At 40.7% G+C, this 144179-nt stretch overlaps 2 protein-coding genes across 4 annotated transcripts; one reads left to right on the top strand and one right to left on the bottom strand.

Moving 5' to 3' along the window:
- Positions 1-36006: 36006 nt before the first annotated feature.
- Positions 36007-51041, top strand: GRM6 (glutamate metabotropic receptor 6). The gene is made up of 10 exons (XM_023552191.2): positions 36007-36513; positions 38689-38905; positions 39286-39421; positions 40139-40293; positions 41073-41213; positions 41333-41533; positions 44132-44277; positions 44367-44990; positions 49532-49843; positions 50651-51041. Exons 1-10 carry the CDS (start codon positions 36007-36009, stop codon positions 50846-50848), a joined length of 2637 nt encoding a protein of 878 aa, XP_023407959.2. The 3' UTR covers positions 50849-51041.
- A 17576-nt stretch (positions 51042-68617) lies between these two features.
- On the bottom strand, positions 68618-135738 carry LOC100673631 (zinc finger protein 454). 3 transcript variants are annotated; one of them, XM_064279251.1, is made up of 9 exons: positions 135682-135738; positions 133885-133977; positions 123273-123445; positions 122865-122960; positions 107163-107233; positions 97461-97596; positions 95214-95340; positions 94468-94557; positions 68618-76338 (listed from the first exon to the last, which is right to left on the bottom strand). In XM_064279251.1, exons 5-9 carry the CDS (start codon positions 107165-107167, stop codon positions 75008-75010), a joined length of 1689 nt encoding a protein of 562 aa, XP_064135321.1. In that variant the 5' UTR covers positions 107168-107233; positions 122865-122960; positions 123273-123445; positions 133885-133977; positions 135682-135738; the 3' UTR covers positions 68618-75007. The 3 variants fall into 3 exon arrangements, with proteins under 3 accessions (XP_064135321.1, XP_064135323.1, XP_064135322.1); XM_064279253.1 differs by having other exon boundaries at positions 122865-122957; XM_064279252.1 differs by lacking the exon at positions 135682-135738 and having other exon boundaries at positions 133885-134985.
- Between the last annotated feature and the right edge of the window lie 8441 nt (positions 135739-144179).

Below are 144179 nucleotides of genomic sequence, written 5' to 3'. Positions count from 1 at the left end.
TGCATTCTATTCCATGTTTAATGATTTCCACTTTTCCTAGATCATATTTTGTATATTCCACATCCCAATTATTAATGGATGTTTGCAGCTGTACCTTCTCATTCTGACTCATGCCACATCAGCAAATGAAGGTTCCAAAAGCTTGACTCCATCCACGTCATTAAGGTCAACTCTACTTTGAGGGGGCAGCTCTTACAAAGTCGTATTTTGAATGCCTTCCAACCTGAAGGTTTCATTTTCTGGCAGTATATCATCAGTGTTCCACTGCAATTCATAAGGTTTTCACTGGTCAATTTTTTCAGAAGTAAACTGCCATGTCCTTCATCCTAGTCTGCCTTAGTCTGGAAGCTCTCCTGAAACCCGTCCACCAAGGATGACCCTGCTGGTATTTGAAATACTCGTGGCAAAGTTTCCAGTATCACAGTAACATGCAAGCCACCAGTACAACAAACCGACAGATGCATGGTGGTTATTTGTATATATTAAATACGACATTACATTTGACAAAGGATGGTTAAGACTGAAAATAAAGGGATGAATTAAGATACGCAAAGTAAACAATATGAAGAAGAAATATAGGATTACAATGTAAGATAAATATTATTTTGAATTAAAAAATAAATTAAATTGGACAATATAGGTTGTTTTATACTGATAAAAGATAACAATACAAAATAAAGATAAAACAGTTGTGTGTGTGAACCACTAGTGGCAAAACAATATAACATTGAGATTTTCAAAGTAAAAATAAGGTGGTAGGTTGAGTATATATGATTCCTTCCCTTTCTCTCTCTCCCTTAATATTCCTTAAAATAACAAAAGCATATTTATATACATACATATACATATGCTGTTGAGCATAATTAATGGAGAGAGGAAAGCCCACAGACACCAAAGAATAGAAAATCCTAAAAGTGACCATGAAGAATAAGAAAATAAAAAATTCCTATGTATCACTTGCTACAAGTAGTAGAAGAAAGGACTGTTCAAATTGACTGAAATGATAAAGGCATAATCCATGGAGCTGATTCCAGGTATAGTAGAATCCGTGGTTCAGTGATATCAGCAAAGAAGCAAGTTTTTCCTTCTCTCCACTGTGCTCCTCAGGAACTGGGTATAATGTGGATACATAAACAAAATCAAGGTTCTGTTGGGAAATTGGATGTGGGGAGGAATGAATATTGGAAAACGAAGAATGTTCATGTCACAGGCAAAACAAAGATGATGGCTGCTCCCCAGATTTCTTACCAGCAACCCTGGATCCTAGAAGACAGTATGAAGCAATATCCTCATACTTCTAAAGTAAAATGATTTAGAACTTAGAATTCTATAACCTTCCAAACTAGCATTCAATTCTAAGCGAAACAAAGGCATTTGGAGGATGAAAGGATTTAGATAGATTGCAACCCATAGAATATCTCTATTAGACTAAGTAATGAATATAATTCATTAAAAAAAACAAGAAAGTAAAATGTATGATTGCAAGAAACAATAGTAAGTGAATTAACCAGCAAAACATATCTAAGTCAAAATTACTCTAGAAGAACATTATAAAGATAATTTAATAACAATACTAAAAACCTAGATCACAAAAGAGAGTAGCAATGAGGAAAGAGATAACATGATAACCTGCTAAGGTTCTTGTCTTGTTCAGGAAGAGAATATAGATACCAATTTAGTTAAGATGTATTTTTTTTAATATATTTATTAAGTATTTAAGAGAAATCACCCTCATAACTTCTATTCAACATTGAGTTGGAGGTTCTAGCCAGTGCAATAAGGCAAGAAAAAGAAAGAAAAGGCATCCATATTGGAGAAAAAGAAGAAAAAAAAACAAACAAACCTGCTGCCGTCGGGTGGATTCTGACTCATAGTGACCTTATAGGACAGAGTAGAAATGCCCCACAGGGTTTCCAAGGAGTGCCTGGTGGATTCAAACTGCCAAACTTTTGATTAGCAGCCATAGCTCTTAACCACTATGCCACCAGGGTTTCACCATATTGGAAAGGAAAATGTAAAACTATCTCTATTCACAAATGGCACAATCTTCTATGTAGAAAAATCTGATGGAATCCGCAAAAGGACAAATATAACTAAAAAATAAGTTCAGCAAGTTTGCAGAATACAAGATCAATATACAAATATCAGTTGTATTTCCTACTAGCAATGAGCAATCATAAATTGAAATTCCAAAAGTAAAACCTTTTACAGTAGTGAGACTGGATTAGGCTGGAGCAGGTCGGTTCCCCCCCCCCCCACATAGGCCAGGCAAAGGTCCAATAGGACAGAGAGTAGAATAAACAACCTGACGTATTGGCACTGGTGCAACCATAACCCACCTCCTGGAGATTAGAACAGAGGGCACAGGCCCTGTGGGGCAACATGTTCCAGCTGGAGGGTGAAACAGCCTGAAATGTTCTAGGATGTTGTGAATAAACTGTTGACGTAGATCTTGCAGTTCTCCACAGGTACGGAGCACGGGCAAAAGAAGTAAGAGCCACTGCTGTTTGAAAAGCTTTGTGACTTTGGGTTAAGCAAAGATTTCTTAAATGTGACACCGAAGCATGATTCATAAAAGAAATGAGTTGGACTTCATCAAAATAAACTTTTTTTAAATCAAATAACACTCTTAAGAGAATGAAAAGACAAGCCTCAGACTTGGAGAAATATTTGGAAAGTATGTTACCTAATAAAGGACTTGTATCCGAAGTAGAGAAAATTCATTTTCTCCAGTGTTTAATATTAAAGTAGAAAGAATATATTTCATTTGTATTAGCTGTGATTATTCTCTAATCTTTAGAAAATGGCACAGGTTCTGATAAAGTTATGGCTGAACAGCCTGTTGCATACTTAAACATAACAAATACTCTAATACCTTACAATATGTTTTCTCCTATTCACAGTGGCTGATTGAGAACTTGACATAACTAACGCCATAATGATGCTTTAAGTAATCTCTAAAAACATTTTTTTATTGCACCAGCTGCACCGGTCTCTTCCAAAAGGGTGCAGAACTCTCTCAGCTCCTGTGGCCTTGGTCTCTCTTCTCTTCTTTGTTCTCTTGAGAAATGGCCTTCAGCTTGTAAGAGGGCAGCTAGAAAAGGCTCCTGACATTTTTAATCTACAACTTTCTTTCTTGCTCCCTATCTCAGCCAGAGAGGACTTGGCAAAACAGTTCCACTAGCCAAGAGATTCTCATGTGATTTTTTTCAGCCTGTTACAAACATACTGATTAGAGTCCAGATGTCCGACAGACATATCTTTAGTTTAATAAAGAGTTTCTTGTAGCTGTTTTGTGATGTATACAACCATCTGTGGACTACCTGCTCAAAACATTAGGTAACCCTGATCTTCCCCCTATAAAACTCTCCTGCTAGCTCTTTAGAATTAGACAGAATCTGGGAAAAATTTAACCCCCTCTGTCTCTTGAATACCGGTATTCAACAAAGCCCTCTTACTGCTTACCTCCTCCTGTCTCAGTATTGGCTTTGGGGCAGGTGGCTTGAACCCGCAATTTGCGATAACATACCTACAGTAAATAAAGAACTCTCAAAGCTCTAAAACAAACAAATAACCTAATAAAAGTGGGCAAAATATTTGATCAGTCACTTCACAAAAGAAGGCATAAGGATGACAAATAAGTGCATAAAATTTTTTAATTAACACCATTAGTCATTAGGAAAACACACATGCAGATGACGATGAGATACCACTGCACACCTACTATGGTCGGTTTGTTACCGAGGGCCCCTACTTGGTAGAATCCAACTGGATTTGTGCCGCCCAAAAAAGACTATCAAGGCGGCCTGGAGTCACACAAGCAAATTTATTTTGCCAGCAGCTAGCAAAAGGAGACAGTAAGGACTAGAACTGTCAGAGAGACTGTCCCCCAATTTGCCTAAGAGCCAAGCATTTAAGGGTTCTGACAAGCAGGGGTCTTGATGTTTATTCATGAGGTTTTCAGGGAGGGGGCAAAGATTTCTGAAAAGGGGTTGGGTTTTGTAAATGCAGGTTTGCACGCAGGATTTCTTCAGGATGGAAGTCCTTTGGTTCACCTGGACATAACTGAATATGGGATATGATGCAGGCACACTGGTTCCCTTTGTCACATCTCCCCCTTCTGCGGGCATGGGAAGGTCAAACAGCGGTGGCTTTTACTTCTTTTGCACATGCTCTGTACCTGTGGAGAACTGCAAGAGCTACGTCAATAGTTTATTCACAACATCCTAGAACATTTCAGGCTGTTTCACCCCCTAGCTGGAACATGTTGCCCCCCAGGGCCTGTGCGTTCTGTTCTAATCTCCAGGAGGTGGGTTATGGTTGCACAGTGCCAATAGGTCAGGTTGTTTATTCTACTCTCTGTCCTGTTGGACCTTTTCCCGGCCTATTTGCAGAGGGCCCAACCAGCCCTGGTCCAGCCTAATCCTGACTCAGGCTGAATAATGGTCCCCAAATATGACCACATCCTAATCCCCAGAACCTGTGAATCTTACCTGATGTGGAAAAGGGACTTTTTTGTTGTGATGGGAAGATTATTCTGGATTATCCAGGAGTGGGAGGAGCATCGTAATCATATGGGTCCTTATAAGAGGAAGGCAGGAAGAGTTAGAGTCAGACAGAAGGTAATGTGATGACTGAAGCAGAAAGAGATTTGTTGATGCTACACTGCAAGATCTGAAGTCTGAAGAAAGGAGTCACAAACCAAAGAACTCACGCAGCCTCTGTTGTTGTTGTTGTGACCTGCTGTTGAGTCACCCCCCGACACAGACTAATCCCATACACCATGGGCTGCTGTGGTGAAATGAGTTTACGTGGCCTTCTGCCCTGGTTCTTCGGAAAAACAGCTTGAGAGATTTTCCCCTAAATCCTGAGGAGTTACCTTTGCCCTAGTTTTCTACCCCAGAGGGTTTGTTACTTTTGTCCAGGTTGATTGACATTTCCTGGTAAGCTGTAAACAACTTGTGGTTTGATACTTTTTGTCTGGTCCTGGGAATGCAGCTTCCCCTGTGATTGGTATGCACCTTGCAGGGACTGGTCAAGACTATGGAAATGAAGTGTTTGTAGCCTACTGTGCAAATGAAACATCTGTGGCCTACTGAGTCTGTTTGTGGTCCTGGTGGGAGGGTCATGCCTTGAAATTGACCAGGAGTTTGTGTATCTATGCAGCCAGCCAACCCCAAAGAGGTTTTTCAGACACAAAGGAGTAGGAAGAGGAGCAGCAGGGAGAAGCAGAAAGATGAGAGAAGAAACAGAGAGAGAGGAGGCAAGAAACCTCCTGAAAGGGCTATAACATAGGTGAAGGGCTGCAAAACTGAAGCCATCAACTAATAGGTTCTTGTCAAGCAGACTAGTGAATTGAAGTCAGCCAGATGCAGGGTTGGAAGAATGAAAAGGTTTATTCATAGTTTCCAAACCAGGAGATAGGCAGGGTCTTGTGACCTAAAACTGCCAGCTCCCTGAACCAGGGCAGATTTGCTCCTTTTATAGGGAGTGACATACATATGCGTGAACAGTGAGGGGAGGATCTTCAGTGTTGTGATGCGAGGGCAGTCCACATAATTTTAGTGAATGAGTTTTTGTGGCTCTAAAAATACTGCACACGGCTCTAAAAATGGCGATGACTTGCTACTGGCGCTACGGCAACACCAGGAAGGTCATATAGTCAGTAAATTGCGAGTCAGTGTGCCTCCCCCTCAGGCTCCTGCCAGGAGAAGGGAAGAAACCTGTGGATTCGACCACTCATGGTGAAGTGCTGTAAGAGTTGTAACAAAAATGTACCAAAGTAGACTTTTCTGAAAAACAACTTTATGGGATGGTTAATAACCCTTTCATGACTGCCTGCTTCAACACTTGAAGACAGTGAGAAGCCCAGAAGGGGCCCTGCAGCAGAGTTAGTGCTGACAGACAGAGCCCAGAGGATCCTGTCCAGAGGGGGCCGAGAAGAGCCTTCCTGAAGGGACAGGTAGGAGTCTGTCCTCAAAGGGCCCAGAGGAGCCTTTTTTCAGGGAGCAGAGAGGAGGCCTGTACTGAGGAGGCTGAGAGGAAGCCTACATGGCTGAGAGGAGCTGAGAGAGCTGTCCTGCGCTGAAGAAGAAAGATTTTGCATACATGCTTCCTAATCCTGATCCAGAGTTGTAGCCTCTTGATCATGATTCTGAATTGTACCCTGTTGCTTCCTTAATAAACCACTTAATTATAGTATGATCTGTGAATTCTGTGTGGCCATTGCAATGGATTATCAAACCCAGAAGAGAAGTAGAGAGTGCCTTGGGAGGGACGACTGGTGTCAGAGTTGGTAAAAAATTTGGAGAGTGGGGGTATGTCTGACCTCCACCTCATGGGAATCAGCTTTGGGCTGAGCCATCATTAAAAAAAAAATATCCGCCCTGAAATTAGACAGGTTCTGACACTACTACTAATACTACTAGACCATTTACACAGATGTGATTGCAGATAGGGTTTTCATTGGCTGAGTTTCAGAAGTGGATTGCCAGGCCTTTCTTCCTAGCCCATCTTAGTTTGGAAGCACTGCCACCGTCCCCAATATACCTGTTATGGATTGAATTGTGTCCCCCCAAAATGTGTATCAGCTTGGCTAGGCCCTGAATCCCAGTATGGTGTGATTGTCCACCATTTTGTTATCTGATGTGATTTTCCTATGTGTTGTAAATTCTACCTCTGTGATGTTAATGAGGCAGGATTAGAGGCAGCTATGTTAATGAGGCAGGACTCAATCTACAAGATTAGGTTGTATCTTGAGTCATTTTCTTTTGAGATTTAAAAGACAGAAACAAGCAGAGAGATGGGGGACCTCATACCGCCAAGAAAGCAATGCCAGGAGTAGAGTGTGTCTTTTGGATCCAAGGTCCCTGTGCTGAGAAGCTCCTAGACCAGGGCAAGGTTGATGACAAGGACCTTCCTCCAGAGCCGACAGAGAGAGAAAGCCTTTCCCTGGAGCTGGCGCCCTAAATTTGGACTCCCAGCCTACTAGACTGTGAGAGAATAAACTGTTTGTTAAAGCCCTTCACTTGTGATATTTCTATTGTAGCAGCACTAATACTAAGGCAATACCTAATACAATGATTTATATAATAATTAAAAAAAATAATACAAAATTCTGGCAAAAAAGTGGAGCAGGCATAACTTTATACTTTGGAAAACAGTTTTTTGGTTTCTTATAATGTTAAGCATATATTACCATATGACTCACCAATCTCACTCCCAGGTGAATCTCGCGAGAGAGAAATGAAAACCTATGTCCATACAAAAACCTGTATGAAAATGTTTATAGCAATATTAATCACTGATAACCCATGACTGGAAACACAAATGTCCATCCACTGGTAAATAGATAAACAAATTGTGGTATCTCCATGAAGCAAGAAGAAACTACTGACACATGCAATAAAATAGGTGACTCTCAAACGCATTATGATACGTGAAAGAAGCTAGACACAAAAGGTTGCATACATATTGTCTGATTCCCTTCATACAACATTCTGGAAAAGGCAAAACTATAGAAACATAAATCAAACCAGTGATCCCCTGGAGCAGGGGGTAAGGAGTTGGGAGGGATTTACTACTTCAAAAGGTCTCAAGGGAGCCTTTGCGTGTTAATGGAAATGTCCTATATCTCAATGTTGCTGGTGGTTACATGACTGTATGCATTTGCCAAAATCCATCAAACTGTATATCTAATACTGTATATCATGTATGTAAATTATACTTCAATAACGTGAATTTTAAAATAGTGCATCCCTAAAAAAAAAAATCAGTCAATGTAATCAACCATATTAAAGGATTAAGGAGAAGAATCACACGGTCGTCTAAATAGATGCAGAATTTTATGAAATTCAACATCCAATAATAATAAAAGCTCATAGAAAATAAAAAATATAAGGGAATGCCCTTAATCTGTTACAGGATTTCTATGACATACCTCCAGCAAACCGCCATTATTAAAGAGGAAATAATGAAAAATTTTCCATTTGAGATCAGGAACAGAACAATGGTCCTGGTATCACTCATTTTATTCACTCTTTCAGATGTTCTAAACAACCGAGAGTAGTTAAAAAACAAAGTCATAAGGATTTAATAAAAAGTATACACTCCCATTATTTGCAAATAACATGCTCCTATATAGAGAAAACCTGACATATTCTACAGATATAATTATTAGAATTAATAAAAGAGTTCAGTGATACTGCTGGGTATAAAATTAATATGAAATAATTTATTTTCTGATTCATTAATCACAAACAATTAAAAATTGAAGTTAAAGAGATACCATTTAAAATAGCATCAAAAATGTGAAGTACGTAGGAATAAACCTAACAAACATATGTCAGATCTCAATTAATAAAATTATAAAACTTTATGGACAGGCATTAAAATTTTAAATAAATGGAAAGATAGTCCATGTTCATGAATAAAAAAACTAAAATTGTAAAGGGTCACTATGAGGCAAGATCGACTCGACAGCAATGGGTTTGATTTTTTTTTTTTTCAATTACCCCAAGATGATTTATTTTCAGTGCAACTCCAACAGGTTATCTTGGTGAAGTTAATGGGTTGTTCTAAAATGTATACGGATGGGGCCAAGAGTAGCAAGGACAATATTGAAATAGTAAATGGGATGAATTGTTCTCTCGGACACCAAGGCTTATTAAAAAGGTTATAGTTATGACATGTGTTAGTGCAGGATTAGATAAACAGACCACTGGAACCCAAACAAAGTCCAAAGTGTAATTGGCCACTTAATACGTGACAGTTATAGCACGGCATATCAGTGAGGAAAGCCTGGGTTATTCAGTAAATGGAATTTAGAAAATTAGATACCATATAAACCCAGTGCCATCGAGTCGATTCCGACTCATAGTGACCCTATAGGACAGAGTAGAACTGCCCTGTAGAGTTACCATATAGAGAAGGAAAAGAAAAAAGAAACTGGATCTAAACTATATTAGCCTGTTTAGATTAAGTTATACTGTGATTAACAAACGCAAAAATCTCTGTAGCTTACGACCTGTTGATGTTGTTAGTTGCTGCCCAGTCAATTCTGATTCATGGTGACCCCATGTGTGCAGAGTAGAAGGGCTCCATAGGGTTTTCAAGGTTGTGACCTTTTGAAGGCAGATCACCAGACCTGTCTTCTGAGGCACCTCTGAATGGGTTTGAACCATCAACCTTTTGCTAGTAGTCAAACGCTTAACTCTTTGTGCCACCCAGGGCTTCCAGTGGTTGTCAAACTTTAATATGCAGAAGAATCATCTGGAAGACTTGTTGAAACACAGGCTTCTCAGCTTCTCCATACAGTTTCTGCTTCAGGATGGGGTGAGCCTGATAATTTGCATCTCTGTCAAGTTCCCTGATGCTGATGCTGCTGGTTCAGGAATGATGCTTTGAGGACTACTGGCTCACAAGCCAGTTTTATTTCTCAGTGATGTTACTTGTCCTTTGCAAGTCAGCTAAAGTTCTGGTCTGTGGTGTCTTTAATTGGGATCAGAGCAAAAAAGCAGCCTATTTGGGATATGCCAGGTTAGAGGTGGAGAGAAAAGAGGAGAGTTGAGTAGTACCGCGTTCTTAAAGCTTCTGCTCAAGTGGCACACACTGTTTCACTCATATTTAATTAACCAAAGCAAGTCAAATGGCCAAACTGATGGCTATGGGTCAGGACATAGACTCCCCTGACAGGGAGGGTCTCCTTTGGGAAGGGCCTGTAAGGAGAGGCCGAGAATATTTTTAGCGGTGATGTACTTTACCACAAATCACTACCTTACACCATACTTATGTCAACTTCAAGTGACTTATAAACCTACTGTGAAAAACAAAACCACAAAGCTTTTAAAAGACAATATCTTAGGACTTTGGAGTCATGAAGGAATTCTTAAGGCACAAAAGAAGGAAGAGTTTGATAAATTTAACTACATTAAAAATAAAAACTTATGTTCATCAAATACATGATAAAGATGGGGAAAACGAGCCAGAGAAAGAGGAAACATCATTGCAATAAGTAATAAAATAGTCATATCCAAAAAAAGTAAACCCTAAAAATCAATCATAAAAAAAACAGGCAACCCAACATACAGAAAAAATAAGCAAAAGATTTGGAGAATCACTTTCCAAAGGAGAAATCTAAATGGAAATATTCTATTTTTTTTTTTTTTTTATCATGTGATACTGGTGCTCACATAAGGGTTAGTTTATGGAGCCATAGGATTTTCTTGCTACTACTCTGAGAGTTACTTTTCTACCTTTAGGCCAAGTACAGAAAGAAGTGCCAGTAAACTCTGAGAACTGTTTGGATATTGCATTTGAACTGTAGATTTCTCTGTCTTTGTGTCTTGTATTTTCTGCCTGTTTGAGATTGAATTAGTCAAAATGAACTCTAGCAATACCACTATACACCTATTAAACCCAGACCCAGTGCTGTCAAGTTGATTCCGACTCATAGCAACAGAGTAGAACTGCCCCACAGAGTTTCCAAGGAGTGCCTGGTGGATTCAAAGTCCCGACCCTTTGGTTAGCAGTCGTAGCACTTAACCACTACGCCACCAGGGTTTCCACACCTATTAGAATGGCTAAAATCCAAAACTGACCATACCAATTGCTGACGAGGATGTGGAGTAACACGAACTCTCATTCGCCACCAGTAAAAATGCAAAATGGTACACCTACATTGGAAGACAGTTAAACACAGTCTTCCATGTGATCTAGTAACTGCACTCCTAGGTATTACCCGACTAACTTGGCAACTTATGTCTGTAGAGAAACCTGCACCCCAATGTATATAACAGCTTTATTCATAATCTCCAAAAACTGGAAGCAGTCAAAATGTCTTTCAAGGTGAATGAATAAGCAAACTGTGATATATCTATATAATGGAATGCTAGTCAGTGATAAAACGGAATGAGCTATCCAGCCATGCAAAGACTTGGATGAAACTTAAACGCAAATTGCTAGGCCAAAGAAGCCAGTGTGGTAAAGCTACATACTCTGATTCCATTTATATGGCATTCTGGAAAAGACCGAATTACAGAGACAGTAAACAGATCAGTGGTTGCCAGTGGTTTGGCAGAAGAGGGCAAGGTTGAATAGATAAAGTACAGAGTATTTTTTAGGGCAGTGAAAATAGTCTGTATGAAACTGTATTGGTGGATACATGGCACTATGCAGTTGTCAAAAACCGTAGAACTTTACACCACAAAGAGTGAACCTTAATATATACAAATTTTAAAAAATCACGTAAGAAATCTGGGGAGTCCAGAAAGGAATGCAGAATGTAGCAAAGAATCTAAGTATAATACAAATATGTGAAACAACCTCACTGAAATGGGGCAGGGAGTGCAGACCCAACTACCTTTGTAAATGAGCGAAGTCTGCAACACTGAAGGCAAAAGAAACTATATAAGCACTGTATTCCATCTGTTTCATAAAGTTGTTTCCCATGGGCGTACAGGTCAACAGTTCTGAAACCACTATACATGTATACTGGAATTGAATAATTAAGTAAGTGGCAAATGTTAGGAGCCAGTTTTGTCACTGCTGGAGTGGAAGGTTACAGATAAGCAAGGGAAGAAGGCTAGAATGATCTGTGTGGTAATGGATTAGAATTGGAGACATCAGTATGGACTCGTGTTTGGCTTAACATAGATAGAGGTGGTGTCTTGGTTACCTAGTGCTGTCGTAACACAAATACCACAAGTGGGAGGTTTTAAAGAACAGAAATTTATTTCTTCACAGTTTTGAAGGCTAGAAGTCCAAATCAGGGTCTCAACTATGTTGATTCCTTCAATGGGCCTCTCTCCTAGTTTCTGGTGACTGCTGGCGTTCCTTTCCTTATAGGGGATTTTCACATGACATCTGTCTTCCCTCTATGTGCATCTCTGTGTCAATTCAACTCTATTTATAACTCAGAAGTGACTAGGTTTAGAAGCCACCCTACTCTGATATGACCTCATTAACATAACAAAAGATAACTCCTATTCCACAACATGGTGATATTTACAGGTACAGGAGTTAGGATTTCAACACATATTTTGGGCTGACACAATTCAATCCATAACAGATGGTTACATATAGAAATATTCATAAATATCTGTGTATATACACAGGTTAGTAGTGTATATACATGGGTTTCTTGCTCTGTCAGCTGAGAGGGTCTAAAAGCAAAGACACGGCAGTTGCAAGGAGCAAATGTAGGACCCATATCTTGTTTTCTAACACCATTCTCCAATTAAAAAGAAAACAAAAACCCAGGGCTCCTTGGGGAAATAGCTGATTCTAGGACTCCCAACCCAGACCCAGTGCCGTGGAGTCGATTCCGACTCATCGCGACCCTATAGGACTAGGCCACGAAATATACAAAATGAGTCTGGAGCATCTGGTATTGCCAGAAAGTAAGGAAGTGCTCAAAACAAAACAAACAAGTATTGGGGGCCAGTGGCATCACTATGATTGGTGTCACCCAGTGTGACATGGTGTCAACCGTCTCATGGCCCTCCTCCCCTGTCAGACCATGCAGAATCCTTAGTAATGTTTTTTTGTACTGTTACTCAAAAATCGTGATTTCTGTATATCACTCCTTCTTTTCCTTTAATTACTACTTCATTCTCAAAAAAATTATTGATATAGGTTCACAAATGCTAATTACTACAATATTGTAAGTAGAATATGAGAAAATTTGACAAAATCAGCCACTGTAAAAACACGGGCAACAAGGAGAACAACAGCGAGTGCTTGCAGTGTGTGCAGACAAAACCACGTGATTCAAAGAGTCGTTGTAATTGAGTAATAACGACAGCTCTGACCGGAGCACGTTAGAAGGTTCAAAAAGTAAATTAGCTTTGAGTTTTAGCCTTGTAGGTATCTTGAGGAGTCCCGGTGACACGGTGGTTAAGAGCTGTGTTGCTAACCAAAAGGTCGGTAGTTGCAACCCACCAACCACTCCTCGGAAACCCTATGGGGGAATTCTACTCTGTTCCATAGGTTCGGTATGAGTCAGAGTCAACCTGACCGCAATGGTTTGGTTTTGGTTGGTAGGTACATTTACACCTGTGAGCTGGGCTTACAAAAAATGTTTTTGTCTTTATAGCTAACTACGGTGATATTTTTATAGGCAGTCACTTTGGTGTCACACCTTCTGACAGTGTCATCTGGTGTGGTCTGCATCCCCCACATCCCCCTAGTGACACCACTGATTGGGGCATATATAGGGACAAAGAGCAAATAGAAAGAGCTCCTAATGGCCAAACCAGGAAAAATTTGAGCAAAAAAAGTGGCATTGGATTATAACCCAAAGTATAAAATAAATATTGATGAGTCCCTACTGATGTAAATCAATGAAAAAACAAATAACTGAGATAATAAATCTTCCTTGCAAAAAAATTCCAAATAATTTGTGTAGTGTGGAAATAAATGAAAAACACCCAAATAAGAATTAACAAAGTCTATTTATTCGGAGCTTGCTATATAGCAAAGGAGTCATCCATCATCACTTTCATGTGACAGAGACTCAAAGGGAGTGGGAAACCTTTAAAGTGAAAAAAAGGGAAGGCTTCAGGCATGCCCCGATTGGAGGATGTTGGCATGGGAATGCTGAAGGTGTGAGTTATCCTATGTGATTTGTCAGGGGCGCATATTTGGCCTTCTTCAGTTGGTATAAGTTAGGAGCAAGGGCAAAAATTAGGGAAGTAGTCAGTTATTGATCAAGTCCTGGTCATTTTGGGCCTACTGTTACAAGGATTGTTGTTTGGCTTCCTGACCTGATAGCTGCAGATAGTGGTTTGACTTCCTGGGATGGCGCTGCAGATGGTGGGTCAGAGTTCTATTTTCGTATATGGCCTGGCCATTGTTCTTGTTCATTCAGTCTCTCAGTAGATAGTCTTCCCTCAAGGAGGTGGAGCATAATTCCCCACTCTTTAATTGTGGTCCGTGCATAGCAACTTCCTTCCAAAAATTACAGCATGAGAAGGCAGAAAAAAAATGAGTAACTTTATAGTGGAGAAACTTGACAAACGCTACCTCAGCCAGGTAAACGAGTTAACATCAACAGTGAGAAGTCATATTGATAGTATGTAGCTTGACATGATGTATAATGTGATGAGAATGAAATTTTATCTCTGCGCCATTGCTCCAAAAAACGATAACTCCAGTCTAATAGTGAGAAAAATATCAGACAATTCTCAGTAGAGGAACATTCTAAAAAATACCTGAACTGTACAACTCAAAATTGTCCAGGTCATCAAAACAAGGAAAGTCTGAGAAACTTACTGCCAAGAGGAGCCTAAGGGAGACATGACAAATGCAAAGTGATATCCTGGATGGGATCCTAGAACAGAAAAGGGACATTAGGTGTGTTTAAAAAAAAAAAAAACTGAGACTCAAATTAACGGATTCCTCTAAATGCATAGGAAATTTCTCAAAGGTCATTGACCAATGTGGAATGTATCCAAAAACTGATACAAAGGAGACACAAATAATCATAGAATCAGGCAAACCCCCTTTGTGACATGACATTTGTTAACCATGGGCTCACTTGAAGTTTACCTTGTGTAAAGAATTTAACTTTACCCAAGTAATCTGATTTTCACCCTTCTTTCCTGAGAAGATATTTGAGATACCTTTGGAACCCTGGTGGCACAGTGGTTTAAGAGCTACGGCTGCTAAACAAAAGGTCAGCTGTTCAAATCCACCAGCCACTCTTTGGAAACTGTATGGGGTAGCTCTCCTCTGCCCTATAGAGTTACCATGAGTTGGAATCAACTCTACAGCAATGAGTTTTTTGGTTTTGTTGTATCTCATACTGTAGCGTAACAACTTGCATCCAAGCCTTCTGCAACAAAGAGATTTTTTTAAATATATTTTACCATTTTTCTTTACTTATTCTTTAATAAGCCTTTTTGATTTTTTCCAATTTTTGTATATTTTTATTGCAAATGTTTTACTAGTCTTTTGATTTTGCTTATATTCTTTCTTGATAGTCAAAAGTTTAAAATACTTTTGCCACTCAAATGCAATATCTCCTGTGTCATTCATGCCATTGAAAAAAACATAAAAAGATCTTGTCTATTTGGAGACCAACTAGATATCAAATAGTTTTTTTTAATTTTTTTGTTGTGCTCTAAGTGAAAGTTTACAATTCAAGTCAGTTTCTCATACAAAAACTTATACACACATTGTTACGTGGCCCTAGTTGCTCTCCCTACAATGTGACAGCGCACTCCTTCTTTCCACCCTGTACTTCCCGCATCCAATCAAACAGCTCCTGTCACTCTCTGCCTTCTCATCTTGCCTCCAGACAGGAGCTGCCCACATAGTCTAATGTGTCTACTTGAGGTAAGAAGCACACTCCTCACCAGTATCATTTTATGTCTTTTAGTCCAGTCTAATCTTTGACTGAAGAGTGAGCTTTGGGAATAGTTTTAGTTTTGGGCTAACAGAGAGCCTGGGGGCCATGACATCTGGGGTCCCTCCAGTCTCAGTGAGGCCATTAAGTCTGGTCTTTTTACTAGAATTTGGGGTCTGCATCCCAGTGTTCTCCTGCTCCATCAGGGGTTCTCTGTTGTGTTCCCTGTCAGGGCAGTCATTGGTGGTAGCCAGGCACCATCTAGTTCTTCCAGTCTCAGGCTGATGGGAGTCTCTGGTTTATGTGGCCCTTTCTTTCTCTTGGGCTCATATTTTCCTTCTGTCCTTTGTGTTCTTCATTATCCTTTGCTCCAGCTTTTAAGGCCCCACACGCCACTCACCAAAGTGGGATGCAGAAGTTTTCTTAATACACTTTGTTATACAAATTGACTTAGATGTCCCCTGAAACCATGATTCCCCAGACCCCTGCCCCTGCTACTCTGTCTCTCGAAATGTTTGATTGTATCCAGAAAACTTCTTAGCTTTCGAATTAGTCCAGTTGAGCTGACTTCCTCTGTACTGTGTGTTGTCCTTCCCTCCACCTAAAATAATTCTTATCTGCCATCTAATTAGTGAATACCCTTCTCCCTCCCTCCCCATCCTCTTAACCATCAAAGAATGTTTTCTTCTGTGTTTAAACATTCTCTGGAGTTCTTACAAATAGTGGTCTCATACAATATTTGTCCTTTTGAGACTGGCTGATTTCACTCAGCATAATGCCTTCCAGATTCCTCCAAGTTATGATGAGATGTTACACTGATTCATTGTTGTTCTTTATTGTGTAATATTCCACTGAGTGAATATACCATAATTTGTTGATCCATTCATCCTTGATAGGCACCTTGATTGTATCTATTATTTTTTGCTATTGGAAACAGTGCTGCAATGAACATGGGTGTGCGTATATCTATTTGTGTGAAGGCTCTTATTTCCCTAGGATATATTCCAAGGAGTGGGATTGCTGGATCCTATGGTACTTCTATTTCTAGCCTTTTTTTTAATAATTTTTAATGTGCTTTAAGTGAAAGTTTACAAATCAAGTCAGTCTCTCACATAAAAACATATATACACCTTACTACATATTCCCAACTACTCTCCCCCAATGAAACAGCACGCTCCCTCCTTCCACTCTCTCTTTTTGTGTTCATTTTGCCAGCTTCTAACCCCCTCTACCCTCCCACCTCCCCTCCAGGAAGGAGATGCCAACATAGTCTCAAGTGTCCACCTGATCCAAGTAGCTCACTCATCATCAGCATCCCTCTCCAATCCATTGTCCAGTCCAATCCCTGTCAGATGAGTTGGCTTTGGGAATGGTTCCTGTCCTGGGCCAACAGAAGGTTTGGGGGCATGACCACCAGGGTACTTCTAGTCTCAGTCAGACCATAAAGTTTGGTCTTTTTATGAGAATTTGGGGTCTGCATCCCACTACTCTCCTGCTCCCTCAGGGGTTCTCTGTTTTGTTCCCTGTCAGGGCAGTCATTGGTTGTGGCCAGGCACCATCTAGTTCTTCTGGTCTCAGGATGATGTAGTTGCTGGTTCATGTGGCTCTTTCTGTCTCCTGGGCTCGTAATTACCTTGTGTCCTTGGTGTTCTTCATTTTCCTTTGATCCAGGTGGGTTGAGACTCATTGATGCATCTTAGATGGCCGCTTGCTAGCGTTTAAGACCCCAGACGCGACTCTTCAAAGTGTGATGCAGAAAGTTTTCTTCATAGATTTTATTATGCCAATTGACTTAGATGTCCCCTGAAACCATGCCCCTGCTACACTGGTCTTCGAAGCATTCAGTTTATTCAGGAAACTTCTTTGCTTTTGGCTTAGTCCAGCTGTGCTCACCTCCCCTGTATTTAGTGCTGTGCTTCCCTTCACCTAAAGTAGTTCTTATCTAATATCTAATTAGTTAATACCCCTCTCCTACCGTCCCTCCCTTCCCCCTCTAGTAGCCACCAAAGAATGTGTTCTTCTCAGTTTAAACTATTTCTCAAGATCTTATAATAGTGGTCTTATATAATATTTGTCGTTTTGCAACTGACTAATTTCACTCAGCATAATGCCTTCCAGGTTCCTCCATGGTATGAAATGTTTCACAGATTCCTCACTGTTCTTTATTGATGCGTAGTATTCTATTGTGTGAACATACCATAATTTATCCATTCATCTGTTGATGGGCACCTTGGTTGCTTCCATCTTTTTGCTGTTGTAAACAGTGCTGCAATAAACATCTGTGTGCATATATCTGTTCGTGTAAAGGCTCTTATTTCTCTAGGATATATTCCAAGGAGTGGGATTGCCGAGTCATATGGTAGTTCTGTTTCCCAAAGTGGTTGTACCATTTTACATTTCCACCCATTTTTTTTACCTGCAGTACATAAGTGTTCCAATCTCTCCACAGCTTCTCCAACATTTATTATTTTGTGTTTTTTGGATTAATGCCAGCCTTGTTGGAGTGAGATGAAATCTCATTGTAGTTTTGACCTGCATTCCTTTAATGGCTAAAGATGGTGAACATTTCCTCATATATCTGTTAGCTACCTGAATGTCTTCTTTAGTGAAATGTCTATTCATATCTTTTGCCCATTTTTTAATTGGGTTATTTGTCTTTTTGCAGTTGAGTTTTCGCAGTATCATGTAGATTTTAGAGATCAGGCGCTGATCAGAAATTTCATAGCTAAAAACTTTTTCGCAGTCTGTAGGTAGTCTTTTTACTCTTTTGGTGAAGTCTTTGGATGAGCATAAGTGATTTGAGTTTTAGGCGCTCTCAGTTATCTAGTTTTTCTTCTATGTTCTTTATAATGTTTTCTATACTGTTTATGCCATGTATTAAGGCTCCTAACATTGTCCCTATTTTTTCTCCCATGATCTTTATTGTTTTAGATTTTATACTTAGGTCTTTGATCCATTTTGAGTTAGTTTTTGTGCATAGAGTGAGGTATGGGTCTTGCTTCATTTTTTTGCAGATGGATATCCAGTTATGCCAGCACCATTTGTTAAAAAGACTGTCTTTTCCCCATTTAACTATTTTGGGGCCTTTGTCAAATATCAACTGCTCATATGTGGATGGATTTATGTCTGGATTCTCAATTCTGTTCCATTGGTCCAGGTATCTGTTGTTGTACCAGTACCAGGCTGTTTTGATTACTGTGGTGGTATAATAGGTCCTAAAATCCGGTAAAGTAAGGCCTCCCACTTTGTTCTTCTTTTTCAGTAATGCCTTATTTACCCGGGGCCTCTTTCCCTTCCATATGAAATTGGTGATTTGTTTCTCCATCTCATTAAAGAATGTCCTTGGGATTTGGATCGGAATTGCATTAAATGTATAGATCGCTTTTGGTAGAACAGACATTTTTATAACGTTAAGTCTTCCTATCCACGAGCAAGATATGTTCTACCACTTATATAAGTCTCTTTTGGTTTCTTGCAGAAGTGTACTATAGTTTTCTTTGTATAAGTCTTTTACATCTCTGGTAAGACTTATTCCTAAGTATTTTATCTTCTTGGCGGCTGCTGTAAATGGCATTGATTTGGTGATTTCCTCTTCGATGTTCTTTTTGTTGGTATAGAGGAATCCAACTCTTTTTTGTGTGTTTATCTTGTATCCCAATACTCTGCTGAACTCTTCTATTAGTTTCAGTAGTTTTCTGGAGGATTCCTTAGGGTTTTCTGTGTATAAGATCATGTCATCTGCAAATAGAGATACTTTTACTTCTCCCTTGCCAATCTGGATGCCCTTTATTTCTTTATCTAGCCTAATTGCTGTGGCTAGGACTTCCAGCACAATGTTGAATAAGAGTGGTGATAAATGGCATCCTTGTCTGGTTCCTGATCTCAATGGGAATGTTTTCAGGCTCTCTCCATTTAGGGTGATGTTGGCTGTTGGCTTTGTATAAATGCCCTTTATTATGTTGAGGAATTTTCCTTCTATTCCTATTTTGCTGAGAGTTTTTATCATGAATGAGTGTTGAACTTTGTCAAATGGCTTTTCTGCATCAATTGATAAAATCATGTGATTCTTTTGTTTTATTTATGTGGTGGATTACATTAATTGTTTTTCTAATGTTGAACCATCCCTGCATACCTGGTATGAATCCCACTTGGTCATGGTGAATTATTTTTTTGATATGTTGTTGAATTCTATTGGCTAGAATTTTGTTGAGGATTTTTGCATCTACATTCATGAGGGATAAAGGTCCATAATTTTCTTTTCTTATGGTGTCTTTACCTGGTTTTGGTATCAGGGAGATGGTGGCTTCATAGAATGAGTTTGGTAGTATTCCATCCTTTTCTATGCTCTGAAATACCTTTAGTAGTAGTGGTGTTAACTCTTCTCTCAAAGTTTGGTAGAACTGTGCAGTGAAGCTGTCCGGACCAGGGCTTTTTTTTGTTGGGAGTTTTTTGATTACCTTTTCAATCTCTTCTTTGTTATGGGTCTATTTAGTTGTTCTACCTCTGTTTCTGTTAGTTTAGGTAGGTAGTGTGTTTCTAGGAATTCATCCATTTTTCTTCTAAGTTTTCAAATTTGTTTGAGTATAGTTTTTTATAGTACTCTGACATGATTCTTTTAATTTCAGTCGGGTCTATTGTAATACTGCCCATCTCATTTCTTATTTGGGTGATTTGCTTCCTCTCCTGTTTTTCTTTTGTCAGCTTGGCCAATGATTTATCAATTTTGTTCAGTTTTTCAAAAAACCAGCTTTTGATCTTGTTAGTTCTTTCAATTGTTTTTCTGTTTTCTATTTCATTTAGTTCGGCTCTCATTTTTACTATTTGTTTTCTTCTGGTGCCTGTGGGTTTCTTTTGTTGCTCTCTTTCTATTTGTTCAAGCTGTAGGGATAGTTCTTTGATTTTGGCCCTTTCTTCTTTTTGGATGCATGCATTTATTGATATAAATTGACCTCCGAGCACCGCTTTTGCTGTGTCCCAAAGGTTCTCAGAGGAAGTGTTTTCATTCTCATTGGATTCTCTGAATTTCTTTATTCCCTCCTTAATGTCTTCTATAATCCAGTCTTTTTTGAGCAGGGTGTTGTTCAGTTTCCAAGTGTTTGATTTCTTTTCCCTGCTTTTCCTGTTGATTTCCACTTTCATGGCCTTATGGTCAGAGAAGATGCTTTGTAATATTTCAATGTTTTGGATTCTGCTAAGGCTTGCTTTATGACCTAATATATGACCTATTCTAGAGAATGTTCCATGTGCACTAGAAAAGAAAGTATAGTTGGTTGCTGTTGGGTGGAGTGTTCTGTATATGCCTATGAAGTCAAGTTGTTCGATTGTGGCATTTAGATCTTCCGTGTCTTTATTGAGCTTCTTTCTGGATGTCCTGTCCTTAACCAAAAGTGGTGTGTTGAAGTCTCCTACTATTATTGTGGAGCTGTCTGTCTCACTTTTCAATGCTGATAGAGTTTGTTTTATGTATCTTGCAGCCCTGTCATTGGGTGCATAAATATTTAATATGGTTATATCGTCTTGGTGTATTGTCCCTTTAGTCATTATATAGCGTCCTTCCTTATCCTTTCTGATGGATTTAACTTTAAAGTCTATTTTGTCAGAAATTAATTTTGCCACTCCTGCTCTTTGTTTGTTGTTTGCTTGATATATTTTTTTCCATCCTTTGAGTTTTATTTTCTTTGTGTCTCTAAGTCTAAGGTGTGTCTCTTGTAGGCAGCATATAGACGGATCTTGTTTTTTAATCCATTCTGCCACTCTCTGTCTCTTTATTGGTGCATTTAGTCCATTTACATTCAGGGTAATTTTGGATAGGTATGAATTTAGTGCTATCATTTTGATGTCTTTTTTTGTGTGTCGACAGTTTCTTTTTCCCACTTGATTTTATGTGCTGAGTAGATTTTCTTTATATATTGTCCTTGCCTCATATTCGTTGTTGATTTTGTTTCTGCTGAGCCTGTATTTTTTGCTTGTATTTTATTTTGATGAGTAGGATAGTTTGTGTCCTTTGTGGTTACCTTATTATTTACCCCTATTTTTCTAAATTTAAAACTAACTTTTATTTCTTTGTATCGCCATATCTTCCTCTCCATATGGAAGATGTATGATTACATTTCTTAGTCCTTCTTTATTATTTTAACGTTGTCTTCTTTTATATAATAACATTGCTGTTACCCTGTGTTGGGCTTTTTTTTTTTTTTTTTATCTTGCTTTGTTTTTTTGGATTTCTCTGTCTGGGTTGACTTCTGGTTGCTCTGCCCAGTGTTCTAGTCTTGGGTTGATACCTGATATTATTGATTTTCTAACTAAAGAACTCCCTTTAGTATTTCTTGTACTTTTGGTTTGGTTTTTACGAATTCCCTCAACTTGTGTTTATCTGGAAATGTCTTAATTTCACCTTCATATTTAAGAGACTGTTTTGCTGGATATATGATTCTTGGCAGGGAATTTTTTTCCTTCAATTTTTTAAATATGTCATCCCACTGCCTTCTTGCCTGCATGGTTTCTGCCGAGTAGTCTGAGCTTATTCTTATTGGTTCTCCTTTGTAGGTGACTTCTTTTATCCCTCGCTGCTCTTATAATTGTCTCTTTATCTTTGGTTTTGGCGAGCTTGATTATAATATGTCTTGGTGACTTTCTTTTAAGATCTACCTTATGTGGAGTTCGAAGAGCATCTTGTATAGATATCTCCTCATCTTTCACAATATCAGGGAAGTTTTCTTCCAATAAATCCTCAACAATTTTCTCTGTATTTTCTGTTATCCCTTCCTGTTCTGGTACTCCAATCACTCGTAGGTTATTTCTCCTGAAAGAGGCCCACATGATTCTTAAGGTTTCTTCATTTTTTTAAATTCTTTTATCTGATTTTTCTTCAAATATATAGTGCCAAGTGATTTATCTTCGAATTCAGAAATTCTATCTTCTACTTGCTCAATTCTGGTCCTCTGACTTTCTATTGAGTTATCTAATTCTGTAATTTTATTGTTAATCTTCTGAATTTCAGATTGCTGTCTGTCTATAGATTTTTCCAGCTTATTAAATTTTTCATTATGTTCCTGAATAATCTTTATAATTTCTTCAGTTGCTTTATCTGTGTGTTCCTTGGCTTGTTCTGCATATTGGCTCATTTCCTTCCTGATGTCTTGAAGGGTTCTGTATATTAAACTTTTGTATTCTGCATCTGGTAAGTCCAGGAATGCACTTTCATCTAGAAGCTCCCTGGATTCTTTGTTTTGAGAGCCTGTTGAGGTGATCATAGCCTGTTTCTTTATGCGACTTGATATTGATTGTTGTCTCTGAGCCATCTATAAGTTATTGTATTCGTTTATGCTTGCTTACTGTGTCATAACTGCTTGCCTTGCTTTGTTTTGGTATACCCCTGTGGGTTGCTTGAGTGAGCTAGCTTGATTATTTTCGCCTTTGGAGCTCTGGTGTCCTGCCCCCAGCTGGCTAAAGCTGTTATCAGGTATATCAGTCTAAGAGTCCATTCAGTTTTCTTCTATGAATTCAGCTCAGGTTTTCAGGTAGCTCATATCAAGTGTGTGGTACAGGCTCTGTCCTACAGTCTTAGAGGGGCAGGGCTAATTGGCGTATATACTGGTACATGATTGCAGCAGGGAGTCACACTCTGAACAATGCAGGGGCCTGAGAACCAACCCCCAAGTGTCTCTGAGGAGAACGCGTCTCTGTTCTCTAGAGTGTGCTGGCAGGTGGGTTCTGCAAAGGGACCATGGGCACCCAAAGTTTTTGTGGTAAGGACTGGGAGGTACCAGTTATCTTTGGACCTCTGTTGCGGGTGGCTGGGTTACCTGAGTGGAGCTACCAGTCCTTAGGTCCCTGTTGTGGGTAGGTGAGGACTTTGTTTAATAGGCAAAGCAATGTCAAACATCAAACACCCATCTCTCCACTATACAGCTGAAACGATTGGAGTTTGCCAACAAGGGCCTATTCTCCCGAAATAGGCCCACACAGGTCCATGCAGAAGGGAAAGGTGCTCAAGGTCGACAGATGGTTTATGCTTGGACAGGAGCCGCTTCTGTCCTGAGCTCCCCCAGTTAATGGAGCTAGCAAATTATCTTTTCCCCCCAGTTGCAAATTTTTTCCTTCCCAAAGGCTGGGAGGATGGCTCTAGGTGCTCACCAGGGTCTATCTCAGGCTCAGGGATTCAGCCCAAGCTGGCCTGGGGGTGGGAGGGGGGCGTGGTAAAATGTACAGAAGTACTTAGCTTTTGCCCGGAGCTTGCCGTTCTCAGGTTCTGGAGGTGTGCGTGGGCCACGTGGCTGGCCGCTTCTCCCTAAGGAAACTGCGGCCCAATGCTAGTACCAGCTCGCCGCCCCGCCGCTTCCGCCACTGCTCCGGGAATGATGCCTGAGGGCTCCCCGCGATTCAGGTCCGGTAACTGCTCTCCGCTTCTGAATGACCTGTTTCTACCCTGACCCCAGATTATTGTCTAAGCTTGCCTTTGATGCTCAGGGCTCCAAGCTTGTCACAAATATACTCGTTTCACTTGTTTTTTCGGGTCTTTGTTGTAAAGAGGGCTCGATGGAAGCGCCTGTCTATTCCGCCATCTTGGCTCCGCCTCCCCTTTGACCGTTTTTTAATTTGGTTGTTTGTCTTTTTGCAGTTGAGTCTGAGCAGAATCACGTAGCTTTTAGAGATTGGGCGCTGGTCGGAAATGTCTAGCTGAAAATTTTTTCCCAGTCTGTAGGTGGTCTTTTTACTCTTTTGGTGAAGTCTTTAGATGATCATAGGTGTTTGATTTTTAGGAGCTCCCAGTTATCTGGTTTCTCTTCTGCATTTTTAGTAATGTTTTGTATTCTGTTTATGCCTTGTATTAGGGCTCCTAATGATCTTTATCTTTTTTTTTTTTTCTTCCATGATCTTTATCGTTTTAGACTTTATCTTTAGGTCTTTGATCCACTTTGAGTTAGTTTTTGTGCATGGTGTGAGGTATGGGTCTTGTTTCTTTTTTTTGCAGATGGATATCCAGTTATGCCAGCACCATTTGTTAAAAAGACTATCTTTTCCCCAATTAACTGACACTGGGCCTTTGTCAAATATCAGCTGCTCATATGTGGATGGATTTATGTCTGGATTCTCAATTCTGTTCCATTGGTCTATATATCTGTTGTTGTACCAGTACCAGGCTGCTTTGACTGCTGTGGCTGTATAATGGGTTCTAAAATCAGGTAGAGTAAGGCCTCCCACTTTGTTCTCCTTTTTCAGTAATTCTTTGCTTTTCCGGGGCTTCTTTCCCTTCCATATGAAGTTAGTGCTTTGTTTCTCCATCACATTAAAAAATGTCTTTGGAATTTGGATCAGAAGCGCGTTGCATATATAGATGGCTTTTGGTAGAATAGACATTTTTACAATGTTAAGTCTTCCTATCCATGAGCAAGGTATGATTTTCCACTTATGTAGGTCCCTTCTGGTTTCTTGCAGTAGTGCCTTGTAGTTTTCTTTGTATAGGTCTCTTATGTCTCTGCTTAATTTATTCCTATGTATTTTATCTTCTTGGGGGCCATTGTAAATGGTATTGATTTGGTGATTTCCTCTTTGGTGTTCTCTTTGTTGGTGTAGAGGAATCCAGCTTATTTTTGTACGTTTATCTTGTATCCTGATGCTCTGCTGAACTCTTCTACTAGTTCCAGTAGTTTTCTTGAGGATTCTTTAGGGTTTTCTGTGTATAAGATCATATCATCTGCAAATAGAGATGCTTTGACCTCTTTCTTACCAATTTGGATGTCCTTTATTTCTTTTCCTAGCCTAATTGCTCTGACTAGGACCTCCAGCACAATGTTGAATAAGAGTGGTGATAAAGGGCATCCTTATCTTGTTCCCGTTCTCAAGGGGAATGCTTTCAGACTGTCTCCATTTTGGATGATGCTGGCTGTTGGCTTCCCTTCTATTTCTATTTTGTTGAGAGTTTTTATGATGAATGGGTGTTGGGCTTTGTCAAATGCCTTTTCTGCATCAGTTGATAAGATCATGTGGTCCTTGTCTTTTGTTTTATTTATGTGGTGGATTACATTGATTGCTTTTCTAGTGTTGAACCTTCGGTGCATGCCTGGTATGAAGTGTACTCGGTCATGGCGAATTTTTGTTTTTTGGTATATTGTTGAATTCTATTGGCTAGGGTTTTCTTGAGGGTTTTTGCATCTAAGTTCATGAGGGGTATTGGTCTGTAATTTTCTTTTTTTGTGTGATGTGTTTACATGGTTTTGCTATCAGGGTTATGCTGGCTTCATAGAATGAGTTTGGGATATTCCATCCTTTTCTATGCTCTGAAATACCTTTAGTAGTAGTGGTGTTAACTCTTCTGTGAAAGTTTGGTAGGATTCTGCAGTGAAGCCGCCAGGGCCAGGGTTTTTTTTGTTGTTGTTGTTGGGCATTTTAAAATTATCTTTCCAATCTCTTCTTTTGTTATGGGTTTATTTAGTTGTTCTACCTCTGTTTGTGTTAGTTTAGGTAGGTAATGTGTTTCTAGAAATTTGTCCATTTCCTCTAGATTTTCAAATTTGTTAGAGTACAATTTTTCATAGTAGTCTGTTATGATTGTTTTAATTTCAATTGGGTCTGTTGTCATACCGCCCATCTCATTTCTTATTTGCGTTATTTGCTTCCTCTGCTGTTTTTCTTTTGTCAGTTTGGCCAGTGGTTTATCAATTTTATTGATCTTTTCAAAGAACCAGCTTTTAGTCTTGTTAACTCTTTCAATTGTTTTTCTATTTTCTATTTCATTTAATTTCTCTCTAATTTTTATTATTTTCTTCTTTCTTGTGCCTGAGGGCTTCTTTTGGTGTTCTCTATTTGTTCTAGTTGTAGGGGTAATTCTTTGATTTTGGCCCTTTCTTCTTTTTGGATGTGTGCATTTATTGATATACATTGACCTCTGAGCACTGCTTTTGCTCTGTCCCAAAGGTTCTGGTAGGATGTATTTTCATTCTCATTTGATTCTATGAATTTCTTTATTCTGTCCTTAATTTCTTCTATAACCCAGTAATTCTTGAGCCAGGTGTTGTTTAGTTTCAATATGTTTGTTTTTTTTCTTTGCTTTTTCTGTTATTAAGTTCTACTTTTATGGCTTTATGGTCAGAAAATATGCATTGCAATATTTTGGTGTTTTTGTATTTGTTAAGGCTTGCTTTATGGCCTAATATGTGGTCTATTCTGGAGAATGTTGATGTGCATTGGAAAAGGAAGCATACTTGGCTATGTATAAAGGAAATGTATATGTCTATGACTTTTAGTTTGTTGGTTGTGGCATTTAGATCGTCCATGTCTTTATTAAGCTTCTTTCTGGATGCTCTGTCCTTTACTAAAAGTGGTGTGTTGAAGTCTCCTACTGTTATTGTGGAGCTGTCTCTCTCTATTTTCAATGTTGTTAGAGTTTGTTTTATGTATTTTGGAGCACTGTCTTTGGGTGCATAAATACTTATTATGGTCATGTCCTCCTGGTGTACTGACCCTTTAATCATTATATAGTGTTCTTCCTTATCCTTTGTGGTGGATTTTACTTTAAAGATTATTTTGTCAGAAATTAATATTGCCACTCCTGCTCTGTTTTGGTTGTTGTTTGCTTGATATATTTTTTTCCATCCTTTGAGTTTTAGTTTGTCTCTTGTAATCTTTTACATAATGATGTCTGTTTCCCTGTTTGGAGCATTTTAGCTTTGATTTATTTTTGTGATTTTCCTATCTGGGTTGATACCCTGTTACTCTGCCCTGTGTTCTAGTTTTGGGTTGTTATCAGATGTAATTGACTTTCTATCAGGAGGGCTCCCTTTTGTATTTTTTGTAATTTTGGTTTGTTTTTTTTTTTCAAATTCCCTAAACTTCTGTTTAGTTGGAAATATCCTAATTTCGCTATCATATTTGAGAGACAGTTTTGCTGGATATATAATTCTTGGCTGGCAATTTTTTTCCTTCAAGACTATATATGTCATCCCACTGCATTCTTGTCTGCATGGTTTCTGCCAAGTAGTCCAAGCTTAGTCTTACTCTCCTTTGTAGGTGACTTTTTATTTATCCCTCGCTGCTCTTAAAATTCTCTCTTTATCTTTGGTTTTGGCAAGTTTAATTCTAATACATCTTGGTGGCTTTTTTTGGGGGGGGATCTACTTTGTGTGGGGTTCAATGAGCATCTTGGATAGATATCTTCTCATCTTTCACGATGTCAGTGAAATTGTCTGCCAACAAATCTTCAACAATTTTCTGTGTTTTCTGTTATCCTCCCATGTTCTGGAATTGCAATCACTCATAGGTTATTCCTCTTGATAGAGTCCCATGTAATTATTAGGGTTTCTTCATTTTTTAAAACTTTAAAAAAAAATTTTATTTTGCTTTAAGTGAAAGTTTACAAATCAAGTCAATCTCTCATATAAAAGCTTATATATACCTTGCTACATACTCCCAATTGCTCTCCCCCTAATGAGACAGCCTGTTCCCTCCCTCCACTCTCTCGTTTCATATCCATTTCGCCAGCTTCTAACCCCCTCTACCCTCTCATCTCCCCTCCAGGCAGGAGATGCCAACATAGTCTCAGGTGTCCACCTGATCCAAGAAGCTCACTCCTCACCAGCATCCCTCTCTAACCCGTTGATCAGTCCAATCCCTGTCTGAAGAGTTGGCTTTGGGAATGGTTCCTGTTCTGGGCCAAGAGAAGGTCTGGGGGCCATGACCACCGGGATCCTTCTAGTCTCAGTCAGACCATTAAGCCTGGTCTTTTTACAAATTTTTTAAAACTCTTTGTCCGATTTTTCTTCAGATTTGTTGGTGCCAAGTGCTTTATCTTCAATCTCACTAATTCTGACTTCCATTGCCTCATTTCTGCTCCTATGACCTTCTACTGAATTGTCTAATTCTGAAATTTTGTTGTTAATCTTCTGAATTTCTGTTTGCTGTCTCTGTATGAATTCTTGCAGCCTATTAAATTTGTCATTATGCTCTTGTCTAATCTGCTTAAGGTCCTCTAATGTTTTTTCTGTGTGCTGCTTGGCTTGTTCTGAGTTTTGTCTGATCTCCTTCCTAATCTTTTGAGGAGTTCTGTATATTAATCTTTTGTATTCTACCGCTGGCAGTTCCAGGAAATTCTGTTCATCTGGAAGATTTCTTAATTCTTTGTTTTGGGAGCTTGCTGAAGACATCGTGGTCTTCCTCTTTATGTGATTTGATATTGACTGTTGTCTCCGACCCATCAATAAGTTATTGTATTTATTTTAAGTTTGCTTACTGTGTCCTAGCTTCTTGTTTTGATATGCCCAAAAAGGCTGTTTGATTGAGCTAGTTTGATTATTGGTATCTTTGAAGCTCTAATGTCCTGTCACCAGGTGGTTAGACCTGTTACTAGGTATGTGACCCCAGGAATCCATTCACTTTTCTCATATGGATTCAGCTCAGGTGTCCAGGTAGTCAGTCACCAAGTGTGTGGTGCAGATTCTCACCTAGAGTCCTAGACTAGCAGGGGTGATTGGTGTAGGCACAAGCATCTGGCTGCAGTAGGGGGTCATGTGCTAAGCAAGGCAGAGGGCTGATAACTGCCCCTGAGTGTCTGTGAGGAAAGAGTGTCCCTGTTCCCTAGAGCACGTAGGTGGGTGGGTTTTTCAGCCAGACTACAGGCACCCAATGCTGTTGGCTGTAAGGACTGGCAGACAACACTTATTCTTGGACCCTTGTCACAAGTGGCTAGGTGGCGTGGGTGGAGTCACCAGTCTTCAGGCCCCTAATGTGGGTAGGTGAGGACTCTGTTTAATAGGCAGAGTGGTGTCAAGTGTCATGAACCTGCCTGTCCACATGTAGCTGAAACAGTTCAAGTTAGACTTCAGTTATATACCCTGTTGTAGTGTCCTAAGTTCCTGACTTAGAGGAACCAGCAGGTTGTATTTTCCCCTGTTTGTTAATTGGTTCCCTCTCCAAGGCCAGGAGAATGGCTAAGGGTGAGTACAGGGTCCTTCTTCAGGCCCAGGGGATGTAGCCAGCTGGAACCCATTGCAGGGTGGGCAGGGAGCAGGTAAGTGGGAGAGAGGTTTTTCCCACAGGGGTATTTTTGGATCTGCTCAGAAGGTTAAACACAGGTACTTATCTGTTGCAGACTGAGGGCAGCTTCTCGCTTGTTCGGGAAGGTTGAGCAGACACTTCGCCACTTATTCTCTTCCAATGTGGAAAATCATTCCAAACATGACTGCTTGTGTTACTGTGCTTGCACCAGCGGAATCAGCCTGCAGGGTGCCAGTTCCCGCTGGGTCAGGTCTGGGAACTTCTCGCTGCTTCTGAACCATTTCTCCCTCCTCGTCACTATTATAAATGGTATCTCTTAAAAAATTATGATTCTTCAACTTTGCCTTTAATGTTCAGGGCACCTAGCTTGTCATATATAATCGATTCACTTGTTTTTTCAAGTCTTTGTTGTAAGGGGGACCACAGGAAGCATCTGACTACTCCCCCATCTTGGCCTCTCCTCTCTTAAATAGCTTTTATTAGTTATTCTTATCAATAAATTGTTTTAAATATATATATAATCATATATTAATTCAAAGAATATTTGATTGCTTTATGATTTAATAAACAATTTGCAAATTGGAGAAATGTCTTCTTGTGAGAGGAAACTGCTTCTAGAGAATTCACAGAGGGTTATGTAACTTTTGCTTAAAGAATATAGGTTTCCATGATGATGAAGTATTTAATGAGTTAATATTAAAAAGAGTAACTTCATGGAAGATTTGCTCCTCCACACACCTGCAATCCCAAGACCTCCGAAAAACCTAAACTCTGCTGTTGAGTCTGTTCTGACTCATAGCGATCCTATAGGACACAATTGGACTATCTTATATGGATTCCAAGGAGCGGTTGGTGGATTCAAACTGCGACCTTCTGGTTAGCAGCCCAGCACTGTACCACCAAGAAGCCAGTCTTTCTCAATCACCGGTTAATGCTTTTGTTTTGGTCAGCTCTTTGAAACAGCCATTTTGGGTGAATAAGGGGTAAAAAAAAAAACCCACTGGTGGATTAATTTTGGGTCAGGAAATTCTACCTTCATAGATAAGATAATCCCTCTTGAAATAAAAGTAAAATATCTATTTTTTTAATATAAATTTCATTTATATATATATTTTTTTTATATATGTATATCACCTTGTGTTATCTTGCAGGAAGCACTAGATTATCCTTGGCCCTTTGGTTTTCTACATAAATTTTAGGCTCTATTTGTTCCTAGCCAGGTAAATCCCTTTGGGATATTGTTTGGATTACATTGAGTCTGTAGATCAATTTGAGGACCACTAGAACCTTCACATTGTTGAGTCTTTCTATCCATGAACATTTTATACCTCCCAATTTATTTCTTCTTTTATGTCTTTCAATAAAGTGTCATAACAGTTTCCTTAAATATTTTACCTGTCTTTGGTTAGATGATTCCTACCTATTTCCATTGAGTTGATTCCCACTCAAAGGACAGAATAGAACTGCCCCATAGGGTTTCCAAGGAGCAGCTGATGGATTTGAACTGCTGACTTTTTGGCTAGCAGCCAAATGCTTAACTACTGCACCACCAGAGCTCCAGATGATTCCTAGTTATACTATATATATTTTGTAGCTATTATAAATGGTATCTCTTAAAAAATTACATTTTTTAACTCTGTTTATAGAAAGGCAAATGATTTTAGAATTGCTCTTACATGTTGTGTTCTATGTAACCAATCATCTCATCTGCAACTGATGAGAGTTATGTTTATTCCAGTTGTGCTTTTTCTTGGTGGGGGGGCACGGGTTAGTGCCCCCTAGAGGGAGTGATAATTGGAATTGTTGTCTTGTTCTTATTTTAAAGGAAATAAACTCTTCAAGTGATTTATCACTGAGTATAATATTTTCTATAAAAAAAAATTATAAAAAAAAATTTTTTTTTTAAATAATATTTTCTGTAGATTTTTGGTAGAAAATCTTTATCAGGTTAAAGAAGATCCCTAGATTGCTAAATTTTTTTTTTTTTTATCATGAGTGAATGTTGGATGTTGTCAAATGCTTTTTCTGCATCCATTTAGATAATCATTTTTTTCCCCTTTAATCTGTTAATGCAGTGAATTACGTTAATAGCTTTTCTAAGTCTTTAATCTGTTAAAGTGCATTTCTGGGACAAACCAGACCTGGTTATGATATTTTTATGTATTTCAGTTTGCAAACATTTTGTTTAAGATTTTTAAACCTATGCTCCTGAATTTGGCCTGTAATTTTTATTTCTTCTACTAGCTATATATTAGTCTCATAGAATGCATTGTTAAATGTTTTCCTTTTTTCCTACTGGAATTATTTGTGAAAAAACTGTTCTGCTGCAACACATGTTTCTATACTGTAGATTAGTTCAGTGTTACGTGGCAGGTTTCTTAGTGAGGAGATACTGTTTGTTTTAAAAAAAAAAAAAGCGTACAAGCCTTTAACCAGGGAACAAATTTTTTTCAACAGTATGTATGTGTATTGTTTTTAGCTGCTATAGAGTCAGCCCCTGACCCATGCAACCCCATGCACAAGAGAACAAAATGCTGCCTGGTCCTGTGCCATCCCCATGATGGGCTGTGGATCAGAATGTTGTGATCCATAAGGTTTTCATTGGCTGATTTTTGGAAGTAGATCCCTATGCCTTTCTTCCTATTCCATCTTAGTGTGGAAGCTCTGCTGAAACCTGTTCAGCATTACAGCAACGTGCAAGCACCACTGACAGACAGGTCTGGCTGCACATGAAGTACGTTGGTCAGGAATCGAACCTAGGTCTTCAGCATGGAAAGCAAGAATTCTACCATTGAATCACTAAAAAAAATAACCAAGCCAGTTGCTATTGAGTTGGAATCGACTCGTGGCGATCCATATGCATCAGAGTAGAACTGTGCTCCATAGAGTTTTCAGGAGCTGATTTTATACAAGTAGATCACCAGACATTCCTTCTGAAGAGCCTCTGGGTGGACTCGAACTGCCAACCTTCCATTTAGCAGCCCAGTGCTTAACTTTTTGTGCCATCCAGGTACTCGGCTGATCCACCAAACCCCTTATATATATGTTCTTATTGGGTGCCATCCAGTTGAGTCCTACTCATAGTGACCCCATGTGACAGAGTAGAACTGCCCCACAGGGTTTTCTTGGCTGTAATCTTTATGAAAGCAGATCACCAGGTCTTTCTCCTGCAGAGCCACTGGGTGGGTTTGAACCACGCCATTTTGGTTAGCAGTTGCGCGCTTAACTGTTACACCACCAGGGCTCCTCCCTATGTGTGTGTATATACATATATACACACACACATATATATATTCTTAATATCTGTCACATAGTAAGTGTGAACTCTCATCACTCACAATTATTTTATTACTACTCTGGATAGGACAAGCCTCAGAAGAGAAATATATGGGAGTTTAGACACCAGGATTAGAAACATTAAACTGAAATGTAAAAAATAATATAATTTTCTACATTAAATTTCCCACTGTAAAGAAATGAACAATGAAGCAAAACTAAAAGGACAGCAACTTGCTCAAGGTCATCCAGGTAAAAATTGACAGGACAGCATTTAAACCATGCCTTCCCCGCCTCAGATTCTGTGCTTGGAACCACTACGCTTTAGCTAAGTTGAATGTCCTGGAATGCCTCAGGCCCAGTCAGAGTTTGGGGGTCAGGGAGCAAGCAGGACTTCTGTTAGCAGACCTTTTAAATTTCATCCTATGCATCAGCAAGCATTTTCTCAGCATTAGGTCATTGAGTCCAAGCAGCTGTTTGTTAATGCACAAGTGGTCCGTGTGATCAGTGCGTGGCCTGTGACTGGGAGTCCTGCCAGGTATTCTCCTCCACTGCGGTCAGGCTGGAGAGGTAGCTGGTTCTCTGGATATAGCTCTGAGAAGGTGAGGGGTGGGGCCTGGCAGCATCTTTCTGTCAAGACTCCAAGAGTTCATGCCTTTGCAGTTTCCAGTTCCACTCTTGGGTAAACTGGTCCCTGCGGCCGTCCCCAGGGCATCTGGTGGTGGCAGCACACCTGGTGGTCATGGCTTAAACTGTGTCTTTGTGCAGTCTGGTCACCTGGCAGGGAAGAGCAGGAATGGGGTAGGGGTGGGGGGAACCAAACCTGTTGTTGTAGAGTCGATTCCAACTCATAGTGACCCTATATGACAAAGTAGAACTGCCCCATAGAGTTTCCAAGAAGTGCCTGGTGGATTCGAACTGCCCACCTTTTGATTAGCAGCCATAGCTCTTAACCACTGCACCACCAGGGTTTCTCCGGAATCTCAGGCTTTGAGTGAAGAATGGGGTGGATTGGGTGGCTGGTTCCTTCTCTCCTGCTCAACTGCTTAATGTCAGCGTCTCCTGGCCTCCGTCCTCACCCTCTGTTCACACTGTCTGCCAAGGTGATCACATCCATCCCTCGGCTTTAAATACCATATATTCGCTGAGTCCACCTGAGCTTTATCTCCTGCCACTGAGGCCTGGCTGGTCCCTCAATTCCAGAGTCATAAATCCAACTGTAGATTTGACCTATCCTCTCTAATCTCGAGTGGGATTCTTGGCTTTCCTATGTCCAAAACTGAACTGGTCTCTGCCCTCCTCCGACCTGCTCAGGGAATACTGTCCCCTGCCCAGATGCCCCAATCACAAGGCCTTCTCTCCCCCACCCCTCTGAGTCTACTACCCCAGGCCTGACATCCACCCACTTCTCTCTTTGCTGCCATTACTACCCTGGGAATGGATGCTTTTGCCCTCCCCTGGGCCCTTGTGAGAGCCTCTTGTTGGTTTCCCAGCTTCCCCTGAAGCTCCTTGAGAGTCCATCCTCCACCCAGGAGCCAGTGGGATGCTCTGATCTGTGAGTCTGGAACCTATGGCTGCAACTCTGACCAGTCATGAGCAGGGAAGGGCCATCCACCTCAAACAGTCCTTGCCTAGCACTAGCTAAGTGCCCTGCCCTTACCAACTTGTAAAATGTGTAGAGGTCAAGCTGGATGTGGGCCTCCTCACTCCAGCCTCTGCTAGAGAGGTGCCTGGACAGCTCTTAGTGTGGCCAGAGAAGAGAGAAGGGTGGCATGGCTTCTGCTTACTCCCCCTGCTGGCTGATCAAATTCCCACAGGAGCCTTAATCCACCCTGTCTAATGCAGCCCAAGTCGACTCAGGCCCCCAGGTCCAGCCTGCTAATCCCTGTGCTGGGAGCACACCACCTGTCTCAGAGCACACTTTGCTCCCTTGGCATCAGAGAGCAAAATCCAGGGCTCCAGACAGGGATGGTGGTCAGAGTATCTTTTGGCCAAGCACCCTCATCTTGGGGCCAGTGGTGAGATTGGAAACTCAGGTATAGAGAGCCTCACATTATATGAGTCAGTCGCAGCTCAAGGCACTGCTTCAGACCACAGAACCCAGGAAGACCTTATAAATGACCAGAAGAACAATTCCTTAGGGTTCCATCATCAGATGCAAGAAGGAGGGGTGGGAACTGCAGGGTGAGCTGGCCCTGCTCCCTCCCTCCATCAAAGGTGGTGTGGTCTGGCAGTTTCTCACCAAGCTAGGCATAAGTAAATCCTCACGCTGACATGTGCCAACTGTGTGACCTTGGCCAAATTACATAATTTCTTGAGGCCTCTATTTCCCCCTCTGCAAAACAGGGATGATGGTAAAAGTATCTTCTTTTCAGGATTGTTGTATAAAGCAGAGCTCGCACTATTATTAAGGTCTGCTATCGGGTGGGTCCTTCCTGTCCGGCCTTGTCCTCCTTCCACTAGTTCAGGTCACTTGGCTCACTCAACCTTTGCTCTTTTCTCCCTCCACTTGTGGGTTTACTGTGGGGTTTTGCAAGGAGAACATTTTGATGTACATTTAGACAGGTGGAATCAGAAGGACTGGTGGCCAGGAAAGAGAGGAAGAGACAGAAAAAGGAAGGGTAAGACATGGAGACAGAGAAATTGACACACAGAGACAGAGGCAAGAAGAAACAGAAAGAGATGAGAGAAATAAGGAGAGAGAGAGACAGAGACCAACAGACCAAAAGACAGAGTAAGACAGATATAGGACAAGGAGAGTGTGAGTGTCAGAGACAGCCCCCGAGGGAGATAGAGTTGGACTTACATCCAAAGACAGGAAAAAGAAGAGAATGGATCGGACCGGGGGACTAGAAGAGGGAGGGAAAGGAGATGTGGAGAGAGTGAGAGGGAGCCAGTTCTGCGCAGCACGTCCGTACTCCGGAGGGGTCTCCGCCCTCAGGGCTGCCGCTCATCCCCTCGCTAGAATCCTTAAATCCTATCTCTCTCAGAGCCCCTCGGCATCTGTCACAGGCTTGTCCTGAACCAACAGCGGCTGGCGCAGGTGAGTGTGGTCAAGAAGGTGCGCTGGGGATGGACTCCAAGAAAGAGGGGCCCAGTGTCCAGGGTTGTTGGGAAGGGCCAAGACTGGAGGGGTGCAAACAGTTGTTAGGCAGGGGAACCTGTGCTATAAGGTTCAGAGCGCTGGTCTGGGAACTCTGGGTGGAGGACCGGGAGGACTGGCAGGGTACCTATCCCATTTAGTTACCAGAGCACTCGGCAAACATTTCTTGCTCGTCTTTCTTCTCCCTGGCCCCAAGACTCCCTCCCTTTGCCCCGGACTTTCCCCCTGGCTCTCGGAGAGTTGCAGAACACCTGTTCCCATCTGCCTTCTCTCTAGCAGCCCGCGAGCCATGGCCGGGCCCCGGCGCATCCCGCGCCCGCTGCTTCTGGCGCTGCTGCCGCCCCTGGCGTGGCTGGTGCCGGCAGGCCTATCGCAAGCGGCGGGTTCGGTGCGCCTGGCCGGCGGCCTCACACTGGGCGGCCTGTTCCCGGTGCACGCGCGCGGCTCGGCTGGCCAGGCGTGCGGACAGCTCAAGAAGGAGCAGGGCGTGCACCGGCTCGAGGCCATGCTGTACGCGCTGGACCGCGTCAATGCCGACCCGGAGCTGCTGCCTGGCGTGCGGCTGGGCGCGCGGCTGCTCGACACCTGCTCGCGGGACACGTACGCGCTGGAGCAGGCGCTCAGCTTCGTGCAGGCGCTGATCAGCGGCCGCGGCGACGGCGACGAGGCGAGCGTGCGGTGCCCCGGGGGCGCCCCTCCGCTCCGCGCGGCGCCCCCGGAGCGCGTCGTGGCGGTCGTGGGCGCTTCAGCCAGCTCAGTCTCCATCATGGTCGCCAACGTGCTGCGCCTCTTTGCGGTGAGGGCCGCGGGGCCGTGTTTAGTTACAGCATCTCTTGCCTGTCTTCGCCCTTGGGGTGGCCGATGTCTTTCGTGTTTTTCTCTCTTCACCTCAGTCCGGAAAGGTCTCCGCTTTAATCACTCTAATTTATACAGATTTAAAGCAGCTTCCAAGAAGCTCTCTCCGTTGGATCAGACACAGGCCTGAATCAGATCCAGCCACCTACCCCTAGACCCCCTTGTCTATTCTGACGCCCCCCAGGCAGGCAGCCCCTCGTGTGAGTTAAGAAAAACTGCCTTCTGGGTTTCCCCCAGGCAAATGCAAACCCTGCACAGCTGTACAAGGTGGGCCTGCCCCTGGGCCCTGTGGAGGGCTCTGGGTGGGAGGAGCTTTGAGTTTTCCCTGGATCCAGGACCCTCCTTCGAATGCTGCAACGTAGACGTAGACACACCTTTTAATCATCTCTTGATGGCCATCTGAAGAGGCAAGACGACAGTGGGATTTCTTTTCTACAGCGCCCTGCCCAGCCCTACCTGAGACGCCTGGACCGCCTGTGGGGCCCTCATCTTTAGAGAACTGTCCTCTGTGAGGGACACAAGTTCCTTGCAGCCCTAGGCGACAATGATCGGGGTCATAGGGATCAAAGATTAGGCAACCTTTGGCATTATAGTTTGGGGGTTTTCTATAGTAGTCATTCACCGAAAGAGGCTTGTGCAATAGCTTTACTGGGGCTCCTCTAGGGTCCCTCTCTGTCCTTCCATGTCTGTGTGGATGGAGGGAAGCTTTGCTTCCATCTGTTAATTGAGAGTTTTCTTGAGAGCGTCTCTTGTTTCTACACCAAGCATTCTGGGTAGGATCTTTTCTGGGTCCTCCATCATCTGCACACATTTAATCTTTCTCTCCCCACAGTGTCCTCTGGATGGCAGCACTGGTGCCGGGCATACCGACACTGTCTAGCGGGCACAGAGAGAGGTTGTGGCTGTCTAGTGTGTCTGTGTGTTTGTGCGTGTAGGGGTGTCCGTTTTCGCTATCTGTAGGCTCTGTCTAAAGAGCCTGGTTTCTGTTGCTCTACCTGTCTCTGCCCTTTAGGTCTAATGAAGGGATCTGAAACTCAAGGGCCTCCAAGGGCCAGGTGGGGACTGGAAGTGAGCGAAGCAGGACTCTGTGAGCCCAGGGCCCACTGCTGCCTGGCTCAGACCAGACCAGGATTCCAGACCAGATAGGGTTTTAGATGTAAACATTCTATTTTTGGATATCAGCTACTAATTCAAAAATTAAAAATACAACATGGTGCACAAAACACAACCATGAGCCAGATTTGGCCTCATGGGGGCCATTTTGCGATTTCTGTTGTAGAAGAAACTATGAGGGTCTTGAGTTCATTTCCCAGCCACATCACTGGGATCACAGACATTTTAATTGATTTGACCTACCCTCAATTTCATCATCTGTGAAATGGAGGTTAAACCTGCATGAGAAGGTTGTTGCTAATCTGAAGTGTCGTGGAGTGCCCAATGTAGCTCCCATTTGCTCCTTCTTTGCTCTTTGCTCCGTGTGATGTGGTTCTGATTCACACCTTCTCTCTGTCAGCCACCTCTTCAGTCCTCTGTTGCCATTCTCCACTGCTGTTTCAAACTTGCTCCTCACCCCACTCCCAGATCAGCTTAGCCTATAATCCCTGCTACTAATCACTACAATGCACACAGATAAACCCAGTTTCAAACAAGCCTCTCCATGGGGCCAGACACAGCCTTGAATCAGACACTTCCCTCCAACTCCTGTTTGCTCTGACCCTTCCTGTACAGACTGTCCCTTTGTGCTTTCCTCTGGGGCTGACAAGGACACTCCTTTTCCCCAGGTGGATGCAGCTGGATTGGCTACAGACTGGACTTCAGTTCCTTCTTCCCTCTTGCTTAAGAGTTGGTGTTCAGGACACACCCTGCACAACTGTATAGGGCGACCATGTCCTTTCTCTTAGACCCTCACATCTCCCGTATCCCACCAGATCCCTTCACAAAATGCAGACCTTTCCCCATACCTTCTGGCCTCTTCATGTAGCCACTCCACCTGGCCCCCAGCTCCCTACCCCAAACCTTCCATTCTCCCATCCATGTCCTGGATCTCCACAGCCATACCTCCCTAGGGCCACTACTAGCCCTCCATTCACAGCCCAGGGATTCTTCCCCCTTCCAGATACCACAGATCAGCTATGCCTCCACAGCCCCAGAGCTCAGCGATTCTACACGCTACGACTTCTTCTCCCGTGTGGTGCCACCTGACTCCTACCAGGCCCAGGCCATGGTGGACATCGTGCGAGCACTAGGATGGAACTATGTGTCCACGCTGGCCTCCGAGGGCAACTATGGCGAGAGTGGGGTTGAGGCCTTTGTGCAGATCTCCCGTGAGGCTGGTGAGTTGGGGTGGGGGGCTGTCTGAGGCACCAAAGAACCTACAGGGGTGTGGGCCAGGGGCCATTGGGTGGGGCAGGAAGCTGTAGGGTGGGGGCACTGGATCTGTGGTGGGCCTCAGGGCTGCGATTAGCCTGGATGGGTAACTGTGGGTGGTTCAAGGCTTGGCAGGCAGACAGCATTTTGTGTGGAAGAAAGGGTGCCCCTTCCTTTGGTGTACCCAGCCTCAGGCCATGTGGCCCAGCAAGTGGAGCCCAGGCTTGATTCCACCCCTTTCACCCCTCAGCCAGGCCCCTGATGACAAGCTAGGCAGTCATCTATGGTGGTGGCCCCCTGTGGGTACAGGGGCCAAGCCCTGATTTAGGCACCCCTGGCACCGAAGGGGGGGTCTGTATTGCACAGTCCATCAAGATTCCCAGGGAACCAAAGCCAGGAGAATTCAACAAGTTAATCAGGAGACTCATGGAGACACCCAACGCCCGGGGCATCATCATCTTTGCCAATGAGGACGACATCAGGTGGGACAGCGTGGGTTCATTTACTGCTCTGAGGAGGCTCTCCTTGCATGCCCTGCCTCCCATTTTTACATACCCACCAGATTTGCACATACTCCTCCTTCCCCCTTGTTCCTCCCACCCACTTGAATCCCCTGCTGCCATCACTACATCTGGTTGCCCAAGTGATCCCGGCCAGGTCTGGGTGGAGATGCCCCAGCCCAACCAGGGAAACTCACATGAATACTTGCCTGTTTTTACAACCTAGAGTGTGTGTGTGTGTGTGTGGGCGGGGGGGGGGGCTGAGCAGACCTACGCCCGGAGAATGACCTGTTGGAAACAAGCCCAGGCAGTGCAGTGGGTGTCAGCAGAAGGGGCTGTCAGGACTGAGCCTAGGCAGTGCGGAGGGTAACCAGCAGGGTCCTGCCCAAGTGGAGGTTCCTCTTTCAGCCTGGAGGTGCTGGAGGCAGGGTGTGGGGGTGGAGGGACTTCTGAGTGGCCTTGATCTTCCTCAAAGAGCACCTCCAAAGGCCAGACAGAGTACATGGGCTGGTCTGGGGTCAGAACCTGGCTTGGCATTCTACTAAGTGTCCTAAACACCCTGCACCCCGTTTTTCCTGGTAAAGAGGGTCTGCTGAGTGATGTGAGAGGGACAGATGGGTGAAGAAGAATGCTAAGTGGCCAGGGCTAAGTTGGAAGAGGATTCCAGGCCTCACTCACCTCCCAACCCTGTTCTACCAGGAGGGTCCTGGAGGCCACACGCCAGGCCAACCTAACGGGCCACTTCCTGTGGGTTGGCTCAGACAGCTGGGGAGCCAAGACTGCACCCATCCTGAACCTAGAGGATGTGGCCATGGGCGCCATCACCATCCTGCCCAAAAGGGCTTCCATTGATGGTGAGTGGCAGTGTTGGCTCCCACATTCTGCCTCCCATCCCCATTTGTCCTTCCCCAGAATTCCCTCTTGGGAGCACTCATTCTCCCATTCGTATAATTGGTTTAGTGTTAGAATTCTCACCCTCCATGTGGGAGACCCAGGTTCAATTCCCAGCCAATGCACCTCATTCACAGCCATCACCCATCTGTCAATAGAGGCTTGTGTGTTGCTATGATGCGGAACAGATTTCAGCAGAGCTTCCAGACCAAGATGGATTAGGAGTAAAGGCCTGGCGATCTGCTCCTGAAAATCAGCCAGTGAAAACCCTATTGATCACAATGGTCCAATCTGAAACAGTTCACAGGGATGGCACAGGATCAGATAGCATTTCGTTTTATTGCACATGGGCTGCCATGAGTAGGGGGCTTACTTGATGGCAGCTAATTACAAAAATATATAATTGTTACCATGATCCAGGTCCCTTCTAGGGTTCTCAGATTCTCTGAGTCTGTAGTTCTGTGAATACTCCCCTCAAAGCCATGTTTGAAGGGGGATGGCGTGTGAATAAAAGCATACCCGTTGTACAGGGTAAATAAATGTTAGTATTTTTTAAAATTCCATGCTTGTATTCTGGTACTACCAAAAGCACTAATTTAGTGGGGAGGAGGAGGAAGAAAAATCAAGGATCTGGAACATACCATCCTGCCGATGAGAGTGATGAGGCTGCTCTGCCTCCCTGCTCTCCCTTTATCCCACAGGAGAATCATGGCAGCCTCCTGTCTCCTTCCCTACCTCCCAGGGTTTGACCAGTACTTCATGACCCGCTCTCTGGAGAACAACCGCCGGAACATCTGGTTTGCTGAGTTCTGGGAAGAGAATTTTAACTGCAAACTGACCAGCTCGCATACCCAGTCAGATGATTCCACTCGCAAATGTACAGGTGAGCGCTGCCCAGGGTGGAGAGGGTGGTAGGGGAAAAGGTGGAGGCCAGCTCAGGCATGTGGGGGCCAGGCCCACTTCCTGGCTCCTGGTCTCAGGGGTGGGGCATCCCTAGGACAGGCGAGGAACGCATTGGCCGGGATTCCACCTACGAGCAGGAGGGGAAGGTGCAGTTTGTGATCGATGCTGTGTACGCCATTGCCCACGCCCTCCACAGCATGCACCAGGCGCTCTGTCCCGGGCACAGAGGTCTGTGCCCAGCCATGGAGCCCACTGATGGGCGGACACTGCTGCAGTATATTCGAGCAGTCCGCTTCAATGGTGAGTGGATACTAGCATTCCTGTGGGTGAGGGGAAGGCCCCTGGGACAGATTTCTGTGCCAGACATGGGAGGATTCAGGATTGAAAGGAGGGAGAGGCAGAATGGCATAGTGGGCACCTGGGGCTGAGGGCTGGAGAACTGAGCCAAGCTCTGGTCCCCACTTTTTAAAAAATCCTAATTGTAAAATCTACATAAGATTTTCCATTTTAATTATATTTAGTGTACAATTCAGTGTCATTAATTATATTCACCATGTTGTACATCCATCACTACTACTTATTTCTAAAACTTCTGCATCACCCCAAACAGACACAGCACTCCTTAAGCAGTGTTGTTGTTAGGTGCCATCAAGTCAGTTCCTACTCATATCGACCCTGTGTACAACAGAAGGGAACACTGCCCGGTCCTGCCCCATCCTCACAATCGTTGTCATGCTTGAGCCCATTGTTGCAGCCACTGTGTCAGTCCATCTCCTTGAGGGTCTTCCTCTTTTTTGCTGAACCTCTACTTTACCAAGCATGATGTCCTCCTTCAGGGACTGATCCCTCCTGATAACATATCCAAAGTATGTGAGATGAAGTCTTGCCATTCTTGCTTCTGATGAGCATTCTGGTTTACTTCTTCCAGAACAGATTTGTTTATTCTTCTCCGGCAGTCCATGGTATATTCAGTATTCTTCGCCAACACCATGATTCAAAGGCATCAATTCTTCAGTTTTCCTTATTCATTGTCCAGCTTTCACATGCATACGAGGTGACTGAAAACACCGTGGCTTGGGTCAGGTGCACCTTAGTTCTCAAAGTGGCATCTTTGCTTTTTCATACTTTAAAGAGGTCCTTTGCAGCAGATTTGCTAAATGCAATGTGTCATTTGATTTCTTGACTGCTGCGTCCATGGGTGTTGACCGTGAATCGAAGTAAAATGAAATACTTGACAACTTCAGCATTTTCTCCATTTATCATGATGTTGCCTATTGGTCCAGTTGTGAGGATTTTTGTTTTCTTTATGTTGAGGTGCAATCCATACTGAAGGCTGTGGTCTTTGATCTTCATCAGTAACTGCTTCAAGTCCTCTTCACTTCCAGCAACAAGGTTGTGTCATCTGCATATTGCAGGTGTTAATGAGTCTTCCTCCAATCCTGATGCCTTGTTCTTCTTCATATAGTCCAGCTTTTCAGATTATTTGCCCAGCATACAGATTGAATAAGTACGGTGAAAGGATACAACCCTGACGCACACCTTTCCTGACTTAAACCATGCAGTGTCCCCTCGTTCTGTTCGAACAACTGCCTGTAGGTCTATGTACAAGTTCCTCATGAGCACAATTAAGCGTTCTGGAATTCTCATTTTTCACAATGTTATCCATAATTTGTTATGATCCACACAGTCAAATGCCTTTGCATAGCCAATAAAACACAGGTAAACCTCTTAACTCCCTATTTCCTCTCTCCTCAACCCTTAATAACCACTATCCTATTTTCTGTCTCTATGCATTTGCCTATTCTAGATATTTCATATGACTGGAATCATATAATATCTGTCCTTTCATGTCTGGCTTCTTTCTCTCACATAATGTATTCAAGGTTCGTCCATGTCGTAGCATGCATCAGAACCTCATTTCTCTTTATGGCTGAAGTCTGGCTCCCCCTTTCTAACACCCCTTCCTCCCCAGGCTTCAGCACTCTGTGCCCCAATTTGCAAATTCAGAGTTAGGGAGCTTCTCTGCAACCCTGCCTGCCTCACACTCAGCGGGTTACACATAACTCCGCTCCACCGTGCAGGGCTGAGAGGCATCTGGACTCTAGGGTGTGTGGAGGACACAGTGAAAACCGCTCAAGGCATGGCCCACACTGTGGATGACCTGCCTGCTCTGAGTCACAGGCTTCTAAATGCCGCTAGGCTGGGAGCTGCTTGAGACAAGGGGCGTGTCTTATGCTTCTGTGTCTCCCAGCAGAGGGCCTGGCCTGTGGTCAGGACTCAAAACAATGTCTTTTGAAAAGAATCTAATGGACTCAAGCTGTACTCATGGTTTTGGGGGAGAGATTTGCTGCTTAGTAATTAAAACCAGTTGCCAGAGAGTTGACTCCGACTCATGGCAGCCCCATGTTTGTCAGACTAATAATGTGTTCCTTAGGGTTTTCAGTGGCTGATTTTTCAGAAGTAGATCACCAGCCCTTTCTTCTGAGGCACCTCTGGATGGACTCGAACCTCCAGCCTTTTGGTTATCAGCCAAGTGCTTAACTGTTTGCACCACCCAGGGACTCCTCTTGGTAAATACTATCCTTCATAAAACCAAAAACTCTGTTCCCTCACCAAATATATATTGCGCACCTTCTCTCTGCCAAGCTTTCTTGAATATTATCCCAGACCAGCACTAGAGATTTTAGGACAAGCTTCTCAAAGAAACAAAGCTGACTTCAAAATGGTACCAATTTCATGCTATCATGAAGATCTTGGACCAGGTCTGAACTCTTCCTCAAGCCTGGGCAGTCAGACTCTATCTTACTTGCCCTGGATGCTGGCCAGCCCAGGTGACCTCTCTAGGAGGTGGCTCTGATGGGCAGGAGGGCCAGCTAAGGATGATGGGCTCTCCTCCAGGCAGTGCGGGCACCCCTGTAATGTTCAATGAGAATGGAGACGCACCCGGGCGCTACGACATCTTCCAGTACCAGGTGGCCAATGGCAGTGTGGGCAGCGGCGGGTACCAGGCTGTGGGCCAGTGGGCAGAGATCCTCAGGCTGGACGTGAGTAACACAGACAACACCCTGGCATCGAGAGGTGGACCCACCATTCTGCAGCAGGGGGTCACAAGCCTGTGTCTCACTTGTCTCAGGTGGAAGCACTTCAATGGTCAGGCGACCTCCAAGATGTGCCCTCATCTCAGTGCAGCCTCCCCTGTGGGCCAGGTGAGCGGAAAAAGATGGTGAAGGGTGTCCCCTGCTGCTGGCACTGTGAGGCCTGTGACGGGTACCGCTTCCAGGTGGACGAGTTCACGTGCGAGGCCTGTCCTGGGGACATGCGGCCCACTCCCAATCACACAGGCTGCCGCCCCACGCCCGTGGTGCGCCTTACCTGGTCCTCCCCCTGGGCAGCCCCTCCACTCCTCCTGGCCATGCTGGGCATCATGGCGACCACCACAGTGGTGGCCACCTTTGTGCTGCACAACAATACACCCATCGTCCGGGCCTCTGGCCGAGAGCTCAGCTATGTCCTGCTCACGGGTATCTTCCTCATCTATACCATCACCTTCCTCATGGTGGCTGAGCCTGGGGTCGCAGTCTGTGCTGCCCGGAGACTCTTCCTTGGCCTCGGCACCACGCTCAGCTACTCTGCCTTGCTCACCAAGACCAACCGCATCTACCGGATCTTTGAGCAGGGGAAGCGCTCAGTCACACCCCCACCCTTCATCAGCCCCACTTCGCAACTCGTCATCACCTTCAGCCTCACATCTGTGCAGGTGGGTCCTCAAGAGCCCCAAGGTGGCAGGGTGGGTGTTCTGGAGGCTGGGGGTGGGGTGAATTAGTCTCTTAGTAACGCCATAATTAAGTACGACAGACTGGGTGGCTTAAAACAACAGAAATTTATTGTCGTACAGTTCTGGAGGCTAGTTTGAAATCAGGATGTCAGCAGGGCCATGCTCCCTCCCAAGGCTCTAGAAGCCCCTTTCTTGTCTCTCCCACCTTCTGGTAGCCCCAAGTGCTCCTTGGCTTGTAGATGCATCACTCCATCTCTGCCTCCTTCATCACATGGCCATCTTCCCTCCATGTCTGCATCTCTTCTCTTCTATAAGGACACCACTTATATTGGATTAGGATCCAGCTTACTCCATTATGACCTCATGTTAACTTAACTGATAACATTTTCAAAGATCCTGTTTCCAAACAAGGTCATATTCACAGGTACAAAGTTTAGGACTTCAACATGTCTTTTTTGGGGGACACAATTCAGTCCATAAAAAGGGGGTTTGTACGCAACTTCAATCAGAGAAGTGGTATTTCTAGAGTGAGTCACTCCTTTCCATTTTTGGTTCCCATGTTAAAATAAAAATAGGCCCACGATATAGAGCTCTACTGTTTCCTTGTAAATGAGAAGAACTCATTTAAGAGAAGCCATTCCTCCCCTTTCCCTCACCTGCCACTGCCCCATTCAATCCATGAAGGAAATTAGGTCAGTAAGGTGGGACGCATGAGTGTCTAGTTATTTTTGGTAAAACAGTGAAATTGTTTTCATAAAGTGAATATGCGCTTCCACAGTTGGGCTCTTATACAAACGTAAGGAAAAGAGACGGCTGATTAATTTTCCTCAAAAAAAGTATCTTTTTCCATGAAACAAGTTACTGCTGGCCAGTTCACTGGGGTAGACTGGATGAGAGGTACAGGGTCCAGTGATTTTTTTGTGGAGTGTTGTTGTTCTTACGTGCTGTCCAGACAGCTCTGACTCATAGCAACCCTGTGTACAACAGAAGGAAACACTGCCCGGTCCTGCACCATGCTCACCATCATTGTTATGCTTGAGCTGATTGTTGCAGCCATTGTGTCAATCCATCTCCTTGAGGATCTTCCTCTTTTTCACTGACCCTTTACTTTACCAAGCTTGATGTCCTTCTCCGGGGGCTGGTCCATCCTGATAACATGTCCAAAGTACGTGAGATGAAGTCTCACCGTTCTTGCTTCTAAGGAGCATTCTGGCTGTACTTCCTCCAATACAGATTTGTTTGTTCTTTCGGCAGTCCGTGGTACATTAATATTCTTTGCCAGCACCATAATCTGAAGGCATCAATTATTCTTTGGTCTTCCGTATTTATGGTCCAGGTTTCCCATGCATGTGAGGCCACTGAAAATACCATGGCTTGAATTTTTTTTTTCTTTTGGGTCAGGCACACCTTAGTCCTCAAAGTGACATCTTTGCTTTTTAACACTTTAAAGAGGTCTTTTGCAGCAGATTTGCCTAATACAATACGAGGTTTGATTTCTTGACTGCTGCTTCCATGAGTATTGATTATGGATCCAAGTAAAGTGAAATCTTTGACAACTTCAATCTTTTCTCCATTTATCATGATGTTGTTTATTGGTCCAGCTGTGAGGATTTTTTTCTTTATGCTGAGGTATGATCCATACTGAAGGCTGTAGTCTTTGATCTTCATCAGTTAAGTGCTTCAAGTTCTCTTTACTTTCAACAAGCAAGGTTGTGTCATCTGCATGTTGACATATTGCTAATGAGTCTTCCTCCAATCCCGATGCCATGTTTTTCTTCATATAGCCCAGTTTCTAGGAGTATGTGCTCAGCATACAGATTGAATAAGTGTGGTGAAAGGATACAACCCTGACTCACGACTCCTGATTTAAACCACGCAGTAATCCCGTGTTCTGTTTGAACAACTGCCTTTTGGTGTATGTATAGGTTCCTCATGAGTACAATTTAAGTATCGTGGAATTCCCATTCTTTGCAATGTTATCCATAATTTGTTATGATCCAGAGTTGAATGCCTTTGCATAGCCAGTAAAACACAGGTAAACATGTTTCTGCTATTCTCTGCTTTCAGCCAAGATCCATCTGACATCAGCGATGATACCCCTCATTCCATGTCCTCTTCTGAATCCTGCTTGAATTTCTGTGGAGTACAGTGTCTAATTCCATAAAACAACTGATGTTTTATGATGTAATGTACATCAAAAACAGATTTCCTTTGTGGTTTTCCCTAAATATAAGTACTATTACAGCTTTGGAAATGACTTGCATAGTCTGGAAAGCTCTAGATGTTTATGTGCAGAGGGTATTAAGAGACAGATGGCTTGGGGTGGTGGAACTGGTGTAATATTGCAGAGCCAGTCATGTTCTAAGGGCCAGGTGGAAGGTGACACAATTTCCACTTCAGACAAGCCCTTCTCTCATGTAGCTCTGCATGTACCACATTCATTCTTACCCATAGGCCTTTTTTTTTTTTTACCCATAGGCCTTTGTGCATGCAAGTACCCATTAGTAGAAGGTGCTCCCACCCTCCCTAACAGGAATTGAACTTCCCCTTGTCAGGCCCAGCATATTCTGTGAAGGCACCTTGCTACTCCTGTGTCTCAGATACTTCCTAGTTCCCTTCGTCCACAGGATGGAGATTCTTAGCCTGTATTCACTGTTTCCCAATCTGCTCACCTCCCTGGTCTCACCTGCTTGAACTCCCCACATTACAACCGCCTTTCCAGATATAATGGACCCTTTAAAAGATGCACCTCTTCAAACTTTGTAGGTATTTTTGCCAAAAGGATGGATGTTAAATAGCATCTCATTTTTTTTATTTTGGCTATACTTAATTGTTAGCACAGTTGGCCTTTGGAATCTCCTCTTCTGTGAATTGCTTGTTCTTATCTTTTGTTCATTTTCTATAATTTTGTAGGAGTTCATACATGTATTGTATACTAATTTTTTTTTCTGCCACATAGAAGTGTTGCAAAATATGTGTTGTACATTTTGGTTGTTACTTCTGTGCACTATAACTGAGTTTTATGATAGTTTCTCATAGGGGACTTCTCCCCGCAACCTACAGAGAGGAGTGAGAATGTAAGCTGGCCTGGGAGGTGTAAGTGCCAGGCACAGAGGCGCTTTCTTCCTGCCTTCCTAGACAGTGGGTGGAGTTTATTTCATTCAACCCTTGCTCACAGAGCAATCGCCAGAGCTGCTGCCTTGTGAGCATCACAAAAAGGTATTCCTTTTGGGCAGACAAATGATAAAAAGTGTCCCTTCCTTCAGAGTCACACCACCCAGCTCCAGGTCACCGCACAGCATGGAGTTTTGGTTGGGTTTCAGGTGCCACTTGCCTCCTGGAGTGCAACCTGCACACACGTATGGGGCAGCCCTCCGAGGGTCCCACCTTTATCCAGGTGTCTCAGTTCTTAGTCTTCAGCTTCTCTTGGATCAGGGTCTTGTCTCCTGTCTCTGTGAGGGAATTGATTAGGGCCTGTGTTTGGCACTTATATGTCCCGGGCCAGCTCACATTCTCACCCCTGTCTATCAAGTGCTTCCTTTGTTTATTTTACCTGAGATGTTCCCTTATTTTGAGCATCACTATGCATTCACACATGATTTCGTTACATTTTACTCAACAGTTTTCTGGATTTGGACAAGGAAGGGGGTGCTCAGGAACTAGGTTTGCATGGTGCTGAGAGTAACTGGGAGTCCTTGGGTGTCACGAACAGTTAGGTGTTCTGCTACCAGCTTAAAGGTTGGTGGTTCGAATCCACCCAGAGGTGCTTCTGAAGAAAAGCCTGGCAATCTACTTCCAAAAAATCAGCCATTGAAAGCGTTATGGAGCACAGTTCTACCCGACACACATGGGACGACCATAAGTCAAATCAACTCTATGGCAACTGGTTTGGGATTCTTTTTGGATTTAGAAGTGATCGATCTAGTGTATGTTCACATCTACAGATAAGATAATAACACCTACCTGGAGGGTTGGGAGAAGTAGACAGAACGTCTCTTTAGGACCTGATTCTTAATATGTGCTACATGTACCAGGTAACCCCCTAAGATGGCATTTTGTCCTCACAACAACATTCTGAGGAGAGATTATGAGGGTTCCACTCTCTATATGGAGAAGCAGAGGCCAAGAGAGAAGTTGCGTTTAGGGTCACACAGTCGGACTTCAGATCCTTTGCCTGCATTCACTACCCCTTGAAGGGGCTTAGTCAATGGCGGTGGTAATGGGAAGAGCGCAGGAAAAGGGCATCAAAAATTGCCACATATCAACCAGCCCTGACGTTGCCAACACGTACCTCCACTACAGCCCTTCTCTCCACCTGGCTGTATCCCAGACCTCTGCTCAGGCAATCCCTCTTACCTGGACTTCCTTCCTTCTTTTTGGTGGCTCTCTCAGGCCTGAGAATCCCACTCGGTAGGCCAGAAGCTTTGAGGGAAATCCTATCCTGCCAGAGACCGAGGTCAGGGACTGGGGTGGGCTTGTTCCTGGAATAGGATATGTCTCTGATACGGTGTTGGTTCCTGCAGGTGGTGGGAGTGGTGGCATGGCTGGGGGCCCAGCCTCCACATAGTGTGATCGACTTTGAAGAGCAGCGGACAGTGGACCCAGAGCAGGCCAGAGGGGTGCTCAAGTGCGACATGTCAGATCTATCCCTCATTGGCTGCCTGGGCTACAGCCTCCTGCTCATGGTCACATGCACTGTGTACGCCATCAAGGCCCGTGGCGTGCCGGAGACCTTCAATGAAGCCAAGCCCATTGGCTTCACCATGTACACCACCTGCATCATCTGGCTGGCTTTTGTGCCTATATTCTTTGGCACTGCCCAGTCAGCTGAAAAGGTAATCTGGGGCCCCCTAGGAAGTTTGGCCACCTCATTTGTTTCCTGCCTGTCCACTGAAGGGCCTGATTGTTTCAAGAGCTGAGCGGTACATTTAGATGCTTAATTCCTGGACTGACTGCTTGGCTGTTTGACTCATTTGTGCACTTAAATCCTTGTTCATTCATTGGTTTTTTCAGTATCCCTCTGCTTGTTTATTCAGTCATTCCCCTCTTCCTTTGTTGACTCATTCATTGATTCACCCACTTGTCTATCCATCCATTAACTTGTTTTTATTCAATTATTTCTTCATTTCTTTACACACTTTATCTGTCAATCCATTAATTCATTGGTCCATTTGCTTGAACATTTAGTCATTCATTTATGTATACAGTAGAATATCCATCTATGTCATCCATTTGTTCACCTGTTTGCTCCTTTATTCAGTCTGTGAACTCATTCATTTGTATATTTGAAAATATGTTCATTCATTCACTTAACATGCCCTAGCCTGTTTTAGGCTTACAGATGATTTTCCCAGGTCTCCCTGTCTGTTAATTCAACGCTCCCTTCCCTCAGTTACTTGTCCACTCAGTCCCATGTCACTCACCTACCTCCCTTTCTACACCAGAGGCACACAGTGACCACCAGACTCTTTATGCCACCAGGCTCTTCCCTATGCTGCTGTCTTTTCCTAAGTGCTCATTCCCATTCATCCTTCCTAACCCAGCTGACATAGACTCACACCCAGTCTATGTGGCAACAGAAGTGTAGGGGGTATGGAGGGCATAGGGCTGAGACCCATCTCATTCCTTCCTCCATGACTTAGATCTACATCCAGACAACCACCCTGACAGTGTCCTTGAGCCTCAGCGCATCAGTGTCCCTTGGCATGCTCTACGTCCCCAAAACCTATGTCATCCTCTTCCACCCAGAGCAGAACGTGCAGAAGCGGAAGCGAAGCCTCAAAGCGACCTCCACAATGGCAGCCCCACCCAAAGGTGAGGGCACAGAGGACCCCAAGTAGCAGGGTTGGGGATGAATGGGACTTGCTGCTTCCTCTTGTCTTCTGTTTTCTTTCTCCTGCTTCATGTGGAAGTTGTAAAAAGCCCAAGTGTGCAGTGAACCATTAAAGACAGGGAGCAAACCTTAGTTCAGGAAGGTCACACCCACCATGGAGGGGACTGCCCCTCAGAAAGAACTGGACCCATGCTTCACATTTTACCCCTACTTTTCTCTGGATATCAGCTTCATTCTTCTCAATGCAGACCAGACTTCTTAGCCATAGTGGAAAATAGCCACTGAGAGGGCCCCACCACTAAAGAGAGCAAATTTACACTCTCTGAAGTTCAAAGGTCATGATGAAGCCCTGGACTTGCCCAGTTTGGGTGAGATTTCTATCCTTCAACTGAGCGCTCTAACCTGGGGATTGGGCGGCATGTAGGAATGGGTAGATCCCAGAATGAAACACAGGGTTGGTATGGGAGAGGAGCACTCCAACAAGAGGAGACCTGTGGGTCTCTATTCTGGACAGAGTAACTCAGGCTTGGGTGACTATTTGGCTTGGCACAGAGGCTGGGCCCTTGGATGATAGCGCTGTGAGCAGAGGATGGGTCTAATGAGGACACAGGAGCAAGGAGAGGAACTAGGGTGCATTCCCAAGAGGTTACTCACATCAAAGTATTTTCCTTGGGATCTTTTCTCCTGGACTCTGGGGAGTGTCACATGTAGAGTACGGCTTTCTGTTTCCCCTTCCCATGTGTACTCCTGTCTTAGTTTCCTATTGCTGCCATAACCAAAAATACCGCAAGTGGGTGGATTTTAAAGAACAGAAATGTTATTTTCTCATAATTCTGGAGGCTAGAAGTCTGAATTCAGGACATTAGCTGTGGGGGAAGGTCCGTCCCTGAGGAAGGTCCTTCTTTGTCTATTTCAGCTTCTAGTAGCTGCTGGCAGTCCTTAGGATTCCTGGACTTGTACATGCATCTGCAGTTTTTGTCTTCACATGGCATCTTCCCTCCTGTGTGTATCCATGTCTATTCTGCTCTTTTTATAAGACACTACTCAAATGATTAGGTTAAGTCTCCACCTGACTCGTTAACAATGTGATCTCATTAACATAACAAAAACCTTAAGTCTTAGTCATCTAGTTCTCCTATAACAGAAATGCCACAAGTGGATGGCTTTAACAATCAGAAATTTATTCTCTCACAGTTTAAGAAGCTAGAAGTCTGAATTCAGGGTGCTGACTCTAGGGGAAGGTTTTTTCTCTCTGTTGGCTTTGAGGGAAGGTCCTTGTCTCTTCAGCTTGTTTCCTGGTTCCTTGGAAATCTCCATGTGGCTTGACATCAGTCTTCCCCCATCTCTGCTCTCATGCTTGTTTTAATCTCTTCTATATCTCGAAAGAGATTGACTCAAAACACACCCTACACTAATCCTGCCTCATTAACATAAAAGACACAAGCCATTCCCAAATGGGATTATAACCACAGGCATAGAGGTTAGGATTTATAACACATATTTTTTGGGGACACAAATGAATCCATAACATCCTACTTCCAAATAGGCTCATATGCACATGTACAGGGGTTAGAACTTGCACATTTCTATTTGGGAGACACAATTCAATCCATAAAAACTTTTAAATTACTCGCAAACCTTAAGTGAATCTCATACACCTGTGTGGTGGTAGTGGTTTGAGAAGAAAGGAACAGAGCGGCATTTGCCCTTCTCTGATAACTGCGGAGGTTCTGTTTTGGAGTTGGGGTCAGTGTCTGAGAGTCGTGTGCATGGTGAGTGTTATGGATTGAATTGTGTTCCTCAAAAATATGTGTTGGAATCCTAATGCCCATATCTGTGGATGGGATCCCCTTTGGAACTAGAGTTTTCTGTTAATTAAGTCATAACTGAGTAGGGTGGGTTACACCTAATCATTTCCGAGTTACAAAAAGACCAGAATGGACACAGAGACACATACAGGGGAAGAAAGACATGTGAGCAATGTAGGAGGAATATAGTAAATCTTCTCTCCCAGTATTTACTAGGAAGTCTCCTTTGAAAGGAGAGCATGAAGCGTGTGGAGGAAGATACTTGGACTATAGATAAACGGATGTTCGTTTGTCAGTCATCTTTTTTACAAAAAGTTTTTCAGTTATAGAATATTGTTTCCCTGGGGTAGAATGCAAATTTGTTAATTTGACTGTTTCAATTTTTCAGTATAAATTCTATAGTATTTAACTAACTTTGAAAGGCTAAGCACACTTCATACAACATAGAGACTCTTCCCAATACAAATTCTTTGATGCACAATAACTTTTGACCTTCAGACTAGGATTTTTCACTACTTAGATAAATAAGGCATCTCCTTAGATTATCATCTTCGGTGTACAAAATCTCCTTCCTCACATTTGTTACATTAATAGGGTTTCTTCCTTGTATGAATTATAAAGTTTCATTTATTGATTAATGCTTTCCCAAATCATTATTTCTTAGGGCTTCTTTGTGGGTTCTCTGGTGTACAATGAGGTGTTTTCTTGCTGACGACTTTTCCATTCAGTACTTTATAGGGTTCTCCCCTATATAAACTCTGAGTGAGTTTTGTCTTTTTATGGACTTTCTCTTGTTCAGTACACTTGTAAGTTATCTCTACATCTTAGGTACAGTGGGGGCATTCTCTATGACTAAAGGCATTATATTTAACACATTCATGAGGTTTCTGTACTTTGTGAATTCTCTGTATACAAAGATATGATTTCTGTTGTTATTGTATTGTCATTAGGTGCCATTGAGTTGGTTCCAACTCATAGCAACCCTATGCACAACAGAACAAAACACTGCCCGGTCCTGTGCCATCCTTACAATCGTTGTTATGCTTGAGCTCGTTGTTGCAGCCACTCTGTCAACCCACCTCGTTGAGGGTCTTCCTCTTTTCCACTGACCCTGTACTTTGCCAAGCATGAAGTCCATCTCCAGGGACTGATCCCTTCTGACAACATGTCAAAGTATGTAAGACGCAGTCTTGCCATCCATGCTTCTAATGAGCATTTTGGTTGTACTTCTTCCAAGACAGATTTGTTCGTTCTTTTAGCAGTCCACGGCATATTCAGTATTCTTTGCCAACACCACAACTCAAAGGCGTCAGTTCTTCTTCGGTCTTCCTTATTCATTGTCCAGCTTTCACATGCATATGATGAGATTGAAAATACCATGGCTTGGGTCAGGCGCACCTTAGTCTTCAAGGTGACATCTTTGCTTTTCAACACTTTAAAAAGGTCATTTGCAGCAGATTTACCCAAATGCAATGTATTGTTTGATTTCTTGACTGCTGCTTCCATGGTTGTTGATTGTGGATCCAAGTAAAATGAAATCCTTGACAACTTCAATCTTTTCTCCATTTATCATGATGGTGCTCACTGGTCCAGCTGTGAGGATTTTTGTTTTCTTTATGTTGAAGTGCAATCCATACTGAAGGCTGTGGTCTTTGATCTTCATTAGTAAGTGCTTCAAGTCCTTTTCACTTTCAGCAAGCAAGGTTGTATCATTTGCATAACGCAGGTTGTTTAATGAGTCTTCCTCCATTCCCGATGCCCTGTTCTTCTTCATATAGTCCAGCCTCTTGGATTACTTGCTCAGCATACAGACTGAATAGTATGGTGGAAAGATACAACCCTGATGTACACCTTTCCTGACTTTAAACCAATCAGTATCCCCTTGTTCTATCTGAACAGCTGCCTCTTGATCTATGTAAAGGTTCCTCATGAGCACAATTAAGTGTTCCCAGAATTCCCATTCTTCGCAATGTTATCCATAATTTGTTATGATCCACACAGTCAAATGCCTTTGCATAGTCAAGAAAACACAGGTAAACATCCTTTTGGTATTCTCTGCTTTCAGCCAGGATCCATGTGACTTCAGCAGTGATATCCCTGGTTCCACGTCCTCTTCTGAAACAAGCCTGAATTTCTGGCAGTTCCTTGTCAATGTACTGCTAAAGCCGTTTTTGAACGATCTTCAGGAAAATTTTGCTTGCCTGTAATATTAATGATATTGTTCTATAATTGCCGCATTTGGTTGAATCAGCTTTCTTGGGAATAGGCATAAATATGGATCTCTTCCAGTCAGTTGGCCAGGAAGCTGTCTTCCATATTTCTTGGCACAGAGGAGTGAGCGCCTCCAGCACTGCATCTGTTTGCTGAAACATCTCAATTGATATTCTGTCAATTCCTGGAGCCTTGTTTTATGATGCTAGAGGAGTGTTTTTCCACATTCAATATGTACATAAGATTTCTCCCTTTGATCATTTCTTTGATGTTCACTTGGGGGTTGACAACTCCCTGAAGGTTTTCTCATAGTTTTTAATTCTCCGATCTCCAGATGAAGGTTTCCCTGAATTTATTGTTTTCTTTGTGTTTCACAGTATGAATTCTCTGATGTGCAGTGAGTTTTGACTGCTAGTTGAAGCCTTTTTCGTATCTGTATCTATATCTACATACATTTGTGTGCTTTTCCCCACGCTGAACTCTGACCTAGGATTATTTCTTACTAGAAGCATTCCTACATGATTGTAATTGATTGCATTTAGAAAATTTCTTTCCAGGATGAGGTTTCTGATTTAGAGTCCTTGCTTCCTGCTGAAGGCCTTCACACACTTCCCACAACATTTAATATATTCTTTAATACATTAATCTCTCTGATGTGAATTCCTTGATGCATAGTGTCTTAGTTACCATGTGCTGCTGTAACACAAACACCACAGGTGGGTGGCTTTAAAAAACAAAAATTTATTTTCTCACAATCAGGAGGCTAGAAGTTTCAGTTCTGGGCATGGCTGTAGTGGGAGGTCTTTCATTGTCTATTTCAGCTTTTAGTAGCTACCAACAATCATTGTAGATGGATCTGTATCTGTCATTGGTCTTTTCTCCCTGTATCTCTGCATCTATTCTGGTCTTTTTATAACTCAGAAGTTACTAGGTTTAGGATGCACCCTACACTGGTATGACATCACCTGATTGATTACATTAGACTGTGTTATGAATGGTGATTACATTGTATTAGATTACATTATGGAAAGTAATTACATTATAGAACAGCAACTAGACTAGTGTTTGCCAAATCACTGGGAACCATATCCTAGCCAAACTGACACAAATTAACTGTCACACCACAGTGAGTTTTGTTTTTTTTATGGACTTTCTCTCATTCAGTCCACTTCTAAGTTGTCTCTGCAGCATGAATCATATTATGAACAGTGGGGGCATTCTCTATTACTAAAGGTGTTATCATATTTAACACGTTCATAGGGTTTTTCCCCTTTCTGAATTCTCTGTATACAAAGGTATGATTTCTAGAGGGGTGTTTTTTCACATTCAATATATACATAAGATTTCTCCCTTTGATCATTTCTTTGATGATGTTCAGTTGGGGTTGACAAGTCCCTGAAGGTTTTCCCACATTTCTTTTTTTTTTTTTTTTTTGCATTCATAGTTTTTAATTCTCTGATGTCCTATCAATCAATTTTGACTTCTGGATAAGCCCCACCCCCCACATTAGTGGAATTTATAAGGCATTCTCCATGTATGATTTTTATTATATTAATTAAGGGCCAAGCTATACCTGAAGGCTTTCTCATATTCATTGCCTTTGAATGATTTCTCCTTAATATGAATTATATGTTCCAGTGGAAATGGGACTTTTGATTGGAGGCTTTTCCACATTTATTACAAATACAGGATATCTCTCCAGTATGAGTTCTCAAAAGCAGAATAAGATTACATTTTGATATAAGCTTCTTCCCACCTATTCATAAGGTTTTTCACCTGTGTCCAATGAGTTGAGATTTGTATAGGAAGGCTTTTTTATATTAATTAAGTTCTTATGCTTTCTCACCAGTGTGAATTTTCTGACACCGTTATTACAGCTTTGTTACATTTATTACATTTTTCGCTCTTTGGAAAATTTCTCCTAGGTAATTACGCTCATTGTCTCTCACTTTAGTCAGTGACATCTTGTTAAATAAATGTAACTTTTCCCAAAAGTTTGACTTGGGTTTCCTGTTGCTTATTTATACAATTTGCAAGACTCCTAAAATGGAATAAAATGCACAATTCCAAGTGAATATTTCCATCGGCATTTTATAGAATGAAACCTCTTAAGGAATACTCTTTGTTATATTGACACCTTTATTTCTAAGTATGGAAAAATTCTATGTGCAAATATTTTCCATCTTTTGGACTTGGAGGGAAAAACTGCTCTAGTTGGACCTACAGAAGCAGAATATTGATAGTTATTACAAGTAGCTTTGGAAGTTTCAAAGATGACCATTCAGCCTATGGAAGAAAGGATAAAGAAATACAAAGAGTAGGAATGAAGAAAGGATAAGGTTCTGAATGGGGATGAGGATTGAATGGAAAGGTAAACAAGGGTGTACGGAGGCAAACCAGTGAAAGGACCGGATTGGAAATCTTAAATTTTGCTGGTTTACTCATAGATTACTATCACTAGGATTCTAACTAGTCTTTCTGCTTCCTCTATCTTCCATCTCTTATCTATTACACACACAGTATAAAAATCATCTTTCCATGACACCAGTTCCCCCGTGTTTCAGGAATATTACTGTGGCCTGGTCCCCTCTCAGCACCTCCATTTCCTTGTGATTCATTTTTCATACTTGCCTGCAGACTCAGAAACAGACACAGCAGGAAGGGTACATTAGTCTAGAGATTGTGGCTCAGATTCTGTTCGCTGATATAATCTGAAAGATTAAGTATCAATGGGTTATTCTACCAGAGAATTTGAATATTGAATAGATCCTTAGAATGAAGTTCTGAGTTATTTTACCCTTCCGATTTTCTGGACAAGGAAATTTCCCAGGTTCACAGACCTTGTCTTGCTCCTACCACTGCACTTCCTTAAGTCAGCTTTCACATCTTGAAGTTGTACAGCATCATGGTTAAGATTTCTTGAGATCAAGTTTACCTTTGGCATTTAGTAGATGGGTGACCTTGGGCAAGATAATTAGCCTCTCCAACAGTCACTAACAGCCAAAATCTCCCTAACAATTGAACCCCGTAGAGATGCTCAAATCACTGGCCCAAGTACCTACCACTGACACTCCCAGTTCTACCAATTACTGCCCAGGCAGACTCCACTCATTCAGCAAACACCACAACAGAACAATCACAGGGCCCAATCACAGACCTATGCTCCCCGTTCACTGACCCCACAGACTGCTCATTCATTATTGTTTTGACAAATATCATTGAGTACTTACTCTGTACCAGGCACTTGGGATACATCATTGTACAAAATAGACAAGGATTGTTTCCTTTGTGGGGCTTAGATTCACTTACATTCTAGTAACGTAGACACACAATAAACAATATACTAGAAAAAGAAATTAGATAATGCGTTAGAAGGTGATAAGTGCTGTGGAAAAAGAAAATGGTAGAGCAGGGAAAGGGGAAGGGGGAAGGATAGAAGATATTGGCTGCAATTTAAATGGACTGGTTCAAGATAGGCTTCATTGAAAAGGCAGGGCTTGCACGGGACAGGGAGTGAGCCATGGGGATCACCGGGGGAAGAGCAGATGTCGTAGCCAGTGCAGATGCTCAAGGGAAGAGGTGTGCCTGGGGTGTTTGAAGAACAGCGAGGAGGCTAGTGTGGCTGGAGCAGGCAAAGGGAAGGGAAACTGTGTGAGAAAGGTAGACAAGGTAATGGGAGTATATAATGTGGAGACTTGTAGGCCATTATAATTACGGACCTTGATTCTAGGTAGGATAAGAAGACATTGAAGGGTTACATTTGAGGTTTTTAAGAGAAGATTAAGATGATATGACAAGTTAAAAGGACCACTCTGACTGCTGTGTTGAAAACAGACCATAAGGGCTAATTGTAGAAGCTGGAGGTAATTAGGAGACCAGTGTAGTAACTCAGGCAAAAGGTGATGGTGGCTTGGACCATAGTGATAACAGGGAAGTTAAGGAAAAGTGGTCTGAATAGGTAAAAATTGTGAATGTAGAGACATCAAGATTTCCTTATGATTTGGTTGAAGGAGAAGGCAGGGGAGGAATGACAAGGAAAAAAAAAAAAAAGAATTAAAGGATGACTCTAAGGTTTTGTGTATAAGGAGGTATGGATTGCCATAAACTGAGATAAGGAGATCTATAGGAGGAACAGGTTATGAGTGAAAGATACAGGGTTCAGTTTTGGATACACTGAATTTCATATATCTATTAGCCACTCAAATGAAGAAGCTGAGTAGGTTGTCGGGTATGTGAGTTGGGGTTCAATAGAAAGGACTGATTGAAGATACGAATTTGAGAATCATTATAATATAGTGTCTTAGTCATCTAGTACTGCTATAACAGAAATACCATAGTGGATGGCTTTAACAAAGAGAAATTTATTCTCTCACAGTCTAGGCGTTGGCTATAGGGGAAGGCTTTCTGTCTCTGTCAGCTCTGGAGGAAGGTCCTTGTTCTCAATCTTTCTTTGGTTTAGGAGCTTCTGAGGCGCAGGGATCCCATGTCCAAAGGATGTGCTCTGCTCCTGGTGCTGCTTTCTTGGTGGTATGAGGTTCCCTACTCTCTACTTGCTTCCTTTTCCTTTTATCTCTTGAGAGATAAAAGGTGGTACAGGCCACACCCCATGGAAAACTCCTTTTACACTGGATCATGGAGGTGACCTGAGCAAGAGTGTTACATCCCACACTAATACTTTTAACCACAGGCAGAGGTTATGATTTAAAACACATAGGAAAATCACAAAATGGAGGACAACCACACATGGCCTAACCAAGTTGACGCATATTTTGGGGGGACACAATTCATACCATTACATATAGGTATCATTTAAAGCTGTGAGACTAAATGAGATCAACAAGAGTGTGAGTGTAGATAACAACAACAACAACAAAAAACCCAAACCCACTGCCGTCAAGTCGATCCTGACTCATAGCGACCCCTATAGGACAGAGTAGAACTTCCCCATAGAGTTTCCAACGAGTGCCTGGTGGACTCAAACTGCCAACCTTTTGGTTAGCAGCCATAGCACTTAACCACTACGCCACCAGGGTAGATAGAGAAGAAAAATGGAACAAGGATTAAGACCTGGACTATATTACATTAAGAGGTAAGACCCCATTCCTTTTAATCACAATGCCACACACACAAAATGCCCCCCCCAAATAAAACCAAAGTCATATATGACCCTTAGACTCTGTAGTCATACACTTCACAAAACCTAAATGGTTAGGAATGCCTAGGAAGGTGCTGTATTGGAGGAAGACTCGTCAACAACCTGTGATATGCAGATGACACAACCTTGTTTCCTGAAAGCGAAGAGGACTCAAAGCACTTACTGATGAAGATCAAAGACTACAGTCTTCAGTATGGATTACACCTCAGCATAAAGAATACTAAAATCCTCACACCTGGACCAATAAACAACATCATAAATGGAGAAAATACTGAAGTTGCCAAGGATTTCCTTTTACTTGGATCCATAATCAATGCCCATGGAAGCAGCAGTCAAGAAATCAAATGATATTCTGCACTGGGGAAATCTGCTGCAAAAGACCTCTTTAAAGAGTTGACAAGCACAGATGCCACTTTGAGGACTAAGGTGTGCCTGACCCAAGCCATAGTATTTTCAGTCACCTCATATGCATGCAAAAGCTGGACAATGAATAAGGAAGACCAAAGAGGAATTGATGCTTTTGTATTATGGTGTTGTATTATGGAAAATATCAGATATACCAGGGACTACCAGAAGAACAAACAAGTCTGTCTTGGAGGAAGTACAGCCAGAGTGCTCTTTGGAAGCGAGGCTGGAGAGACTTTGTCTCACATACTTTGGACATGTTATAAGGAGGGGCCAGTCCCTGGAGAAGGACATCATGCTTGGTAAGGTAGAGGGTCAGCATATAAGAGGAAGACTCTCAATGAGATGGATTGACACAGACTGTGACAATGGGCTCAAACATAGTAATGACTGTGAGGAAGGTGCAGGACCAGGTGGTGTTTCATTCTGTTATACATAGGGTTGCTTTGAGTCAGAAGTGACTCAACAGCACCTAACAACAACAACACACAGCTAGGAAGTGGAAGAAACAAAATGGGAGTCCCTGTCTCCATGTCTATCATTCCTACAAATACACCATGACTCTTCTCAAAAATACCCATGCATTGCTTCTCTCACATTCCTTACCAAGTGATTTCAGTTTTAGAGATCACTTACTGTATACAGCCAAGCTTCCTGAAGCCCTTGTAACACTGCTGTCATTTCTGTTAATTCTGACAGCAGTTTGTTTTTATCTACTCATGGCTCTCGTCAGAGTTTTGTCACGTATCGGGGCTACTTATTTTTATCAAGTTGGAAGCCTATCGATGGCAATGGGGTTTTTGGTATTTTTATCTAGCCAAATGGATTATAATAGTTCATGGCTCATACATTTTTCTTTAAATCCCTGGTGACTCTGAACATTCATAATGAAATCTCAGGAAAAAAAAAAAAACTTAGAAATACAGTCAATTTTCTTTATTCATGGTAGTTATGTTCTTTAAAGTTGCTGTGAACACTGAATTAGCAAATACCGATCCATTGCTGCTAGGGGCAAATACAGGGTTAGGTTCCTGCAAGCCTGTGGTCACATTTTCATCAACCTATCAATCTATAACCTTGTTTTATGTATGCTTCTGTTTAAATACACATTTAATATATACAGTAAAACCTGTGAAAGCCGGAACCTGGGTAAGATGGAAACCTGCCAGAGATGGAAAACTCAAATATTTTCTACTAATAGAGAGTGACAGACAAGTGGTACGACTGCACCCTGTCAAAGGTAGAAAACATTCGAGACCCAGAAAAACAAGGCATTCCCGTCGAGTTCTGGCTCTCAATGGTTTCACTAAGTAATGTAATATATATTGTTAAGTCATTAACTGAATTCACAGCCAACAGTAGTACAACTCATGCCTGAACAAAAATTATCTAACACACATATTTTCTCTTTAAGGTCCATCACAGCCTTCTTGAGCTTAGGAACACTAGCCAGCACTTCAACACTACACTTGGGGGCCTTTTTAAACAACTAAATCACCAACGAAAGGCACAAAAATGTGAAAAGCGTGGGACTAAATAGGTCGTGCAAAGGATATGCATTTACAATATAACAGCTGAAACCAGAAGGCACAGTGTCGCCTTGTTTGACCTCAGCAGGGAACATGCTCATCAGGCAACTCAAATTCTTTACCACTCTGCACATGTCTGTGAATAACGGGAAAAGTGCCACATGTATTGATTTTTGAGTTACAAATAACTTTTAGCAAGTAGGCGAATTTGCAAATAAGGAACCACAAATAATGAGGGTTAGCTATATTAAATGTAAATCTTCAATTTTCAACAATTCTCATCCCTTAAAAAATGGGTTCAACTTAGCATAAGGACCAACAATTGAACTGTATAAACAATTATACTATTGTGTACACAAAATCAATTATGGAGGACTTATTTATCTTGACATTAAAGCATAGTAACTCTCATCCAGTATTTATTCATTTCAGAATTCTTCTCATATGAAAGCTTTCATAATCATACTACAGTAACATCTGGAACAATATAGTTAACTAATCAAATTTAGTCCCTTTAAAAAACAAACAAACCATTGCCTTTGAGTCACTTCCAACTCATGGCTACCCCATGTGTTACAGAGGAGAACTGCTCCATAGGGTACTCTTGGCTGTAGTCGTTATAGAAGCAGATCACCAGGCCTTTCTTCTGTAGTGTGACCGGTGGGCTCAAACTGCCAACCTTTAGGTTAGTAGTCAAGCACAAACCATTTGTGCCACCCAGGGACCTTTATCCCCTTTAGAACAGATTCAAATTTAACTCCACATTATATTAGAAAAAGATACACTTTGTTTTAAATTTATAAACCAAATTATACACCTTCGTTTTCTGGATACCCATAACCTACAGAACAGGTTTTTGTATCTTTTAGTTTACAATGAAAACCTATTTATAACTACTCTACTGCAATCAGGAAACCCTGGCAGTGTAGTGGTTAAGTGCTACGGCTGCTAATCAAGAGGTTGGCAGTTCAAATCTGCAAGGCACTCCTTGGAAACTCTATGGGGCAGTTCTACTCTGTCCTATCGGGTCACTATGAGTCGGAATCGACTAGATGGCAGTGTGTTTTTTTTGGTTCTACTACAATCATGGATATTCTATATCTAAAAGATAATTTTCATATAATGTATTGATCTATGGAGAGCTTTTGGTTGGCTAGATTGTTAGATTTAAATGTCGGTCCCTAAATATGAATGTCCATTTCAACTTTCATCAGAATGTCATGAAAGGAATAAGAGTACACATGAATATACAGAACAAATTTCAATTCTAAAATCATAAAAAAGCTCTATCAAAATCCTGTTTTTTTTTTAACCTGTCATGTAGCTACATAAACTGATATAGTTTTCACTGAAATAAATTGATATAGCCTGTTGGTTTAAAATGGTCAGTTAAACACTTATCTTTATCCCATCACCTATATTAAAAACCAAAAAAGCCAAATCCATTGCCATCGAGTTCATTCTGACTCATAGCGACCCTGTAGGACGGAGTAGAAATGCCCTATAGGGTTTCCAAGGAGCAGGGTGGATTTGAACTGTTGACATTTTGGTTAGCAGCTGAGTTCTTAACCACAGCGCCACAGGGCTAGGCCTCACTAAAATAATAGTAAAAGTATATGAATTATATAAACTCATACGAACAAAGAGAATATGAAAAACGACACAGTAGACAAGAGTACTTTGAAAAGTAGACAAGAGTACTTTGGGAAAGAGAAAGCAGAGAGCACTAATTTGCACAAGAGTCCCCCCAAGAGGCTGAGGGATTAGAAGTAGGAGATATAGAGAAGAGGGGGTGTGTGACAATGGAGGGAGAGCAGAGAAAACAGGAAGTTATTTTGAAAGTCCATCCATGAAACAATGAACCCTCACATCCTAGACACAGAAAGCCATCAACAGACACTTACCCACCAGGGATGAGACAAGCGGGTAGTTTGTTTTTTTCAGAGACAGTATCTGGGGAAGTCTGAGATTATTGGGTACGTAAGACATGGCAGGGGGCAGGGTGAGGCATGGGGTTAGAAGTAAGGGAAGTAAGGGTATTATTTAAAAGCCTACTTTCAGAAAGATTAACTTGTCACCTCACCCACCTCTAGAATTCTATAATCAGTCAACTATCAATAAATGTAAAGGCAGAATGAAGACATATTCAGGCATAAGCTTTCTTTCTTAGAATGCTTTTGGAGCATATCCTCCAACAAGACAATGGAGTACGCCAAGAAAGATGAAGACATGGGATCCAGGAAACAATGCTTCAATCCAAGAAATTAGTAAAGAGAAAGTAAAGAGTTGGAAAGATATCAGTAATTTTAGACAGCAAACAGCCCAAATTGAAGGAGGACCAATGGCTCAAAATGGATGTCTACAGGTGAAATAAAGAGAGAAGATGGTAAATATACATGATGAAACATCTGGAGAGAATTAAAGATCTATGTGAATTTATGTAAGCAAAACTTACAGGAAATTAATTTAGGGAAAACACAAAGCCGTACAAAAATAAAAACTTTTATACAAGGTTCCAGTTCTGGGTAAAATGGAGTAAGCAAGCAGGCTCCACTCCTCTCTCCCACTGACACCCACTCCTCTCTCCCACTGAAGGCCTCTATAAAACCTGGACAGGATGCATGGAACAGCTATTTGAGGGTTCTGAAATATAACCAATAGCATGCAGGTTGGGAAAGAAGATCAAAATTTGAAAGCCACTGAACTGGCAGCAAGTTTTCCTCCCCCTCTTGTTTTTTTCTCTGTTGTTCCTCAGCCTGAAACCTGGAAATGAGTACAAGACACTGACAGAGAGACTGAGATCAAGAAAGGGGTCTCCTAATGCTCAGAGAGAGGAAAGATACCCCACAGTTTTCTTCCTCTTTGTTCTCTTGTGCCCCATCCCCAGGCAGGTTTGGGGAGGAAAAATAGAGCTCAGTTTTGGATATGTTAAGATTGACACCTCTATTAGACATCCAAGTAGAAATTTTGAATAGGCTGTTACATATATGAATCAGGATTACATGGTAGACATCTGCACTGAACACATAAGCCTGGGAGTCCTTAGTATGTGTTGTTCCTAGTTGCCACTGAGTCAGCCAGGACTGCGGCAACCTCGCGTATCTGGTCACGTGCCAGCTTCATGATCATTGGTGTGTTTGAATCTGTTGTAGCTATTTTGTCAACCCATCTCATTGAGGGTTTCCCTTGTCTTGCTGGCCTTCTATTTTACCAAACATGATGATCTTTTCTAGAGATTGGTGTTTCCTGATGACAAAGACAAAGTAAGTAAGCTTACTTTGGACACGCCTCAATACAAAGATGGTATTTAAAGCCATACATTTGCATGATATCACCAAGAGAGTGATTGAAGATAAAAGAGAGGAAGTCAGAGGGTAGAATGTCTCAGTATTAAGAAGTCAGGGAGATGAAAATGAACTAGAAAAAGATATTACTACAAAGAAATAGCAGGAGGACAGTAGCAGCGGGAAAAAAAAAACCCAAGAAAATGGATTGATCTGAAAGACAAGTAAATATTTTTAAGCAAATTAGAGTAGTAAACTGTGTCAAATGCTGCTAATAAGTAATGTAAGATGAGGACTGAGAATTGACCCTCAAATTTAGCAAATGTGTAGGTCACTGATAACATTGTCAAGAAGAGTTACAGTAGAATAGTGGGGGCACCTGGCTGGCTGCATTCTAGAGAGCAGAAGGTCCTATTTCTGGGAAGGGAGAGAACAAGTTTACTGAAACCAAACTCTCCTGATTTCAGAAACTAAAAGGCATACTAAAATATTTTTTAAATCTTCTTAAAAGCATTGAAAAGCTGAAAGGATTGTAAGGATTATCAGGCCAAAATTTCAGTGAAAATGGGATCCAGTGAGGTGACTGCTGAAGCTGCTTTTTTCTTTATGGCATTTGAAGATCAAGGCAAATTTGAAAGTTGGTTTTTGATAATCTCCTGAGGCAATGCAGACTGAATTCAAAGCCCAAAGCCACCACATTAGGAGCATCTAATAGAAAATCTACATTCATGGTAAGGAAGAAATCAGAATTAACCTCGTCCGTGCCTCTCTCCATCACACAGAGGACTGCAGATACATTTGCCTGCATTGTGCAGCGCGGATCAAGGCAAAGACAGATCTGTTCCTTAGAAGTTAGAACCACAACAGCTTCAGTGTGGTCAAATTTACATCTCCTGCTGTTCACAGTCGCCTCGAGGGCACTGGGTTTTTTTTTTTTTTTTGCTGTTCCAAAATATCCAAGCTATACAATTAAGTTTCCAGAGTGGCAGGGCCATGAGGTTAGTGGCAGAAGCAAATACAAATCTTCTTTGGAAGAAGGCACCTTCATCCTGGCATAAAAATTTCCTCAATATAGTTATTCAAAAATAAGGAAAAATACAGTATCAAAAGTAATCCAGCCAAAAGGGAAATGAGGTACCATGAATAAGAACCAGCATAAACAAGAGATGACAAAAAAAGACTCACAAAGACTTAAGATACTGAACTGATCAGACATAAATTTAAAAAACAACATGCTTCCTATGGCTAAGAAACAGGAGACAAGCTTGAAAATATCTTCTGTTACGAGGATACTATAAAAATGTATTAAAGATCTGCTTTAGTTTTGATATGTAGTATTTCCATTGCCTTTCAGCTTTCTGCAGACATCAGTGCTGCATTCTATATATATTTCTTTTAGGTCAAGTTTGTTAATCATTCTGTTGAATTCTTCTATATCGTACTGACATTTTTCGTCCAATGATTCAAGCCAAAACATTTAAAAGCAAAAGAAAGGGTGAAATCTATAATGGAGACAAAGAAAGTGGACATCATTAAACATGCCAAAAGCAGTGACTGTTGAGCCCCGTTCGCAGAAGTTCATTAGACTGGACCAGTTGTCTGGGGCTTTAACTGTGAAGGCAAAGGGCATGTACAAAGGGTTGAAAATACATCATTGAAAATTAGGCTTAAAAGTTAATGATGGAGAGATGGGCAAATACTTAAATGTTTACCGACATTCTTCCTAGCATTAAAATCAAGTTCTAATTATCCTCTTAAGTAAGGTGAAAGAACAAGATTTGAAGAAATTACTTTAGACAAATAAAATAAATTTTATTGTCTGTATTTAAGGGTCAATTCATGTTTTTAAAAGCTACAGTAATTCAAAATGTGTACTGGCTCATAGACCATAAATAGACCGATGGGACAGATAAATGATCTAGATATATGTGGAATGTGGTGAAAGAAAAAGATGGCATTTCAAATCGGTACAGGAAAAGATGACTTAGTTAATAAATGGTGTTGTGAAAACTGGGTAGCCATCTTTAAAAAAAAAATTAAATTGGCTTCATTATCTCACATCTTACATCAAAATGATTCCAAGGGATCAAATATTTTACATGAAAAATAAAAACAGAAAGAGGTGGGCAATTTAAAAGTAATCTTTGTGCGGGTAAGGACTTTCTACTGTGATTTAAAACATAGAGGTCTTGGTGAGTAGCTTCTGGGGTCTTAAAAGCTTGTGAACAGCCATCTAAAATACATCTATAGGTCCCATTAGGTTTGGAGCAAAGGAGAATGAAGAAAACCAAAGACACAAGAAAAATATTAGCCCAAAGGACTAAAGGACCACATGAACCACAGCCTCCACCAGCCTGAGCCCAGAAGAACTAGACGGTGCCTGGCTACCACCCACTGACCACTCTGACAGGGATCACAATAGAGGGTCCCAGACAGAGCGGGAGAAAAATTTAGAAAAAATTCAAATTTACAAAAAAAAAAAAGAAACACACCAGACTTTTGGGTCTGATGGAGACTGGGAGACGCCCTGAGGCTATGGCTCTGATGACACCCTGCTAATTCAGAACTGAAGCCACTCTTGAAGTCTACCTTTCAGCCAAAGATTAGACAGGCCTGTAAAACCGTGGTGGCATAGCGGTTAAGAGCTACGGCTGCTAATCAAAAGGTTGGCAGTTCAAATCCACCAGGCGCACCTGGGAAACCCTATGAGGCAATTCTACTCTGTCCTGTAGGGTCGCTATGAGTCGAATCGGCTTAACGGCAACAGGTTATAAAACAAACAGGTACGTGCTTCTTAGTTCAATCAAGTGTATGAGACCAAATGGGCGACATCTCCTCAAAAGCAAAGACGAGAAGGTAGGAAGGGACAGGAAAACCGGACAAATGGACACGGAGAACCCAGGGTGGAAAAGGAAATGGGGAGAGTGCTAACACATTGTGGGGATTACAACCAATGTCACAAAGTAATCTGTATATAAATTTTTGAATGAAAAACTAATTTGCACAGTAAACTTTCACCTAAAACACAATGAAAAAACAAAACCAGAAGTCTAAGAAAAAAGATTATTCAATTTTATTTAAAAATAAAAACTCTTTGCACTAGAATCAACAAACCCATATGAATAAAGTCAAATGACAAACTGAGAAAATACATTTGAAACTCATGATGGAAGACTAGAAAGAGATCCTGTAAATCGATTGTTAAAAACCAACAAGCCAAGAATAGAGATATAATGGCTCTTAAACATATGAAATTATGTTCAACTTAATTCATAGTAAGAGAATGGCAAAATAAAACCACCCTGATACATCGACTTACCAGGCTAGCAAAGTATAAAAACTTGGCTAAGGTTCTGTGCTGGCAAGGGTGGGTGGCACCGTCTCTTCCCCCAATGCAGGTGCACACTAGCACAACCTCTAAGGAGGGAAAGTTAGCACTTTCTAAATTGAAAAAATGCACCCATTCTTTGAACCCAGCAACGCAATTTGTGGCATTTTACCTAAAACTATACTTGCCCAAGTATGGAATGGAATATATGTAAGAATATTAATTGCAGCATTGTTTGCAGTAATGAAAAATTTGAAAACAACCTAACCACACCTCAGTTTGGGATCAGCGATTGTTGTCGGAATGGTGCTGTCGAGTCCATTCCGATTCAAAATGACCCTACGTAAAACAGAACGAAACACTGCCTAGTCCTGTGCCATCCTCACAGTCATTGTTATGTTTGAGCCCATGTTGCAGGCACTGTGTCAATTATCTCATTGAGGGTCTTCCTCTTTTTCAGTGACCCTCTACTTTACCAAGCATGATGCCCTTCTCCAGACACTGGTCCCTCCTGACAACATGTCCAAAGTATGTGAGACAATGTCTCTCCAGCCTCTCTTCCAAGGAGCACTCTGGCTGTATTTCTTCCAAGACGGATTTGTTTGTTCTTTTGGCAGTCCATGGTATATTCAAAATTCTTCACCAACACCATAATTCAAGGTCATCAATCCTTCTTCGGTCTTCCTTATTCATTGTCCAGCTCTCTCATGCATATGAGGCGATTGAAAATATTATGGTTTGGGTCAGGCACACCTTAGTCCTCAAAGTGACATCTGTGCTTTTTAACACATTTAAAGAGGTCTTTTGCAGCAGATTTGCCCAATGCGATATGTCATTTGGTTTCCTGACTGCGCTTCTATGGTGACGTTGATTGTGTTTCCAAGCAAAATGAAATCTTTGACAATTTCATCCTTTTCTCCATTTATCATGATATTGCTTATTGGTCCAGTTGTGAGGATTTTTGTTTTATGTTGAGATGCAACCTATACTGAAGGCTAGTTCTTGATCTTCATCAGTAAGTACCTCAAGTCCTCTTTGCTTTCAGCAAGCAAGGTTTTATCATCTGCATATCACAGGTTGTTAATGGGTATTCCACCAATCCTGATGCCACATTCTTCTTCATATAGTCCAGCAAAAATCATACAGATTAAATAAGTATGGAGAAAGGATGCAACCCTGATGCACACCTTTCCTGATTTTCAAGCATGCAATATCCCCTTGCTCTGTTCAAATGACTGCCTCTTAGTCTATGTACAGATTCCTCATGAGCACAATTAAGTGTTCTGGAATTCCCATTCTTTACAACGTTATCCATAATTTGTTATGATTCACACAGTCAAATGCCTTTGCATAGTCAGTAAAACACAGGTAAACATCCTTCTGGTATTCTCTGCCTTCAACCAACATCCATCTGACATCAGCAATGATATCCCTTGTTCTACATTCTCTTCTGAATCCAGCTTGAATTTCTGGCAGTTCCCTGTCAATGTACTGGTGCAACCACTTTTGAATGATCTTCAGCAAAATAAATACATTAAATGGGACCAATATTAAATACATTATGCTGTCTTGGAAGAAGTATAGCCAGAATGCTTCTCAGAAGCGAGGATGATGAGACTTTGTCTCGCGTACTTCGGATATGTTATCAGAAGGGACCAGTCCCTGGAGAAGGGCATCATGCTTTTTAAAGTAGAGGGTTAGTGAAAAAGAAGAAGACCCTCAATGAAATGGAGTGACACAGTGGCTGCAACAATGGGCTCAAACATTGCAGCAATGATTGTGAAGGTGGTGCAGGACCGGGCATTGTTTTCTTCTGTTGCAGATAGGGTCGCTATCAGTCGGAACCAACTGGATGGCTCCTAACAATGACAACGATATGGTGCATTCAACAATGGAGTATTTTGCACTTATTACAAAGAATGAGGCAGCTCTATATGTATTGAAATGAAAAGAACTTTGAGATATGTTGTTAAAGAAAAGTAGCAAAATGCAGAACATTGTATCTAATGTTACTTCCAGTAAAACCAGGTGCATTCCTACCCATGATGATGCCAGGTGTGTTGGAGTTGAACTGTGCTCCACAGGATTTTCAATGACTGATTTTTTGGAAGCGGATTGCCAAGCCTTTCTTCTGAGGTGTTTCTGAGTGGACTCTAACCACGAATCTTTCAGTTAGTAGATGAGCATGTTAACCCTTTACACTACCCAGGAACTCCAATATCCTATCATCTGTATATGTACAGACTATCTCTGGAAGGACACACAGGATTCTGGTAACTGTTGTTGCCTCTGGCAAGGGAAATTGGGTAACAGGGGCATGGGAAGGTGAGAGACCTATTTTTCACTGTACACCCTTTTATTCCTTTTAAGTTTGTATCGTGTGCTACCAAAATCCATATTAAATTATTTTAAATTTATGTATCTGTTGAATAACACTCAGGGGGTACCACCACAAATGCCTCCTTCCTTTCCCTCTCCAACATTTATACCACAGCCTAAGTCCCAGGGTACAGAACTTTCCCTTACAATGCAGCCCTCTAGAAAAATAAGCTCTGTTTATAAACTTCCAATAGGACAACTAAGGCATTTTACTTTAAAGAAATGCGTCAGATCCTCTACAGGCCTCAGCAAATATTCGTTTGAAATAATTGGGGCTAATTTATTTACTAACACACATTTACCAACATCAACTATGTGCCGAGCTTTAGCTGGGTACTGGGCACAGTGGGTTAAACTGGGCCAAGTCTCTGCCTTTGAGCTCACAGTCTAGTTGGGGAAACAGACAATTACAGTTTGTGGTGCCAGGATCTTCTGCAATTTCCTTGTGTCTGCAATATAAATTGTGGGAGCTGAGGTGGGAGGTTAGGCTGGAGAGGTCTGCGTGGATCCACGTGTGTAGGGCCTTGAAGGCCTTGCTTAGAAGAGTAGCTCTTCTACTCTTGGCAAAGGGTAGAAAGGGTTTTAAGCAGGCAAGTGCTATGTCTGGTTAGGCAGATCACTGGCGGCTGGCGTGGGAGGTGGGCTGGAGGGGACCAGACCATAGGCAGGAAGATTGGTGAGGAGCCTGGGGCAATTCACCAGGGGAATCTGAAATAGCCCCTTCTGTAAAGATTTGGAAAAGGAGCCCTGGTGACACAGTGGTTAAGCGCTCAGCTGCTAACCGAAGGTCGGTCGGCAGTTTGAACCCATCAGCAGCTCCACAGGAGAAAGAAGAGGCAATCTGCTTTTATAAAGATTACAGCCTTGGAAACCCCATGGGGCAGTTCTACTCTGTCCTAGTGTTGCTATCAGTCCGGATGGACTTGACAGCAATGGGGTTGTAAATGTTTGTAACACCTTTATTTTTTCTTATAATGGTCAGAAATTATAAAACAACATTATGTAACATTTGTGTTTTAGAGAGCAATTGAACTTTGGGTGATTTTCCAAACTTTGGCGTTTCTTAGCTGCAAGGGAAATTAATAGGGAAAGAAAGAAAATTAATTGGGAAGCGCATCAGTTTTCTAGGGCTGCATAAGAAATTACCACAAGTGGGTGGCTTTAAAATAACTTATTCTCGCACAGTTCTGGAGGCCAGAAGTCCAAAATCAGGGTGTCATTCGTGTTTTCTTCTGAGGGATAATCTGTTCCATGTTTGTCTCCTAGCTTCTGGTGATGGCTAGCAATCTTTGGCGTTCCTTGGCTTGTAGACACATCACTGAAAAATCTCTGCCTCTGTCTTTATGTGGCTGTCTTCCCTTTGTGTGCCTGTGTCTCTCCTCTTTCATAACACCACTCAGATGGGATTACAACCCACCCTACTCTAGTATGATCTCATGTTAACCAATTGTATCTTCAAAGACCCCATTTCCAAACAAAGTCACATTCACAGGTACCGCAGGTTTGAACATACATTTTTGGGGCGACACAATTCAATTCATAACAGGAAGTTTTCCATTTTTTACACTCCTATAAATTTAACACGTAAAAACTATCTGTACCTTGAAAGTTTGAAATAAAATACCTAAAATCTGGTAACAGCTTCCTCTGGGTTTAGAATGACGCCAAAGCTCACTGCAAGGGCTAAGTGGGTCTATGTGGTCTTACTCTTCCTATCAAACCTCATCTTGCACATGTAGGTTCTGACTCTTTGGGTTCCACCCACACCTTTGTAAAGTCTCTTAAGCAGCCCAAGCTAGTTCCTGCCTCACAGTTCTCCCACATGCTGATCACTCTGTCTACAAAGCCCCGAACTCTGTGTCTGTCTTGCTCATTTATCCTGGGTCTCATCATCAGTTAATTTCCTCAGTGAGGCCTACCCCAACCACACAATCTAAAGCTGGGACCCTGACACACTCTTTCACAGTACCCTATTCTATCTACTCATTCTACTTACTACAATTATTTGCAAATTATTTGGCTTCATTTTATAATACCTGCCTTCCCCATTAGGTTTAAGGTTCATGGAAGAATAACTATATGCATATATAATCACTGTATACTATATTTGACAGAAATGATTTAATAAATGAATGGCCACTTCTCTGTTTTTCTCTGGCCACTAGCCTCCAAAATAGGTATTCCTAGTAATAACCCTCTCATTTGCCCTGGATCCAGGACCTGTCATGGCTATCTCAGGCTGTGCCCATGAGATGTCACAGGACCGTGTTGTCAGACTCAGATATGTGTTTGTGAACACATGGATTCTGGACTTTCAGGTAGCAAGAGCACCTAAACTCTTTCCACCTTGACAAACTAGGGCTTGAAGAAAAGACTTCAATCCTATGTGTGGAAAGCCATGACAGGAAGCCTGGGTTGCAAGACTGAAGACTTTGCACACAGCCATCCCACCGCCATGCACATGAGTCCCACTTCAACACCTTAAACCATGTGGTTCACTATGTGCTCTAGAATGTGTCATAAAGGAGGTGGCCAAGTGCAGTGGTTAAGTGCCCAGTAGCTCTGCCACCTGGGGACAAGTCCTTGATTCAACCTTTACAAGCTGACTTTTGGCCAGTTTCTAAATCTCTCTCCTCAATCTTCAAACAGGGATGGTACTGACAGTCTCATACAATTGTAAAGATTGAGTTAATATCTGCAAAGCGCTTACCACAGTATCTGGCACAGAGTATGCTCTCAAATGTGAACCATTTTCCTCAGTGAGGAGGATACAGCTCTTTACATTCCACAGCCTGAACACTATGCTCAAGAAGCAAAAATTCAAAGTTCTCTGCTTTCCTATGAACACAGGGTTTAATACGTTCAGAAACCTGGACAAAGTTAGGGCAAGGACCAGAATGCAGAATTTCAATATTCTGTGAGTAGCAAACATACTCTGATGCAGTGGACACAGAGGTCTGTTCAGCCAAAGAAACCAGAGTAGATCAGCGCGCTGTGAGAACTGCCCTTGAGGGTCTAACCTCTTATGTCAGTTGTACACCAGGAACACAGGTTGCAGAAGTAGCCAGTGGCTCAGACGACCACAACTAGGTGGTTGGTATCCCTACACCTGAAGGTTAGCATGCCCCTGACTGCTCTGTGCAGTGAACTTAACTATAGTGCGGAACAACTGGAAGGTAATGACCACAGACTAAGGCCCCTATTGTAGGTATCACCCCAGGGTCAGAGTCAAGCTGAGCCCCAGAGAAACTGGGTAAATCAAGATTTTTGATTAAATTCTGCCCCCTAGGCAGGGGTCCTGGATTTTTGAAAGATGAATTTGGATGCTGTATCTAGAATCGTGGATTGTGAATGAAGTCAGATTACCACACTCCTCAAAGAAAATGAGGTGGTGACAAAGGACATGATGTTAATAGGCAGGAGTTGCTACATTAACAGAGGAACACACCATTCAGATGAATTGTCCCAGAAGAATTCAGGTAAGAAGCCAGTGGCTACACAGACCAGGGAGATCTGACAAAAGACGGACTGAAGTAGAACGTGGAAAACATAATTCAAGTAATTCCTGGGCTGACACATGGGTGACTGTACTTTCTTTAAACTGAATGCCTGGAGTGTGGGTGAGGAGAGAAATAAGAATTTCATTAAAGGTAGCAACCCTCTTATATAAGAGAATGAAGTAGAGTGAAATGCTTGTAGACCATTTCCTTTATTTCCCTTTGCTTCTCAGCCTTAATTTCTGCAATTTTATAATTTTTCTTAATAGTCAAAGTATAATTTTCTTAAACCAATTTCTATGTCCTTAGTGAAGCTCTGTTTTGGTTCTGATACTTGGTAATTCAGACTAATTAAACAGTACTGTTAATTCTATTGAGGCAATAAAAACAATAAGGAGTGTTTGCCATTCTCAAATTCTCAAAATGCACAATGTTGTGAAGCTTAACTCTTAGTACGTAAAATGACCATTTTGCTGTAAGCTTTCATAGTTATTTTCTAGCATGGATTTTCTTACATTCAGTAATTAACATACTCAGTCTCAAAGCTTTTCCATTTAAACTGCATTCATATCATTTTTCCCCAATGTGATGTCTCTGATGCTGAATCAGATTTGCAGTCTGGTTGAAGGCTTTCCCACATTTATTACATTTATAGGGTTTTTCTCCTGTATGAATCCTTTGATGTTGAGTAAGGTGTGTGCTTCGGATAAAGGCCTTTTCACAGATTTTACATTTGTAAGGTTTTTCTCTAGTATGAATTCTTTTATGTTGAGTAAGAGCTGAATGGTCACTGAAGGCCTTCTCACATATATTACATGTGTAAGGTTTTTCTCCAGTATGAATTCTCTGATGTTGGGCAAGGGCTGATTGGTCCCTGAAGGCTTTCTCACACAAACCACATCTGTATGGCTTCTCTCCAGTATGAATTTTCCGATGTCGAGCAAAAGACGAATTATCCCTGAAAGCCTTCCCACATTCATTACATTTATAAGGTTTCTCTCCAGTATGAATTCTCTGATGTTCCGTAAGGGAAGAGTTCACCCTGAAGGCCTTTCCACACTGATTACATTCAAATGGTTTCTCTCCAGTGTGAATTCTCTGATGCTGAAGAAAACTTGTACTCTGATTAAAGGCTTTCCCACATTCGTGACATTTATAGGGTTTCTCTCCACTATGAATATTCTGGTGCTTGGTAAGATGTGCCCTGCAGACAAAGGCTTTTTCACATACATTACATTTGAAAGGTTTCTCTCCAGTATGTATTCTATGATGATGGGCAAGATGTATATTTCGAATAAAAGCTTTTCCGCATAAGTTGCATTCAAAAGGTTTCTCTCCAGTATGAATTTTCTGATGATAAGTAAGTGAGGAGCTCACTGAGAAAGCTTTACCACATTCTTTACATTCATAAGGTTTCTCACCAGTGTGAATTCTTTGGTGATGAATAAGGTGTGTACTCTGGTGAAAGGCTTTCCCACATTCTCTACATTTATATCGCTTCTCTTTAATAGTTTTCAAATTTACATTAGGTTTTTCAGTATGGATTTTCTGATGTTTTTTAAGGGTTGAATTCTTAGAGAAGACTTTTCCACACTCATTACACTCAAAGGCTTTTTTGCCAGACTGACCTCTCTGACTTTGAATAAAAGATGAGCTCATAGTGCAGTCCTTCCCAGATTCATTATGCTCCTGGGCACCAACCCCAGATAGGGTTTTCTGGTGTGCAACTACTACTTGCTGCATATTTATCTCCTGGCCTCCATGCTGCTCTTCTAACAGGTTATCACATTTCCAGTGACAATCTCTAGCGAATCTTTCCTTTATCTTCCACTGATCCAATTCTTCATCAAGAACCTCTGCCTTGAGAGTGCATTTATTACTCATAAACATAGCCATCCAGTCTGAAAGACATTAAAAATAAATGTTTTACCTTAGTAAAACATCCATTTGGGATAAGATGATGAGCCTGTTAATGTTGAAAAACATGTTACAGCACTGAAGTGAAGATAAAGAAGGAAAGGGAGGAGAGGTGAATAGAAGACTATGCAGGAAGGGGCTGATCTACTGTATAATGTATGAAGCAGGAGCGCTTGGAAGCTTTTGCTCAGAAGTCACAGGTCTGGGGTTGGAATCCTTAATATAAAACTTACTCTCCTGAGGGTCATAGAAAAGTTATCTGACCTTCTAAGCCTCAAAAAAAAAAAAACCTGATATAGACCACACTATGCTAACAAATAAGAAAAAAATATATACCCTGCTCTCTTCTAGTGATGTGGTGTTTAAAACAAATAACCCAGATGTGGTCTCAAGAAATCACTGAAACTAGAGGTCAATACTTGGTAGAAAAAGAATTCAATTTAGGAGTAACTACCAAAGCTAACACTTTTATGTACTACAGGATTATTTTAGCATTCAGATAGATAATAAAAAGTAGGCTGCTGTAAAGGCTGTGTGATATGCTCATATCTACTAATAAAATTAGGACACCTCCTGTTTGTGAGGAAGCAATGTATATAAACCCATATGAATAATGTGACATCTACGTAGGAAAATGTACCATAAGGAAGTATGGTGACTATAGTAAATTAGGAACAGAAGAGCAAATCTCTCAGGATATACCCAGTATGTCTAGGACGAAGAGGGCTGGATCTAGGGGCAAGAAGTATAGTGGTCACTAGAACTAGGACTCTGCTACTGGGATAGGAGCCACGGCCCCATGAATTATCTGAGAAAATGATTCTTCTCCACAACACAAATTCCACACTTACTCAACAACCTCTTGCTTGGTTTCACGGGTCTCTTAGTATTAATAAGTAGAGTTCTGGATTACATATTGATCTTTCAGACTTCTTTGTGAGTATTCATCTTTTAACTTAATTCTACTTCAGGGTTTGTACTAGGACAAACTGCTAAGTACTAGAAACTAAAAACAGATGATGCAAAAGTTACTGTAAAATCCTATCGAGAACAAGCCTCTCTCTTCCTTTCTTCTTCCCAGTCACTACAGAAAAAATTCTACAAAGAGCGACAATTAAAAAAAAAAAAAAAAAAACTTTACTTATCTGAAGAGGAAAGTTAAACAGGTACATTTTAAGACTAAAATCCTGCTGAGCTCAAAACAAAGAATGATCGAAGTTAAACATCAGGATTGCCAAGCCTCAAAATCTTATAGGTTGATTTCCACTGTGGTCATGATAGAGTTGCCTATGGCAGACCAACACTCCTGCAGAAAATATACATTAAAAACAAAACTAAGAAACCCCAAAATGGCCAGAAGGCATCCGATGTCATCTGAGACAGACCAAACTTGATAGTCTAATACCTGGAAGAGAAAGGAAATGCAATGATCCCCACATTTAATGGCTTTACCTCAAAGAATTTTCTGAATTCTTAAGAATTTTCTGAATTCTGAAGCTTCCAAGGGCAAGGGACTAAAACTAAAGAGAAATCCAGAATAGTTTATAATCTTATGGCATTGTCATGCCAAAAACTGCAGTTCATGACCTTCCAAGGAGGGGGTCATAATAAACATGTGAGGCTGTCAGTTGGAACTCCTGATATCTACAAGATAGGAATAAGGGCAAACACTGCAATCCAACCTCCAGCTAAAACAGTCCCTGGCTGGATTAAATTGGTTTGCTCATAGTCTAGCTGTCTACCAGTGGAGAAGGTGTATCTTCTCTGGAGGAATACGACATCGTCCAAAGCCTTTAAAATCCTTCACACATAATGTCAGGCATTCAATCAAAAGGTAACATGTGTACTAGGAAACTGAATCAGTAGAAAAAATAGACAGTAGAAAAAGACTCACAGAACCCAGATACTGAAATTATCATGGACTTTAAAATAACTGTGTTATTATATTCAAGAAAACAGATAGGGATGAAAATTACAATAGAGATCTAAAACAAAAGAATCGAATGAGAATTCTAGAACTGAAAAATACTATAATTGAAACTAAGGACTCAATAGATAGATTTAATAGTATACTGGACACAGCAGGGGAAACAGTGAACTAGAAAAATATTGCTGTTAGGTGCTGTTGAGTCAGGTTTGACTCATAGTGACCTTATGTATTACTGAACAAAATGTTGCCCAGTCATACACAGAAAATATCCACAGTAAGATATGGAGAAAAAAGGAAAGAGCTATACAGAATATGGCCAAAAGTTTGAACATATGTATGGCTGATGTTCTGGAATGGGGGGAGAAAAAGAACAGGGAAAAACATTAATTGGAAATAGAAAGTCTGAAAAGTGAAATTTGAGAAGCACTATGAACTCCAAGCAGGATAAATGCAAGGAAAACCTACCTAGACACATCATAGTAAAACTACTGAAAACCAAATAAAATCTTGGAAGCTGCCTGAGAAAGATGTATTACCTTCAGAAGAGCAAAAATAAGTCTGACATCTACCTTTTCAACAAAAACAATGGAAGCCAGAAGTCAATGAAATAACGTCTGAAGTGTTGAAAGAGCACTTTCAAATTAGTATAGAAAGATAAAACATCCCTAAAAAGTGAAGACGAAATAAAGATATTTCCACACAAATAAAAACAGAGATTGTGTCACCAGGAGACAAGTATTAAAAGACACAATGATGGAAAGGAAATAATAATTTCCTTTAGGCAGAAGGAAAATAATCCCAAGTGGAAATATGGAAATGTAAGAAGGAATGAAAAGCAACGGAGAGAATATGTGAATCAATAAAACCAATAATTACTGTAAAAACAATAACTATGTAATTATAATGTCTTGAGGGGTTGAAAATATATGTGGAATTAAAATAAATAGCAAAAATAGCACAAAAGGTGAAAGAAAGAAAACAGTAATTTAAAAAAAGATTTTAGCATTATCTGGTAATTATTAAAAGTAAAAATTTACATTAGACAGTAATAACCTGGTTTTACTTATTAGACTTGCCACTACATGACTAATTAAAGGTAAATTAATCAGCTTATACAACAGGAAAATGGAACAGTAAAAATATTTAATCCAAGATGAAAAGGAACATAAAGTAAAATATAAAATAAATTATAATACAGTACACATCAGATCCTACATAGTAATAATTGGTTTAAGTTATTCCATTAGAAGACTAAGACTGTCAGGCTGGATTTTAAAAAAAAAAAAACAAAAACCTAACTAAATTCTACTTAGAAGAGAAATACCAAAAATATAGACAAATTTGAAAATGGAAGACTGAACAAGATATACCACGCACACAAACACTGACCAAAAGAAAGCTGGTGTATCTATACTAATATCAGACAAATCAGACAGTATTAAAGGCTTACAATTATTTCATATTTAGAAAAGGGTCAATTTTGCCAGGTACATATAAAAAAAAATCTAAATTTGTATGTACATAATAACTTCAAAATGTATAAAATGAAAATTGAGAGAATGAAAAGGAAAAATTGACACTCATAGTGGGAGATTTTACACACCCCTCTCAATAACTCAGAAATCAAACCATTAGAAATAGAGATGGCCTCAACAATCCAATAAACAAACCTGACCTAATTTATATACTTAAAACACTATATCTAAAAGTGACAGAATACATATTTTCAAGTGCACACTGAAGATTTACCAAAACTGACCATATACTGGGCCACAAAGAAAAAACGTGTGAGTAAATTTCATAGGCCTGAAATACTTCAGAATATGTCCTTTGAACTAAGTGGAATTAAGCCAGAACTGGATACCAAAATAAAACAAGATAATTAGAAAATCCACGAATGCTTCTAAATTATATAATATATACAACAAAGAAGACATAATGTTTTAGTCATCTAGTGCTGCTATAACAGAAATACCACAAGTGGATGGCTTTAACCAAAACCAAATCCACTGCCGTTGAGGCAATTCCGACTCACAGGGACCCTACAGGACAGAGTAGAACCGCCCCATGGAGTTTCCAAGGAGCACCTGGTGGATTCGAACTGCCAACCTCTTGGTTAGCAGCTGTCGTACTCAACCACTATGCCACCAGGGTTTCTGGCTTCAACAAAGAGAAGTTTATGCTCTCACAGTCCAGTAGGCTACAAGTCTGAATTCAGGTCCCAGTTCCAGGGGAAGGCTTTCTCTGTCAGCTCTGGAGGAAGGTCCTTGTCATCAGTTTTCCCTGGGTCTGGGAGCATCTCAGTGCTGGAATCTCAGGTCCAAAGGATGCACTCTGCTCCCAGCACTGCTTTCTTGGTGGTATGAGGTTCCCCTGTCTCTCTGCTCACTTCTCTCTTTTATATCTCAAAAGAGATTGGCTCAAGACACTACCTAATCTTGTAGACCTCATCAATATAACTGCCACTAATCCATCTTATTATATCATAGTGATAGGACTTAATAACACATAGGAAAATCACATCAGAAGATAAAATGGTAGACAATCATACAAGGGAATCATGACCTAGCCAAGTTGACAGATTTTTGGGGGGACACAATTCAATCCATGACACATCACAACAAAAATCAGAAAACATTTGAACTGAATGATAATGAAAATATGAATTGGAACGTGTAGGATACAGCTATAGCCATGTTTAGAAGGAAATGTATACACACACATATTTTGTGTATGTATGAAATTAACGACCTAAGTATCAAATCTCAAGAAATTAAAAAGAACAGCAGAGAGGGAAAGAAAAAATAAAAATAACAGAAATTAACGAAAAACTGGTAGACCTCTAGCTAGAAAAGTCCAGAAAAGAGAGAAGGCATAAATTACCAACATCAGGAAGGATAAAGATAATATGAGAATGGATTCTACAGAGTTATAAGATAATAAGAATATAGTGAAGAAATTCTATGCCAATAAATTAGACAATTTAGATGAAAGCAGCAAATTCCCAGAAAGGTACGATGTAATAAAGCTGGCCCAAGAAGAAACAAAATCTGAATAGTCTTATATTTAATAAAGAAATAGAACTTTTACTTTAAAATCTTCTCATGATGAAATTTCCAGGCAAAGATGGCTTTACTACTGAATTCTTCCAAACACTCGAGGAAGAAATTATACACAAATAATCTTACACAAACTCACTCAAACTGAAAAACAACGAACATTTTCTAAATTGTTCTATGAGGCTAGTACAATCTACCAGAACCTGAGGACATTAAAAAACTGTAAAATTGAAGTGCAGTCTCTCTCATGAACACAGATGCAAATTCCTAAACAAAATATTAGCAAGAGGAATACAGTGTGATATAAAAAAAGGCTAATATATCATAACCAAGTTGAAATTCAAAGTTGTCTTCACATTCAAATCACTCAGTGTCATTCACCACATTAACAAAATAACGGAGAAAAACCACATCATTATTTCAATAGCTGTGGAAAAGGCATCTGACCCAATTCAACACCTGAAAAACCTGTTGGTGTCCAGTTGATTATGACTCATGGTGACTCCATGTGTGTCAGAGTAGAGCTGTTCCTTAGTGTTTTCTTGGCTGTAATCTGTATGGAAGCAGATCACCAGATCTTTCCTCCACAGTGCTGCTGGGTGGATTCAGACTGCCAAGCTTTCGTTTAGCAGCCAAGCGCAAGCCATTTGCACCACCAGGGATCCCATTCAACACCTAGTCATGATAAAAACTCATAGCAAAATAGGAATAGAACAGAATTTACTTAATCTGATAAAGAGCATCTCCAAAATACCTACACCAAATATCACATTTAATGGCGAAATACTGAAAACATTTCTCTGAGACAGGGATGAAATAAGCATGTCTGGTATCACCATTTCTATTCAACACTGTACCAGAGGTCTTAACCAGTACAAGGTAAAGAAAGAAAAAAATGCAAAACACTCTATAATCAATGAGAATTAATAAGGGAATTTAGTAAAGTTGCTGGATACAAGATCAATACACAAAAACCAATGGTATATCTATATATAAGCAAAAACATTTAGAAAATTAAATTTTCTAAAGATATTTGTAATTGCATCAAAAAATCAAATACTTAGAAATAAGTACGATGAAAGATGTCTAAGAATTCTACACACAAAACTACAAAAACAACTAAATAAAGAAGAAAAATTGACAGAAATTAAGAAAAATCTAAAAAAATGTAGGGATATACCATGTTAATTAAATGGAGTACTTTCAATTCTCTCCAGTTAATCTACAGATTCAGTTCAATTCTTATCAAAATCTCAGCAGGAATTCTGTGGAAACTGACAAGCCAATTCTAAAGTTGTAAAAGAAAAGAACAAAGCTGGAGGACCTACACCGTTAATAAATATGAGTCATTATAATGCTAGAGTAACTAAGTGATACTGGTACAACGCTAGACAAATACCATAATGAAACAGAACATAGAGTCCAGAAATAGACCTCATACACAAATAGACCAATGGAACAGATTAGAGCCCAGGATCAGACCCATACACATGCAGTCACCTTTTGTGGGATAAAGGTGACACTGCAGTACAGTTGGGAAGACAGTCTTTTCAATAAATGATCCTGGGTCAACTGGATATCCATATGGAAAATACTGAATAATGGCTCTTCCATGTAGATTGTACACCTATACCTACAAGGTAAAATAATAAAGCTTCTAAAGGAAAACACAGATCTTCATGGCCTTGGGGTGTGAAAAGTTTCTTAAGCAGGACACAAAAAACCTTAACCACAGGGAAAAAACACCACAAGGAATTGGACTATCCTAAAACTTTAGAACTTCTGTTTATCAAATGAAACCATTTTCCACAGAGAGTGGAAAACAATATTTGTAATACATATATTTCACCCATCCCATAGGGTTTCCAAGGATTGGCTGGTGGATTCGAACTGCAGATCTTTTGATTAGCAGCCAAGCTCTTAACAACTGCACCACCAGGGCTCCAAAAATATGAAAAAGGACTCGAATTCCAAATATATACCCCTATAAATCATTAAGAAAAAAATCAGACACCTGAATAAAAAATGGGAAATAGACTCACAGATACTTTACAAATGAGGTTATTCAAGTGATGAATAAAATAAAAAAATGTTCAACTTCATCAATGATAGGTTGAAATACACTGAGATACCCAATACATCATCTAAAAATAGCTAAAATTAAGAAAAAGTGATACTGAAATATCTAGAATGTAAGAGGATATGGAACTCTATATCCTGCTGGCTGGAGTATAAATTGGTATAATCACTTTGTAGAACTATCAGGCAGTATTCACTGAAGACCAACATATGCATAAACATAGTAATCCTAGCTATATACTCAAGAGAAATGTATAATATATTCTCTAAAAGACAGGTACAAGGATGTTCATAGCAGTACTATCCATCGTAACTCCAAACTAGAAAGCAGCCAAAAGTCTAGCAAAAGTTGAATGGACAAATAGTGGTAGATTTACACATATATGAATTATTAAACAATGATAATAAACTAACTATTGTTACACTCAACAACATGGATAAATGTCAAATATAATGATGAAATAAAGAAGCCAGAAACAAGAGTGCATGCTGTATAATTCCATCTATATAAAGTTAAAAAAAACAAGGCAAAATAGATCTATGGTCAGGGTAGCTGTTATTTTTGGGATAAAAGCAAGTGAGGGCATTGGGCAAGTTCTGGAGTGCTGGTAACGTTCTACTTCTTGATATGGGTGTGGATTATACAGATGTGTTCACATTGTAAAAACTTTGTTGAGTTGTACACTTATGATTTGCATACTTTTCTGTATTTATGCTATACTTCAAAAAAAGGTTAACAAGTATGGGAGATGGCTTTCAAAAATAATCAACAAAAATCATGCATTTTTAGCTTTCTTTCCTAGCAGTTATTGGATAGTTATGTCTATTAAATCCTTTTCTTGACTGTGATAATAAAAACACACATATATATGTATTTATATTTCTTATATAAACATGTCAGAAATATATATAAGAAATATTTGTCTTTTTAATAAGTTGTTACAGGATAACGCTCATCTAATTGCTTATCAAAGAGAAGAGGCAGATGGATTCTGTTTTCACCACGCTGGAAATTAACCGAGGAATGGAAAAACTGGACATACTGAAACTGACTGTGACTTTTCTACGATAGAGCAGGCTAAGTGTGCGTACCCAGAGTCAGTACTCACTGAAGCCCAGGTCACTTTAGGTGGGCTGAATTAAAGAGGCAGACTCCTATCTGCACTCGTCCCATTAAAAAAAAAAAAAAAAGCAAAAAACAATACGGTTTTAAAATAGGTAACTCTAGGGCTTAAGAGTTCGGCTGCTAACCACTGGGTTGGCAGTTCAAATCCACCAGATGCTCCTTGGAAACCCTACAGGGCAGTTCTACTCTGTCCTATAGGGTCGCTATGAGTCGGAACTGACTCAACGGCCATGGGTTTGATTTTTTTTTTAGGGTTTCAGGCAAGGCACGTAAATAGTATGCTCAAGCCCCTATGCAATGTAGTCAAGAGGTCAAATTCAGGGAGGGACCAAAAACTAACCCAATTTACTTCCAAATAATCACCAAAAGGCCCAAGAATTGGTGGTATCAGGTATACCTGAAATAGGGGTGGGGAGTGGGGGTATATAAAATAAAGAGGATGGAACTTAGGTCAGTTTACGAAGCCATTAGGTTTTCAGATCCCCTCCCCGACTCGGAGGAGCTGGGGGATTCTCCTCTTCCAACTCACCAAAAGATTGGAGGTATACTCTTCTGGAGAGAGTAAAGCAAACCTTCTCTGGACTGAAGGACACCAGGGCAGTTGGCCGCAGGAGTACCTTGGTGAAAATTCAAGCCACTAACCCACACTGAGCTTCCAAAAAAGACTTTAGTCCTCCCAGTCCTCAACTGAACAATCAGGGATTACTAGCTAGCTGATGAAAGCCTCTAACAAGAAAGAGATACCAAAATGATCAAACAGAAATGAGAGAAAGCAGAGCCTACGAAGAGAGAAGAAATCACCTTTGAAAATCTATTAACAGCTTTAGAGATAAGATATCTTAACTATAAAACATAAACAGGAGCTTATAAAAAAAGGAATATACAGAGAAACAAGAACTCTAGGAAATTAAAAATGATTGCAGAATTTAAAAACTCAATAGAGAATTCCCATCATTAGCAATTAGAAAATCAGAAAAAAAAAAAAAAAACAGATATATAAACATTTCTAGACAATGGACAAATGGCATGAAGGACGGTGATGCCCAAGAGAAGGGAAAACACAGAGGTACGATCTACAGATGCCCCAGTTTAGTCCCTGGAGGCAGTTTCCAGGTCACAGACCAGGACAAAAACAGAGCCCAGGGGTCTCACTGAATTGAGGAGACAGAAGTCAGGTGGACCACCCTGTGGACCACTGAGGAGAAGAAAGCTGCAGAATCTGAATTCACAGTTTAAAACACTTCCACAAAAGAAACTGCTGACCCAGAACACTTCACTGGTCCTACCAGACATTTAATGAAGAAATAACACCAATTCAAGTTTTCCCAGAAAACAGAAGAGCAGGGGAAATTTCCCAGTTTATTTTATAAGGCTAACATTACCCTGATACCAAAAACAAAGATATTACAAGAAAAGAGAACTACAGACTAATATCCTTCATAAACACAGATGCAAAAATCACTAAAAATGTTAGCAAATTAATGCAGCAATATTTAAAAAGTATAATTAATCAAGATTAAGTTGGGATTATCCCAGGGGTACAAATATGGTTTGATATTTAAGAATCAGTGTAATTAACTATATCAACCATATCATCATCTGAAGAATTCAGAAAAGCATTTGAAAAAATTAAATATCCATTTATGATAATGATTTCTGTCAAATCAGAATAGAAGGGAACTCCTTCAACCTAATTAAAAAAAAAAAAACAAAAACCCAAAAACCAAACCCAGTGCTGTCAAGTCGATTCCAATTCATAGCGGCCCTATAGGACAGAGTAGAACTGCTCCATGGAGTTTCCAAGGAGCACCTGGTGGATTCGAACTGCCGACCTTTTGGTTAGCAGCCGTAGCACTTAACCACTACGCCACCAGGGTTTCCAACCTAATAAATGGGCGTCTATAAAAAACCTAAAGCTAACCATCATACTTGCTGGTCAAAGGCTGAATGTCTTCCCCTAAGAGCAGAAACAAGTCAAGGATGTCCATTCTTACCACTGCTACTCAGCACTGTACTGGAAGTCCTAACCAGTGCAATAAGACATCTGTAACTCTCATAGTGAAATGGCCATGTTGAGAACAGTGTGGCAGTTTATTATAAAATTAAACATACACTTACTATACATTCCAGCAATTAGGCATTTACCCTAGTAAAAATGTATGTCTATAAAAAACATATGAACTGAAAATATACCCACACAAAAACTTGTGCAAGGATGTTCATAGCTGCTTTAGCCAAAAGCTGAAAACTATGCAAATGTTAATTTATGGGAAATGCATAAACAAATGGTAGTTTAGCCATATAATGGGATGTTACTCAGTAAACGTAAGGAACTACTGACACATGAGACAACAAGCATGAATCTCAAAAGTATTACATTAAATGAAAGAAATCAGACACTGAAGAGTACAAACTGTGTAATTTTATTCATACGAAATCCTGTTAAATCCTATAGTGATAGAAAGCAGATCAGTGGTTGCCATGGATTGGGGTTAAGGGAGGAGATTAACTGCATAAGGGTAAGAGAAACTTTTGGGAATAATGGAAATGTTATTTGTCTTGATATGGTGACACATAGCTGAGTAAATCTGTCAAAATGGATCAAATGTTACACTTATAATGGGTGAATTTTACATGGTACTTCACTAAAGCTGATTAAAGATATTTTTAAAATCTCAACAGAAGTTGGGAGAGAAAATTAAGGAAATCTGTCAAAAAGTAGAACAAGAAAACAGAACGATGGAAATTTTGAGAAAAAGAAAATTAAAAAATCAATTCAGAAGATCCAATATTATCTATTCCACAAACAGAGAGAGAGAGGAAAAAAAAAAAAAACAGAAGGTAGAAATCAATCAATAATAGAAGAAAATACCCTAGAAACATGGGATGTGGATTTTAGGATGAAAGTACTCAACCAATAGATAAGAACAGAATCTCATCAAGGTGCATCACTGAGGAACTTCAGAACACTGGAGTAAACGAGAAGATCCCATGAGCTTTCAGAGATGAAAGACAGGTCACAAACGATCAAGAATCTCATCAAGGTGTCTCAACAGCAGCCTGGGGTCCAGGAAACAATGGAGCAATGGCTTTAAAATTCTGAAGAAAAATGATTTTCAATGATGAATTATATCCAGTGAACTATCCAGCAAGTATCAGGGTAGAAAAAAGGCATTTACAGACATGCTAGGTTACAAGAAATTTATTCCCACGTAGTCTTTCTTAGGAAGCTATTGGGAGACGTATGCCACAGAAAGAGAGTAAACCAAGAAAGAAAAAGGCACAGGACACAGTAAACGTGAGATTCAGTCCAGGAAAGAAGGGCATTCACAGGAGGATGACAGCTGGGTGCCAAATGCAGAAGGCCAACTGTCCTAGAATGGAGCAGGTCAGAAGGCTCCAGAAGAGACTTTTCCAGGAAAAGGAATTGTCATAATGATCGACAAATCTGAAAGTCTTTCAGAGGAGATACAGACAATTAGAGAAGAGCTGGGATTAAATTAATGATCAATATAAACTAAGAACCAAGCAATTCTGGGAACGGATTGCTTAGAAAAGCAAAAGTTAACATAATTCACCACATCGATCAGTTGTGAACAGCAATTAAGAATGTAAACATTAGATTATTGATCTAACCAAAATTGCACTACAATTGTACTGGGAGGACAGGAAATAGAAAAGCTAACAAGCATGAGTGCTTGAGGAAAGAGGGGGTGAGGTTAATCCTTTCTTTAATAGAAGGAATAGAATAAATACTACAGGTAACTATACAAACACATTACTTGGAGACATGGAAGCAAATATACGAAATAATCAGCTAAACAAAAGAGAAAGTGGCTATGAAAAAAGGGGACAAGGAGCCACTGTTTTTCATAATAAGCCTTGTAGAGTTTCACTAAACTAAATGCATGTATTACTTTGATTTAAAAAAAAATAACAAAAAAACTAAAGGGGGGCGGGGGAAGAACAGAGTCAACTCCAGAAAAGTGAAAGGAAAGAAATGAGAAACAAAAATTAATGAAACAGGTAAAGATAAAACAGAAATGAACAAAGTCAAATATTTATTCATTCAGTCTAATAAAAAGACAAATATCTGACAAGACTTACTTAGAAAAAAAGAAGAAAGTAAATATTATTAGAAGTCCATTCTTCCATTCAATGAACACATATTGAGGTCTCACATGCTGAAGATACAATAGCAAACAAGACAAAGTCCTTCTCTCATGGATCTAAGGGTCGAAAGAATTATTTAAACATGATTCAGAAAGCACCAAGAAAAAAGATCACAAAGATAAAGACTGATATATTTTATGTTATTAATTAAGAACTGTTAGTAAAGACAGAAAAGTTACAGACTGGGAAAAGATAACTGACATACGTATTAACTGATAAAAAGCATTAGATTGCTGAATATTTAAAGAATTCCTACAAATGAGTAAGAGAAAAATAAACTACAGTACAAAACTGGGCAAATAATATGAATGCATAAGTCACATAACACAAATGATCAATACATATATGAAAAGATGCTCACCCTCACCAGTAATCAGGGAAATACAAATTAAAACCACAGTGAGATAACATTTCTCAGGAGTGGGACTAGCAGAATTTTTAAAAGTATGACAATGCCAAATTTTGGCAAGGATGAAAAGCAACTGGAACTTGCCTCGACTATTAATATAAATTGGAACAACTAATTTGGTCAGCAATCTGGCAATACCTAGTAAAGCTGAAGAAGTATATACCATTAAGTCCAGCATTTCTACCTCTATGAATGCACCTAAAGAAACTCAAACAAGGCCCAGGTGTATAAGGAAACATGTTCGCAATTATTCAGGTCACCATTATTCACAACAGCAAAAATACTACAAACAACCTACATGCCCATCAGCAAGAGGATGGCTAAATTAAGGCACAGTCATCGAAAGAATATCAAAGTGCAGTTTAAAAAGTAAACTATAGATAGCTACATGGACTTTAAAAAGGCAACTTGTGGAAACGTATCAACTGTTGTTGTTACTAGGCGCAGTCGAGTTGGCTCCAACTCATAGCAACCCTATGTACAACATAACGAAACACTGCCTGGTCCTGTGCATCCTCACAATCGTTGTTATGCTTAAGCCCATTGCTGCAGCCACTGTGCCAATCCATCTCATTGAGGGTCTTCCTCTTCTTCACGGACCCTCTACTTTAGCAAGCGTGATGTTCTTCTCCAGGGAGTGATCCCCCGACAACATGTCCAAAGTATGTGAGACATAGCCTCACCATCTTGCTTCTAATGAGCATTCTGGTTGTACTTCTTCCAAGATAGATATGTTTGTTCTTTTGGCAGTCTGTGGTATATTCAATATTCTTCACCAACACCAAAATTCAAAGGCATCAATTCTTCTTAGGTCTTCTTTATTCATCATCCAGCTTTCACATGCATACGAGGCAATTCAAATTACTATGGCTTGAGTCAGGCCCACCTTAGTCTTCAAGGTGACACCTTTGCTTTCAACACTTTAAAGAGGTCGTTTGCAGCAGATTTACCCAATGCAATGCATCTTTTCATTTCTCCACTGTTGCTTCCATGAGTGTTGATTGCAGATCCAGGTAAAATTAAATCCCTGACAACTTCAATCTTTTCCCCATTTATCACCATGTTGCTTATTGGTCCAGTTGTGAGGATTTTTGTCTTCCTTGTGTTGAGGTGTAATCCATACTGAAGGCTTTTCGTAATCTTAGATCTTCATCAGTAAGTGCTTCAAGTCCTCTTCACTTTTAACAAGCAAGGTTGTATCATCTGAATAATGCAGCTTGTTAATGAGTCTTCCAATGCCCTGTTCTTCTTCATATAGCCCAGCTTCTCGGATTATTTGCTCAGCATACAGATTAAATAAGTATGGTGAAAGGATACACCCGACGCACACATTTCCTGACTTTAAACCACACATATCTCCTTTTTCTGTTCAAACGACTGCCTCTTGATCTATGTACAGGTCCCTCATGAGTGCAATTAAGTGTTCTGGAATTCCCGTTCTTCACAATGTTATCCATAATTTGTTACGATCCACACAGCTGAATGCCTTTGAATAGTCAATAAAACAATATATACTGAGTTTAGAGAATACAAAGCTAAATAATTTTGTTTAGCCCTACATACATATGTGGTAAAATTACAAAGAAAAGCACAGGAGAGGCTGGTGCAAAATGCAAGCTAGTGGCTTTCTCTGGTATAAAAGAGGAAGATGTGATTAGAAGGGGCACACTGGGACTTCAAATGTGCTATATGTTCCACTTCTTAAGCTGGGTAGTGGAGTTTGGGAACCGTTTCATTATTATTCTTAAAACTGTTCAAAAACATTATATATTCTCTTTTGTATATAGGCTGTGGAAACACTAGTAGCATAGTAGTTAAGAGCTACGACTGCTAACCAAAAGGCTGGCAGTTCAAATCCACCAGGTGCTACTTGGAAACCATATGGGGCAGTTCTACTCTGTCCTGTAGGGTCGCTATGAGTTGGAATCAACTCGACAGCAATGGGTTTGGTTTTTTTGGTTTATATAGAATGTACAGTATTTAAAATAAATTTATTTTAAGTAAACAAAGGAAATGATAATGCTAAGTGCAGAAATAAAATTACAACACGTAAGAGTGATAAAATAAGAACTGGTCCTTTAGAAAGATCCCCAGCAAATTTAAGAGAAATAAAAATGCAGATAAAATTGGAAATGATAAAGAGGACAAAATATAAAATGCTAAAATTGTACATTAAACTATGCACAGTTGTAAACTAATAAATATTATAGCTCAAAGATAATTTAATTCTAACAGGTAAAATGTATAACTGATATAACAAAAAGAAACTTAAACAGATTAATAAATAATGAAGACATTATAAAAGTTATTAGCAAATTTTTTTTAGTCTGCCGAGTAAACAGTTTCTGTATAGTTAAAGCTACTTTGGAGAAGGGAATACCTGTCTTTTTTTTTTTTTTTCTGGTACATTTTATCATTAATAATATGTACTACATACAATGTTGCAGCCTGTAATTTACTGATGTTATCATTCTTAGATGTATACTCCCAGATGTTCAAGGACAAATAAAGATGGATTTAAAAAGATAGTGATAGTAAAAGGCAGTAATAATGAAAACTAAAATAAAATGAGGTATACGACTTACATCAGAAGCGACTTATGATGGAGTCCTTGGAGCGGAACCCCATTTTAAGTAGGGGACTGCCTATATTCTAAACCAAGAGTAAGTAGTGCAGCAACAGAAACGTTCTTGATCAAATTCCTTGAAAATCAGAAATAAAACCTATTATCATTGTTGGATATGGTTTTTGAAGTCCTAACCAGTCATTAAGACAGGAAACAGAAATGAGAAGGAAAAAATAATAAAAATGAATTCAATGAACATTTTCAGAATTAAAAAGAGTCAGAGTGGTAAAAGGGGAATAAAGCTTGGAAATTTAGTATTTCTTTATGGCAGCAATTTTTAGTTATAAAAACAAATGATAATATGGTTCTATTCAAAAATAAAAAATATAACTGTAATGGGAAATGGAGGAAAAAACAGTAAAACATCACCAGGAGATATAAAATAGGACTTCTTTCCATGTCTGCCTGGCTAACTGCTAATCATCCTTCATGAATCTGCTCCATCTCCAAGCAATTCCGGTCTGTAATAGAGGCTTGTGAAAGGTATCTGAGGAAAGGATTGAGCCTTCACGTTGTTACTCACAACGAGACTACGAAATCCCTTCTAGGCATGAAATCCTTTCTCCATCATCATATTCCTTCCACAGAGGTGCATCATTAGTGTTAGTGATGAATAAGTGGATAAATGATTTAAATAACAAACAGTTACTATGCCAGGGAAGTAGGATTGTGGATGCATTTCTTTTGTTTAATCCCCTCACCCCTCTCCTTTTTTTGGTTACAACACTCCATAATACAGAAGGAGAACCTGGCATCAGGACTGGAGGAAGACTCATTAACACCGTTTGAAATGCAAATGACACAATGTTGTTTGCTGAAAGTGAAGAGGACTTGATGCCACCTACTGATGAAGATCAAAGACTACAGTCTTCAGTATGGATTGCACCTCAACATAAAGAAAAGAAAAATCCTCACAACTGGACCAATAAGCAATATCATGATAAACGGAGAAAAGATTGAAGTTGTCAAGGATTTCATTTTACTTGGATCCACAAGCAACACCCATGGAAGCAGCAGGCAAGAAATCAAATAACATTGCACTGGGCAAATTTGCTGCAAAAGACCTCTTTAAAAGTGTTAAAAAGCAAAGATGTCATTTTGAGGACTAAGGTGTTCCTGACCCAAGCCATGGTGTTTTCAATCACCTCATATGCATGCAAAAGCTGGGCAACGAATAACGAAGACCAAGGAAGGATTGATGCCTTTGAATTGTGGTGTTGGCAAAGAATGCTGAATGGATTGCCAGAAGAATGAACAAAACCGTCTTGGAAGAAGTATAGTCAAAATGCTCCTCAGAAGCATGGATGGTAAGACTTTGTCTCAATACTCTGGACATGTCATCAGGAGGGATCAGTTGCTGGAGAAGTACATTATGCTTGGGAAAATAGACAATCAGCAAAAAAGAGGAAGACCCTCGATGAGATGGACTGACACAGTGGCTGCAACAACGGGCTCAAGCACAGCACAGATTGTGAAGATGGCACAAGACTGGGCAGTACATGGGGTCACTATGAGTGGGAACCTAGTCAACGGCACCTAACAACAACAATACAGAATGAAATATTAAAAGTACCTAGTTTGGTTATAATACAACATTCAAGTTCATAGAATCTTTTTTTTGATAACTGAGTTTCAGAGTTAAGATATTTAAGTTCCATAACAGATTGGGTCATAGACATTCCAGGTAAACAGGTGACTGTAGGTTATAAACTCCTGCCTCCATCACTATGCTACTGTGAAAAAATCAATAAAAGATTGGAAAAAATATTCTGCAGCCTGAAAAATGCTGGCTGAAAATGAAATGTTATAGTGTCTTGGATAAGACAATATGATCTCTAGAATATTGATGGGGTGGAGGTAGATGCATACCTGCCTATAAACTACTAGATACAATGGGATCCTTAAGCCAAGTAACAGCCACTAAACTGTCATGTTCCCTGGGTTCCCAGTCAAAAAATCTATGCTGATCATGGTGCCAGGTGTGAGTGACGCAGCAAAACATTCGATAAACATGGTCCTCACCATCATGGTGCCTAAAACCCAGCATGGTGCCTGGGAAAATGTGGAAGCTATTTAAATGCTAGTTGAATATGTGAATGCACGCATGAAAAAATATGACGGCAATAGGGGAAATGTAACATGTTTAACTCGAAGAAGAGATGTCTTAGTGGGCACATGAAAGCTAGACCTTAATGCTAAAAGCTGCCCTGATGTGTGTAACCCTGTGTGTTTTCAGAAGCAAAAGTATGATTACATAGTGGTCACTACAAAGAGGCAGATTAAAACCAGATTAAGGAAGGCTTTCTTTCTTTTTTTTTTTTAAATAAAATGCTGTCTACAAAGAAATGTATAACGTCACCAACAAGTAGGTTCCTTCTCACTGGAGAAGTTCCAGCACAGACTGCACTGTGAGGTCCTGAATAGGCCACTCAAGTTGCCCAGTTAACATTTTAGGTCTTTTCCAAACCAAAAACTCTATTAATCCATGCCAAACAGGGAGAGAAGAAAAATCATGGAAACGAAGGCTGAAAGAGAAGCAAACTGCAGGGGCAATGAATACTGGGACAAATGTGGCAACAATGTACAGAGGTAAACGAGAAGTGAAAACATGTGCATTTCCCAATGTCCAGGCCTGGCACATTTGCTGAGCTACCACACCAACCTTGACCAGCTGAGGTCCTCCCAATGCCTACCACAGATGTGACTCTTACCAAGACAGGAGTCTCCCGAGGCATCCTCCAGCATCCATTCTTCCCCCGTTTTCATCTGGGAAAACATATCTGGTTTGGGTCCTAAAATTCCTGTTTTTGAGGGGGAAAAAATGATCCACATCTGTTCAGGCCAGAGATAAAACTGTAGGGATGAGATCTCATCCTCAGAACTTCCTGGAGAGTGTGACTTAAGAGGAAGGTACAGAGAGGTGTAAAGGACAGCTGGATGGATTCAACATCGTGCTCCCAGGAGGAGGAAATGATGGTTGGCCTGACACAATCTGTTTCCAGGTACCTTCCCTACCAGCAAGGACAGAGGATCAACCCCTAGTCCCCTTTGAGGCATCTGCACTTGGGCTTCAAAAGAGTCCTGGGCCTGGGACACCAAGGATAGGTAAGGAGCAGCCTTGAAGACAACATCCTCAATTGGCCCATTTCCAATCTAATCTTCTATATAGTACCAGTTTAAAGGTCCCAACCAACCAAAACCAGCTGCTGTCGACTCCAACTCATGGAGACCCCATGTGTGTCAGAGTAGAACTGTGCTCCACAGGATCTTCAATGGTTGAATTTTCAGAAGCAGGTCTCCAGGTCCTTCTTCCAAGGCACCTCTGGTTGGACTCAAACCTCCAACCTTTTGGTTAGTAGCCAGTTCATTAACCATTTCTACCACTCAGGGATTCCAAAGGGTCGCAAAAAAGATCCTTAAAATCTGAAGATAAGCCTTCAGAGGCTCCCCATCTTACCTACTGAGACCAGGTTGCTGTAGTTCTCCAGCATCACGTCCCTGTACAAGGCCCTCTGGGCAGAGTTCAGGTGTCCCCACTCGTCCTGGCTGAAGAGCACGGCTACATCCTTGAATGTTACTGACTCCTGTAACAGCAAACCCATTCTTGCTGATATGGGCTACTCCTTCACACAGCTCTCTGGGGAAGGCTGAGACTGGAGCTTGCTGAGATTCAAAGGACCATTAATATACAGGGAGCTGGTGTTCTGTGCCAAGAAAGCACTTTTTTAGGGGCCTTGCTTGCATTAGACTTTGCCCCCCACTTTGAAAAAATCTATATTGTAGAAAAGATGTTTCCTAAGCACTGGGACTTCACACTTGCTATCTTGCCCAGAACATTTCCTCCCATCTCTCTCAATCTGCCCAACCCTGCCCTAGCCTCACTCCATAAGATGAAATCCTACTTCAGGTCTCAGCTTAGACCTCACTTCCTCAGCACAGTCTCCCTAACTGCTCCTATAGTTGTCTATGCAGTCCCATCAAAGCACGGTCCCATTTTACTGTGATTTTTGGTTTACTTTTGTTCTCCTCCACTGGACTGTTAACTCCAAGAATATATGGACCATTTCACATCTACCTTGTCTTCCTAGTGTCTAGAACACAATTCATATACTCAATATTATCTGCTGTTCAGCAACTGTGCTTTTCTTGAACTGCTCCCCTGCCCATCCCCACCACATATACACAGCTCCCATGGAAATAACCATTCTGTACAATGTGATCTTGTTCTCCCTCTGATCACAATTAGGCCCTCCCTTGGAAACTTTCAAACAGGGACAGAGACAAAACAGTCTCTCTCAGGGTGTCTGAAATCTAACATGTAATAAACTCAGTAGCTATTATACCTATGGTTTTCCTTGTAGGTTGAGAGACAAAGAGAGTTGGTATGCACTGAGAAAGAATAAGCAAAGCACAGAGAAGAAAGCCAAGAGTTCAGGAGAAAGGGCTTTTAGGGTTTTCTAGACTATTCTGGACTTCATTTCCATAGTCAAAATTTAGTTGCATCCTTGCCTCTGGATTTTGGAAGATACCCCAGTGTCTTCCCAATACATGCTTGTTTTGCTTAAGGCAGTTTGAATTAGGTTTCTGTTACCTGCACTCAACACCTTGCACATGGTAGGCAATCAAGAAACACTTGTTGGGATGAACCCACGAACCAATTTGTCAGCGGTGGTGTAGTGGTTAAGAGTTATGGCTGCTAATCAAAGGTCAGCAGTTTAAATCCATCAGGTGCTCCCTGGAAACCCTATGGGGCAGTTCTACTGTGTCCTATAGGGTTGCTATGAGTTGGAACTGACTCGATGGCAGTGGCTTTTTTTTTTTATTGTTCAGCCTGTATCTCTAACATAGATCATAATACCTGACCCACATTTAAAATTCCTAACATATGTCTGTTGAATGGCAAGCAAATCAAGGCAGTTTGTAAACATGAAATAAATTGTGTGACACAGACAATAAATTTGAGTAAAAGGTTAGGTCACAGTTGACTGGCACCATGCAGACAAGTTTCACAGAAAAAGTGGTGCTGGAAATGGACCCTGAAGGATGAGTCTGAAATCAAGAGGAGTGTGAGCAGCTGTTGGGCAGTGACTGGGATGAACACAGCACCTTCAACCAGCTGCTCATCCCTTCCAATGATTTCTGCCACAGATTCCTGTTCTGGAAAGGTTTTAATGTGAAGAAACATGTGCATCAGAATATATACATTTAAATGAATGTTGTCCCCTTCAAAGTAGAGTCCATACCCTTCTTCTAAAAAGGCTGGCACCGCTCAAAGCTTTTTAGGAATTTCTCAAGCTTGGAAGTAGTCACTTGAATAATTTCACTGGTACCCAGTAGATGTTAAAAAAGCAAATGTCACTTTTTAAAAAGTCCAGTAAATCTCACCTCTCCACCCAAAATTTTAGATTCCTCCCTTCTCAACTTATGTTAGCCTTCACCACTTTAGACCCCTACTCTTATTGGCTAGTGGAAAGAGGGCAGGTTTTCATATTAGACCGACCTGTGCCACTTTGACCTTCAGCAAGTTACTTAGCTCCATTAGGACAAGCCTAATGTTGGTGGCTTAGGGGAGGAATGGAGTCAGATCTCTGACTGAGACTGGATTGGGAGAAAAAGCAAGAGAAAAGCTCCTGGTCAGGGGAAAGAAACATGCCCACCTTCTTCAAATCTAGAAGGGAATTTAGGGGGGGAAAAAACCACTTACCTGGATCACAACTGGCAGGCGCCTGACAGCCATTCCTTCTTCCTTGATGAGTCCTCTCAGCGAAGGGCAAAGCTGTGAGGAGGCAGGTGTGGAGTTTTGCAGCTGCGGACTCCTCAGGCTAGAAACTCCTGCACACCTGTGGGGAGGAGAGGCTGGGTCACAGCAGTCCGGAGGGAGGCTGTGTGCATCACATTCTGAGAGTCCTCCAATGGCCTGAAGCAGTGGATTCTTTATTCCCAATTGTCTCTCCTCCACTTCCTCCACTTGTAAAGTGAATCGCTCACCATGCTACTATTTTACCTCACATCTTTTCCCTAGAATCTGAGAAACATCCTCCGTATCTCCCCTTCTCCGTCTTAAATACACTGACCTTTTGCAGAAAGCTTGCTCCAACCCCAGGACCCAGGCTTTCAACTTATCTTCTAGACTTTGCCCTGCAACTGTGGTGAGAGGTCTCAAGTGAAGTGTGTCTTCTGGACATCCGTCTAATCCTGGGAGGGAAGGGCAGGAGAGGAAGTGTGGGAAGGAGAGCCTTCTTTCTTCTCAAAAAGGAGGCTAAGAAGGCTGGATCTAGGAGTTTATTGTCAAAGTCCCTCAGGCTAAACCCTTCTCTGGTTTCAGGCCTCTCGCCTCCCAAACTCACTCTCTGGGGTCCAGTTTGGGTGACCTGGAGTCAACGGTGAGTCAGAAGCGGTGCGTGTGTGTGTGGACAAGAGGGGACTAGGAATCTTATTCACATTAGCCACCCTCCCCTCCTCTGCCGCCTTGCTAGGGCTCTGGGGAGCTACTACACCGGCTGCCTCACACGGGCGGTACCTATCCGGTACCTATCACCGGAAGGTAACCGGGCTTCCAGGAGTTTGCTCTAAGACACATACCACAGACCCTGGCCCCATCTTTCTCCACATGCACTCAGAGATTCAGGCCTTAAACTCAAGATGCCCACACCTGGCAGCCCCCCCTTCTTCTCTTCGGAATTAAATCTCAGACATACATTCCGGGGACTTTGGGGCATTAGATCACGACCTCCTGAACTGACCACGACCCAGACCTACTCGGCTTTCCCTCCGCCCTTCTTCTCTGGCCCCGCCACCCCGCGGCCGCTCCCCGCTCTCCCTATGCAGCGCTGGCCACAGTGTCTGGTCACCACTGCGATGCCCTTCCAGGAGGCTCTGCCTGCGGTGAGAGATGGCAACCGCCACATTGCAGTCCAAACACAGCGAGCCGGAGACTGCAGCCTGGGAACGAAACTGCGCTTGCGCGTTGCCCCGGGAACCGCTGAGCCCAATCCCCACAAGTCGTAAGGCTGCAGCGCGTCAGCCTGCCGGACTCCACTTGCCAGGGGTGAAAATCGGCCGGCGAAAGTGATGTTGTGCGCCTGCGCAGAATCGCTCGCGCCTTGCTTCTTTCAGGGTTGAAACTATATTTCAGAGGCGTCGGTGGGGTGTCGCGGTTCCGCCCATTTTCCCTCTGTGCGGACTTGATGCTGTCCTGTTAGTAGTGGGATTCGGTCTCTACTTTGAAGTAACGCCCAGGAAGATTCTACCCGTTGCCGTAGAATCGATTCTGACTCATAGAGACCCTTCAAGACAGAGTAGAACTGCCCCAAGGAGCGCCTGGTCGATTCGAACTGCTGACCTTTTGGTTAGCAGCCCTACCACTATGCCACCAGGGTTTCCCAGGAAGATATAGACCTTCGAAAAGTTAACGATTAAAGTAGGTTAGTCCCAGAGAGCGGCGCCTAATCCCACTGAGGAGGACGGATTGGGGAAGGTCCCCAAGGAGAAGAGGTGACAAGCCGAAAAGGCGCGTTTCTGACGGAGAACCGCGTCCGAAGAGACGTGGAAATGCCACGGAACCTCCTTGGCCTCCAGGAAGCATGAAATACATTCAGTCTGGCGCGGCGGTCGGGCCAGTGCTGGTTTGGTCGAGAAGTGACAATAATTTGCGTTTGTGGGGAACAGGGAGGACAGCGATGTCAGGTTAGATCAGTCAGGAGGCCGCGGCAGCGATTCAAAACAGAGCTGATGGTGGCTCTAACTTGGGCGGTGGCTGTTTGAGAAATGTTCAGGAGGTAGAGTAGACTTCGTTCTTGGTGACTTATCAGACATAGGCGGTGAGGGAGAGGAAGAAGCCAAGCCCCGCCAAGGGGTCTCTATCTTGCACTGCCTGGTGATATTTAGAGAAGTTGGGATTTATTTTTGTTGATAGTATTTTGCCAGGGCGGGCAAGGATAAAATCATCAATTGGAAAATAAAGCTGGAGATACTTAGGTGTCTTTGAATACAGATTTTCATGGAGCGCAGGAAGGAAAGAGGATTGTTAACTTTGTTGGTGATGAGAAAAATTTAAAAATGTGACCGGAGGCTTATCAGGGAATTGTTGACCACCTTTTAGGACGCAGTGTCAGTGATTTCATGTGACACTACAGCATTCTGTTTTATTGAGTTTCATTCTATAACACTCACGGAGCACTTCGGTGTCAGACACTACTCTAGGAGCTGAAGCACTAGTAATGAAAACCCTGCACTCATTCATGGAGGCTTAACTATTAGTCAATGAAATCAATAAAAAACAAATAAATAGAAAATATGGTAGCAGGTAGTGATGAATGCTGTAAAAATATAAAGCTGTGTTAGGGTTTAAAGTGTGGCAAGGGCCTGGGGATTATTTTAAATACTGTTACTGGGAAGTTCTTTGAGGAAGTTAACATTTGAGCAGAGATTTGAATAGTAAGGGAGGAAACCATGTGAACATCTGGGGTACAGCCTTCTAAGAGGAGGGAACAGAAATGATATCCAGAGATACAAGTGTGCCTGGTGAGTCTGAAACTTAGCAAGACCAGTATGACTAGAGAGGGCATAGTGAAAAAGGGAGAATGGGAGGTGAGGTTGGAACAGGCTACTCAGCCATATCTTGAACAGAACCTGTGCCATTTTTCCTTTCCCTAGCCTGTCGCTGTCTCCAACTATGATTTTGCTGTTAGCTCCTCTAAAAGTTAAGTGTTAACCAGTGTTTCTCCTAGGACTGTGGAAAAACAAGTGATAATCTATCTAAGCCTGTCAAACAGGAAGAAGGATGGTGCCAGTCACCCCCTGGGCTGATGGGATAATAGCAGGAAAAAATCTACAGTTTCCTAAATAAACACTGGGCTCTCTTTGCTTTTCTGCCATTACTTCTGTTGTTCCTTCTACCTACCTGTTTCCTCCCCACCTTCTGCTCTGCACCCACTGGTTCACTCCAATGGTAACTTGTGCTTTCATCTTATAACCTGTGTCCTGTAATTTTCTGGTTACATGTTAGGGTCCCCAAGATCAGGAGCTACTTGACAGCAGGACCAGGGGTCATTGATCCTAAAATTCATAGAAGCTGACCTATGATACGAACTCAATAAATGCTAGTTGCATGAATGAACTAAACTGAGAGCAGAAACTATGTCTTATTCATCCTTGTAGACACTTCAACACCTAGCAAAGGGCAAGCACTTGTAAGTCTGTTGACTGTTGGCAGGAATTGATTTATGCCAATACGTGGATAATACAAGGAAGTAACCTATCTCATTTATACCCCAAACATTCAGGTTTTCAGTCCCTTCCCCTCCAGATGTTGTGATTTTTCTAAGGAGCCATATGTAGTCCCTAAGTTCAGGTTTTGGGGACTATGCTCAGTCTAGGAGAGGAGTAAGAAAAAAAAACCCAAACCCATTGCCATTGCGTCGATTCCAACTCAAAGCGACCCTATAACAGAGTAGAACTGCCCCATAGAGTTTCCAAGGAGTGCCTGGTGGGTCTGAACTGCTGACCTTTTGGTTAGCAGCAGGAGCACTTAACCACTAATGTCACCAGGATTTCCAGGAGAGGGGTACTGGTACCATAATAATCTTCATGCCCGCCCCTATTACAGAACCTTGACTGGTAACCTTTAAAAATGTCCAGATACCATTTCACAGGAGCTTCAGTGGGGGGAAAGGCCCTTATTTGAGTCTTTTGAGTGAAGACACAGCCATAGAGAAAATATACCATGATCATCCCCATTTTCTATAGTCCCAAAGGACCCTGTGTTTCTTGCCTTCTGAGAAATCATCTTATAGCATCCTAATTCCTGATTTATTTGTCTCCCTTACCATGAGCCCCTCAGAACTCTAAAACCTAAGTGACTACTGAGTAGGGGCTTACTAAGTATCTACAAACATACTGGTCATTGCTACCCAGAAGCTCTACTGTATGGAGAGTGACTACGTGGCAGCTCTCCTCCTCACCAGCTGATTGGAACAGGGATGGATAACTGGCCAGAAAAAAGTGACTCGTGAGGCCTGTTTTAAAAAGATGATCTGGGTGGAATTTTAGAATTAGGATAGAGAGACTTGGGGGTTAGGAGGATGCCAATAAGGTCACTAGATATAAGAGCTGATGCTGACATTTTGAGTCATGTGCAAACTTAACTGTAAGCAAAAGAGCCAAATCATCAGTGAGGGGATGGAAAAAAAGCAGAAACAGGGGCCCATATGGTGGTGGTGACAGTGGCAAGAGGAGGGGGGAGGAGGGGAGAGGGAGAAAACACACACATCCTTGGTGCTGATGGTTCCCTGTTCCCATGTAATTTTTTGGTGATGTAATGTTTTTTCACTAATGGAATGCATGGTGAATTGCTGAGTGTTGGTAATATTTTGTTATGTAATATGGTTTTTTATTAATATTATGTGGTACACATATATACCAGTGAACTCTGGAGATAGGTGGAATGAGGCAGGGAAAAAATAGTTTTTCTTAGCAATTTTTTTTTTTTGTTGAGTGGAACTTTTGAAAATATAGGTTAACACATAGAGTTACCCTACATCATTACGTAACTGCCCTTACAACTGATTGGCTGGTCACGTCAGATCACATTACAGAGAATGATTACATCATTGCATAACGGCTAAACTGTATCAGTACATAATTGCCAAACCACTAGGAATCATGGTCCAGCAAAGTGGACAAAAAACCTCAACAATCACAACTGGATAATACAAATACCATACTTCCAAACCAATATGAGAATCCACGAGGGGAGACCTTGCATAATTCCAGCCTCCTATAAAACTAAAGCCCCAAAAGGAAGTGCTGTTGGGGGAACGTTACCACTGCAATACATGGCCTCTTACTGCAAAACAAGTACTTACAGCTCAGAAACCAGAAGATAGGGCCTTGATGATTGCTTGAAACATACATGCAGTATATCAAGGATGCTACAATATGTGCTTACACTGTATTTCTCCTAAAAATAAGTTTTTCACATGAATATTACCTAATCTCAAAAACTGCACCTACCTGATAACAAAAGAATATGGTAAATATCCTTACAAGGCTTACCTCGCTGTTCAGAATTCCAAACAGCCAAAAAATGTAATTGGTACTTGCTTGTACATGAGGTTATGTCAAGGATGCATGTTTACAGTGTACCTGGCCTGAAAATAACTTATGCACTAAAATATTACCTAATGCTGAAAACTGCACCCTCCCAATCACACAAAGGAAACAGTAAATGTATTCACAAGCCTTATCTCGCCGTACAGAGGGAAAAAAGAGACAAAAGTCATTCACAGTCACTCATCCCAGCTGCAGCACCTCCTGCAATAACCTCTCAGGACAACAACAATACCGACGAACTTCCTTCCAGTTTACACAGCTTACACAAGTCCCTGCCCTGATGCCAGCACATATTAAAAATGCTACAAAAGCATATGTATAAACCCCAGAGGCAGAAAATGTGAGTGGTATTTATATATACCGGTATACATGAAAGGAACTTCCTCCATTGCTTCCCCCAAATGTTTCTTCTTCCGTACCCATCATTTCTGGATTCCTACGGCATCTACCTACACTCTGAATTCTATTCTCCTACTTTGAATTGAACACCCACCTCTTTTCTGAACCTTCAGATTCTCCCACTCATCACCTTTTCAATTATAAACATATTAACTTCCCTACCTTAAAACACTCTCTCTGGCAGACTATTGCTTGGCTAAATCAACACTATTCTCAAACTTCCTTTTCTTTGCCTATCTACACTATAGACACTGGGAGAGCTAAATATTTTCTCAGCCTCCCTTGCTGCTGGGGATGGCCTTCAAAATAGTTATGGACAATGAGATGTAAGCAGAAGTCTGCTTAAGCGGATTCTGGGAAAACTAAAGGCCCAGATGTTGCCAGTGCTATCCACACTCCTTCCTGCCTCAAATGCAGATGTTTTACTTGGTGCTATGAGTTGGAATCGACTTGATGGCACTGGGTCTGGTTTGGTTTTGTATGGCAGCCATCATGGTCATGATATTCAAGACATTGATATGATCCTATCTCTGAACCAATTCTAACAATTCCCAGGCTTGTTATGTGAGAAAAATAAATCCCTACTTGCCTAAGCCACTATTAACTGGGCTTTCTATTATTCGTAGCCAAGTTATTCTGCTTTATACACCCTCTCTAACTCCCATCTAGCTATCTTTCTAAATCTCTTCTTTTTCAATAAAGCCACTAAGTCCTTTTCCACCTTTAATTCAGTGTTCAACCCACTGAAATTTACAGAAGCTATCAATAAAACCAATGGTTGTATTTCTATAATTTACTTAATCCCTCAGTAGCATTTGGCAATATTAATTATCCCCATCCCTATGTTAAAATTCTCTTCCTTATACTTATGTGACACTACCTTTTCCTGATTTTTCTATTTTTTTTTGACTGTCATTTCCTCTCAGCTTCTGCTGATTATTCTGCCTCCACTTACCCCATTCGGTGACAGTACCATCAAAAACAAAACAAAACCCCTTTGCTGTCGAGTCAGTTCTGACTTATTACTTAAAAAAAAACTAAAAAGTTTTTACCTTCTACTTATTCTACTGCCTACCAGGAATCTTTGCCTGTATGTATCACAGACTCATCCAAATGCCCTAAAACTAAATTCATCATTACCCCATAAAATTGGTCAACTTTCTGTGTCTCTTAATTATGATTCTACTCTCCACCTGAATAAGAAATTCAAGACATCTTAGACTCTTCTTTCTCACCCAACTACCTACATTTAACCAGTTACCAAGTTACATAGATTCTGACTCATTATCACTTGAATTCTTCCTTTCCTGTCCCATCCCATTTTCTTAGTTTAGCCCTTGAGAACAGAAAACATATCTTATTCATTTTCATATTTCTAATGGGTAACATCCTATGTAGTACATATTTAGCACTCAGTATGTGCGTATGAAAATATACATCTACTATCATAACTGTAAAACTACCTGTAAAAACCTATAAAATTTCCCTATGGTTGTGTTTGAGTGTGTTTTGAGTTGCAAAGATTTTGTTAATGTTATGTCAAATTTCTGGGTCTACTAATGTTCAGTCTCTCTTTCCCTTCCCCTTTCTACTTTCAGAGTCAGAATATAACATGACGATATGTATTTGATTCCCATGCACTTAAAAACTATACTTAAGTTATACTGTTTTCTAAATAATCAGCTTATTTAACAACAGTTTAATGACTATCAATTGAGAACTCAAAACAGCATGCTATCTCATTAAGATCCACACAATTATTCCATCACCTGGTAGGAACCAGTCTCTATTTTGAAGATGATAATAATACTGGTGGAGGTAGGGGATAAAGGGGGGATGGGATCAGTAGAGGTAGAGAATTTTGACTCAAAACATCCACGGAAACCAGACCGTAGAATAAAAGCATCTAGACAATATCATATATAACATGGTAAAAGATCAGGATTTCCCAGTATTCACTGTATTTATAGCCTTGTAGCATTTTAGGTCCCTGGGGACCTTCTAAATCCCAAATCCTTCATGTACCAGATGAAGAAACTGAAATGATAAGAGTAGGTGACTTGTTCAAATTAGTGGCCGATTAGGGACCAGATCCCAGGTCTTTTGACTGTCAACTATTTTCACATTTTTTTCTCCACTGTGATATCTCTGATGTTCAAAGTAGAATAAATTAAACCTAAACATTTCTTCAGTATAATACAATATTAGAACTTATATTCAACATGAATCCTCTTTGTTTAGAATGAGCTACTGAAACCTTCTGGTCTACAGTAAGTTTTACCATTTATCTCCATTTTTATATGATTTCTCCCTGTATTGTCTGATGCTATACTTCAACTAAAAGATTTCTACAATCATTGCATTTATTAGGCCTCTACATTATACAACTAATCTGATTATTAAAAAAAAATTTTTTTTTTTATTACTGAAGTGTTAATCGTGGTGAAGGGTTTTTCCAAATTCATTCCAATGACACAATTTTTCTCACATATGAATTCTTTGATGTCATGTAAGGTTTGTACTCCAACTGAGAGCCTTTCCACATTCATTACACTGATAGCATTTCTCTCCTGTATGAGTTCTCTGATGCACTATAAGGGATGGGTTTTTAATGAAGGCTTTTTCACACTGATCACATTCATAGGGTTTCTCACCAATATGAATTCTTTGATGCTCAATAAGACATGCACTCCGGCTGAAGGCTTTCCACATTCATTGCATTCATAAGGTTTCTTTCCAGTATGAATAACCTGATGTATTTTTACAGTTAGGGATGATCGGCCAGTGGAATGTTTTCCACATGCTATACACTCATGAGGTTTCTCTCCTGTATGATTTCTCTGACATTGGGTTAAGAGATGAGTTCTTACTAAAAGCTTTTCCCTACTGATTGCATTCAAATGGTTTTACTCCAGAATGAAGTCTCTGATGTTCTATAAGGTATATACTTTGGCTAAAGGATTTTCTGCATTTGTTACATTTATACGGCATCTCTCCAGTGTGATTTCGCTGATGTAGGGTAAGAGTTGAGCTCTTACTAGCGGCTTTTCCACATTCATTACACTCATAGGGTTTATCTCCAGTATGACTTCTCTGATGTGCAATAAGATGCATGCTCTGACTGAAGGCTTTCCTACATTCGTTACATTCACAGGGCTTTTCTCCTGTATGAGTTCTCTGGTGCACTGTAAGATTCATGCTTTAGGTAAATGCTTTACCACATTCATTACATTTGCAGGGCTTTTCTCCAGTATGAATCCTTTCATGTTGAATCAGGGATGGATGAGTTCTTACAGAAGGCTTTTCCACATTCTCTACACTGATAGGGTTTCTCTCCAGTATGAGTTCTTCCATGAACAGTAAGGTTCATGCTCTGACTGAGGCTTTCCCACACATTCTTTACACTCGTAGTGTTTCTCCCCAGTATGAATTCTTTGATGTACAGTCAGGAAGGAACGTTCAATGAAGTGCCTTCCACACGATTACACTTATACGGTTTTTCACCAGTATGAATCCTCTGGTGCTTAAGAAGCGATGAACTCTGGCTGAAGGCTTTCCCACACTCATTACACTCATAGAGTTTCTTCATCATGAACATTCTTTGAGTTTTAATTAATTTGGAATTTTGTTTGGCATCTTTTCCAAACAAATTCCAATTGTGGGGCTTCTTTCCCATAGAAATACTCTGTTGTATATAAAAGAATGAGCCCTGACTGGAACATCTTTCAAATTCACTACTTCCACAGACCCTCCTCTTAGTGATTGTTTCCTTATGCATAACTGCCACTTGGCCCAGATGTCTATCTTGGTTTTTTGGTGGCCCTTCTAACCAATTATCAGGTTTCCAGGTTTCCCCTAAAGTAGAATGCCAGAGACCTTCCCTTTCCATTATTACCCCATGGGAAAAATCTTCAGGAATGCTGGGCTTTCGAGTTGACTCTTTGGTTTCAAGTCCTGTCTCCCAGTCTGAAAAAAATTACAAAAGTAAAAAAAAAAATCAATGCACACTGGTTTCTGTGCTGGGAGACTGAAAACTGTATAAGATGGGAATGAGAAAATGAAACGGAATAACTACAAGGCACATTTGAGGACTTTTGAAGATGTCCATCCTATTACAAAGAAAAAGGGAGGGAAAAAACAGCAAACCATTAGCTAATAGAGGAGCTAGAAGCAGGGAGTAGCAGATACAACATATAAACAGAGAAAGGAAAGAGCCCATTCAGGAAGAATGGACAGTGAAATCAGCAACCATGGGGGTAGGCTAAATAATGAAGATGGAAAATATACAGAAGATCTGGGACTTGGAGAGACAGATCAGAAAGCTTTGCCATGTTACCCCATGTTCCTACTAGCAGTTTCTTTTCTCTAAGACTTCCTATAACACTGATACCAAATTAATCCTTCTAAAACATCACAGTGTAGCACAATGAAAGAAATGTTGACCCTAGAGTTAGACAGACTTGGGTTCAAATCCTGACTTTAACACTAACCTCCTGAATTAGTACTTGTTTCTCTGAGCTCAAGCTTTCACATATATCAAATGAGGATAATCTGATAAAGACTGAGATAATATAAATAAATTACCCTTTGAAAACATACTGATTTTGACCATACAATACCAGAACATACTTGGTACTTTAAAAATGCTAGTTATTACACCTATATCACTGGTTGTCTTCCCTTCCTCCAACACTTGCAGTCAACAAGCTCAAATATGTTTAGCTGCAGCTATTTTGGCACAGAGCCTGAGACAGGCAGAGTGCTGTGAAGAGAGAAGTTCATTTTCTGGAGTCAATATGCGTTTATATCCTAGTTCTGACATTTGCTAGCTACTTAGAGCAAGTTGGAAACCCTGGTGGTACAGTGGTTAAAAGCTCAGCTGGTAACCAAAAGGTCAGCAGTTTGAATCCACTAGGTGCTCCTTGGAAACCCTACAGGGCAGCTCTACTCTGTCCTATAGGGTCACTATGAATTGGAATTGACTCAACGGCAATGGTTTTTTTTTTTTTTTTTAAGAGCAAGTTAATGTCTTTGAACCTATTCATCTTTATAAAGAGGGAAATAATGGTTGCTGTGGAACATAAATGTAAATGCATGTAAAGACTAAGTATCATGGCATGTATACAATAAGTGCTTAATAAATGTAAGCTTTATAAGTATAGAGTTTATGGGTTCAGGCCCATCTGCAGTCATTAGAAATAATAAAAGAGGTTTAGGATCCTTTATCCAAGGATCAGTCTGACTTCTTTTCAAATCTTCCTATGATCTGCCCACTAAGATCTACAGCCTGACCTACTGGTTCCCAAATATTTTGCTCCATGTTTGCTTGTCCAGTCCTGATGAACTAGATCTGATTTCCCTAACTGTGCAGATTGTAATCCTACATTTTCTGTACAACTGTTAACTCTCTTCTAGTCCTTGCCTAGAGAAGGTAAATAAACACTGTTTTCCATACTCTGATCAAAGTGTTATTCCTCATATCAAAATCTGCAAAGATTCCCATATAACTACTATAAACCTAGTTTTTTTCTTTTTAAAAAAAAAACAACTACTTTCTATTAATATTACTCACCAATAAAGAGGCCCTGTTACAATTAGGTCAGCCTCCCACATGTCTCCCCATCAAGGATTAACAATTTCAGGGGCCAACTCAAGCCATACAATTTTTTTTTAATTGTCCTTGACTACAGATCATTAATTTCTCTGTCTCATCTTTTTTTTTTAATAAATAAAACAAAAAACCAAACCCATTGCTGTTGAGACGATTCCAACTCATAGTGACCCTACAGGATAGAGTAGAACGGCCCCAAAGGGCTTCCAAGGCTATAATTTTTACAGAAACAGACTGTCACATCTGTCTCCCACAGACTGGCTGGTAAGTTTGAACCACTGACCTTTTGGTTAGCAGCCGAGCACTTAACAACTATGCCACCATCACATATAATACCTCATTTAATAATCAAGATAATCCTGTGATGTTGGTAGTATCAACCCTTTTTCAAATACGAGGAAACTAAAGCTTAGCAAAGTGAATCTGTCCAAGGACATACAACTCACAGTGGTTGAACCAGAATCATACCCACGCTTGGCTGATGATGCTTCTTTTACTATACCACTATGCCTCTTCAACATAAAGAAAACAAAAATCCTCACAACTGGACCAATAAGCAACATCATGATGAACAGAGAAAATGTTGAAGTTGTCAAGGATTTCATTTTACTTGGATCCATAATCAACACCCATTTAAGCAGCAGTCAAGAAATCACACAATGCAGTGCACTGGGCAAATGTGCTACAAAAGACCTCTTTAAAGTGTTAAAAAGCAAAGATGTCATTTTGAGGACTAAGGTGTTCCTGACCCAAGCCATGGTATTTTCAATCACCTCACATGCATGTGAAAGCTGGACAATGAATAAGGAAGACTGAAGAAGAATTGACACCTTTCAGCTACAGTGTTGGCGAAGAATATTGTACATGGACTGCCAGAAGAATGAACAAATATGTCTTGGAAGAAGTACAACCAGAATGTTCCTTAGAAACAAGGACTGTGAAATTTTGTCTCACGTACGTTGGACATATTAACAGGAGGGACCAGTCTCTGGAGGAGGACATCATACTTGGTAAAGTAGAAGATCAACGAAAAAGAGGAAAACCCTCAACGAGATGGATTGACACGGCGGCTGCAACAATACGCTCAAGCATAACAACAATTGTTAAGATGGCACAAGACTGGGCAGTGTTTTGTTCTGTTGTATATAGTGTCTCTATGAGTCAGAACCAACTCGACAGCACCTAACAACAACAAAAACACGTCTCTTTGGCACTTAAATAATATACAGATTTGCAGCATTGTAACTTGTCCAGATATAAGTATAAATGACTCAACATTTCATTTGGCTATAGCTTATCTTAACTTCATTATTTTTCTCTAACATGAGGATTTCTCTTTATGAACTATTAAAAAAAATTAATATATTATTACAAAAATAACGTGCATGGAAACAACTTAAGTCAACATAAAGTATTATCAAGTGAAAAATGGAGGGACCCCCTCCCCTCTCCAGGGCCCAAAGGTAAACACTTTTAAGAGATTCTTGCATATCATTCTGAAAACTTGTTATGCATAAGTGTCTAAACACTTATCTCACACAATCTCACATACTCATACATAAAATCTCACAGACTCATATATGAAATGTAATTTTATAAGTCCCTTTAAAAAATCACAATTGGAATTATATTAGGCCTACTATTGAGGGACCCCTGGTGGAGCAATGGTTAAAGCACTGGGCTGTTAAATAAAAAGTCAGAGGATCAAACCTACTAGCAGCTCCATTGGGGAAATGACCTGGCAATCTGCTCCCATAAAGATTTACAGCCTAGTAAACCCTTGGGGGCAGTTCTACTCTATCCTATAGGACCACTATGAGTCGGAATTGACAGCACACAATGACAACATTCTGGAGAGGGCAGTGGTGGTTCGGTGGTAGAATTATCACCTTCCATGTGGGAGACCTGGGCTCAATTCCTGACCAATGCTCCTGAAGCCACCACTTATCTGTCAGTGGAAACCTGTGTGTTGCTATGATGCAAACAGGTTTCAGTGGAGCTTCCAGACTAAGAGACTAGGAAGGAAGACCTGGTAATCCACTCCCAAAAATCAGCCAGTGAAAATCCCATGAATCACAACAGTCTGATCTTGTGCTTGGGAATGCCATGAGTCGGGTCAACTGGGTGGCAGCGAACAACAACTCCTGGAACTTCATTTTTTTTTTACACACAAAAAGTACCTTGGGTACAATTTCATAAAGCTTTTAAAGTTATGTAACATTTTCCTGGTGGATGTAGCATTTTTAACTGATCCCCTAATCAGCGATCTTTAGGTTGTTTCTTGGTTTTGGTTTAGTTTTGTTTTCACTATTACAAACAATGGTGCAATGAACATACTTGTGCATATATTTGCATACTTAAAGGAGAATACCTGTAGGAGAAATTGTTAGAAGTGAAACTACTGGATTAAAAAACTGCATTTTTGATACATAAGGCCAAATTTCCCTAAAAATCGTTACATCAATTTTTCTTACCCCAATTGTTTATGAGAATACTTGATTTCCTATACACTAAACAATCTTTGCCAATGCACGGAAATGAGCTAAAAAAAAAAGTATGCCTTATATAATTAAACCAGGAAATAGCCACAATCTCATAATACAAACAAGATTTAATTACTTAAGGGGAGATGACAAAATCCAAAAGCTTTTCTCCCCAACTTTAAACAAACTGTAAATTTCCCATGAAATAAGAGAATCTTAAGGGCCCTGCCTTTCCCAAATACCTATTTCTTAAAGATGAGATGGCAGGAGTGGCCAGTGAGAATCTGTTGAACTGCTTCAGAGGGGCACAAACCTTAGCCACTCAGGTTTATGTTCTCAGATCTCATTTCTTATCCCAGGCAAAATAGTCTGGAAGCAATGAGAAGCAGAGGATAGGAAACTGTAATTAGTTTTACAATTACTGACCAGAGTCAACAGAGTAAGATCAATACTCTACCAACAAACCAAAGACTTATGAGCCATGGGGCTTGACTGTGAAACAAAGAATATGCATTGACAACGACCTCCTCCTTCCAACTTGATCTGCTTACATAAAAACAGAGAAAAAGTGGAAAGTCAGGCAGACTTCACCTCTAAAACACACATGCCAGCAGATAACCCCAGAGAGCCAACTAGCAACACATAAATTGGAGGCTGCCTCTTGCCACACCTCACTATCATCATATCAAGCCATCCAACTCAAATTCTTTGGGAACATTAAAGTGCTACTCAATGAACACAGAGAGCAAAGGAGAAAAATAGGGAAAAGAATTGAATAGGCTCTTAAGAAAGGAAAGCTTAATGGTAAACAAAAACACAAGATGAAAGGCAAATTAAAATCACAGTGAGATACCATTACCATTTCCAACTGAGTAACAAAATTTAAACATTCATACTGACCTTTCAGATGTTGACAAGGATGTGCACTAATGGGAACTTTCATATGCTGCTGGATGGGAGTAAAAACTGCCTCAAGCATTTTGAAAAACTGTTTAGCGCTACCTAGTAATACAGAACAAGCACACTGCCTGTGATTTAGCAGGTCCAATGCTAGGTACATATACTTAGATAAATTTACCTTGCAAAGTTACACCAAACCCAAAAAAACCAAACCCACTGCTGTCGAGTCGATTCCGACTCACAGCAACCTTATAGGACAGAGTAGAACTGCCCGATAGAGTTTCCAAAGAGTGTCTGGCGGATTCAAACTGCTGACCTCTTGGTTAGCAGCTGTAGCACTTAACCACTACGCCACCAGGGTTTCCAAAGTTACACCAGGATTAATAATTTTACAATAGCATTGAGTACATTAGCAAAAAACTGGAAACAACCCAAATTTCCATCCGTAGAATAGATAATGAAATTGTCAAGTATACAGTGGAATAACTGACAACAGTGAAAATCAATAAACTAAAGCCATGCATATCAATGTGGATGAATAAATAATTTTAAGCAAAGTCACAGAAAAATATACATAGTAGTATTCCATTTAGATAAAGTATAAAAACTGACTAAAACTAAATACGTTGTTTAGAGATTTGTTTAGAGATGGAAATACTATAAAGAAAGTAAGAGAAGGGAATTATCATCACAAATGTCAGAATAGTGGTTACGTCTTCAGTACAGGTAAGAAGATGTGAATTAGTAAGTACGCACAAAGCGCTTCTAATGTGCTAACGATGGTCTATTCTTAATCCGTATTCCGGTACTCGAGAGTTTGTTTTCTTTATTTTTCATTAGTTGTTATTATTAGCTATATAGAGCAGCATCATAGCATAGCAGTTAAGACAACAACTCTGGAGTCAGACTCCCTGGTTCAATCCAGGATCCACCACTATTAGCAGCGTAACCTTGGGCAGTTACTTAACCTCTCTGCTTCAGTTTCCTCATCTGTTAAATGGTACCTATCTCATAGGGTTGATATGACTAAATTAGTTAATATTTACAAAGGGCTTAGAGGGGTATCTGGGAATTAGTAAATACTATGTAGGATTTTGTTAAAAAAATATTACAATTATTTTATACATTCTACTGTATACATATTTCAAAAATGGATGAGATTCTGCATCGTAGTGAGGTACGTAGCGTCTGGGGTCTTAAAAACTTGCAAGCAGTCATCTAAGATAGAACTATTGGTCTCCACTCACCAGGAGAAAAAGAGGAAAGAAACCAAATGAAAAAATTAGTCTACAGGGCTGACAGCCTACACGAGCCACGGCCTCATCTACCCTGAGACTAGAAGAACTAGATAGTGCCTGGCTACCACTACCAACAGCTCTGATCAGGGCCACAATAGATTGACCCTGAGAGTGTTGGAGAAAACCACAAAACAGAACTCAAATTCTTAAAAGGCCCAGATTTACTGGACCATTTGAGACTACAGGACTCCCTGAGACTATTGCCCTGAAATGCGCTTTACACTTTGAACTGAAACTATCACCTTTTGGTCACATACAAGTGTTTTTTGATGGAATACCATACTCATACACTAATTGTAGCTTTTATCTTATTTTTTTAGCTTTCTTCATGGTATCTTTTAGGTAATATCCTTTATTTTGTATGCCAACCTGTTAATTTCACTAAAAGGTTTCGGTATAGCTTTATGTACTACAGTGAAACCTGTGAAAGCTGAAACTCAGTGGGACTACCTTGTTTTTCTGGGTCTTGCAAGCTTTTCACCTTTGACAGTCCTATCAGTTTTCTATTGCTTGTTTTAGTGGAAAATATTTGAGTTTTCCTTCTCAGACAGGTTTCTGCCTTACACAGGTTTTGGCTTTTGCAGGTTTTACTGTATAAATTAGATATAAATTAGTAAAATTACTGCATTTTTATGCAAATAATGTACATGTTATACATTTTTTTGGCAACTGTCCCTCTCCTCATGAGGTGTTTTAGCATAGCACATTAGCATAGCACACTTAAAATACCTCACAGATGTAGGGGAGAAGGGTGTGGTTGGCAAAAAAACATAATGTGTATTATTTGTGTAAAAATATGGTAGTGTAAATTAGAGATCTAATTTAAAAGTTAATTCTGAAGACTTGTTGCCTAAGACAAAGAAAAAAATGTACGTTCCCTATAAATTTTTTAAAACTGGCCTAAGACATCTCCTTGGGAGCATTAGCTGTGAAAAGATAACACCTGCCATGTCTACAGAGGATTGAGGAAACACTGATGTGACCAAAGAATTCAGCATGACTAGTATTATATATATGTGTATAGAAAACCAAAATAAATTCTTAAATTTGAAAGATTAAATAACTATAGTCCTCCTAAGCCATTACTGAAATACTGCTTAAAGATTCAATTTGGTCACAGTAAAGATAAAAACTGAACTCTTGAATGGGGAAGTTTGCATGTGAAAAGACTGGCAGTAAACCATTGAATCTACATATAAGCATAGAGTAAACAATATTGTTAAATACTGACTAAAGTGATAGCAACTGATATAACTTATTAAGGGAAAGATAATACAATGAAAAGAATTTGATGATAACAGATTGGACAATGTTTCTAAAAACAAATAAGAACTAGAAGTGGCAGAATAAATAAATACTAATTTCTCTTTTAAGAAGAAAAATAAGACATTCAGTTTTATTTCTGAAGTTGCTAAACAAAGAAATATAGGATTTAGAATATTATTTAAAATTAAAATAAACTGGTGATATGCCTTCTAAATTAACACAGAAAGCAAAGAGAGTGAACAATAAACAACAACAAAAATCTCATAAAACAAAGAAAACCCAGAAGGTATTGCCAAAGCCGGGAAAAAAAGAAAAGCAAACATTTCTGTTAAATCAATAAGTATCTGTTACTTTTCATCAAAAAAGGAAATCTAATTATATTCTATCAATAATGGATACTCCTAAACCAACAGGCCTCAGAAAGGTCAAAAGTTAAAAGAAAATATATACCAGATAAATGCAAATAGCTAATCAGAGTCATAACATATATATCAAAAAAGATAATACCAGGCAAAAAAAGAGAAATAGAATAGTCACTAAAGGCTAGCAACCATAATTAAGTCGTAACTGTCATAAACACTTTTGCTTCAAATTAAAGGACATAAAGCAAGGAATACAGAAAATACGAAGCAAGAAATACAGAAAATACAAGTACAATTGTCAGGAATATAAAGGCGATGGGAGATTTTAACATATATTTTGGTGCTTTGCAAAGCAAATATATACAAAAAAGATAGTCATTCTGTATGGTGTTGTCATTGTTAGGTGTCGTCGAGTTGATTCTGACTCATAGCGACCCTATGTGACAGTGAAGAACTGCCTCATAGGGTTTTCTAGGCTTAATCTTTATGGGAGCAGATTGCCAGGTCGTTCTCCTGTAGAACCACTGGGTGAGTTCAAACTGCCAGCCTTTCGTTGACCAGCTGAGCACTTAACTATTGCACCCTAGGGCTCCTTTAGCTATAGATTCAAAATAAATCCAAATCCACTGCCGTGGAGTCGATTCTAACTCATAGTGACCCCGTAGGGTTTCCAAGGGTGTAAATCTCTATGGAAGCAGATTGTCATATCTTTCTCCAGCAGAGCTGCTGGTGGTTTTGAACTGCCGATATTTCGGTTAGCAGTCAATCGCCTTAACCACTGTGGATTGGACTGTGTCCTCCCCCAAAAGATACACTGAAATCCTGAACTCCAGTAACCGTGAAAGTGACTTTGTTTGGAAATAGGGTCTTGGAAGACATCATCAGTTAAGCAAATACGAGATCATACTGGCATAGGGAGTGTCCTAATATGATATGAGTGCTGTTCATATAAAAGAGGAGACACACATGGAGAAAACAGCCAAGTGAAGTCACTACCAGCCAAGGAACACCAAGAAACGCCTGGGACTATCAGAAGCTGGAAGAGATAAGTAAGGCTCTTACCCTACAGTGGTCTGACAAACCACGGCCCTGAAAATTTAGACTAGCAGGCTTCAGAACTGTGAGACAATATATTTCTGTTCTTTAAAACCATCTAATTTGTGGTATTTTATTACAGCAGCCCTGGAAAATTAATATAATAATGACAGTATTCAAGTACAAAAAAAAAAAAAAAAAACCCACTCTTGTCGAGTTGATTCTGACTCATAGTGACTCTATAGGACAGAGTAGAACTGCCCTGTAGTTTCCAAGGAGTGCCTGGCAGATTTGAACTGCCAACCTCTTTGTTAGCAGCCATAGCACTTTACCACTATGCCACCAGGGTTTCCTATTCAAGCTAAAATCCCACATCTCATTAACATAGAAAATTCTGTTCAAGTGTCCATGAAACATATACAAAAATTCTCCATATATAACAAAGAAAAAAACCTCAATAAATTGTCAAAAACAGAGTTTGTAGATAACCTCTGGCCAAGAGAAAAAGAAACTAGAAAATTATCAAGAAAAGAAAAAAGCAGACTATAAAATAACTCTTCAGTCAAAGGGACAATAAAATTCCAAAATTCAGAAAATCTAAAAATAAGCAATACAGATACAGCTAACATATAATGTTAAATTTAAAAAATATATATATAAAAGAAATGAATCAAACATTCTACTAAAGGTAAAAAATCCCCCAAATCTAAGGAAAACATAAAGAATAAAGTTAAAAGCAGAAATCAATAAACTAAAAATATGAGGATGGACTAGAAGTGATGCAAAAAAAAAAAAAAAGTAAAAATACATAAGCCTCAAAAAAAATGAAGCAAACACAAAAAAGTGGGAAAGTGAAAATAAGCACAGGTACAAAGTAAAAGAATTAAAGTAATTCCTTGTTTGATTCTATGTTCATACATTTGAAAGGCTGGATAAAACAGCAAAAAGAAATTGAAAATCTAAACAAACAAAAAACATGGAAGATATTGACAGTGTAAGAGCCCTAGGCACAGGTGATTTCATATATGAATTCTTAAAAATCTTTAAGGAGACGAAAATTCAGGTGCTATTTAAGCTGGTACAGACAACAGAAGAAGAAGATCTAATGAACTAAGTTTCAAATTTATTTGGGAAAGCCCCAAATATTTGGAAATTAAGCTCCGAACCACTAAATTTCCATAGATCATAAAAGAAACAACAATGGAAATGAGAAAATATTTTGAACTGAATGAAAATATTTCAAAATTTATGGGATGTAGCTACATCCATGCTTAGAGAACAATTTATAGCTTTAAGTGTTTATACTGAAAATAAGGATGGTCTACAACCAATGATCTAAGCTTCTACGTTAAGAGGTTTGAAAAGGAAGGTAAAATTTAAAACCAAAGTAGAGCACTAGTTCTGGGTAAGATAGAGTAATCACGCTTCACTCCGTCTCTCCCGCTGAACGCAGCTATAAAAACTGAACAGGATGTATGAAGCAATTATTTGAGGACTCTCAAAAGTAAACAGCAGTGATTGAACTGGGGAAGAAGACCAAACAAAATCCAAGAACCACCAAACCAGCAGTTAGCTTACCTTTCCTTTTTTCTCAAGTATCCCCTACACTAAAACTGACAGCAACCTCAAAGTAGGCACTACGGTACAAACATGGAGAGCTCCAGAAGCAGCTCTCTAGTTCTGGTTCAGGGAGTGGGAAGGGACTCCTAAAGCTTAGAGAGAGTAGGAAATATCATCCAATTTTTTTTCTTTTCTCCATGCTATCATACCTCAGCCTCCTAGCAATCACGTGGTGACTGCAGCAACAGTAGCAGTGGGAGCTCACAGGAGCCTAAAACCAGGAGGAAGGGGAGCCTGCTAACTCATTCAAAGAATTTGTAGTCTCAAGAGGATGGTGAGAACCCCCATTTATTTTTCCCTTTGTCCTCCTGCTGTTCGACTTCAGGTGCAGACCATCACTGAAAGCCCCTGCTTTGTGGCCAAAGGACTAACAGGGGAGCCCCAGGAAACTGGAAAATATTGGGAGATAGCAGAGAGGGAAGAGCTCGGGAAAGTGACTGCCTCAGTCATCTGGTGCCGCTATAACAAAAATGCCACAAGTGGATGGCCTTAACAAGAGAAGTTAATTCTCTCCCAGTCCAGTAGGCTAGAAGTCCGAATTCAGGGCACTGGTTCCAGTGGAAAGCTTTCTCTGTCTGTTGGCTCTGGAGAAAGGTCCTTGTCATCAGTCTTCCCTTCGTCTAGGAGCATTTCAGTGCAGGAACCTCAGGTCCAAAGGATGCACTCTGCTCCCAGCACTGCTTTCTTAGTGTATGAGGTCCCCAGGTCTCTCTGTTTCCTTCTCTCTTTTATATCTCAAACATGATTGGCTTAAGACACTACCTAATCTTGTACACCTCATCAATATAACTGCCACTAATCCATCTTATTACATCATAGCGATAGGATTTACAAAACATGGGAAAATCACATAAAATGCAATACTGGTAATCATGACCTAGCCAAGTTGACAGGTATTTTGGGGGGACACAATTCAATCCATGACAGCGACCCTTAAAGTTATTTAAGAACTCCTGGGCTTACTCTCAAGGTATGCATACATGAATCTGACCCTAGACAGCAGACACAGACTTCAAGAACAGAGTGACAGGATGGATCACTGCCCAAATTCCAGACTGGTTATAGAGTGGCACGTACATGGGACAGATTCAAGTAGTGCTGCAGAGTGTGTGAAAACTGAACGTACACTGGAACTACAACCGACAACCCACAGAAAGCCAGGAGGACTTTGTGGCCTGAACTCGACTGGGTCAACTGCCTGGTAAAATCAAAATATTAACATTTTCTGTGGGAAATCTTATAATGGTCAAAATGTCCAGGAAATAATTCAGAAGTCACTGAGAGTAGAAAGAACCCAGAATTATCAACTGTGATGGGGAAAGATGATCAACAGATGCCAAGCAAGATGCTGCATATATTGGAATTAGCCAACAAAGACTTTAAAGCAGCCAGTATAAAAATGCTCCAAGTAAGGTAAACACACTGGAGATAAATAGAAAAAAGTCTCAGCAAAGACATATTTGATAATATCCAATATCCATTCCTAATTCAAAAACAAAAATTTTAGTGTTGCACTATAATAATAATAAAACACTAGAAGAATTCTTACTAACAACAGAGTCAAGGAAAGGATGTCAACTATTAAAACTGCTATTTAATATTGTCCTGAAAATGTGACCGATACAATTAGACAACTGAGAGGAGGATGACATTTAATTTTTCCTAGGTTACATGACTCTACCTGGAAGACACAGTTAGTGTTAGGGTGACTAATCAGAATTAATGAAGTATTGTGGGCTTGCAATTTGAGCACTAAGGGTCAAAAACTCTTCCAGGATTGGACAATGTTTCAGATTCCTACCATTTTGCTACTTCACTAAATAAAGATTCTGTAAAGCACGTAGCATAATAATTGGCCATAATAAGGGTTTAATCATTACCATTATTATTTTATGGTAAGCAATATATAGCTCTGCTTTACTTTTTGTCCTAAACAGGGCCTTCAAGTGATAGCCCAAACTCCCTTACTGTCTTAGAATGCTTTTCACCCTTCCCTAGTTAACACATTGCTGCTGAGTTGATTCTGACTCATAATGACCCTATAGAACAGAATAGAATTGCCTCACGGGGTTTCCAAGACTGTAATCTTTAGGGGGAAACCCTGGTGGCGTAGTGGTTAAGTGCTACTGCTGCTAACCAAAAAACGCTGGCAATTTGAATCCACTAGGTGCTCCTTGGAAACTCTATGGGGCACTTCTGTTCTGTCCTATAGGGTCGCTATGAGTAGGAATCAACTCGATGGCAATGCGTTTGGTTTTTTTGGTTTAATTTTTAGGGAAGCAGCCTGCCACATCTCTCTCCCACAGAGTGGCTGGTGGGTTCTAATTGCTGACCTTTCTTTTTTTTTATTATTATTATTGTGATTTAGGTGAAAGTTTACACAGCAAATTAGTTTCTCATTAAACAGTTAATACACAAATTGTTTTGTGACATTGGTTGCCAACCTGCAATGTGTCAACACTCTCCCTTTCTCCATACCAGGTTCCCAGGTTCCACTCATCCAGTTTTCCTGTCCCTTCCTGTCTTCTCGTCTTTGCTTTTGGGCTGGTGTGCTCATTAGTCTCATACACATGATTGAACTACGAAGCATGTCCCTCACGTGTGTTATTCTTGGCCCTACAGACCTGTCTAATCTTTGGCTGAAGGATGAACCTCAGGAGTGACTTCAGTACTGACTTAAAAAGGTGTCCAGGGGCCACATTTTTGGGGTTTCTACAGTCACTGTCAGACCAGCAAGCCTGGTCTTTTCTTTATGCGTGTGAATTTGAATTTTGTTCTACATTTTTCTCCCACTGTCTGGGATCCTCTGTTGTGATCCCTGTCAGAGCAGTCGATGGTATTAACTGGCGCCATCTAGTTGTTCTAATTGTCGACCTCTTGGTTAGCAGCTGGAGTGCTTTAACTACTGCACCACCAGGGCTCCTTCCTTAGGATTTATATAATTTTAGTACTCATCAGGATATGAGCAAGAGTCCCCAGGACCAAGATGTCAGGTAAAGCCCAAATCCTTCAGTACTTATGGCTAGAACAGGCCATAGTACAGATCAAGAGCTTATAGAGTAATTAGGGAGGGAGAAGGTTGGGAATCAGGTCCTGCTCTTACTAGATCAAGCTGATTTATTCCTTCTAGCCTTTAATATGGAGCCCTGGTGGCGTAGTGGTTAAGAGCTCAGCTGCTAACCAAAAGGTAAGCAGTTCAAATCTACCAGCCATTCCTTGGAAACCCAATGGGGCAGTTCTACTCTGTCCTATAGAGTCGCTATGAGTCGATACCAACTCAACGGCACCTAACAACAACAAACCTTTCATATTCCTTCCATCCCCTTGTAATAGTTAAACTACTCCTGCTGTCTGGGCTTCTTACTCCCCCTATAATGCAATCTCAATACAACAGCCAGCATAGTCTTTTGAACATGATAAACCATTCATTCAAAAAACATTTATTGAGCCAGGCAATGTTCACAGCACTAAGGATATAGCAATGAATACAACAAATTTCTGCTCTCATGGAGAAGAGGAAAGGCAACTAACATAATGGTAAGTAAAATATTCAGTATTTACTAATAAGTGCTATGGAAAAAACATAGGAATTCCAAGGAACAGCTGGTGGATTCAAACTGCTGATCTTTTGGTTAGCAGCCTGAGCTCTTAACCACTGCGCCACCAGGGCTCCAACCACAGGTACAGGGGTTAGGATTTATAACATATACTTTGGGGGCACACAATTCAGTCCTTAATATCTCCTCCCTACTCTTGCTCCCTCCCTTCTTTCTTTCTTTCTTCATTTATTGTTTCCCCCATGGACTATAAGTTTCCAAGAGGAAACTTCGTTTTGTTTACGGCTGTATTCCCAGTGCTAGGAGCAGGGCCTTAGTGCTCAATAGATATTTGCTGACTGAATAGATTATTTACACAAAAATAAACAGTAATCAAATCCAGAGAACTCTGTAATCAAAGCAATTAAAGCTCCCTCAGGGGATCATTTTATATCTAATAAATTAGCATTAAAAGTATAAAATAATCTCCTAAATTGTACATTATATAGAAGAGCCATAAAAACTCATTTTTCTTTGACCCATTGATTCTGCTCCTAGAATCCTATGCTTTAGAAAGCTTATTGGAAACCAACAGAATGGTCTTAAATTATTTTTTTTCCTATTAATACATTTTTTTATAATTTATTTTATTGCTCTCTACTTAGAACAATACCATCCAGAGATCAAATATATATTTGCCTGTCTTTTTAATTTAAAAAAAAAAAGCATCGAAAGAAGTAGTGATCAATGCTTGCATAAAGTAAAGAAGACAAAGGTGTAAGACACATTTGCTTAGAGAAAAGTTAGTGATAACATCTAAAAGAGAAATCTCAGCTGTGAGAGGGGTTAGAAACCAGATAACAAAGGTAAAGCAGCATTAAATGTTTAGAGGAGAATGGAACTGAATGGGTAGCAGATACAGATTAAAAATATGACAATGAGAAAGGAAATACATAAAATGAAAGATCGCTAGAAGAAAAGGCAATGCCAAAGTCATTTTTCATTTGTTTTTAAATGAAGACCTGTGTAAAATGACTGTACAATGTAGAGGAAGAGAAAAGTTAATTCCCTTTAAATAAGAAAAAGCTTACAAACGTTTAAATGAATAAAGTAAAGGGACTGCTGGATATAGGTTAAGACTGAGGAAAAGAAATACTTGGAAAAGAGCATAAGGGCCCAGAGGAGAAAGAAAGAGATTTGAAGTACAGATGAAAACAGAGGAAATAATTACTAACATTTATAGAATGCTCAGTATGTTGCAGGCGATGTTTAAGTGCCTCAAATGTGATAACTCATCTAATGCCCATCACATAAGGACATGCGGGAGTCAGAGTCAGACCCAGGGAGAATGAGAAGTATCAGGAAATTGGAGGTATTTGAAAGAGTACAAACGGTCACATTCTCTTCAGATACTCAGAGATCCCTGAAGGGCTTTCTCCGCAACAGGACACACACATGTAACAAGTCCTCGCAGCCTGATACCCACCTGGAGAGACGTGCCCCAGAAGTTCTTTTTCCCCCAGGCTCAGTTCTTCTTGTTCTAGCCGGGAAATAACATTTGGTTTGGAAAGCTGATACCCTGCTAAGGAGGAAAGATGCAAAATTTAGGTTCTGAACTGAGTATAAAACCCAATCCCAGCACTTGTTCTTATTTCTTCCCCTCAGGGCTTCTGAAAGAAGGTGAATTCTAATGTTGCCCATTTTCAATTCTATGCAGAAAAGGCATTTTACCTTGGAAAGAGGGGACACCAAACAAACACCCTAAAATAATGTTCTACAAAATCAGGGATTACAAGACTAAATTTGCAAATTTCAGAGGCTGTACAGCTTTGAGAGAAAAAAAAAAAAAAAAAGAAGTGTGAAAAGTAGATTTTGAGTTACAAAAAGTCCTTACCTAGTGAGACCAAGTTCTGTAGTTCTCCAGTATAGCTTTCCCATACAAGTTCCTCTACGAAGAATCTAGTTGAATCCACTCCTCCCAAGTGAAGTCCACAGACACATCCTTGAATGTCACTGACTCCTGAAACTATACATTCCTGCTCAACAAGCAATTATGCCAACAAAACCCTGTGAGTGAAGAAACAAGCAGCACTAGGAGGAGAAGTGATAGGATGGAGAACATCCACAGCGAAAATAAATATTACCACAAAATAATCAGAGATAAATACAACACAGAAACTGCTTTGAGAAAGGACAGGAAGAGGTAGAAGAGAGTAACAGGGAAAGGAGCTAAAGGTTGCTCTAGATTTCACTGGAGGATAGGAAGTGGGAATCCCAGTAAGTGGGGAAAGCACGTGCGACAGGATTAATCTAGAATGTGATTGGTCTATGAGAGACCAATTAAAAAACCCCAGCTTGATTTGAAAATGGCATTTCAAATTTATAAGCCCATTGCAGCTTTGTTCCCTAACCCTTAGCATAGGAACTAAAACACTGTAAGCATTCAGCATCTGTTTAGTGAGGGACTATGTAACTGAGTGGTGGTCTCCACGTACGATAACTCACGTTGGTACTGTGTTTTATACTAATAGGAGACTCACAAGCCTCACCTCATTTAATCAGTATGACTACCTGTTAGATTGATAACATTATCATTTTATGGATGAGGAACCTGAGGATCAAAAAGGTTAGATAACTTATCCAAGTTAACACAGCTGGGGCTAGAATCCAAGTTTATCCAACTCCCCGTGTTGTGAGAAGAGCAGAAGGTAAAGAAAAGAACCCTAGCAACCCTCAGCAAGCAAGGGATTTGGAGAAAGACAAAAGGAGAGGTAGAAGGAGATTCAGGATTGAAGTAGAGGTCAGGGGCAGAGAGAGTGCCAAGAAGGAGGTAGTGGTCAAAAGTATCAGAAGTGGGAGCAGGTCAAACAGAACAATAATTGAAAAGAGAATTGCAGATTTGAAAATGAGGTAATTTCCACAGAGTGGTGTAGGCAGAAGTCAGCTTACAGTGGATAACAGAATAAATGGGAGCTAACCTCTCAGGTCGGGTTTTTTTTTTAAGGAATCAGAAGCAGTCGGATTAAATTACTTAAAACTTTTTGTGAAAAATATGAGAGTTAAGAATGCCTGGAAATAAGTAATGAACAGGTAAAGGAAATAAAGTAATGGAAAAAGTTTTTAGGGCAGAGAGCATCTTAGCATGTCTATATGCAAAAGGGAGAAAATTAGCATAGAGGGAAGAAAATTAGCAGAGAGGGGAGAACTGAAACTGAAGACACAGGAGCTACAGCAAATCCAATTCCAAAGAAATCTGCATATTTTAGATTCCATTAACTGTGAACTCCAGAAAAAGTGTAAATCCTGGGCATGGTGTTCATTATATTTCTATTTCATTATTTCCCCCTAATTTTTATTTAATCAACATATCAAAATGACAAAATATATACGTTAAAAATCACTGACAAATATTGTTAGGGAAAGTAAATGTAGTTTAGCTACTTGTTGTGAGCTGTAGTGTCAATTCTGACTCAAAGTGACTGCACAGGACAGAGCAGAACTATATCCCACAGGGTTTTCTACGCTGAAATCTTTATGGGAGCAAGTTGCCAGGTCTTTTCTCCCATGCAGCAACTGGTGAGTTTGAACTGTATACCTTTCGGTTAGCAGCTGAGCACTTAGTCGTGCAGCTGCTAATACGATTCAAATGGTAGAATTTCCATTTTATGAGAGGGAAAAATGAATCATGAAAACATCATCAGTTCAGCAAATGTAAAATAAAGGAAAAAAAAAGAAATAAGAAAGTATAACAACCACAAATCATTACATAGCCAGAAAAAAAGACCTAACACATGTAGAACAACACACATAATTGGGTTGACTTTATCTATTAAAAGACATAAACTCTAAAATGAGATTAAAACCCATCAATAGGAAACCCTGGTGGCAAAGTGGTTCAGCGCTACAGCTGCTAACCTAAAGATCGGCAGTTCGAATCCGCCAGGTGCTTCTTGGAAACTCTACGGGGCAGTTCTACTCTGTCCTATAGGGTCGCTATGAGTCATAATCGACTCAACGGCAGTGGGTTTTTTTTTTTTTAATATGAAACCTATAAAAAATAAACCTAAAACAATCCAGAACAGTTAAATACATGTATCTAAACCACACATCAAGGATGGGATGTAGCTCAGTGGTAGACTATTTGACTGTAGATCAAGAGGTCATTGGTTCAAAACTGAGTGTTCCCTCCATGATCCCCCTCCTGTAACTACTGTAATTCCATTTTAAACCACAAGCCAAATTCTGGTTTTTTTTCAAAGGGAGGTGAGAGAACAGAGAGAAAATATAGCAGGCGAATGCAAATAAAAAGAAAGCAGGGATGTTGTTGACGTTGCTAGATGCCATGGAGTTGGATCTGACTCATAGCAACCCTATGTATAATAAAATGAAACGTCGCGTGGTCCTGTGCCATCCTTACAATCACTGCTGTGTTTAAGGCCGTTGTTGTGTATACTGTATCAATCCATCTCGTAGAGGGTCTTCCTCTTTTTCATTGACACTCTACTTTATCAAGCATGATGTCCCTTCTCTAGGGATTGGTCCCTCCTGACAACATGTCCAAAGTAAGCAAGACAAATTCTCACCATCCTCGCTTATAAGGTGCATTTTGGCTGTACTTCCTCCAGGATAGATTTGTTAATTCTCTGGCAGTCCATGTTATATTGAATATTCTTTGGCAACACTGGAAACCCTGGTGGTGTCGTGATTAAGTGCTATGGCTGCTAACCAAGCGGTCAGCAGTTCGAATCTGCCAGGTGCTCCTTGGAAACTCTATGGAACAGTTCTACTCTGTTCTATAGGGTCACTATGAGTCAGAATCGACTGGACGGCAGTGGGTTTGGTTTGTTTTTTTTTTGTTTGTTTCGGCAACACTAAAATTCAAATTATCAGTTCTTGTTTGGTCTTCCTTATTCATTGTCCAGCTTTCACATGCATATGACGGGACTGAAAACACCATGGCTTGGGTCAGGCGCGCCTCAGTCCTCAAAGTGACATCTTTGCTTTTTAGCACCTTAACGAGGTCTTTTGCAACAGATTTGTCCAATGCAATATATCACTTGATTTCATGATTGCTGCTTCCATGGGCATTGATTCTTGATCCAAGAAAACTGAAATCCTTGACAACTTCAATTTCTTCACCATTTATCATGATGTTGTTTAATTGGGCCAGTTGAAAGGATTTTTGTTTTCTCTCTGTTGAGGTGTAAACCACACTGAAGGCTGAGGTCATTGACCTTCCTCAGTAAGTACTTAAAATCATCTTTACTTTTGGCAAGCAAGGTTGTGTCATCTACATATCGCAGGTTGTTAATGAGTTTTCCTCCAATTCTGATGCTACATTCTTCATATAGTCCAGTTTTTCAGATTATTTGCTCAGCATACAGATTGAATAAGTATGGTGAAAGGATACAACCCTGACACATACCTTTTTCTGATTTTAAACCACACAGTAGCCCTTTGTTCTGTTTTGTCAACTGCTTCTTAATCTATGTATAAGTTCTGCATGAGCATAATTAAGTGTTCTGGAATTCTCACTCTTTGCAATGTTACTCATAATTTGCTATGATCCACACAGCCAAATGCCTTTGCATAGTCAATAAAACTCAGGTAAACGTCTTTCTGGTATTCTCTGCTTTGAGCCAAGATCCATCTGACACTGGCAATGATATCCCTCTTTCCATGTCCTCTTCTGAATCCACCTTGAATTTCTAGTAGTTGCTTGTCCATGTACTGCTGCAACCATTTTTGAATTATCTCCAGCAATTGATATTGTTTGATAATTTCCAAATTCTCTTGGGTCACCTTTCTTTGGGATGGGTACAAATATGGATCTCTTCCAGTCAGCTGGCTGAGTAGCTCTCTTCCTCATTTCTTGGCATAGATGAGTGAAAGCTTCCAGTGTTGCATGCATTTGTTGGAGCATCTCAATTGGTATTTGAAAAATTTCTGGAATCTTGTTTTCCACCAATGTCTTCAATGCAGCTTGGACTTCTTCCACTGGTTCTTGATCATATGCTACCTCCTGAAATGGCTGAACATTGACCAATTATTTTTGGTACAGTGACTGTGTATTCCTTCCATCTTCTTTTGGTGCTTCCTGTGTCATTCAGTTTTTTGTACATAAAAACCAATTGCTGTCAATTCGATTCTGACTCATAGCAACCCTAATAGGACATACCAGAACTGCTCTATAGGGTTTCCAAGGAGTGGCTGGTAGATTTGAACTGCCAACCTTTTGGTTAGCAGTCCAGCTCTTTTTGTCCACAGAATCCTTCAATGCTGCAGCTCAAGGCTTGAATTATTCTTTAGTTCTTTCAGCTTGAGAAATGCTGAGTGCATTCTAATCTCTTTTGGTTTTCTAACTCCAGGTCTTTGTATATTTCAATATAATACTTTATCTTGTCTTCTCCAGTCGTCCTTTGAATCTTCTGTTCACCTCCTTTACTTCACCATTTCTTCCACTCACTTTAACCACTCTGTACTCAAGAACAAGTTTCAGCATTTCTTCTGATATCTATTTGGTCATTTCTTTCTTTCCCGTCTTTTTAATGATCTTTTGTTTTCTTCATAAATGATGTCCTTGATGTCATCCCACAACTCTGCTGGTCTTTGGTCATCAGTGTTTAGTGAATCAAATCTATTATTGAGATGGTCTCTAAATTCAGGCTGGGTGTATTCAAGGTCGTACTTCAGTTTCATCTGATACTTACATTTTCTGATCGCTGCTTACAATAAACTTATATGTCAGTTTGTTGTAAGCAGAGATAAAACAAAACCAAACCTGTTGCCGTCGAGTCAATTCTGACTTATAGTGACCTATAGGACAGAGTAGAACTGCCCCATAGAGTTTCGAAGGAGCAGGTGGTGGATTCAATCTGCTGACCTTTTGGTTAACAGCCGAGCTCTTAACCATTGCACCACCAGGTCTCATATAAACATCAGATGAGGTAAATGTATGTGAAAACAAAAACATAAGCCCTTCTTAGGCTAGGTTCTCTAGAGGAGCAAGAGCACTTAAACGTGTATATATAATATATATATATGAATGTATGTAGGTATATATAAGTGTATATAACCACACATAAACATATACATACGTACATGTATACAGAGAGAAATATATATATACACACACATACAGAGATTCATATAGATAGATAGATAGACAGACAGACAGATAGACAGATGCAGAGAGAGAGAGAGACATTAATATCAAGGAAATGGCTCACACAGTTGTAGAGGCTGGAAAGTCCCAAGACCATGGGTCAGGCTGGAGGCTACTTCTGACTCACAGAGCTGCAGGTGGTGGTGAACCCAAGATTGGCAGGTCGGACAGCAGGCCTCTGGCTCACAAGCTGCAGAGGCCGACAAACCCCAAGATCAGCAGGTCAGATGGCAACCTGCTCGCTCACAGGCTGCAGAGGCTGATGAATCCCAAGATCAGCAGGTAAGCTGCTAGCTCAAGTTCCAAAACCCAGAGGGCAGATGAGGAGGCAGCTGCAGGATCCAGAGTGAGCAAAAGCCAGCGAGCTTTACCAGAAAGTCCACATATATCAGATGCAGGCCATACCCCCAAGGAAACTCCCTTTCAACTGGCTGGCTGTTCATATCAGATCTCATCATGGAAGTGATTACATTATATAAGATCTCATTATGGAGGAGATTACATCATTACATAGCCGCCAAACTACATCATAACTGCCAAACCACTGAGAATCATGGCCCAACCAGGTTGACAAACATTCTTAACCATCACAATCCCCTTCTTGGTAAAAAAAAAAAAAGAAAGAAAAAAGGAAGATACAAATGGGAAATATGAGATTCATTCCCCTTCTGAAAATGAATCAGCTGTTTACAATAAACTGCTAGCTGGATGTATTTGGCAAAAAGTCCAAATTTAGATTGTTATATGCTGTATGTTCATCTTCCTTACTTGCCTACCTTCTCAACACCTAAAGGTAATAGCCCTCGAGTGTGCCACAGAGCTTGTCTCTTTATAAAATGTACTTTTGGGTCCCCGGAAATCCTGGTGGCATCTTGGTTAAGAGTTCAGCTGCTAACCAAGAGGCTGGCAGTTCAATTCTACCAGATGCTCCTATGGGGCAGTTCTACTCTATCTTCTAGGGTTGCTATGAGTTGGAATCAACTCGATAGCAATGGATTTGGTTTGGTTTGGTGCTAGCCTCTGGCTTGTGATGTACTAATTTAGATAACTACAACAAGACATTTAAAAGGCTGGTGTGAAACAATGATATCATTCATAAAATGTATCTGTTGTTAATTCCTTAAGATTTTTTCACCTTTCTCTGTCCCACTTAGTATGGGTCTATTTTTCTCCCAGCACTATATTAAGCACAGGGTAATTCACAGCGTTTGAAATAAGCAGCTTCAATGTCCAAGGGTTACAATTTCTCCACATTCTTGCCAACACTTGTTATGTTCCATTTTTTTAAATAACAGCCCTCTCACCCATTACCCACTGCTGTCAATTCCAACTCATAGCGATCCTACAGGAGAGAGAAGAAATGCCCTATAGGGTTTCCAAGGCTGTAATCTTTATAGAAGCAGACCGCCACGTTTTTCCTGTGGAGCAGCTAGTGGGTTTGAAAGCCACCATTCAGTTAGCATTCAAGCGCTCCACCATTGGGCCACCTACAAAAAAATCCATGGCCATCAAGTAAATTCTGACTCATAGTGACCTTGTAGGACAGTAGAATTGCCCTATAGGGTTTACAAGGCTTTAATCATTATGGAAGCAGACTGCCAGTTTTTTCTCCTACGGAGCAACTGGTAGGTTAAAATCATTAACCTTTTGGTTAGCATCCAAGCACTTAACCACTGTGCCACTAGGGCTCCTTATAGCCATCCTAGGTGGTGTGAATTCGTTGTTGTCGTCATCGTCGTTTTGATTTGCATTTCCTTAGTGACTAACAAAGGAGTCCTGGTGGCTGAACGGTTAAGAGCTGGGCTGCTAGCTGAAAGGTTTGTGGTTTGAATCCACCAGCCACTCCACAGGAGAAAGATGTGGCAGTCTGCTTCCACAACATTACAGCCTTGGAAATCCTACAGGGCAGTTCTACTCTGTCCTATAGGGTCGCTGTCAGTTGGAACTGACTCCACGGCAACAGGTTTGGTTTTTTTTGGTTAACAATGAATGAGGTTAAGTATCTTTTTATGTGCTACATGTCTATTCAAGTCATTTGCCCATTTTTAAATTGGGTTGTCTTTTTGTTGAGTTGTAGGAGTCGTTTGTATGTTCTGGATATTAAACCCTTATCAAATATCTAATTTCCAAATATTTCTCCCATTTGTAGGTCTTTTCAATTTCTTGATAATGTCCTTTTGTGCACAAAAGTTTTTATTTTGATGAAGTCCAATTTTATCTATATATTTTTTATTTTGTTGTTCATGCATTTGGTGCTGTATCTAATTACCCACTGCCAAATCCAAGGTCCCGAAGTTTAACCCCTGTGTCTTCTAAGAATTTTATGGTTTCAGCTTCTATAAGGAGGTCATTGATCCATTTGAGTTAATTTTTGTATATGGTGTGAAGTAGGGGTCTAACTTAATTCTTCTGCATGTGGAAATCCAGTTGTCCCCACTGAATAGACCTGGAACCCTTGTCAAAAATCAGTTGGTCATAGACACATGTATTTATTTCTGGGCTCTCAACATTATTCCATTGATCTCTCTATATATGTGTCTGTCCTTATACTAGCACCACACTGTTTTAATTACCGTAGATTTGTAGTAAGTGTTGAAATTGGGAAGCATTAGTCTTCTAATTTTGTTATTCTTTTTCAAGATTTTTTTGACTATTCGGGATGCTAGGCACTTTTTACTTACATTATATCATTTGAACTTTCAATAAACCTACGAAGTAGGTATTATTAAGTGAAATAAGCCATGTGAAATTCTTAACAATGTCAGTATGTGGTGAGCACTCATTTAACGCTGTTATTTCTATTACCACCATGAGGAACTGATGCTTTAGAGAGGTCAAGTCACTTGCTCAAGACAGTGGATCTATTAAATAGTAGAGTCAAAATTCAAACTTGGGAAACCCTGACTCTGAAGCCTGACCACTTTCCATAAAGCAAATCTTCTCCACTTGTCTCTACCCTACCCTTCAGACAAGCTGACACTCCCTACTTTTTGTTCCACACTGATATTCTCCTCCTCTAGGTGTTAGAACACTGACATTCTGGGTACCTAGCCATACTTGTCATATTATAATGTCATAACATGTCATATTACAATGATATGTGCAAAGATCTGGAGTTAAAAAACCAAAAGGGAAGAACACGCTCAGCATTTCTCAAGCTGAAAGAACGAAAGAAAAAATTCAAGCTTCAAGTTGCAATATGTAAGGACTCCATGGGAAAATACTGAACGATGCAGGAGGTATCAAAAGAAGATGGCAGGAATACACAGAGTCACTGTACCGAAACGAACTGTTCAATATTCAATCATTTCAGGAGGTAGCATATGATTAAGAACCGATGGTAATGAAGGAAGAAGCCCAAGCTTCACTGCAGGGAATGGAGAAAAAGAAGGCTCTAGGAATGGATGGAGTATCAATTGAGATATTTCAACAAACAGATGCAGTGCTGGAAGGCCTCACTTGTCTATGCCAGGAAATTTGGAAGACAGCTACCTGGCCAACTGACTGGAAGAGATCCATATTTATGCCTATTTCCACGAAGGTGATCCAACTGAATGTGGAAATTATCAAACAATATCATTAATATCACATGCAAGTAAAATTTTGTTGAAGATCATTCAAAAGTGGTTGCAACAATACATGGACAGGGAACCGCCAGAATTTCAAGCCGGATTCAGAAGAGGAGTTGGAGTGAAGGACATCATTGCTGGTGTCAGATGGATCATGGCTGAAAAGTAAAGAATACCAGAAAGATGTTTACCTGTGTTTTATTGACTATGCAAAGACATCTGACTGGGTGGATCATAACAAATTATGGATAACATTGAGAACCATGGGAATTCTTAATTGTGCGCATGAGGAACCTGTACTTAGACCAAGAGGCAGTCGTTTGAACAGAACAAGGGGATACTGCATGGTTTAAAGTCATGAAATGTGTGTATCAGGGGTGTATCCTTTCATCATACCTATTCAACCTGTATGCTGAACAAATAATACGAGAAGCTGGACTAAGAGAAGAAGAATGCAGCACCAGGATTGGAGGAAGACTCATCAACAACCTGCATTATGCAGATGACATAGCCATGCTTGCTGAAAGTGAAGAGGATTTGAAGCACTTACTGATGAAGATCAAAGACTACAGCCTCCAGTATGGATTACACCTCAACATAAAGAAAACAAAAATCCTCACAACTGGACCAATAAGCATCACGATAAATGCAGAAAATATTGAAGCTGTCAAGGATTTCATTTAACTTGCCGCCACAATTAACACCCATGGAAGGAGCAGTCAAGAAATCAAACAACACATTGCACTGGGCAAATCTGCTGCAAAACACCTCTTTAAACTGTTAAAAAGCAAAGACGTCAGTTTAAGGACTGAAGTGTGCCTGACCCAAGCCATGGTGCCTTCAATTGCTTCATATACACGTAAAGCTAGGCAATGAATAAGGAAAACAGAACAATTGATGCCTTTGAATTATGGCGTTGGTGAAGAATACTGAATATACCATGGACTGCCAAAAGAGCTAACAAATCTGTCTTGGAAAAAGTATACCCAGAATGTTCTTTGGAACCAAGGATGGCGAGACTTGGTCTCACATATTTTGGACATGTCCCTCGAGAAGGACATTATGCTTGGTAAAATAGAAGGTCAATGAGAAAGAAGATGACCCTAAAGGAAATGGACTGACACAGTGGCTGCACTAACAGGCTCAAACACAGCAACTACTGTGAGGATGGCACAGGACCAGGCAGTGTTTCGACTCATAGGATGGCTATTAGTTGGAACTGATTCAACAGCACCTAACAACAACAACAGCCATACTTGTCCTTATTATCATATTCATGCGCAATCATTATACTGTATCCTGTACAGACTGTCCTGATTTAGATTCCCTTAGAGTCCATAAGCCCTATAAGCACGAGAACCATTTCTCATATGATTTTTATTCCTTTTCTCACCCTTGAATAGCACCAAAAGCTCAGCAGGCTAGGGTCTCCCAATGAATAAGTGGTAGCTAAGAACAGAGGTGAGGGACCCTGAGGGAGACGCTGTGAAAAATATCCAACATCATGATATCTCAATAGCTCTGTCCAGTACAGTGAAGCCCACATAAAAACCAAACCAAACCCAGTGCCGTCAAGTCAATTCTGACTCATAGCCACCCTACAGGACTGAGTAGAACTGCCCCATAGAGTTTCCAAGGAGCGCCTGGCAGATTCAAATTGCCAACCCTTTAGTTAGCAGCCATAGCACTTAACCACTATGCCACCAGGGTTTCCGAAGCCCACGTACAATTTACAAATATGGGAGAGATATGAGAGAGAAAAATGAGCTCACCTGAGCTCTCAATGGCAGAGGCCCAGCAGCCATTGTCTTCTCCTTCCCGTGTGGTCATTCCTAGGAGTTGGGGAGAATTCAGAGAAGGCAGAGCTGAGTGAAGAAAAAGATGCTATGAGAAACCAGACTCCTATAACAAAAAATAAATAAAATACCTACAGATAAACTAAAAGGCATGTACAACATATATATAAAGAAAAAGTTTTATTTATGTTTATTAATGCTATTTAGTAAATTTCTTAAAATAAAGAAAAATACCCTATTCCTGGAAGGATGTTTCAAAATTCTAAGTTGTCATTCCTTTGAAGTTAATTATAAACTTAACACATTCCCAATTAATTTGTACCTAAAACCAAAAAACCAAACCCTTTGCCACTGAGTTGATTCTGACTCATAGCAACCCTATAAGGCAGAGAACTGCCCTACAGGGTTTCAAAAAGGCACCTGGTGGATTTGACCTGCTGACCTTTTGGTTAGCAGTCATATCTCTTAACCACTGCTATGAGTGGAAACTGGTTCCGCAGCAACAGGTTTGTTTTCTTTTGGTTAGTGAATACTGAGGTTAAATTTCCTGTCTTGTGCTACATGTCTATTCAAGTTGTTTGCCCATTTTTAAATGGAGTTGCCTTTTTGTTGAGCTGTAGGAGTTCTTTACATATCCTGGATATTAAACCCTTATCAAGTTTATGATTTCTAAATATTTTCTGCCATTTTTTTTTTTTTTGGTCTTTTCACTTTCTTGATAATGCCGTTTGATGCACAGTTTTTAATTTTGATGAAATCTATTTTTTTCCTTTTGTTGCTCATGTATTTGGTGTTGTATCTAAGAATCCACTGCCAAATCCAATGTCCTGAAGGTTAACCCCTATGTTTTCTTGTAAGAATTTTATGGTTTTAGTTTTTATATTGAGGTCATTGATTCATTTTGAGTTAATTTTTGTATATGGTGTGAGGTAGGCTACAAAACTGTACTGATATTGATATCCATATTTTCGTTTTAAAATACCTATATCCTGACATACACATTTCAACGTGCACATTTCTGTACATTCTAGCGTGTGTCCCCCCCCCTACTTTTTCTCAACTGCATTTTCCAGCTGTCCTACGGTGAACTTGTATTTTTGTAGAGAAAATAAATAAATAATTTAAAGAAAAAGACTCTCAGACTAGAAGTCTGCACAGGGTGGGCCTCCCTAACTATAAGGTCAAGGGTACCCCACACGAGCGCCACTTGCAATCAGAAAGCACAAAGGGCAGGCGCTGGGGCCCGGAGATCTCGCACCCCAGTCCAGCATCCCCCAAGACATCCGATTGAGTCGTTTCCCTCCAAATTCGCTACATGTCTCGGGACAAAGATGCGCGGGGCTCAAGGAGAGCAGCGGTGGGAAGGAGCCCAGAGACCGAAAGACTCCCCGAGCTGAGACCTGGGTTCCTTGGACCTGGGGCAGCCAGCCAGGTCCCCCGCCCTCTCCGCTCCCGGGCCTCGGCGCTCTCCCGGAACCGGTGGTGAAAGGACAGCGTCGGGGGAGAAAACTGGCCCTTGACTGATTCCCCAGGGCAGGAGGGGTGCACCTGGGACTCAGTGGTTCCGGGCTCCGCAGCAGTGGAGAAGGCCGCCCACCCGCGGCCGACCCCACCCTCAGGCTGCAGAGGCCTCGACCAGGTGTCCCGGTCTCCTCCTGCCCGGACCTCTGCCCGGTGCCCACCAGACCCGGACTCAGTGCCAGCGGCTAGCGCGTCCGCGCCGCGGGCCCCGCCCCGCCTCTCCGTCGCCTGCCGGGGCGGGCTCGTACTCACCTCTACCAGCGAGAGCGTCAACTCAGCCCCTCCACCCCGGAGGGCACAGACTACATTGCCCACAAGGCTGCGGGGCGCGGCGCCGGCGTCCGGAAGTGCAGGCGCCGGGCCGCGGGAGTGCTGCAGGGTGGCGGATGCTGGGGTGTCAGCCATGAGTGTTGTGGGTTTCCAGACGTGCGAAACGAGATTGCGTGTTTACCCAGCTTCTCTAAAGAATCCCCTCTTTAGAGCTCGCCGGTGCCCCGCTCCCCCATGAGTAGGCAAAGGAAAGGAGCCAGACAGTTTTGGTTAAGCTTCAGTCTCCTCTGAAATAGGGGAGCCCGGAGAATCCACTTGTAAAGTCAGGTGATCGAGGAGATTCGGCAGTATCGTAGGGGATACATAGTGGACACTCAATGAGTGGTAATTACTGTACTTGCTCAGTGTCTATGTGTCAGGCACACAGTTCTAAGTGCTTCAAGATTATCACTGTATAGAATGAGGACAAAATTTCCACCAATTGAATGTGTGGCCTGTGGTCAGTTTCAGCTGGATCAGCCATGGTGGACTTTGGAGACGTGCATGACATCCGGGTCACCTGGATCGTAATATTTTGTTTTCTGAAAATAATTGCTAGTTTCTTCTGCCTTTCTCTTGCTGTCTGAACTATTTAAAAACACTGATAAACAAGAAAAGCTTCATAATTCATATCCAAGGTAACCCAGATAGCACCAAGGAAACCAAGTAAAAATCTGTCATTGCATTAAGACAAATGCTTTGCCTTGGATGAAATCGTTTTCTCCAGAACGATAAGGGCATTTTAACAGTAGAAACTATGTGAACATACAGTCATACCTCAGAGATATTGGGGGTTCGGTTCTACACACCACAATTAAGTGAATGTTGCAATAAAGCAAGTCACATGAGTTTTTTCCCAGTGCATATCAAATTTATGTTTACACTGTAGTCTATTAAGTGTGCAATAGCATTATGTCTTAAAAAAAAGTACATACCTTAATTAAAAAATACTTTATTGCTAGAAAATACTAACCATCATCTGAGCCTTCAGCAAGTCGTAATCTTTTTGCTGGTGGAGGGTCTTGCCATGATGTCAATGGCTGCTGACTGATCAGGGCGGTAGTTGCTGAAGGTTGGGGTGGCTGCAGCAATTTCTTAAAATAATACAATGAAGTTTGCTGCATTGATTGACTCTTTCTTTCATGCACGATTTCTCTGTAGCACGCGATGCTATTTGATAGCATTTTACCCACGGTAAAACTTCTCTCAAAATTGGAATCAGTCCTATCAAACGCTACAGCTGCTTTATCAAGTAAGCTTATGTAATATTCTAAATCGTTTGTTCATGGCATCTTCACCAGGAGTAGGTTTCGTCTCAAGAAACCACTTTGTTCATCTGTCTATGAGAACCAGCTGAGGCTGCACTTGAAGTTCTCTTGCTATTTCTACTACATTTGCAGTTACTTCTTCCACTGAAGTCTTGAATCCCTCAAAGTCATCCATGAGGGTTGGAATCAACTTCTTCCAAACCCCCGTAAATGTTGATATTTTGACCTCCTACCACGAATCACGAATGTTTGTAATGACATCTAGAACCGTGAATCCTTCCCAGAAGCTTTTCAATTTACTTTGCCCAGATCCATCAGAGGCATCACTATATACAGGCAGCTATAACCTTACAAAATTTACTTAAGTAGTTTTTTTTTAGTAAGACTTGAAAGTTGAAATTACTCCTTGATCCATATTCGGTAAACCATGTTAAACCGATGTGCTGTCATCCAGGTTTTGTTGTTCCATTTATAGAGCACAGGCAGAGTGGATTTAGCATAATTCTTAAGGGCCCTGGGATTTTTGGAATGGTAAATGAGCATTGGCTTCAACTTAAAATGACCAGTTGCATTAGCCCCTAACAAGAAAGTCAGTCTGTTCTTTGAAGTTTTGAAGCCAGGCATCGACTCCTCCTGTCTAGCTATGAAAAGTCCTAGGCGGCATCTTCCTCCAATATAAGGCTGTTCTATCTACACTGAAAAAAAAAAAAACTCTGTTGTTCAGTGTAACCACCTTCATCCATTATCTCAGTGAAATCCTGTGGATAACTTGCTGTAGCTTCTACATGAGCACTTGCTGCCTCACCTTGCACTTTTATGTTTTGCATTCACAACTTTGTTAATTATTTGGTGCAAGAGGCCTAGCTTTTGGCTTATCTCACCTTTTGAAATGCCTTCCTCACTAAGCTTAATCATTTCTAGCTTTTGATTTAAAGTGAGAGACATGCAACTCTTCCTTTTACTTGAACACTTAGAGGCTGTTATAGGTTATTAAATGGCCTAATTTCAATATTGTCATGTCTCAGGAATTGGGGGAACCCGAGGAGAGGGAGAAAGAGGGAGAACAGTTGGTTAACGGAGCAGTCAGAACATATAAAACATTTATCAATTAAGTTCATCATCTTATATGGGCATGGTTTGTGGCCCCCCAAAACAATAATAATAATAATAAGATCAATGATCACTGATCACAGATCACCGTAACAGATATAATAATAATGAAAAAGCTCGAAATATTGTGAGAATTACCAAGATGTGACAGAGACATGAAGTGAGCACATGGTGTCGGAAAAATGGCAGCAATAGACTTGTTCAATGTGGGGTTGCCACAAACCTTCAATTTGTAAAAAACACAATATTTGTGAAGTGTAATAAATCAAAGTGCAATAAAACGAGATATGTCTGTATTCATCACAATGTTCCAGTAGACAGAGAAATGGCCCTTGATAAAACTCCTCAATACAGTGTAATTTCCAACAACTAGGCACACTGTGGAGTTGTGGGAGGGAGAGAAGGGATAAAAGAAACAGAGACAGAAAAACTGAGACAAACAAAGTACATATGAAGGTGGTAGCAAAAAATCCAAATCTGTCAGTAATCCCTAGATATGTACATGGACTGAACTTTCCAATTAAAGGCAAAATCTGTCAGAGCAGATTTCTAAAAATCTAGCTACATGCTGCTTATGAAACATATATAAAATATAAGGATAAAGATACAGAAAAGTTGGAAAAAGACTACAAAAATGTGAACCATAAAAAAGTAGCTATATTTAGATCAAACAACATAAACATTAATGCAAAAAGTATTGCTAGAGGTAGAGGTCATTGCATAATGATAAAAGGGTTAAGTCATCAGGAACACAAACTGTTCCTTAAAAATTTTATGTACCTAGTAACATCTAGTAGTAACATAACCTCAGTATAGATAAAGCAAAAATTGACAGAACTACAAAAGAACACCAGAAAATCCACCAATAGAGAGAGTTATTTTTAACCTGTCTCAGTAATTGATAGAAAAGCTGACCAAAAAGTCATTAAAGATACATATTAATTGAGGAGTAAAATTAAGTCTGATCTAACGATCAGATATATAGAATGCTGCATTCCAAAACTGGATAAAACATTTTCTAAGCATGCATTTACAAAAATGACCTCATGCTAGGCTGCAAGCAGGCTCAACACATTTCAAAGAATGGGTATCATATAGACCACATTCTTTGACAGCAATGGAATTAAGTTAGAATTATTCTAAAAGGTTAGAAGACTAGAAAGGCTTTTTGTTTTGTTTTTTAAATTTAAGTAAAGGAAATTTTAGAGGACAATGTGGAGCCTTTGAAGCACACAGCAGAGAAAAAAAGAAAGCAGGTTAGGTTGGACATATATCTAATTTTGTTACCTCCTGTGATGCAGGGAATTTACCTAATATGGTTTTTCTAGCCATAGTCTTTATAACTCCTACCAAGTGATGTGGTAGGACTATGCAAATGAGGGGCTCAAGGTCCATGAAGGGTATTGGATAGCTTGCTAATATATAAATAAGGTGCATGGCACCCTTGTGGGGCTAGGACCATACAAATAAGGTGTAAGGCACTCTAAAGAGAGAATTGGTCAGTTTTGCCATCCTGGTAGCCTTAAAATGAGCCATCCCAGAGGCGGGAAGGGAGGATCTCACCATCTCCAAGAAAGAAGAGCCAGAAGTGGAGCATGTCCTTTGGACCTGGGATTCCTGCACCGAGAAGGTCCTGGAACCAGGAGACCGAGAGAGAAACAGCTTTAACACTGAAGATGGGGAGAAGCAGCAGTAGAAAAACAGTGGCAGCAGAGGCAGGAGACCTGCAGGAGACAGCACGGTGGGCTTCCTGGACCACGGAGCAAGAAAACTGAGTTCCTTAGGTGCCTGAGGCTTATTGGCAGGGTGCGGTACTCTGGAGCACTTATTGAGAGAGCTAAAACTGCTTTGTAATATCTGCCTGAGCAGGGCAAATGCTGAGGGGCCAGAAAGAGGTGTGCCTGCGGGCATGGAGAGAAGAGGCTGTCCTGATCCAAGAACTGTTTCCAGAGCGTTCCTGAACCTGAAATGTAACTGATTACTTCCCTGATAAAACTTGTAACTGCGAGTATTGTCTGTGAGTTCTGTGTGGCCACTGCAATGAATTATCTAACTCAGCAGATAGGTAGAGAGTACCATGGTAGGGATGGTTGGTGTCAGAATTGGTAAAAAAAAGTTGGAGGGTGAAGGCGTGGCTGATGGGAATCAGCCTTCGGTTGTAATCTTGATTCTCCTACCCAGTTGTGAAGTTAGAAAAGGTAAGATGCTGCTGCCACACCCACCATTCTTACACCTCCCAATACCAACTAAAGCCAAATTTAAGGGATTATTTGAAAAGATGTTAAAAGGTCAGGAAAACAGGTAAGAGCACACCAGCAATAAAACATTAGGCTTGGGAAGTAGATGGATGTTACTTGCTTGGCAAACATGGAAAATGCCAAATCCCCAGCCAGCTGTAAGAAAAGTAGAGAGCCAACCTGACTTTATTCTCAGAAACCTCAAAAAGTACAGGAATAGCAAAACCAGGTACTTCTAGAACTGGAATTGAAGGTGGAAGGTTTGGACTAAAATAAAGAAGATAAAGAGGACATGGTGAAAAATTTTTTGAGATAGATCTTTAGATCTCCTTTCCCAATCAACATACTGGGTACTATGGATTAAATTGTGTCCTCCCAGAAGTTATGTTGAAGTACTATCCCCTGTATTTGTAAATATGACCCTGCTTGGAAATAGGGGTTTTCTTTTATGTTAATGAGGTCACATCACAGTAGGGTGGGCCCTAAACCTAATCCCTTCTGGGTGGTATCTTATAAAAACAGCAGAACAGACACAGACACACATGGAGGTGTAGTGGGGGTGTCACTGGAAGATGAAAGCTTATGAATCTACAAGCTCAGAAAAGCCAAGGATTGTGGACAGCTACTAGAAGCTGAATGAGACAAAGAAAGCCCTTCCTCTAGACTCAACCCAAAACCCTGAATTCAGATTTCTAGCCTCCAGAACTGGAGAAAACAAATTTCTGTTCTTCAAAGCCACCCACTTGTGGTGTTTTTTGTTATGGCACACTAGGTAACTAAGACACAGGGCAACTTCCGCTCCCCTACCTTGGCAGAAACCTGGAGATTTAGTCTCTGGAGAAGGGGAGTGAGGAGAGGAAAGTAAGAGACAGACCTAGCCACATGATACCTGTTGTCGTGTAGTTGATTCCAACTCATATCAAGCCTATAGCGACCCTATAGATCAGAGTAGAACTGCCCCATTGGGTTTCCAAAGCTGTGATCTTTACAGAAGCAGACTGCCCATCTTTCTCCCTGGAATGGCTAGGGGGTTCAAAGAGCTGACCTTTCAGTTATCAGTAGAGATCTTAAACACTGAGCCACCTTAACCAAACAAAAGTTTAATTAGTATAGAATGTTTACCTTGAGCATTGGGCTTTTTTGAAGAATTATCTATGTGTGGTCAACATGACCACACGAACTTCAAAGGTTAGATGAGAAGGTAGGCTTTAAGATTGATCTTTGATTATTTGGTGTCATGGATTGAATTGTGTTCTCCCAAAATATGTGTAGAATTGGTTAGGCCATGATTCCCAGTATTGTGTGGTTGTCCTCCATTTTGTGATTTTAATTTTATGCTAAAGAGGATTAGGGTGGGATTGTAACACCACTCTTACTCAGGTCACCTCCCTGAAAGGGGAGTTTCCCTGGGGTGTGGCCTGTACCGCCTTTTATCTCTCAAGAGATAAAAGGAAAGGAAAGCAAGCAGAGAGTTGGGGACCTCATACTGCCAAGAAAGCAGCACCAGGAGCAGAGCACATCCTTTGGACCTGGGGTCCCTGTGCCTGAGAAGCTCCTTGACCAAGGGAGGATTGAGGACAAGGACCTTCCTCCAGAGGCAACAAAGAGAGAAAGCTTTCCCCTGGAGCCAACACCCTGAATTTGGACTTACAGCCTACTGGACTGTGAGAGAATAAACTTCTCTTTGTTAAAGCCATCCACTTGTGGTATTTCTGTTATAGCAGCACTAGATGACCAAGACATTTGGAAATCCTGGTAGTGTAGTGGTTATGAGCTACAGGTGCTAAACAAAATGTCAGCAGTTCAAATCCACCATGTACTCCTTGGGAACCCCATAGAGCAGTTCTACTCTGTCCTATGGGGTCACTATGAGTCAGAATCAACTCAATGGCAATGGGTTTTATTATTTAACTTGTTTTTCAAGAAATGTTGCATGGAATCCTGTAAATCTACAAGTAATCTTTTAATTCCCTTTACCATGGAAATATGTAATTATGGACAATAGACTCAGCTCAGCTGAGTTATATAAGCTTGTAACTGTGAAATAAAATTAAAAATATAGACATCTTCCTTTGATTTCAAGGGGGTTCTCTTACCCAAGCCTAAAAAAAACCTGACTGAAAACTGCAAAACTATCTTAATGTTGCCTGTAGCTTTGTTAACTTGTTTTTCACCAAACACTGCTAATCTACTTTACAGCTTGTTCACTTGTTTTTGTCAGTTTAAAGAATGTAGTCAGTAACAAACCTATTACCTCATGTTTTAAAGAAAAAGACTGTGTACTCCCTTAAAATGAACTTTGAGCGGTCTTATAGCCACAAATAAGTAAATCGATAGATTTTCCAGGATTATTTTTTAAATGCTAAATCAATAACTGCTAAGTACTTTGTCATTATGGAAACATGTATTCATTAAGCAAAAAAACTTTGTATTTAATCCTCTGTAAAATCTCCAGTCCCTGGGAGCCTTTTTCTTCTTACAGGGAGAGGCGCTGCCGGAATTTGCAAATTGTTTATTAAATCATAGCACAATCAAATATTCTGATATTTTTTTAACTAATTCAAGAGTGTGTTACGAACATAACAATCTTTCCTTTTTGAAGCACTTCTTCACCCCCCCAGTCAGAAATGATGCCTGATTTTTAATGACCTCTTGCTTTCTTCACATATGATGTTCTTGATGTCATTCCACAACTCATCTTGTCTTTGGTATTTAGCGCTCAATGTGTCAAATCTATTCCTGAGATGGCCTCTAAATTTAGGTGGGATATCCTCAGGGTAGTACTTTGGCTCTCATGGACTTGTTCTAATGTTCTGCAGCTTCAACTTGAACCTGTCCACCAAGAGTGACCCTGCTGGTATTTGAAATACTGGTGGCAAATATCGCAGCATCACAGCAACACACAAGCAACCACAGTGGGACAAACTGACAGACGTGCGGTGGATTATTGCCTATGAATATGTAAATAAATTTTATCTGGTGGGGGAACAACTGATTTCATTTGACAATACGGACTGTAGATCTCAATGTGAATGGTAAAATAACACATATTAAAGATCAATGCTGTCCAATAGAACTTTCTGCAATAATGGACATGCTCTATATCTGCACTGCCCAATACAGTAGTCATTAGCCACATGTGGCTGTTGAGCAGTTGAAATGTAGCTAGTGCAACTAAGAACTTTTAAATGAATTTCATTTTAATTCATTTAAATTTAAATAGCTACATGTGGCTAATGTCTATTATGTCAAATTGTGCATTTTTAGAAGATGTCATAGGAGAGTATCCTTATAACTTCAGGATAAGTTCTTTTTTTTTTTTAACTCACAAAAAGCATAAAGGAAAAGCTTGATAAACTGGCCCATATTAAACCACCATCTATAAAAATTATTCAAGACACAGAATGGGAAAATACACTTGCACACATCAAGAATATATAAAGAACTCCTAAAAAAAATATGAAATAGACAGAAAATCCAATTTTGAAATGGACAAATAAGTTGAATAGGAAGATATCCACATGCCTGATAAACTTGATTATCAGGAAAACAAAAATTTAAACCACAACACAATACCACTCCATTTGCCACCAGAGTGGCAAAACATTGAAAGACTGACAAAATCAAGTGTAGGTGAGGATATGGAGTAGCTGAATGGAGGGTAAGTCCATACAACTACTTTGGAAAACCATTCAGCTGTAGCTACTCAAACATTTACATCCCTGTGAGCCAGTAATTCCTCTCATAGTTATGTAAGACTCTTAATTAGCATGAGTCTGCCATCAATAGTATGTACATCTTCATATGCCTTTAGAAAGCCAGTTTG

This window comes from Loxodonta africana, chromosome 2 (assembly GCF_030014295.1).
Source record: "Loxodonta africana isolate mLoxAfr1 chromosome 2, mLoxAfr1.hap2, whole genome shotgun sequence".
NCBI classification, from domain to species: domain Eukaryota; kingdom Metazoa; phylum Chordata; class Mammalia; order Proboscidea; family Elephantidae; genus Loxodonta; species Loxodonta africana.
Note: the sequence above shows the minus strand (reverse complement) of the source record. Positions and strands in the feature narration are given on the sequence as shown.

Coding starts and splice junctions, on each gene's coding strand:
- GRM6 (XM_023552191.2), top strand. CDS start 36,007: ATGGCCGGGCCCCGGCGCATCCCGCGCCCGCTGCTTCTGGCGCTGCTG. Junction 39,422..40,138: donor GCCAATGAGGACGACATCAG/GTGGGACAGCGT, acceptor CTGTTCTACCAG/GAGGGTCCTGGAGGCCACAC. Junction 40,294..41,072: donor CAAAAGGGCTTCCATTGATG/GTGAGTGGCAGT, acceptor CCTACCTCCCAG/GGTTTGACCAGTACTTCATG.
- LOC100673631 (XM_064279251.1), bottom strand. Junction 95,341..97,460: donor GCCTGCCAGTTGTGATCCAG/GTAAGTGGTTTT, acceptor TTGCTGTTACAG/GAGTCAGTAACATTCAAGGA. Junction 94,558..95,213: donor CAGCAACCTGGTCTCAGTAG/GTAAGATGGGGA, acceptor CCTCAAAAACAG/GAATTTTAGGACCCAAACCA.